This window comes from Schistocerca cancellata, chromosome 9 (genome assembly GCF_023864275.1).
Source record: "Schistocerca cancellata isolate TAMUIC-IGC-003103 chromosome 9, iqSchCanc2.1, whole genome shotgun sequence".
NCBI classification, from domain to species: Eukaryota; Metazoa; Arthropoda; class Insecta; order Orthoptera; family Acrididae; genus Schistocerca; species Schistocerca cancellata.
The window spans coordinates 401,077,354-401,221,532 of record NC_064634.1 but is presented as its reverse complement, the minus strand read 5'-3'; the positions used below and the strand labels follow the sequence as shown (position 1 = coordinate 401,221,532).

Sequence of the window (144,179 nt, the reverse complement as noted above, 5' to 3'; positions counted from 1 at the left end):
AGGTAACGACATTTTGAGTTTTCATGTAGCATAACGTTTGACGAACTTTGATGAGATAATAGATGCTTTCCCAGAACGGAAAGCGCACCATGTGAAACTGTAGCAAGATTAGAGAGAGAAAATGCTAGGTCTTCAGGAATGAAGAAATGTGTACTGTCTTCCTTGTCTCTTGTCTTTACTGGTTTTATGTATCGTATATTTAATTTTATGTCGCACAAAACACCAAGTTATTAGCTAATAGGCAATAAAGAGTGCAAATTTTCTGAAGAGTTCTTGTTCTCCCAGTTACAAATAATCGCATCCAGTATTAACCGCGAGTTTATTTTTTTATGAGGGGCAGGATGTCAAACCGGCCGACTGGGAACAGGAGAGGCACCACAAGACATTTTAATTTCCACTGTCCTGAATATAGTGTGATGGCATCCATTGCAAAACATTACACATTTGAATTCCACAGAGCAAAATACAGAGACGTGTGATACAAGAGGATCCCTTGATGCCTCAGAACATGTCCTATCAACCGATCCCTTCTTCTGGTCAAGTTGTGCCACCAACTCCTCTTCTCCCCAGTTCTATTCAATGCCTCCTCATTAGTTATGTGATCTACCCATCTAATCTCCAGCATTCTTCTGTAGCACCACATTTCAAAAACTTCTATTCTCTTTTTGTCCAAACTATTTATCGTCCATGTTTCACTTCCATACATGGCTACACTCCATACAAATACTTTCAGAAACGACTTCCTGACACTTAAATCTATACTCGATGTTAACAAATTTCTCTTCTTCAGAAACGCTTTCCTTGCCATTGCCAGTCTACATTTTATATCTTCTCTACTTCAAGCATCATCAGTTATTATGACCCGTGTTTACATTTAGTAATTTTGCTGTTTTCTCTTCGTTTATTGCTCTCACATCAAATGAAAACAAAATGGATTTCTGTGACCGAGAGCTGTCAAGTGAACTAAAATACATTCACATAATTACAGAAGGCTAAAATATGTTATTAGTTTCAGATTGTGACCAGCAAATGGCATGCACTGGCAAACATATGAAATTTGATTTCCTAATCTGCAAAGTGCACACGACACAAACATGTATAATCTGAAAGGGCATGAGTTGTTCTACAGAACTGATGTATGAGATGTTCAAAAGGTGAACAATACAACAAAATATGTGCAGTTTCCCAGCAACACTAGCTGCAACAGGGGACAGAAGACGTACAAGTCTTGGGTGTCTTTGCTAGGAACTGGTCACTTTGAAACTGTATATCTTGGGAAGTATTTGTCCAGTATTAATGAAATTTTAATAGGTTATAAGCACATATATTGGTAGTTCAAATCTCAGGTTACAGAATTAACCAGTCACAAATAAAAAGTTCTTATCATTTTTCTAAAATAATTTTTTATCAGCTCAGAATAAATTTATAATGGAAAGCTTGGATTAGTTTTGAAGCTCTCTTTTGTGGATATCATCAGCTGCAACCATTGTGACCATACAGTGTGATTCTGATTTTGAAAAAAGTTTTATTGGAAAGTGGCTCTATGTGTGCTGGGATGTGTGATCAGCTTACAGTGCATCAGCTGAGTCAGGCATGTGCCTTCCAGGCACAAAATATATTTGCCCCTGTTAGCCAGCCAGGCAGACAGGATGCTTGGCCTAGCAACCACAAAAGGGTTAAGCTCAAATATTGAAAAGCAATCCCACTGGTTTAAGCTATGAAATAAGTGAAAATCATTAGCATGGTTAATGTTCATATAAGTTTAAAACACATTTTGTATCTGTGAAGTGCTATTATCTGGAAATTTATGATTTTTTATTGATATGCTATCAGTACTTGATACTGACTCTCCTTGCTTGTTCGCAGATATCGTGGCAGAACATAGACACAGTGGGTGACCAGAGTGGCTATGTTTCTGCCATCACTTCTCATTTGAGGCAGACAGTTCCAGTAATCAGAGACAATCTTGTCTCATCGCGAAAATACTTCACTCAGTTCTGTATCAAATTTGCTAAGTGAGTATTACCATAATTTTATTGATATGACTGGACTAATGCTCATAGTTATTTATGTAGTTAACTAATTAGTTACATAAATGATTTCCATATCACACTAATGATTTGGGCAAATCAGTCATTCTATATTCCTCTGTGTATATCATTTGGAACATGTATATTTAAATGGGGCAGAATAGTCAACTTGAAGCAAATAGAGGTAGGTGAAAGATTACCTAAGTATCCAAGTTACTCACTAGCCCTTCCATAAATTTACGCTTTTCATTTTCTCCATATTTCTCTTTTCCTCATACGAAGGAAAAAAGATCTATCTCTTATTTGTAGCATGGAAGCTGCCTCTATATTACATGATGAGAAGTTGATCTTTATTGTTAGATTATTTAGTTAGGAAGATACTTATGTAACTCAAAGAATGAAAATGGAAGCTGAAGATTAGTACATGATGCAAAGAAAAGGTGGCAACAAAATATGAAGGTACATAATGTGTACACACTTATGGCTGTAAAAGTTAACAAGTTTGGAAAATTCGTAGACTTTTTCCATCAAAAGAAATTCTTCTTTATCCAGATTGTGTAATAAAAATATTGATTCAGTACATCCAAATTATTAAATAATTTATTACTGCTACAAAATCAGGATAGAATAAACAAAATAAAAATTGATGAAAGGCAGTGTAGTCCAAAATATACAAGTAAAATAGGACATTTTCTTGTATTTACAGTTAGAGCAGAATATAGTGATTATTAGTCATTTAAAGTGAAACGAATAACATATGTTCTTCTGTCCTAGTCTCACACACACATGTACAGACAGAGAGAGATACTGCAAAAGTAGTAGCATTTCATTCATCCTATCCTGTTGTGATTGTCTCTGTTAAAGTTCCTCAGTAACATGAGCCTATGAATTGTTGATAAGCCACAGTCATAAGGGATGGTGAAAAACTGTGTCAACTCAGTAGCTGCAAAAATAAAGTGACAAAATGAAACCTATGACAAAAAGTATATAAATTTTGTTGCTGTTTCCCATTTGTAGAGTTACTATGTGCTATTGTTAGATAATGGAACCCACTGTCTCCTGTGGTTAAGACATGATGTTGCGCATTAGGCTTCATAATGGAAAACTTCAATTTACAATGGTAGGTCCTCAGGTAGACTAATTTCATTGTCTACGACAGTTTGGTGGGATCATTCTAATGAAAAAATATGAAGTAGCTTATGGACAGTTCATTTAATATTAAATAAAGCTGTACTGTTCTCAAATATTTGTTTGAATACTGTTTTGTATTTCTAGGCATGATCCTGTTGGTGGTAATATGCTTTTGCCTACCTACAACCTTTCAACCTGTGTATGGTGGCCTACAGTTTAAAGTAGAATCTAACCATGGAGCAGCTTGTTGTTTTCCACATGAACAAGTCAATGCCAGATTTGACACCCCTACCCCACCCCCATCCACAAAAAAAGTAGGACTAATTGTGGGTAGAAACCCAAACCTTTAGATCTGTAATCTGGCACTTACCAACTGAGCCCCATCAGATGTTACTGACCTCAGTAATAATAGGACTACAGGAGATGCAGGATGAGATAATGTACATTGTATACTTCAAATAAAATATTCAGAAAAAGTTTGTTGTCCAGTGCAAACTGTAGAGGAACTAAAAGGGCATTGGGGGTGGGGGCTGTTGTTAGTGATCATGAAGGATATCAGGTGAAAATCTGAGATATGGAGTACACATTTTGTTTCCAGAATTTAGTAATGTTCATTTGCTGGATGATGCAGATTAAATGGGGGATGACACTTCTGTATTTATATAGGTATTTGCCAATTTAGGGCACTGTTTCATTGTTGCATAGTAAAAGATGTCACAAGCCAATGACTGTGTAATGTGTATACATGAAAACCTATTGTCAGATATATGTAGAGGACAGATGCTAATATTAGAAGCTGATTGATTAATCAAATTTTTAAAGTGTACAGTTCATTATTCTCAGTATTTGAATTTAATCAAAAACCTTTTTTCAGTGTCTCGAGGAGTGGAGCCATATGACCCTTTATATCACACTAGCCAAGTTGTCCTCTTATCTATTGATATAATGTGTGATAATGAAGTTATTTCTAATAATCATAGTTCATGAGAATAAAATCATGCTAATAGACACTGAAATCTAAAATATTGGAAACAGGGTCTTGTGAAGTTTTGAAACAGAGTCAGTGAATGAAAAACATCTGTTTAATGAGCACATATTAGAATGTTTGTAGTTGCACATACTGACATATACTTTATTTAAGAAAGGGCAAAAGTTATGTATATTTGATTGTATATAAATTTGAATTCTGTGTCGTGTCCACATTTCTGTTGGCATTCTTTAATTCATTTTTGTGCCTACCAGTAACTTTAAGGTTCAGTATTGTCATAGACTGAAATGAAATGTCTGGTTAAATTAGAATGTCCTTATACTAGAAAGAACGATTCCATAATTCAGAAGCAAGTGTAATTTTCATATCCACCTTGCATGACCCACCAAGTGATTGCTTGTCCTGTATTTTGTAGATATGCATAAAACTATAATTTTTATGTGACTGAAATATTCCCAGCGTCACTTACAGGTCTCTTTCTTTTAAATTTCAGTTCCTTCATCCCAAAACTAATACATCATATATTTAAATGCAAACCAATAAGCACTGTTGGTGCTGAGCAATTGCTACTAGACACTCACATGCTGAAGACAGTGTTGCTGGATTTGCCCTCCATAGGTTCCCAAGTAAATCGAAAGGCCCCAGCTAGGTGAGTAGAGATCAGTCAGCAGCTATCTGTTGTGACCAAATGTGTAGTCATGTTCTTGAGCATTTTGTTTTCAGAAAGTCACTAAAATCAGTTTCAATATTTTTCAGTTATGCCAAGATAGTTATTAAGGGAATGACAAAAGCAGAAATGATACTCAAGGTTGTGATGGCACCTAGTGAACCAGCAGCAGCTTTTGTAGATCAGTGCATCAAGCTTCTTCAGGGTGCAGATATTTCAGAGCTACAAAAGATCCTCGATATGAAGGTATTCAAAATATATATCTTTGTTGAGGTTTATTTAAAATATATACATTCATTCAATTTTAATGTGATTTCAAGAATATAAAGCTGAACAGTTTGACAGTTATTATTCTCCCTAAGGAAATCGAACTAAAACAACACACAGGTGAAAAGCAAGATTCAAAATCAGATTCTCCCAAACTGACTGAATGTTATCTTGATCCCTGTTGCTCACTTAAGGCAATTTCTGGAATTATTCCTTTAATGAACACACATTTATCATTCTTACCAGATGAGAAAAATTATTAGCTATTTTTATTCCTCTGTGCACCCTTTATATATATATATATATATATATATATATATATATATATATATATAAAAAGAAAGATGATGAGACTTACCAAACAAAAGCGCTGGCAGGTCGATAGACACACAAACAAACACAAACATACACACAAAATTCTAGCTTTCGCAACCAACGGTTGCCTCGTCAGGAAAGAGGGAAGGAGAAGGAAAGACAAAAGGATATGGGTTTTAAGGGAGAGGGTAAGGAGTCATTCCAATCCCGGGAGCGGAAAGACTTACCTTAGGGGGAAAAAAGGACAGGTATACACTCGCACACACACACATATCCATCCATACATACAAGACAGTGTTGCTTGTATGTATGGATGGATATGTGTGTGTGTGCGAGTGTATACCTGTCCTTTTTTCCCCCTAAGGTAAGTCTTTCCGCTCCCGGGATTGGAATGACTCCTTACCCTCTCCCTTAAAACCCATATCCTTTTGTCTTTCCTTCTCCTTCCCTCTTTCCTGACGAGGCAACCGTTGGTTGCGAAAGCTAGAATTTTGTGTGTATGTTTGTGTTTGTTTGTGTGTCTATCGACCTGCCAGCGCTTTTGTTTGGTAAGTCTCATCATCTTTCTTTTTAAATATATTTTTCCCACGTGGAATGTTTCCCTCTGTTATATTCATATATATATATATATATATATATATATATATATATATATATATATATATATATATATATATATATATATATATATATATATATATATATATATAGAGAATAATCCCCCCCCCCCCATGAATCATGGACCTTGCCATTGGTGGGGAGGCTTGCGTGCCTCAGCGATACAGATAGCCGTACCGTAGGTACAACCACAACGGAGGGGTATCTGTTGAGAGGCCAGACAAACGTGTGGTTCCTGAAGAGGGGCAGCAGCCTTTTCAGTAGTTGCAAGGGCAACAGTCTGAATGATTGACTGGTCTGGCGTGGTAACAATAACCAAAACGGCCTTGCTGTGCTGGTACTGCGAACGGCTGAAAGCAAGGGGAAACTACGGCCGTAATTTTTCCCGAGGGCATGCAGCTTTACTGTATGATTAAATGATGATGGCGTCCTCTTGGGTAAAATATTCCGGAGGTAAAATAGTCCCCCATTCTGATCTCCGGACGGGGACTACTCAAGAGGATGTCATTATCAGCAGAAAGAAAACTGGCGTTCTACGGATCGGAGCGTGGAATGTCAGATCCCTTAATCGGGCAGGTAGGTTAGAAAATTTAAAAAGGGAAATGGATAGGTTAAAGTTAGATATAGTGGGAATTAGTGAAGTTCGGTGGCAGGAGAAACAAGACTTCTGGTCAGGTGACTACAGGGTTATAAACACAAAGTCAAATAGGGGCAATGCAGGAGTAGGTTTAATAATGAATAGGAAAATAGGAATGTGGGTAAGCTATTACAAACAGCACAGCGAACACATTGTTGTGGCCAAGATAGATACGAAGCCCACACCTACTACAGTAGTACAAGTTTATATGCCAACTAGCTCTGCAGATGACGAAGAGCCCACACCTACTACAGTAGTACAAGTTTATATGCCAACTAGCTCTGCAGATGACGAAGAAATTGAAGAAATGTATGATGAAGTAAAAGAAATTATTCAGACAGTGAAGGGAGACGAAAATTTAATAGTCATTGATGACTGGAATTCGAGTGTAGGAAAAGGGAGAGAGGGAAACGTAGTAGGTGAATATGGATTGGGGCTAAGAAATGAAAGAGGAAGCCGCCTGGTAGAATTTTGCACAGAGCACAACTTAATCATAGCTAACACTTGGTTTAAGAATCATGATAGAAGATTGTATACATGGAAGAACCCTGGAGACACTAAATGGTATCAAATAGATTATATAATGGTAAGACAGAGATTTAGGAACCAGGTTTTAAATTGTAAGACATTTTCAGGGGCAGATGTGGACTCTGACCACAATCTATTGGTTATGACCTGTAGATTGAAACTGAAGAAACTGCAAAAAGGTGGGAACTTAAGGAGATGGGACCTGGATAAACTGAAAGAACCAGAGGTTGTACAGAGTTTCAGGGAGAGCATAAGGGAACAATTGACAGGAATGGGGGAAAAAATACGGTAGAAGAAGAATGGGTAGCTTTGAGGGATGAAGTAGTGAAGGCAGCAGAGGATCGAGTTGGTAAAAAGACGAGGGCTAGTAGAAATCCTTGGGTAACAGAAGAAATATTGAATTTAATTGATGAAAGGAGAAGATATAAAAATGCAGTAAATGAAGCAGGCAAAAAGGAATACAAATGTCTCAAAAATGGGATCGACAGGAAGTGCAAAATGGCTAAGCAGGGATGGCTAGAGGACAAATGTAAGGATGTAGAGGCGTATCTCACTAGGGGTAAGATAGATACTGCCTACAGGAAAATTAAAGAGACCTTTGGAGAAGAGAGAACCACTTGTATGAACATCAAGAGCTCAGATGGAAACCCAGTTCTAAGCAAAGAAGGGAAAGTAGAAAGGTGGAAGGAGTATATAGAGGGTCTATACAGGGGCGATGCACTTGAGGACAATATTATGGAAATGGAAGAGGATGAAGATGAAGATGAAATGGGAGATACGATACTGCATGAAGAGTTTGACAGAGCACTGAAAGACCTGAGCCGAAACTAGGCCCCTGGAGTAGACAACATTCCATTGGAACTACTGACGGCCTTGGGAGAGCCAGTCCTGACAAAACTCTACCATCTGGTGAGCAAGATGTATGAAACGGGCGAAATACCCTCAGACTTCAAGAAGAATATAATAATTCCAATCCCAAAGAAAGCAGGTGTTGACACATGTGAAAATTACCGAACAATCAGTTTAATAAGCCACAGCTGCAAAATACTAACACGAATTCTTTACAGACGAATGGAAAAACTAGTAGAAGCCGACCTCGGGGAAGATCAGTTTGGATTCCGTAGAAATACTGGAACACGTGAGGCAATACTGACCTTACGACTTATCTTAGAAGAAAGATTAAGGAAAGGCAAACCTATGTTTCTAGCATTTGTAGACTTAGAGAAAGCTTTTGACAATGTTGACTGGAATACTCTCTTTCAAATTCTAAAGGTGGCTGGGGTAAAATACAGGGAGCGAAAGGCTATTTACAATTTGTACAGAAACCAGATGGCAGTTATAAGAGTCGAGGGACATGAAAGGGAAGCAGTGGTTGGGAAGGGAGTAAGACAGGGTTGTAGCCTCTCCCCGATGTTATTCAATCTGTACATTGAGCAAGCAATAAAGGAAACAAAAGAAAAATTCGGAGTAGGTATTAAAATCCATGGAGAAGAAATAAAAATTTTGAGGTTTGCTGATGACATTGTAATTCTGTCAGAGACAGCAAAGGACTTGGAAGAGCAGTTGAACGGAATGGATGGTGTCTTGAAGGGAAGATATAAGATTAACATCAACAAAAACAAAACGAGGGTAATGGAATGTAGTCGAAATAAGTCGGGTGATGTTGAGGGTATTAGATTAGGAAATGAGACACTTACAGTAGTAAAGGAGTTTTGCTATTTGGGGAGCAAAATAACTGATGATGGTCGAAGTAGAGAGGATATAAAATGTAGACTGGCAATGGCAAGGAAAGCGTTTCTGAAGAAGAGAAATTTGTTAACATCGAGTATAGATTTAAGTGTCAGGAAGTCATTTCTGAAAGTATTTGTATGGAGTGTAGCCATGTATGGAAGTGAAACATGGACGGTAAACAGTTTGGACAAGAAGAGAATAGAAGCTTTCGAAATGTGGTGCTACAGAAGAATGCTGAAGATTAGATGGGTAGATCACATAACTAATGAGGAAGTATTGAATAGGGTTGGGGAGAGGAGAAGTTTGTGGCACAACTTGACCAGAAGAAGGGATCGGTTGGTAGGACATGTTCTGAGGCATCAAGGGATCACCAATTTAGTATTGGAGGGCAGCGTGGAGGGTAAAAATCGTAGGGGGAGACCAAGAGATGAATACAATAAGCAGATTCAGAAGGATGTAGGTTGCAGTAGGTACTGGGAGATGAAGAAGCTTGCACAGGATAGAGTAGCGTGGAGAGCTGCATCAAACCAGTCTCAGGACTGAAGACCACAACAACAACATAGAATAATCAAGGGGAATTTAAAAACACTCTTTACTGTTTCTGAATTTTCAAACATCTGATCATATTCATTGGTTAAAGCCATTGCCTTCAGGTGATTATGACACAATTAGAACACTGTCAGTTCTCCTTGGCAGATGGAAACCTACACAAATGATGCTCCTAATAATTCATGTAAATTATAAGAAGTTACTTTTGTTCTCTGCACAATACTTTGTCTTCCACAGGTAATGTTTACTACAGTGGATTGCATTGAAAATTGTATATTATATTATCGTACTAATTTGTTCCACATTCTGCATGATACATTTTCATCAGGCATTTACAAATGGGAGTCATGTGTTTCCATTGGTTGGGTTGATGGAGTTGGTATCTTCCCCATTAAAAATTACATGTTAGTGTTATCAGTGAACTATTGTTTTCATTATGTTGCTCCATGTCAGTTTGTTGCCAACAGAAACTCAGCCAGATTTGTTTAACCTAGTTCGGGACATTTCCTTTGCCTTTGTAAGCAAAAAATGTTGTAGACAGTGCAATTTGTGTGTTTTAGAAAAGAAAAACATTTTATTTTGAATGTTCATTTTGGGAACAAGCAAATCAATTTGGGGGGGGGGGGGGGGGGGCAAAAAAACATAGCGTTTAAATTGTACAATACTGGCGAAATTTAACCAACAGGAAGAAGATGCTGTGTCATGGAAATTATTAGCTTTTCAGAGCATTCACACAATGTTGGTGCAGGTGGCGACACTTACAACGTGCTGACATGAGGAAAGTTTCCAACCGATTTCTCATACACAAACAGCAGTTGAGCGGCATTGCCTGGTGAAACGTTGTTGTAATACCTTGTGTAAGGAGGAGAAATGTGTACCATCACGTTTCCGACTTTGATAAAGGTCAGATAGTAGCCTATCGCTATTGCAGTTTATCATATCACAACATTACTGCTCGCGTTGGTCGAGATCCAATGACTGTTAGCAGAATATGGAACCGGTGGGTTCAGAAGGGTAATATGGAACGCCGTGCTGGATCCCAACGGCCTCGTGTCCCTACCAGTCGGGATGACAGGCATCTTATCTGCATGGCTGTAACGGATTGTGCAGCCACGTCTCGATCCCTGAGTCAACATATGGGGACGTTTGCAAAACAACAACCATCTGCACGAACAGTTCAATGACATTTGCAGCAGCATGGACTATCAGCTCGGAGACCATGGCTGCGGTTACCCTTGACACTGCATCACAGACAGGAGCGCCTGCAATGGTGTACTCAACGACGAAACTAGTTGCACGAATGGCAAAATGTCATTTTTTCGGATGAATCCAGGTTCTGCTCACAGCATCATGATGGTCGCATCCATGTTTGGCGACATCACGGTGAACTCACATTGGAAGTGTGTATTCGTCATCGTCATACTGGCGTATCACCCAGCGTGATGGTATGGGGTGCCATTGGTTACACGTCTCTGTCACCTCTTGTTCACATTGACGGCACTTTGAACAGTGGACGTTACATTTCAGATGTGATACGACCCGTGGCTCTACCCTTCATTCGATCCCTGTGAAACCCTACATTTCTGCAGGATAATGCACGACCGCATGTTGCAGGTCCTGCACGGGCCTCTCTGGACACAGAAAATGTTCGTCTGCTGCCCTGGCCAGCACATTCTCCAGATCTCTCACCAATTTAAAACATCTGGTCAATGGTGGCTGAGCAACTGGCTCATCACAATACGCCAGTCACTACTCTTGATGAACTGTGGTATCGTGTTGAAGCTGCATGGGCAGCTGTACCTGTACAAACCATCCAAGCTCTGTTTGACTCAATGCCGAGGCGTATCACGGCCATTATTACGACCAGAAGTGGTTGTTCTGGGTACTGATTTCTCAGGATCTATGTAACCAAATTGCGTGAAAATGTAATCACATGTCAGTTCTAGTGTAATATATTTGTCCAATGAATACCCATTTATCATCTTCATTTCTTCTTGGTGAAGCAATTTTAATGGCCAGTAGTGTATATACAGACCATCCAACACAAAGACCTCTACATCTACATCCATACTCCGCAAGCCACCTGACGGTGTGTGGCGGAGGGTACCTTGAGTACCTCTATCGGTTCTCCCTTCTATTCCAGTCTTGTATTGTTCGTGGAAAGAAGGATAGTCGGTATGCCTCTGTGTGGGCTCTAATCTCTCTGATTTTATCCTCATGGTCTCTTCGCAAGATATACGTAGAAGGTATGTTCTCGAAACTTTGACAAAAGCCCTTACCAAGCTACTGAGTGTCTCTCCTGTAGAGTCTTCCACTGGAGTTTATCTATCATCTTCGTAACGCTTTCGCGATTACTAAATGATCCTGTAACGAAGCGCGCTGCTCTCCGTTGGATCTTCTCTATATCTTCTATCAACCCTATCTGGTATGGATCCCACACTGCTGAGCAGTATTCAAGCAGTGGGCGAACAAGCGTACTGTAACCTACTTCCTTTGTTTTCAGATTGCATTTCCTTAGGATTCTTCCAATGAATCTCAGTCTGGCATCTGCTTTACCGACGATCAACATTATATGATCATTCCATTTTAAATCACTCCTAATGCGTACTCCCAGATAATTTATGGTATTAACTGCTTCCAGTTGCTGACCTGCTATTTTGTAGCTAAATGATAAAGGATCTATCTTTCTGTGTATTCGCAGCACATTACACTTGTCTACATTGAGATTCAATTGCCATTCCCTGCACCATGCATCAATTCGCTGCAGATCCTCTTGCATTTCAGTACAATTTTCCATTGTTACAACCTCTCGATACACCACAGCGTCATCTGCAAAAAGCCTCAGTGAGCTTCTGATGTCATCCACTAGGTCATTTATGTATATTGTGAATAGCAACGGTCCTATGACACTCCCCTGCGGCACACCTGAAATCTCCCTTACTTCGGAAGACTTCTCTCCATTGAGAATGACATGCTGCGTCCTGTTATCTAGGAACTCCTCAATCCAATCACACAATTGGTCTGATAGTCCGTATGCTCTTACTTTGTTCATTAAACGACTGTGGGGAACTGTATCGAACGCCTTGCGGAAGTCAAGAAACCCGGCATTTACCTGTGAACCCGTGTCTATGGCCCCCTGAGTCTCGTGGACGAATAGCGCGAGCTGGGTTTCACATGACCGTCTTTTTCAAAACCCATGCTGATTCCTACAGAGTAGATTTCTAGTCTCCAGATAACTCATTATACTCGAACACAATACGTGTTCCAAAATTCTACAACTGATCGACGTTAGAGATATAGGTCTATTACTAGTTCTTGCTCCCTAATATGCAACAGATTGCACTAAACAGGTGACATAAGCAAATGCGGCAGACCTTATAACTGAATCTAATTGGGTTACCATGTACATAGTGTTTTGCTCCATGTATTCCATAATATAATTCCATTGACTCAGGCACTGACAAGTTTATGTCCGCATAGCAAAAATTCTTCCATCTGTCATTCAGTAGTCACTACAGGGGCTAGAATTTGGGGAATTTATTACATAGATCTACGTTATTTTTTGAAATATGTAAGTTTCTCAAAATTACCAGAAACCTATTCTATACTATAACATTAGAAATAGACTCATTCTGACAATAGTAATTCTTCGTTATAGGAAATGGACAATAATCATATATGAATAAAATTGTGAAAAATACTTTCAGTTCATTAGCAATAACATCTACCATTGCATTCTTAATTTTTGAAGTGCACTGGTTTGCATAAGAAACAGTCATGGACAGAAGGTACTCATCAAAGACAAATTAAAATAATTCAGCACTAACTTAGATTTTTCAGAAATTAAAGCTAAGTCCCTTCCTTAATCATGCCAATAATATATTACTTCTTGTGCAAACAATTCTTTTGTCCTATTTTGTTTTACGTACCAGATCAGAGGGTTCAGTGGAAGCACTATCAGTTTCTTTCAAATTATTATTTTTTACTGATAGCTCTTCATCAGTTGCTTAATCTTAAATTTCATTGAGGAAATTTCATACAGTGATTATTTCTGCTGTGCATTCCACTATAGTTCTTTCACCTTTTACTACGAGTATTTCTGACAGAGATGGTCTTCTTCACTATTACTGTCTCCCCCCTAGAATTCTTCAGTTTTGGAGGATCTATAAAGACAACTGCTTTGAGCTAGTGAGGACTGTCCTCTGCAGTTTCATGTAGTTCATCAAAATCTATCAGAAATCAGTGAAAAAAATGCTCCCACCTGAGATCTGCTCCAAAACTGTAAATCTGTGACCATGAACTATAAGTTCATAAAATTAATACACTTTAATTAGGAAGATTTGCTCATATTGTCCAATAAATTTCACATGCATAGAAAATGATTCATAAAAGGGCAACTGTTTACTTATGATGCACTGAAATAATGTTCAACAACATTATGTTCTTGCATTCATATGGAATAATGAAACAACTGCATCACTCGCTAAGGAAGGAATTGTTAATTTGGTAACTAAGGGTAGTTTGGGGCAAGATAGATGGGAGGGGGGGGGGGGAGAGAGAGAGAGAGAGAGAGAGAGAGAGAGAGAGAATCAAGGTTTAATATCCAGAGATGGAAAGGCTTGCATAAAGATAGACCTGCATCGAGAGTTACATCAAACCAGTCTTTGGACTGAAGACTACAACAGTAACATTGTGAGTAAATAGGAGGAAACACACAAGCAGTATAACTGTAATAAGCATAAAGCTTGGAACTACTTGTGTGACCACAGAACAGTAACACAAGATTTTCCGCCATGGTATTACTTTTATCTGGGATGTTTTATGATTTGAAATTATTATGAGAGTGGTACTGTGAAGCAATTTTAGTTATTATTATGTGAAACATTAAAACATCTTTACAGGTATACTTGATGAATCATAAAATACTAGTCTAATTTATCATCTTGGTATCAGCAAGTGAACATGGTGAATTCTGCTTCACATTGTCCTTCATGAAACTTCCAGTGCAGTGTCCAATGTCCTCTTGCTCTGTTTCATGCACTCCTCCTCAGAAAAATGGAAAGAAAAAGGGTACTACTAAGTGCCTCTCATTAGTAATGGCATATTTGTGTCATTTGCCTACACCTGCATGTGACACATTATTAATGTATGGTACATATATACATTCACTAATGTTCAATCAGAGCACAGCACATTTTACATCACTCACTCACCTTTTCACGGTACATGGGCCGCAACAGCTCACTGTCCGCACCTCAACAGACTATATATGAAAGTGTTAACTACATAGGTAGCAAGGTGAGTTCTGAATAACTTCACACAAAGTCCTAAATACTCGTAGTATGCTCTGAAATTCTTTCAGTGATCTTTTTGGCAGTGGTTAATCACTTATGTGTTGCCAGAACTAATTCTTCATTATTGATTATTGTATGAGTAAGTTCTGAATATTTTGCAACTTAGTACGGCAAGAAAGTTTAAAAGTACTGGCATCATATTGTCAATCAACACATTTACACGCAAGAAGCACATTTCGTTTTAGTAATGTAACTTAGATTCTCAGTGATACAGTTGTGAGTATCTTCATGATAATTCAGTTTTGCAAGTACATGAAAATGGTGGGCAATAACACTTACCATTTGTTAATGGAAACAGTACACTTTTATGAAAATATAGTACTTTTGGCCAGTTCTTCATAAACCACATTGCAAAAAAACATTAATAGAAGCATTACCACCTTCTGCATAAAGCGATATACATTGTGGTCTGGCAATGTCTAACACTTAACATGGGTTCCAACACACACTGACTGCCTCATGTCAGTGCTGGCAACAATGACGAGCTCCAACAACAACAACAACAACACATCAAATCAGAGTACAGTGTCAGAGTGCTAGAGGTGGCCAAAAATAACTTAACTGATAGAGATCGGCCATTATTCAGCAGTAGCAGCTACTGTAATAACCACTCATATGTTACTAGCAATTATTTTAATAACTTCCAATGGTGTGTCATGCCATCTGTTTATTAAAGTGCGTTCTATGCTTTCATATTATCTGAGATCTGACCAGCAATAAATGAACAGAGCAGAAGGACGAACCACCCAGTAGATACTCTGCTAATAACTGTGAGATTACATGCCATCTTTTTATCAGAGTGTGTACTACACTTCCATGCTATCTAACTACATAGAGTGACCATGAGGAAGTCACGGGCTACCACTGCAGGTAACCCGGAGTCTGGTAACTGTGTCCTGGACTCCAGCAGGTCGTAGCAGACAATGATATTCAGGGAGGATAGATATTTGAGTTGAATGAACATTTGACTACTTCTGCAGAAACAACCACTGGTTGCCAGGGAGCTCCACTGAGTATAAAAATAACTGGATTGTTATTGCCCTTAAAGTGCTCCAGATGATGCCATTCATGCAGGTGCCTTTAATCTGAATGCAGTAGCTCTCAGCTTGGTGCCACACACCATAATCAGCTTGCACAACAACCAAACCAAACAAAATAAGTTAAATAATTTAATGTATGCTTTACAGATTCAACTGTAGGAGCACAAAAAATAAAAAAAATAGAAAAAAAATGTTAGTTAGCAAAAAAGTTTCAAAATGAGCTGTTCCATGAGACACTGTCAGTCGACTACTTTAAGATACTGTTCTTCAAAAAAGCCTAGAGATTAAGTGACAAAAGTGAAATTTCTAACCCAAAAGATATATATTGGAGAAAAAAGTCTGAGTTTGTATGTACGTGAGCTGAGGGAAATCTAGCAGCTCACATTTCGTGGATACTCGAGAGTTAACAGTACTCCTGTCTGGGAAATTTGGTAGCAAAAATAACTGGCAGTTATAAATATCTATTAAAAGTAACTGGTACAAAAAAATAACTGTAACTGTGATAACTGATACTCTGAAATAACTATTTGGTCCAACTTTACAGAGTGCTACTTACATGTTTAGATACCATATAAAGGTGAGGTGATGATGTGCTCAGAGTATGGATAGTACACACAAATTAAATGTGACCAAAGTGAGTAAATCATTGAGAAGATAGTAACTTTATAAAAGTGGTGTTTGGAAAGTTACGTTGCCTTTTTTGTAAATGTGATATCCTAATAGTTACTCCAATAGTAAAGATAGTTTTATTACAATTTTAAGTAAAATCTATCATGACAGCTACAGAAGTCATCTGGATAAGCATGTCACAGTCTAACATTTTGAACGACTTAAAGTGGTAAAGTGTGTGTGTAAACTCCCACTTCTTTAACGATACGACTTACTTGTAATGGTCAGCCGACTTTCCTAGCTGGTTAGCTTGCTGCTGCAAACTCCCTTTCTCTTCTTCTTCACAGTATATTGCTGGGAACAGGAATTTCTCAAGACTTATAAAAATAAGTAACATACACACTTTCTTTTGCTTCATTTAATGACATATATTTAAACATCAACCTTTTACAAATCTCACTCTCCACATGAATAAATACTGTTAAGTAAGTCTCCTCGCATATCCAAATCTTAGAAACACCATTACATTTACAACAAAGTTGGCTTGCTAACCACAACTCTATTATACAGAAATCATACACCTGTCTTGACTCTTGCAAGTTCAGGTTAAAAGTTACTAAAAATCTTTTTCCACTCAATTGTTCTTTCATCACTAACAATAGTCATAGATAAACAATAGCACAGATTACCACAGAAGTTACTTGGTTCTGCCATGCCCTTTCATTACGACTTCCATGGTGCGACCGACAAGTACTTGTTGGTGCTTCGACCGCTGTGTCTACCGTCTTCTACAACAAACTTCAAACCTGCACACGCAGACACGTGACACACAGTAGATGGGGTTCATTTCTCCCAGTCACATCTGAAATATCGTGTGTTCGAGATGGTGAAAGACTGAGTGATTCAAGAATTTGCGCAGAAATTCTCGAAACACTAAATATCCCCCCTCCCCCTCAGATCGTACATGATATATTTTATACATAATCATTATGTACATAGCATCACTCACAACAACACTCTCACTCACAACAACACTCTCACAATGTTGCTGTTGTAGTCTTCAGTCCAAAGACTGGTTTGATATCGTACACTGCAGGTGTACATGACACTTGCGTATTCTATTTTCTGTTTCTATCCTCTGTACTACTTTGATGTCGTACACTGCAGGTGTACATGACACTTGCGTATTCTATTTTCTGTTTCTATCCTCTGTACTACTTTTTCTTTAGTATGTACTAGCTTCATTATCTGTTGTAGTTTGGAGGAACTCTGGGGAACATGAAAGTGTTCCTTTTGACACTCGTAAACTTACATAAAAAATATAAATGCTAGTGGTACATAGAATGCAAACTTTGCAGAATAATCCATACAAAATTTTGTGACTTCTGTCTCGATACTGTCCCTTTCCCCTAGGATCAGTACCTATACCTTGCCTGTGGGTTGACCATATGAGAGCACTTCCTCTTTCCATTTCGGTAGGTGCACCCCTTTATAGAACATTCCTGTTTCTTGGGCCACAGGTCGTCCTATCTCCATGTAGGTACGCCTGCCCTATATACATAACAAATGCCACGTACGCCCCCTTGTCATCCTTTCTGAGTAGGCCTCATGGTTCATTATTCCAGTATACGTTCCTATGCATACTATAATTAAGTATTTTCTGGTAAAGTTACAAATCTTCTCTACACTTCGCTTATACTCCTTAATACTTCACCTAATCTGTACAGTCCTCCTCTACTTATCAACTTCTATACTTCCAGTAGATACCATGTCTGTATACACTATTCAGTATATAATATGCTTACATTGGCTGTTCAAGTCCCACTATCCTACAGCTTGTCACTTTATCAGAGTATTTATTATACTGACTTTTCTTAAATGACCATCACTGTCAGTTCCACTCTTGTTTGCGTTCTTTTTCTTTGCTCACCTCCTTCTCATGTATACTCGATGTAGAATCGTCCTAGTTTTTAGATACTTATGTATATACATAGAACTGTCATAGTTTTCACACACACACACACACACACACACACAGATATTTGTAATTTGTAAGGAACTTCATGAGGGTAATTTCCTAATACATACTTACCTGTTTACACCTGGCAACCTTTCATGTTATCTGGGAAAATATATGCAACTATACTTTGATATTTTATTCGCAATGTTTACTCTTGAGTGATGCTAATTTTTTTAAGAAACTGTATAACATTCACTATTAATTTAATTAAATAATTTTTAATTAATAATAGCTGCGCAGAAATATGGGATGGCAATCTTAGCACATTTATTTACACACTGTGCTGTATAAAATACACATTTTATTAACAGACTCAATGAGGGAAGATCAATTTAAGTTGAGATCTTAGACTATAAGAGAGAACCAATGCAACAACTTGATGGTAATTGTACAGATGACATTGAAAAAGAAACAGGAGGCACTTGAAGACATCTAACTTGGGATGATTGAAATGCTGGTAGAGTTCTGGACATAGCATTTTCCAGCAGTGTATGTCCAGTGGATGATGATGACGATGATAATTCACAAAATGTCCCTGATGGTAGAAACAGATAATTGTGAGCACATACAGAAGCTTATTGTTGGGGCAAATGATTATGAAACCCTCTACATATGCAGCACATGCAGTAGTGCTAATATCTCTGGCAGACACACGTCCACAAAGCTCTCACTAAATTAAGTGATTAATATTAAAATGAGTGCTAATTTAGTTAATATTACTTTTTAGGCTAGTGCATCTACTTCTTCACTACACAGTCTATTGAAGGTTTCGCTTTTCTGAGCCTATTTAGAACGAAAAGAAAGTATTTCGTAAAGGCCGATAGTCGTTAGTTTTGTTTACATTTTTAGAGAGTTAATTAGAAATTTTGAAAGTAAGTTTAAAAGTTTGTTTAGATTAGCGTTAAGTTACGTATTAGTACAGACTACGAAACTTCAGTGATCTTGTGCCAAGTTATTATCTGCTTTTGTGTAAATTTTTCTATCAAACCATGTGTGACAAATGTGGTGGTTGCCATAGAAATTTGAAGGAGGGCATGTTCTGTGAAGACTGTAGGTTATAGTTTCATTGGGGAGAATGTAGCGGCAAGGAAACGGGGGTAGATTATGAGGCTCTCCTGTGGCAATGTAGGTTATCTAGAAAGGACAAAAAAAGTTGCTGAACAGGAGGCAAAGATTTGTGCCCTTAAATTTGAATAAGAAGACGCAAATTTGGAATTATGTATGCCATGGGAGGAAAAAGAGATGGGGTGCTGGTGAAAGGTAGCAAGCAAAGGGTAAAAAAGGGAAATTGTTGAAAAAACTTTAAAAATTCTGTTAATAAATCAGTTTGGCTTGCTATCCAAAGTAGTGGAGTAAGGGCCTCATCCAGATGTAGCTGAATGTAGGTTGAAGCAGAATAGTAGCTCTTAAAAAAAAAAAAGAGAGAGAGAGAGAGAGAGAGAGAGAGAGATAGAGAGAGACAGGTCGGGATCAAACCATAATAGGAAAAAAAGAATTCTGCTTCTAGGTAGCAGTCATGGGAGGGGTGTAAGCCAGCAGCTTCAAGAGAAATTAGTTGAAGGGTACCAGGTCACAAATTTTGTGAAACCAATTGCTAGCCTTAGCCAGGTGACAGCTGTACAGGGACTTTGAGAAGGAAGATCAGGTAATTATAGTTGGGGGAGCAGGAAACAGCCTGGCCATGAATCCAAGATATAGTATTAGGAGTGACCTGGACAAAATAGGAGCAGAAACTGATCACACAAATATTGGTTTTGTGGAGGTCTTTCAGCACCATGATCAGCCCTGGGTAAACACTGCTGTAATGCATGTTAACACTGAGCTGAACAGGATGCCCCAGACACCAGCAAAATCTCAAATGAGTGTTGTTCCAGTTGATGTTATTGGTAGGTGGGGATACACTACACATGGACTGCACCTAAATAATAAGGGGAAAGATAAGTTAGCTTCTCTATTAGCAGGGGGTGGCACAGTCTCACAAGGTATGATACCTATAGTTAACAGGACCAGGCAGACAGATTTTTTAGGTTAAAGCCGAAGTCCAGAAAGACAATAATCAAGAAAAATATAATAAAAGAAGCTTCATGTACAGGAACTAGGGATAAAGCTAAGAATAGTATCAATTTACTTTATCAAAGTATCAGGGGAATAAAAAATAAAGTAGATGAGCTGTTAGTGTGTTTAAATGATCTCAAAAATAAGAATGAGATTGATATACTTTGTCTGTCTGATCACCATTTAACTGTGGGGATGGAAAGTGTTAGTATAAATGGGTACAATTTAGCATCTTACACTTGCAGATCTAGCATGGATAAAGGAGGAGTTGCCATTTACACAAAACAAGGGCATAAGTACAAAACAGTGGAAATAAGCAAATTTTGTGTTGATCAGCACTCTGAAGTTTGTGCATGAGAACTACAACTAGATAATCTAGTGTTGATATTAGAAACAGTGTACAGGTTCCCATTAGGAGATGGGAGCTATTGACTCCCTATTATGCTGTCTGTCAGACAAAAAGAAGCTATTAATCGGTGATGATTTCATTGTAAACTTTCTAAGCAATTCTGATAAAATAAAAGTGAAGTGTTATTAATGACATATAACTTAGAATCAGTGATTAATTTTGCTATACGTATAGCTCAAGACAGTAGCACTCTAATAGATAATGTATTTGTGCAACAAGAGGATGTAAAACTAACACATGATTTCCCTGTGATAAATGGATTATCAGACCATGATTCACAACTGATTAACTTACAAAGCTTAGCAGGGTGTACAGTACAGACCATTAAGTGAAAGTGTAAGGCTGGTCAACCCGGTGTCTGTAGAGCATTTCAGAGAAAGTTTAAGAAATTTTAATTGGGGAGCTGTATATAATGAGCCAAATGCCAATAATAAATGCAACCTATTTCTTGATAAATTTATATCCCTTTTTGAACACTGTTGCCCCAAAAAATGACTAAATCTAACACCAAACAGTTAAAAAAAAAAAAACTTGGACCACTACAGTTATTAAAGTGTCTTCAGAAAGGAAAAGAAAATTGCGTGAGCACCAAGAATTAGTAAAGACGAGATGAAGTTAACAACTCGGGCGATAAAATAAAATCAGTATGGAATGTTGTTAGAAGGGAGACTGGAAAAGTAACCACTGGGGTAGGTAGTATTACTATTAAGTAGAACGAGACCATCCTAACCAACAGTATCAAGTAGCTAATAAAAATTTGTCAGATTGAGTTTCACGTAACAACTTCTTGTGAAATAAGTAAAATTATTAAATCTTTGAAAAATAAATGTTCTGTTGGAGTAGATGACATCTCTAATAAGATATTAAAACAATGTGGAGCAATTACAGCTGATGTTCTGAGTCACATATGTAATGCATCGCAAACTCAAGGTATTTTCCCAGACAGGTTAAAATATGCCATTGTCAGGCCTCTCTACAAAAAGGGGGACACCACAGATGTCAATAATTATTGGCCAGTATCCTTGCTTACAACATTTTCAAAAAATCTTCAAGAAAATAATGTACTAGAGTGGTTAGCCATCTCAACAGTAATGGGATACTTATTAAATCACAGTTCAGATTTTAAAAATGCTGTTCCACTGAGACAACAATATACAATTTCACTGTCCACATAACAGAGTCTTTAAATAGTAAAATGTCACCAATAGGAATTTTCTGTGACTTGTCCAAAGCATTTGGTTGTGTGAACCATGACATTATGTTACAGAAATTACAATTCTATGGTATAAATGGAGCAGCATATGAGTGGTTTAAGTCACGTGTACAGAACAGATAGCAAAAAGTATCTTTAAATGATTTAACGAGGTTTCCCACTTCATCTACGGGGGAGGGAATTACATTAGATGTTCCACAGGGTTCAATCATGGGTCCCCTTCTGTGCTTGATATACACTCCTGGAAATGGAAAAAAGAACACATTGACACCGGTGTGTCAGACCCACCATACTTGCTCCGGACACTGCGAGAGGGCTGTACAAGCAATGATCACACGCACGGCACAGCGGACACACCAGGAACCGCGGTGTTGGCCGTCGAATGGCGCTAGCTGCGCAGCATTTGTGCACCGCCGCCGTCAGTGTCAGCCAGTTTGCCGTGGCATACGGAGCTCCATCGCAGTCTTTAACACTGGTAGCATGTCGCGACAGCGTGGACGTGAACCGTATGTGCAGTAGACGGACTTTGAGCGAGGGCGTATAGTGGGCATGCGGGAGGCCGGGTGGACGTACCGCCGAATTGCTCAACACGTGGGGTGTGAGGTCTCCACAGTACATCGATGTTGTCGCCAGTGGTCGGCGGAAGGTGCACGTGCCCGTCGACCTGGGACCGGACCGCAGCGACGCATGGATGCACGCCAAGACCATAGGATCCTACGCAGTGCCGTAGGGGACCGCACCGCCACTTCCCAGCAAATTAGGGATACTGTTGCTCCTGGGGTATCGGCGAGGACCATTCGCAACCGTCTCCATGAAGCTGGGCTACGGTCCCGCACACCGTTAGGCCGTCTTCCGCTCACGCCCCAACATCGTGCAGCCCGCCTCCAGTGGTGTCGCGACAGGCGTGAATGGAGGGACGAATGGAGACGTGTCGTCTTCAGCGATGAGAGTCGCTTCTGCCTTGGTGCCAATGATGGTTGTATGCGTGTTTGGCGCCGTGCAGGTGAGCGCCACAATCAGGACTGCATACGACCGAGGCACACAGGGCCAACACCCGGCATCATGGTGTGGGGAGCGATCTCCTACACTGGCCGTACACCACTGGTGATCGTCGAGGGGACACTGAATAGTGCACGGTACATCCAAACTGTCATCGAACCCATCGTTCTACCATTCCTAGACCGGCAAGGGAACTTGCTGTTTCAACAGGACAATGCACGTCCGCATGTATCCCGTGCCACCCAACGTGCTCTAGAAGGTGTAAGTCAACTACCCTGGCCAGCAAGATCTCCGGATCTGTCCACCATTGCGCATGTTTGGGACTGGATGAAGCGTCGTCTCACGCGGTCTGCACGTCCAGCATGAACGCTGGTCCAACTGAGGCGCCAGGTGGAAATGGCATGGCAAGCCGTTCCACAGGACTACATCCAGCATCTCTACGATCGTCTCCATGGGAGAATAGCAGCCTCATTGCTGCGAAAGGTGGATATACACTGTACTAGTGCCGACATTGTGCATGCTCTGTTGCCTGTGTCTATGTGCCTGTGGTTCTGTCAGTGTGATCATGTGATGTATCTGACCCCAGGAATGTGTCAATAAAGTTTCCCCTTCCTGGGACAATGAATTCACGGTGTTCTTATTTCAATTTCCAGGAGTGTATGTGAATGACCTCCCTTCTTATTTGAAACAAGAAGCTAAACTGACACTGTTTGCTAATGATACAAGCATCATTATTAATCCAGTAAAGGAAACTCCAATAGGAAATGATACAAATATCTGTGGAAAAGTTATTGATTGGTTTTCTGTGAATGGGCTTGCTCTGAACTTTATATATATATATATAAAGATGATGAGACTTACCAAACAAAAGCGCTGGCAGGTCGATAGACACACAAACAAACACAAACATACACACAAAATTCTAGCTTTCGCAACCAACGGTTGCCTCGTCAGGAAAGAAAGAAGGAGAGGGAAAGACAAAAGGATTTGGGTTTTAAGGGAGAGGGTAAGGAGTCATTCCAATCCCGGGAGCGGAAAGACTTACCTTAGGGGGAAAAAAGGACAGGTATACACTCGCACACACACACACATATCCATCCGCATATACACAGACACAAGCAGACATTTGTAAAGGCAAAGAGTTTGGGCAGAGATGTCAGTCGGGGCGGAAGTACAGAGGCAAAGATGATGTTGAAAGACAGGTGAGGTATGAGCGGCGGCAGATTGAAATTAGAAATTAGCGGAGATTGAGGCCTGGCGGATAGCGAGAAGAGAGGATATGCTGAAGGGCAAGTTCCCATCTCCGGAGTTCTGACAGGTTGGTGTTAGTGGGAAGTATCCAGATAACCCGGACGGTGTAACACTGTGCCAAGATGTGCTGGCTGTGCACCAAGGCATGTTTAGCCACAGGGTGATCCTCATTACCAACAAACACTGTCTGCCTGTGTCCATTCATGCGAATGGACAGTTTGTTGCTGGTCATTCCCACATAGAACGCTTCACAGTGTAGGCAGGTCAGTTGGTAAATCACGTGGGTGCTTTCACACGTGGCTCTGCCTTTGATCGTGTACACCTTCCGGGTTACAGGACTGGAATAGGTGGTGGTGGGAGGGTGCATGGGACAGGTTTTACACCGGGGGCGGTTACAGGGGTAGGAGCCAGAGGGTAGGGAAGGTGGTTTGGGGATTTCATAGGGATGAACTAAGAGGTTACGAAGGTTAGGTGGACGGCGGAAAGACACTCTTGGTGGAGTGGGGAGGAATTCATGAAGGATGGATCTCATTTCAGGGCAGGATTTGAGGAAGTCGTATCCCTGCTGGAGAGCCACATTCAGAATCTGATCCAGTCCTGGAAAGTATCCTGTCACAAGTGGGGCACTTTTGGGGTTCTTCTGTGGAAGGTTCCGGGTTTGAGGAGATGAGGAAGTGGCTCTGGTTATTTGCTTCTGTACCAGGTCGGGAGGGTAGTTACGGGATGCAAAAGCTGTTTTCAGGTTGTTGGTGTAATGGTTCAAGGATTCCGGACTGGAGCAGATTCGTTTGCCACGAAGACCTAGGCTGTAGGGAAGGGACCGTTTGATGTGGAATGGGTGGCAGCTGTCATAATGGAGGTACTGTTGCTTGTTGGTGGGTTTGATGTGGACGGACGTGTGAAGCTGGCCATTGGACAGGTGGAGGTCAACGTCAAGGAAAGTGGCATGGGATCATATCATATATATAAACAGTACAGCCAATTTTCTACTGCAAGGAGTACAGTTCCTTCAATAAATTTAACACATCAACAGAAGTCAGTAGCCAGGATAGAACATACTAAGTTTTTGGGTGTGCATATAGATGAGAATCTTAATTGGAAAATTCATATTTTGGATCTCCTAAAGCAACTAGGTTCAGCAACTTTTGCAATCAGAATAATTGCTTATTTTGAGGATATAGAAATTAGCACGCTAACATAATTTCACTCTCTGATGTCATACAGAATGATATTTTAGGGTAACTCAACACTTAGGCAAAAAGTATTCACTCCTCAGAAGAAAATGGTGAGAATAATGTGTGGGGCTCATAGTCGTGCATCTTGTAGGCATCTCTTTAAGGGGGGTAGGACGTCAAACGGGCCGACTTGGGGCAGGAGAGGCATCACAGGATATTTTAATTTCCAGTGTCTATACTTTTACAAATAAATTCATAAAACTTTGTCAGCATCACTATACCCGGGCCGCTGAAACATTGCACTTGACGTTTGCGTATGAAGTTGGCAGCGTAACAGAGTAACAAGTGAAGAACGATAGGCGCTGGACGTTCAGCGTGGGGCGCCAGCCAATCACAGCGCAGTGAGCACAGCTGTTACTCACGTGCTGTGACGTCAAAGTTCCCGCGTTGCCGGCTTTGTTTAGTGGATGTGTATACAACGTGAATTGTATGTTGTTTACCGCGTGTTTTCGTTGTACTGTGTGCTATATCGTTGTGACTTTTGTTACGTTGTGAGTGTACATACTTGGAAAATGCCACCGAAAAGACTTCGTTCACCCAGTGACAATCCTTTGCGTCGAGGGGTGCCCCTAAACAGCCAGGCACTGGAGTTACTACGCAGAACTCGTGAGTTTTACGAGCAGGAGAAAAACTACGTAAGCATTCATGGACAGCCATCAATTCCTGCCGACAAAGTGGTGGAACGTACGTCGAAAACTCTTGGTATTAGTGCAAGAACCGTAGTAAGTAAAGGAGTATTACTACAAAACTTGGAAGATACTGAAGTGAGCCGTAATGATTCCGAGCTGTCTGGATCAAATAATACATTTTTATCAACCCCAGGAAAGAAGAAAAAGCGACCTAGTCCTATCACAGATTCAGATTCTTTCCAGACTGATGCAATTCGTAGGCATGTTTATGCTTACTACAGCAGAAAAGAGTATCCGACTGTAGCTAAGTTAAGGCCTGGCCAGACAGAATGCGGCCTGGCCGTCCGGCCTGTGGCCTTGAGCCGCAGCCGGCAGGCCGCACTGTTGAATCGCTCGTTATTGTATGCCGGCGGTCAAACAGAGTGCGGCTTTGACGCACCGGCATGCGGCCTGCCGCACCGGCCGCCGCCGGGTTGTCACAGATTACAGATTCGCCACAAGCCGGAGCGGCTGCTTACCTCTGTTGGCCCACTCAACCGCTCTGCTGTCACACTGGAAGCAGCGGCTTGAGGAGGTTTTTGTCTTGCAGCTCGTAGTGTATGCATCATGGACACAGAAAGACTTACAGAGGAGGTGAGAGAATACAACTTTTTGTCTGATACACGCGATCCTGATTTGGAGGTAGAATACTTTTGCCCTCGATATACTCTTGATAGAAAGCTGAATTCTCAGAAATAGTGTTGTCACTGTGACGTCCATAACTTCCAATATCAACTACGGTAAACACCGTAGTATGGATCAACGATCGCCAGGAGAACTAGCTAAAAGAACTGTTTCTAACAGAAGAACTGGGATCCACTATCCTTCGGGCATTTTAACCTGGATAGGCTTTCCGTCTATGCTTCCAAGGCAGTCCGGAAACCCCCAAAGATCTAGAAATCCTCCTTCAGATTTCTTCCACATCTCTGTTGTAGGAGTATGTAAATACTTGGGCTGTAGAACAGTCCATATTGCCTGGCACACTTATTTCACAATATCTGAGACTGTTGAACGTCCTAACCGAAAAGAGAAAGCTATGGTCTGGTGACTGTCGCCTGTAGTCAAGTATCTGGAAAAGATTAAAATCTGTTATGCCGATAGAACGAATGGATAAGTTAGCGACCAAAGATATATTTGTTTAAATTCAATGACAATGGTATGAATACAATGAAACAAAACAATCTATTAAGTAGAAAGTTCTCTCTAGCGGGACTTGCGGAACTAGATGTTACTATCGTTTGCTGTATTCGTAAACACTGCAAATAAATTTATCACTCCACTCGTAACTACGTTGTGGGATAGCACTTTCTTCCGCCGAACCTTTCATATGATACAGCAAAACTGAAATGGAATAATTTATGTGTGCCCGCATCTCGTGGTCGTGCGGTAGCGTTCTCGCTTCCCACGCCCGGGTTCCCGGGTTCGATTCCCGGCGGGGTCAGGGATTTTCTCTGCCTCGTGATGGTTGGGTGTTGTGTGATGTCCTTAGGTTAGTTAGGTTTAAGTAGTTCTAAGTTCTAGGGGACTGATGACCATAGATGTTAAGTCCCATAGTGCTCAGAGCCAATAATTTATGAGATTTCTGATTGAAGCACAATGAGGCCACAAACGGTAAAACTTACCTCAAACAAATGGTTAGCCTGTGCCTTGTATTAATTGGCTTTCTCCAGTTTGTTGTGCACTTCTCGGTGCTACCTTTTTATCAGGCGATGCATTTCCTCCAAACATTCTCGCGACATACGAAAATATTTGAAGAACCTATCTTCGTCAGACTCTTAGATCAATACACAGAAGATGGTATTCTCCTAAGCTTTCTCTCTTGCTATTAATGTCGTGCAACCAACATCTTCTCTTCTTAGTGCCATTTCGTATCGCTAGTGCGAGCTACTCATTTCTGCAATTAAAAAAAAAAAAAAAATAAACTCGCACAAAGATAACGCGTCCCGTGTGAGGATTCCAAATCGTCTAACGCCAAGACAATCGCGCTACGCATGCAAGCTTAATAATGGGTTTCGGCCCCTTCCACAGTGTAACACCTGACGCATCAAGAGTCGCTGCGGCCGGCCGTTGCCTGTGTGGCGTCCCTGGCCGCTGACGCGCCCGGCCCACCGCTGCGCCGTCCGTCGCAGCGGCAGGCCGGATTCTGTCTGGCCAGGCCTTTATTAATCTCTTTAAAAGAAAGTGAACTCTTTAGGGGTGGTAAAACATCACTAAAAATTGTGCTAAAAAACATGGGTTTCCGTTACAAAACGCTAGACGGACGCAAAGTACTGTTAGAGAGGGCACATATTGTTACCGCTCGTAGCATTTTCTTACACAAAATTGTGGGCAGAGACATTCATTCCATAATTTGGCTAGACGAAACGTGGGTTAATGCCGGGGAAGCTGTAAGTAAATGTTGGACGGATAACACACCCAGCAGTAGCGGCCATTAGCCGACGGGAAGAGGAGCTAGATTAATTGTGGTCCATGCAGGCTCCTCCAGTGGTTTTGTCCCTGACGCACTTTTAGTTTTTAGATCAAAAAAGACTGGTGATTACCATGAAGATATGGATCACACACGATTTGTTGAGTGGTTCAGGAACCTTTTAAAACAATTTCCTGTCCCTACAACAATTGTAATGGACAATGCTCCATATCATTCGGTGATACAGAACAAAGCCCCAACCACAAATGATCGGAAAGAAGTTATGGTGCAGTGGTTACAGGCTCGAAATATTGCAGTGGATATGAGTATGACAAAGGTTCTGTTATATTCTCTTGTTAAAGAAAATAAGCCTACGACACCTACATATGTAGTAGACGAAATTGCCAAGGAGCAGGGTCATACTGTAATAAGGCTGCCACCATATCACTGCCATTTCAACCCTATTGAGTTAATATGGAGTGATGTAAAAATGTATGTAAGGAACAACAAGAAGTCCTTTACAATAACAGAGGTGGAAAAGCTGTTGCGTGAAGCTCTTGTGACTGTGGATGCAGCCTCATGGAGAAAAAAAGTAGAGCACGTCGAGAAGCTTATACGAGCAGCACAGATAATAGAAGGTATTATCAGTGGCCATGAACAATTAATGATTTGTCTTGCTGATGACGACGATGAAGACGGTTTTGGCGATGAATCGGACAACAGTGACGATGGCGAGCTGGATGGAATTGCGCCATTATCGCTGTAAATTGGTGAGTGAAAAATTACTAATATTGGTTATTTATTGCAATCTCGGTTATTATTTATTTTGTAAACTACGTACATTATTGATTTTAAAGTACCAGTCGTCAGATGCTTGTTTTTTGTATTTCTTTGCTCCGTTATCGAATTGGTGCGCATTGTTATGCTTTTACATGCATTATTATACGGTTGCTTACTTCCTGTCATTGTAGTACAACTAAAAACGAGTTTTTATATACACTGAAATTGCTCAATCGCTTGCATTTACGAGACGGGACGGAAATCTGTATCGTCTGCTGTGTGTATAGAGGCTGCTGTTGCAACGTCGCTATTACAGTATAGCCAACCTAACTAGCAAAAAGCGAACTGTCAAGTGCAATGTTTCGCCGGCGGGGGTTATAGGAAGGATTCAGGATTCACATTCGAAAACATAACGAAGTAATTTTTTTTTACATGTGAAATTTCATGATTTTTTTCTCTTACTAATGGCTGCATTTGTTGCTATAGGTACACTTTTCTTCATAAGTTAGAGAGATTCTTCAATGAATTTTGCACAGCATACATACCATACTTACAGGCATATGAAACTAGAATTTATTTAATTTATGAAAAAGCGAATGAGCTGTTATATTTTAAACTTCATGTTTAGAAAAAACACAAATTTTATAGTTAATTACCTCAATTTTTACCACAGTTTTTAATAGATTTGGAAAATTCTAGAGTTTCATACACCTTTAAGTATGGTTTGTAGGCTGTGCAAAATTCATCAAAGCATCTCTCTTACTTATGAAGAAAAGTGTACCTACAGCAACAAATGCTGCCAGTAGTAAGTGAAAAAAATGATGAAATTTCACATGTAAAAAAATTACTTTGTTATGTTTTCGAACTTCCACTGCTATGAGTGTGAATTCTGAATCCTTCCTGGTCATGCTGACAAAGTTTTATGAACTTATTTGTAAAAGTATATACAGTGGAAATTAAAATGTCCTGTTGTGCCTCTCCTGCTGCAAGTTGGCCCATTCGACATCCAACCCCCTTAAAAGGTTAGAAATTCTTACAACAGCCTCACAGTACATTCACTCAGTAATGAAATTTGTTCTCAACAACATGAACCAGTCTTTGGTACAGAAAGGGGTAAAACATGATGCTGTAAAACTTTTTAATAAATTACCAGATGAAATAAAATGTCTGACAGACAGCAGTAACAGTTTTAAAATTAAATTGAAATCATATCTCCTTGACAACTCCTCCTGTACCATAGATGAATTCTTGAATCAGAATAAATAAATCTATAGGTATAATAGATGTATTTTGTGCCAAGGGCTTGGGGTAGGTAACAAAAATTTCCAACAAAAAAAAAAAAAAAAAAAAAAAAAAAAAACTACATTCATTTGTGTATTTCTTATGCACATGACTCATTCCATGTCGTAACGGTTACTGTGAGTTTGATCAATGGAACACGTAACTAACTCACACACATCGTAACATAACTTGTTGAGTCTGGATGTAGATGTAAATTTGCAGAAAAATCAGTGTTTCGCACGGTGACTGGAAAATGACACTACCGAAAATGAAATGCAGTGTTGTTATTACAAAATTTTAAATGCATAAATGTGTAAAAAAAATCCTATATGCCAGAACATTATTGCAAGATTGAGACAAAACTTTCCTAACAAAAATGAGATGCAGAACTTGCCAAAGAGTCTCATAAAAAATTATTTCCATTATAATCAGTTAATTAAGCTAATTTTATTTCTGTAATAAATCAAAATTTCTATTTTAAGAGTAGCAGTTTGTTTAAGTAACTGCATTGTCGATTAACTCATCCTTGCAATTCAGACTTTCCGTATGCATTTACTGCCTCTTACCAAGGACATCATTGTGTATTTCTTCCACCTTTCTCCAGCTGAGATCTTCTCCATATTGCTCTTAGTGAAATGAACTATGCCAGCCATTTGACATTCACCCAGCTTCAAATTGGCTACTTCAATTTCTCCTTTTTAGGGTCTGCGACGGGCAGAGCAGAGTCAGCTGGTGGAACTGTTCCGCCAAAAACTGCCACCACCTCCTCCACTGGGAGGTAGTCCCATGCTTGGACCACCGGGTTCTCCACTGCCACCTCTGGGTCTTGGCAGCCCAGACCACGAGTCGAGTCGCATCAAGAAGCTTGAGAAACTTATCAAGAAAAGACTGTGAACTCAGCCAAAGTGCCAGACTCAGCTATGGCATGTGCTAATAGTCTTAAACAGTAACATAAGGATAGCAGTATCAGGAGCATTTGGCACAAAAAGAGGAGCTGTAGTTGTTTTGAAATAAAATCATAGTCAGTACTTTTCCCTCTGTTAAGTAAGTAGAATAAACTACAAATTGTGCAGTACCAAAGTGCAGTTGGTGCTAGGGTCAAACAGTAATCACTAAAATGTGAATGGGCCATAGTGTGTGTGCTTCCCATTATCCATTATGCCAGGGCATCTCCCTCTAGTTTTTTTGTGTGTGTGTGTGTGTGTGTGTGTGTGTGTGTGTGTGTGTGTGTGTGTGTGTGTGTGTGTGTGTGTATTTATTTATCTTCTTTTCTCTTAACATGATAGTGGTTATTTATTCAGCTATAATGCATAAAGCAGTGAGCTCTTTTGATGAGGGAGGCAGATCCCTGTATCCGTCCCCTTCATTTTTACATGTGCTTTAAAAAATGTTTGAATCAGTTTCATTGATTGAAAGCTAACATACAAATACACTGTATGCTTTCAAATGTTTTATTGTTAGATAATTATTTTTTTACTGTTATGTAGTTTATACACTTACTACATCAGATCTGAGAGCTGTGTTGCCTTCTGGCACCTTTTAATTTAGTTTTAAATTGTAAATAAAATATAGGTAGATGGGTAATTTTGGCAGTAAAGCGTATCGTGACATACAAAACTATTTACTACTGGTATTACAAAAACATGTTTTTTCCAAAATCACATACAGTCTCATCTGTGTTGCCATTTATTTCTCCAAAAAATTGAAGCATTTATCATAGATGGCATTAGTTTAAGTAGGATCTCAAAAAATGAATGAATGTACAATGATTCAAGTAGTCCACACCTGAACTATAAAAGACACGTCTGGACACTGATTGCATTGTATTAATTCTTAAATTCTCATTATGCAGTTAGTAACAGTGCTGTATGCCTGTGGCTGTGTGGAACAGGGTCCATCCTTTATGTGTAGTTCTGTGCAGCAGCCACTCTGATCCCTGGTCTCTCCATCTCGCAGATGCCTTCTTACCCGTTTCACTATTTTCCCATCTACTTATTTTAATGATTTGAAATGCTACACAAACAGTATGTTGAATGAATATTGTTATTGTAATGAAAATCAGTAATGTGTCTCTGTGCAGTAATTTTTAAAGCCATGGTCTGTTCACAAAGCGATATTTTCAGCACCATGTGAAACTAAATGTAATATTGCAAAAAGTATCTTTGTGTTGATTTTATGGTATGGCCTGAGGGAATCGACACATACATCCATATGTAATTGAGGGGGGGGGGGGGGTGTTTCTTACCACCAATGACATTATTTCCTTACAATTTAAATGAACTTTGGAGCATATCTCCCTTTCAACAGTGCCTGTTTAAGCATTGTAATTTGCTATAACTTAAGGAATTTATTTTTTGATGATACTCAAATTTTGTCTCCATCAACTGTGAGAGCGTCCAGACACCCTTCTTATCATAGCACAACACAACACAATTATGAGACTTTTACCAATGTAAGGGTGCATTAGGTTGAGAGTACTGTTGCCAGATTTACTCAGTCCTGTATACTCTGTAGTGAATTTGGCTCTAGCTTGAGAAATTCTAAGAAGGCTATTTCCTGAAAAGATGTTTACATTATGTCCAAAATTACTATAAGATCGACACTTCAGCAGGAGCATATGTAGGTGCAGAAGATAGTTGTCAAATACCATATGGAACGTGTGTTACGTTTCAGAATCGTGCTCAAACTTGCAAATTATCTAATGTACTAAGATGGCACTGGCATCAACATGTTTTGGAAAACTTGCACTGTCTTCGACAGTGCGAAGTTATTCACATTAAATTTAGATTAAAATATTATGCCAACAAATTTTTTAGAAGAAATCTTGTCTGTATCAGCTCCAAACGGGAACGCATACATCTGACCTCTTGCACAATTTGATTGCGTAAAATGTGACGCATAATTTTCCACTCATGCCTCAAGAGCTAAGCAAGTGCCAAATACTTTCATTATGAGAAGTATGTTGCCAAAACTGACCCCACTTCATTAAGCCACACCTTTTTGTTGATATTCATAAATCTTAAATCTTCTCCCCACCCACCCACCCACACAACCCACCCCCTCCCACATCCCCCATCAACAGATCATGGTCACTCTAAGTCCGTAATGAAAGCCCATATTGTGTAAAATCGTGAATAATGATGTGCAACTATCTTGAAAAATATCTACTTCTATAAGGATAATCAATAATTTGCTGAGTTTTCTATGTACCTTTCCACAATAATAATGTGAACATGACAATATATAGCAAAATCTGGTGGTAATTCACTTCTCCATTCAACGTTTTTCCCCTGAAGTGTCCGTTTTCAATGAATTTTGGGCTTCCTCTTCTTTCTTGAACATTTCGTAGTATTGTTTATGTTTTAAGCTGCTGCAGATCTTGTGATTACCTTGTTAATGAGGCCACCAGAAATATTTTAGCTCTACACAGAAACGTAATGCATGAACTATTTAGCTTGTCTGGTATCCACTGTATGTAAAAGGCATGATATCACACTTTTATATACACATCTGACACAACTGCTTTCGACATTGCCCAGTGTCAGATAACACATAGTTGCAACAAATAGAATGAAAACAAATTCACAGTGCACAAAGTGATCTCATAGAACAAGAAGTTGCCTGAACTTTAAGCATAGTGCAGGTTAGAAGTGTTGTAAGGGTGGGGATGAAGTTTTGGCAACTTTGGAGGGGTGCAGCAGTCACAAAGCTCGTGAGGCTGGTTGAATGCTCGCCATGCCTCCAGCAGGAATCTCACCCCATTACTTCCTTTGTAGATACCAATCCTAAAGTCATTATGGACAGGGTATTATTTATATTTATGAATAATAGGAAACTAAAACTAACAAACTATATTGTAAATCCCCACCTAGGAAGGTGTGAACCAATAAAACTTAGAGAGAAGTGGGAAAACTGAGAATAGCTTGATATTTTAATACAGAACTTTCCTTGTAGCATTAGGTTTCATAAGTTTCGTGCTCATGCTTTTAATGTGAGCAATGCATTTAATGCAAAGTCTTATTTTTTTATTTGGAAAGTTGCTACTCACCATACAGCGGAGAAGCTGAGTCGCGTTAGACACAACAAAAAGATTCACACAATTGTAGCTTTCGGCCATTAAGGCCTTTGTCAGCAGTACACACACACACACCTGCAGTCTCACAGAAATGAAACCATACTGCAAGCAGCAGCACCAGTGCATGATGGGAGTGGCGACTGGGTGGGGGTAAGGAGGAGGGATAGTATATGGGAGTGACGGACAGTGAAGTGTTGCAGTTTAGACAGAGAGCAGGAGAGGGGGGAGGGGGTAAGTAGTGGAAAGGAGAGAAATAAAAAGAAATTACAGCTGTGTAGGGCTGGAATGGGTGAGGACAGTGACTAACGAAGGTTGAGGCCAGGAGGGTTATGGGAACATAGGATGTATTGCTGGGGAAGTTCCCACCCGTGCAATTCTGAAGAGCTGGTGTTGGTGGGAAGGATCCATATGGCACAGGCTGTGAAGCAGTCATTGAGATGAGGGATATCATGTTTGGCAGCGTGTTCAGCAACAGGGTGGTCCACTTGTTTTTTTGGCCACAGTTTGTCGGTGGCCACTCATGTGGACAGACAGCTTGTTGGTTGTCATGCCTACATAGAATTCAGCACAGTGGTTGCACCATAGCTTGTAATGCACATGACTGGTTTACAGATAGCACTGCCTTTGATGGGATAGGTGATGTTAGCGACCAGACTGGAGTAGGTGGTGGTAGGAGGATGTATGGGACAGGTCTTGCATCGGTCTGTTAAAGTGGTATGAGCCATGAGGTAAGGGATTGGGAGCAGGGGTTGTGTAAGGATGGATGAGTATATTGTGTAGGTTCAGTGGACAACAGAATACCACGGCAGGAGGGGTGGGAAGGATAGTGGGCTGGACATTTCTCATTTCAGGGCATGACAAGAGGTTATCAAAACCCTGGCGGAGAATGTAATTCAGTTGCTCCAGTCCCAGATGGTACTGAGTTATGGGGGGAATGCTCCTCTTTGGCCGGACTGTGGGACTTTGGGAGATTTAGTTTTGTACAAGGATGGGGGGGGGGGGGGGATAATTGCGGTCAGTGAAGGCTTCAGTGAGGCCCTCGGTATATTTTGAGAGGGACTGCTCGTCACTGCAGATGCGATGACCATGGGTGTCTAGGCTGTACGGAAGGGACTTCTTGGTATGGAATGGGTGGCTGTCGAAGTGGAGGTATTGCTGGTGATAGTAGGTTTGATATGGACGAAGGTACTGATATAGCCATCTCTGAGGTGGAGGTCAACATCTAGGAAGGTGGCTTGTTGGGTTGAGTAGGACTAGGTGAAGCAAATGGGGGAGAAGTTGTTGAGGTTCTGGAGGACCTAAACAGACCGACAACACAGTTATGAACCTTTCTTCCAGAAGCCTTAGTCCCACAGAAATATCAGTCCTTTCCTGTTGTTAACAGTACAAACAAGAGGGATCAGTAAGCAGTACGGAATATTGTGTATTGTTACTTGTTACATTATTTTGCCTGCCCCAACCCCCCCCTCCCCCCCAAATAACAGATTAACACTGTTGTGTTACACATTGATGCATACGCAATTACAACTTTAATTGACTGTGTTTCTTCAGTATTTCAACTGCTTTCAGTATTACTGTTAATGCCTTTAGTTCCCGTTCCCATTTCATTCACGATATGTCCAAGATGTTTCAGGGTAAATTCTTTGTCATCTGAAGTACCATACAGTATTAATAAGAATTAATTTGCTGAATTTATATACTAATATGGCTTATCTGATTTGATGACCAACAGGATTTTATGAGGAGAGATTCATGTCACTAATCAGAAAGCTTTAAATGTTTTGAGATGCTGGTATAATAATCTACCGATTAAATAATAAAAAATCTTTCACACAGCCATTCATTTTAATGTTTCACTTTTTTAACTGCTACCATCTTCATTTACCTTATTAAAGGTTTATTATTTATATTTTAAAGCAAAATACATTCAACTATAAATCTGGAAAGGCAAACTAATTTAAAGAATTTAAATAGCACTTTTTATTCAGTACTGTGTTTCAAATGTAATATTAACATTTTAAGCTTCATATTTATGTTATCAAGCACTGGATTTATAACTATAAAATGGATTTTGTATTTCATTGTTTTTTATCTCTGATGTTACCTACATTTACATAGGGTAGACAACAGTTAGAAAGAAAAATATACTATTGAACTGATGCCAGTACTAAACTCAACTAACATAATTGTCATTTGTAGTCTCATGTATAGGCAGGTGATTTTGTTAACATCGGGAACACCTTAAATCTAATGCACACGCTTCAGATATGTCGACCAAAAGAAAAGAACTGTTCTGGAAGAGAGTATTTTAGAGATATGAAAGGATGCTAAAAATTTCAAAAGTGAATCAATAGACTGATTTGAAAGTTAAAGTGTTGAAGTGTGCTCATAATCTGTAGCACATCAATAACTATACGGTGAAGGAAGTGGTGATGGTGCTTTTGTGTGTGTGGGGAGGAAGGGGGGGGGGTTACAATGGAGTGAGGGGGAAAGAAGAGGGCATTGTTTGAAGGATGGGAAGATGTAGGAAAGAGCTAATCACAGATTTTGAAAGAAAGGAGGAAATTAAGTGTTCAATGTCTTATCAACAAGTTCATTAGATATGGTGCACAAGCACAGATTAAGGAAGGATGAGGAAGGAAATTGACCATGCCCTTTCAAAGAAACCACTCTGGCATTTGCCTTATGCGATTTAGGGTAACCTCTGAAAACTTAAATCAGAATCACCAGATGCAGAGCCTCGTCCTCTCGAATGTGAACAGATTTTTGAGGCCACACTTTATGTATTGAGATGGAAGGAAAACAAAGGGGAGATGAAACTACTTACACATGTGATCAAAAATATGGAGGCACCAAAACACAACTCAGTACAGTAACTAATACAATGTAGGAAAACCATTGGCATTCAAAACAACAACTTCCAGTTGTGTTGGGATAGATAAATACTTGTCCTGTATAGTTTTCAAGGGTACCTGTACCATTTTTCCTGCAAAATAAGTGGCAAGTTCAGGAAAAAGTGGAGGAAGACAGCACTATATACCCTTCTCTCTCCAATGTATACCACAACACCTAAATAATTGAGGCTTGATGATTGTGGTGGTGAGGGAAGATGCAACAATTCATCCTCATCCTCAAAAATCAGTCCTGGACATTGCAAGCTGTGCAAACAGGGACCTGGCATCTTTAAACACTGTGTCACCATTTAGTGTGAAACACTGTACCATGGGATGGACTTGATAAGTCAGAATGGTCACGTAATCCTTGGCAGTAATGCAACTTTGCACAGTAACCATGGGGCCCATAGAATACTATGCTACAGCTGCCCAGATCATCACTGAACCTCCATGTTTCACTCTTGGGACGTAAACTTGGCCAAAAGTTGGGAAACAGTGCTAAACAAGACTCATCCAACCAAACAACATTTGTCCATTACTTGATAGTCCAGGTTTTACGGGTTTGGTACCACATTTTGCTGTTGTGGGCTTTCACAGCACTGATGAATCGTTTTGAAACTCCAGCACTCCCTGCTTATGGAGCTCCCTTCATGTTCTTGTGGTGCTGATTGGGTTCTTGAGTGCGACATTCAGTTCTACAGTGTCTTTTGCAGATATCCTCTTATTTTTCATCTCTATCCTCTTCAAGACCCCCTGTCACAATCAGCATACACCTTTGTCCAAGTAATGACATAGTGGATAATGATTTTCTGAGTTGCTCTTGAAACACCAATCACTTCAGCTACTTCTTTATGGAGGAGCCACCATGCCAGCAACAATAATTTGCTCACATGTGAATGTTCTGAGCTCTGACACTGTACCGTATTTACTCGAATCTAAGACGCACTCGAATCTAAGCCGCACCCGAAAAATGAGACTCGAAATCGAGGAAAAAAATTTTCCCGAATCTAAGCCGCACCTGAAATTTGAGACTCGAAATTCAAGGGGAGAGAAAAGTTTTAGGCCGCACCTCCAAATCAAAACAAAGTTGGTCCATTGTAATACGAGACACAATTTAGGTCGAATGAATGACGATACAGCTACAGGAGTTTGGTTCCAGTCGTAAGCTTAACAGTTAAGTTTTACCAGGTAGCCATTGCTATACGTCAGGCGCTCCGTCCGTATTTATACGGGTACCCTTCCTTTTCACGTGCTTCGTCTGGTTTGAATCGATTGCTTATTTTGCTTTGATCTGATAAGTGCCGTTTTCTTTGTTATAGGTGTTAACGTCACTCTGAGCTGAAAATGCATTACTGTACTGTGTAATGCATTGTTTGTCTCATTCTGATAGTGCGTGTTTACGGCCTGTCGCCGCGCGCGGCATGGCTTGCTTTTGTGCGCGCTACCGCCGCTTACAATTTAAAAAAAAGAAAAGAGAGGAATCGTCTCACTAGCGAAACAGTGGCAAGAGACTGCTATTTGTTGTTACTTACACTGCTTTCTTTGATAATGATCAACAAGAACCAAATAATAGACTGCATATGATAGAATATGTTCTGAACGAGAGTTAGGCGAAAATTTTTCTCCGTTTGAAAATCTTTGCGGCCGCTTCTCTAGTACGTCAAATTCTGCACTGGAATTAGTCATCTTAGTCAGAAATTAAGCACGGCAACTGATTAGATTTTTAAATCTATCACTATTAGGCATAAGAAAAATACGAATGTAAACATGACACGATACGTATATTCTTCCGCGTTTGCTGTTGTTTCACTCTAGTTTCGTAGTTTATTAGGCAGATAGGATTTAAATGAAATAGCAGCAAACACGAAAGAATACGTGGCATAATGTTTACATTCATATTATTCTTATGGTGAAGAGAATACTGCATGTGATTCACATTTCGTCAGGTTCCTATTAGCAACCACCTCTTCTCACAGGTAGTAAAAAATTCAACACGTAGAGTTGGCCATATTGACAAACATCCCAAACAGTCTGGCCAGTCGGATTTTCATAGTACATTGAAATTCTGCTACATTCGAAGATGAACAATACGGAATTTGTATTTACTTCTTTGGATAATGTACGAAAATGCAGTGGTCGAAACTCGGGGCGGAGAAAAAAGCTCGTCTTCCACCTTTTTCTTTTAATTTATTTACTGACGCAGAGATTTTGGCGCCAGTATTTATCTCTGTGCCTACAAAGCATCCCCTTGTAGCGCTACATATATTCGACGGCAGAAGTTAGTTGTGGCGGCACCTACCAACATTTTTCAGAACTTCCGCTTGCTTTGCACTCGATTCTAAGCCGCAGGCGGTTTTTTGGATTACAAAAACCGGAAAAAAAAGTGCGGCTTAGATTCGAGTAAATACGGTAATCATAACTGCACACAGCACTGTTCTGACCCTGAATGGCACTTGCAACATATTGAGGACATTGCACAGATGCTTTTTGTGGTCAAATACAGCAGTGCAATCTGCAGGCTTGGCTAGCATCTGCATTTATGTTCAACCATGCATTTGTCATAGAATTTCCATATTTTTGTCCATGTCCAATATATAGTATCATGACTTTTTTGTAGAACAGACATTGGGAACGGTGTGGGTTAGAAATCAGGATTTTTTGGGAGGGGTGGGAGGGAATAAATTGTGATTCAAGGAGCCATATACTTTAAAGACTGGTTACAGAAACAATACGAAATCTAATTTCAGTCACATCGGCCAGATAGTTCTACCCAGATAAAAGCCCTGCATCATATTCATTGTGCAGACTGACAATCATATAAACACACATAGGACATTAATTCATTGGCACTTGCATATAGTGATTCAATCAGTATACTGGAAAATAATATGTGACTAAATGACAGTTTCATAGAACTCTGTGTTTTGGCAGTGGTAACTCTTTTCCTATACCTTGCCTCATGATAGTCTTCTAAATCACTCCTCTCCACTTAGCAAATTACATTCAATTGTGAAAGAGGTCCTTGTTAAATTCTATGTGCTACTTTACAGACTATAAGCTGATTTTTGAAATTCATTCCAGCATACTGTTACAAATTGGGGTGAATTTGTAGGTTAAGTAAATATCTTTAATAATATTTTGTAGTCACAAAAACCACTTTCAGGTTTATTGTATATTTCAGGGAAATAAGTGTAACTGTGTGTCTGTGTGTGTATTTATTTTATTATGTTCTGTTACTGTCTGTGAATATAGCATTCCTATTACTAATGAATTATGAGAAGTGCATTACTGCCAGCAAGATCTCAGAATAGTGTAACACTAGTATCTCTGTATATATGCTGCACAATTGCATTTGTAGTATACTATTTGTCTAATACTGTGTTTACTACCTATGGAAAAAGCAACAATACAAAAATGCAGATATGTTAGATCTTTTTCTAATTTTTCCGTGATGTGTGTGAACAATATCCTCTAACAGAAGCCAGATTTTTAAAATACTTAAGGCTACAGAGCTCAACTCCATTTTCAGTGCCCTCCCTTCCCAAAGGAGGTACTGTGAGTCCACTCTTAAAACAGCAACTTACACATTTCGCCTTCTGAAGGTAAGCAGGCCAGCAATTCCGTCCCATATTAATACAGCGGAACCTCGCACACCAAGCATAATTCGTGCCAGAATCTTACTCGTAGTGCGAAACACTCATTAAGCAAAACAATTTATCCTATGTACAATATGATAATTATTTCATGTAGGAAAAGTACTAAAAGTGTTATCTTATTCATGCCTTTTATTCGAAGAAAATTATACATACAGTATAATTCAAGATGCATAACTAATTCGTTTTTACTAGGAAGCTGTGCATAGTCATTTGTTCCTGCCGACACTTCAACACTTGATGGAAGTGTGACATAGCATTATCGTCAACTAAATTTGTAGCACGTGTAGCCACTGGTGATCATTTTCATTGCACAATGCAACCGATTCCCATGCTTTCAGCATTGCTCTTATTGCACCAGAAGATTGCTGCTTTGCTGTTACCATCCCGTCCTCTGAAGAACTCCTCTCCACAACTTCCTGCTGTGAAACACACTGCAACTCCATAAGCTCTTTGGTGGATCATTTATTGACTGTGATGTTCCACAACCTCATTGATATCCACTTCTAGTACCAGGCTCTTGGCCAAAGACACAATCTCGTTGACTACAGGCTCCACAGGTACTGACTCAAATGCCTCAGTCACATTCGACAACGCAATCTGGCCAAAGTTTCTTCCAAGCAGAACTGAGTTCTCTTGGTAGTCCCTTCCCACATCTTTTCAGTCATCTTAACGCAGGTAATAGTGTTGAAGTGATATTTCAAAAACTCTTAGAATGATCTTGGTAGCTTCAGTCTACACTAAAGCGCTCTTCGAGTATTGCTTCAAGTTGAGTTTGTCAAAGTTAGAAATTATCTGCTGGTTCATAGACTGGAGTAACGGAGTGGTGTTGCAAGGCAAAAATTGGATCTCGCTTAATTGAAATTCCTCAGGGTGGTGATCTTGTAGGCCTGGAGAATGGACAGGAGTGTTGTCCACAACAAGCAAGACATGGACTCATCTCAAGCAAATATTTTTTCACCAAAGGACCAAACACTTCCTTGATCCAATCATGAAAAAGATCACGTGTCACCAAAGCCTTGTTGTTGGACCTCCATATCACATTTAACCCGCTGTTCTGGGCTTTACACTTCTTGAAGGCTTGTGGAGTTTCTGAATGGTAAACAAGCAGTGGTTTAATTTTCAAATCGTCGCTTACATTGGCACAGAATAACAGTGTGAAATGGTTTCTCATTTGCTTGTAACCGGGCAATGCATTCCCCTCTGCTGTTATAAAGGTACACTTAGGCATCTTTTTCCAGAGTAGACTCATCTCGTCACTATTATAAACCTGTTGTAGCAGACACCGCTCAGAATCTACGAGAATCTTGGAAGTCACTTATGAAGTTCTCTGCTGCCTTTGTCTTTGAGTTGGCTGCTTTGCCTCGCATGCCGATTCTTCTCTTAAACTTCTCAAACCATCCATGGCTTCCTTTAAACACTTGTTCAGCTGTTGTTGATCCTGGCATCATCTTAACAAGGTCGGCAAAAATCATTCTCAGCTTCTCACAAATGATGTTCTTAACAGTTTTTATTTATCCATGTAAGGAGCAGCATTTCGACATCATCCAGAATACAAAACTGTTCTTTAGATACTCTTGTACAGGAGTACTAATATCAAATACCGGCCTTAATTTGAGGAAGAAATTTCTGAGGATGTACGTCTGGAGTACAGCATTGTATGGTAGTGAAACATGGACTATGGGAAAACCGGAACAGAAGACAATCGAAGCATCTGAGTTGTGGTGCTATAGACGAATATTGAAAATTAGGTGGACTGATAAGGTAAGGAATGAGGAGGTTCTACGCAGAATCGGAGAGGCATATATCTCCTTAATCTTGTCCTTGTTCTTGAGGGTAGTCCAAATAGCTTATGTAGACCGATTGTATGTGCGTGCTACATAAGCAATGCTCACACAACATTCGTGTTTTTCATTTATTTTACGTTTCCTTTGTAAGGTCATTTTCTTTCTCATATGGTTGCCTTCTTGAGGCTTTATCTTCAGGGACATTTCTACGAAGGTTATTAAAATTTGCACAAAAAAAGAAGCACTCTGAACCAAGTTCACAAAAATCTGATCACAAGCTGCACTAACATGGTAGCAGAAAGAGTACTAAACCGAGACTGCAGTACGTACTAAAGACATTGTTCATATTGCTGATTGAATGTTTCCCCTGACATGTGCAAATGGCTGGTGACATGACACTAAATCATTGTCACACATTATGCAAAATATCGCTCATTAAGTGAGTCTTTTTTTGCAATTTGTTCTGCACATTGTGTGAATTGTGAGTTATGGGAGGTGCTCATGAAGTGAGATTCCACTTTATTAGTTTTCTTGACTGATTTTGACTTTGGTACAGTTTAAATAAAACTTACTGTCACATACAACTAGAATTGGTTTAAGAAAATCTGAGATTTTCAGGTGCATGTCCTGTTCACCTCCATAAATTGTTTTGGAGTAAAGGAGCCACTCAACAAAAGCAGCATTGAGTCATCAACAGGCAGACACAAAAGAGAAAGATGACTTTCTGGCCTTTGGAATAAATCCTTTGTTACTTACTTACACACACACACACACACACACACACACACACACACACACACACAGAGAGAGAGAGAGAGAGAGAGAGAGAGAGAGAGAGAGAGATAGTTGAATTTCGGGGCAGGGAGACCAAGATGGGATGTGGGTTTTGCACAAAACCAAAGAAGTAAAGTGGAGATGTGGATTGGAAGGGGATGATGGGTCAAAGGAGGAGGAAACTGTCGGGTAGAGGGTATTACAACACTGGGTTAAGTGAGGCCAGTAGGATGAGGGAACAATCAACTTTGTTCTTGCCCTCAGTTTGGTAATAGCTGGTCAGTTGTCATACAAACATAAAATGCTGTACAGTGACTGCAGCAGAGTTGACTTTCTGGTTTAACAGTACACTGCGTCATGGGATAGGGTAAGCCTGTGACAGGAGTTTGGAGGGGGAGTGGCATATGGATGGACCAGGATGATGTATAGGTTGAGTAGGCGATACAGAACACCACTTTGGAGAGGTGGAAAGGATCTTTGGAAGGACATCTCATTTCCGAGCATGACAATAGATGGTCAAAGCCCTGGTTCAGTTGTTCCAGCCCATTGTGATATTGGACAATATGGCTCCTTTGTAACCGATTCTTTGGGACAGGAGGAGAATTAGGGCTGTGTAAGGCTCTTTTTTTGGTCATCAGTCTACTGACTGGTTTGATGCGGCCCACCACGAATTCGTTTCCTAGAGTACCACTTGCAACCTACGTCCTCAATTATTTGCTTGACGTATTCCAATCTCTGTCTCCCTCTACAGTTTTTGCCCTCTACAGCTCCCTCTAGTACCATGGAAGTCATTCCCTCATGTCTTAGCAGATGTCCTATCATCCTGTCCCTTCTCCTTATCAGTGTTTTCCACATATTCCTTTCCTCTCCGATTCTGCGTAGAACCTCCTCATTCCTTACCTTATCAGTCCACCTAATTTTCAATATTCGTCTATAGCACCACATCTCAGATGCTTCGATTGTCTTCTGTTCCGGTTTTCCCATAGTCCATGTTTCACTACCATACAATGCTGTACTCCAGACGTACATCCTCAGAAATTTCTTCCTCAAATTAAGGCCGGTATTTGATATTAGTAGACTTCTCTTGGCCAGAAATGCCTTTTTTGCCATAGCGAGTCTGCTTTTGATGTCCTCCTTGCTCCGTCCGTCATTGGTTATTTTACTGCCTAGGTAGCAGAATTCCTTAACTTCATTGACTTCGTGACCATCAATCCTGATGTTAAGTTTCTAGCTGTTCTCATTTCTACTACTTCTCATTAACTTCATCTTTCTCCGATTTACTCTCAAACCATACTGTGTACTCATTAGACTGTTCATTCCGTTCAGCAGATCATTTAATTCTTCTTCACTTTCACTCAGGATAGCAATGTCATCAGCGAATCGTATCATTGATATCCTTTGACCTTGTATTTTAATTCCACTCCTGAACCTTTCTTTTATTTCCATCATTGCTTCCTCGATGTACAGATTGAAGAGTAGGGGCGAACGGCTACAGCCTTGTCTTACACCCTTCTTAATACGAGCACTTCGTTCTTGATCGTCCACTCTTATTATTCCCTCTTGGTTGTTGTACATATTGTATATGACCCGTCTCTCCCTATAGCTTGCCCCTACTTTTTTCAAAATCTCGAACAGCTTGCACCATTTTATATTGTCGAACGCTTTTTCCATGTCGACAAATCGTATGAAAGTGTCTTGATTTTTCTTTAGCCTTGCTTCCATTATTAGCCGTAACGTCAGAATTGCCTCTCTCGTCCCTTTACTTTTCCTAAAGCCAAACTGATCGTCACCTAACGCATTCTCAATTTTCTTTTCCATTCTTCTGTATATTATTCTTGTAAGCAGCTTCGATGCATGAGCTGTTAAGCTGATTGTGTGATAATTCTCGCACTTCTCAGCTCTTGCCGTCTTCGGAATTGTGTGGATGATGCTTTTCCGAAAGTCAGATGGTATATCGCCAGACTCATATATTCTACACACCAACGTGAATAGTCGTTTTGTTGCCACTTCCCCCATTGATTTTAGAAATTCTGATGGAATGTTATCTATCCCTTCTGCCTTATTTGACCGTAAGTCCTCCAAAGCTCTTTTAAATTCCGATTCTAATACTGGATCCCCTATCTCTTCTAAATCGATTCCTGTTTCTTCTTCTATCACATCAGACAAATCTTCACCCTCATAGAGGCTTTCAATGTATTCTTTCCACCTATCTGCTCTCTCCTCTGCATTTAACAGTGGAATTCCCATTGCACTCTTAATGTTACCACTGTTGCTTTTAATGTCACCGAAGGTTGTTTTGACTTTCCTGTATGCTGAGTCTGTCCTTCCGACAATCATATCTTTTTCGATGTCTTCACATTTTTCCTGCAGCCATTTCGTCTTAGCTTCCCTGCACTTCCTATTTATTTCATTCCTCAGCGACTTGTATTTCTGTATTCCTGATTTTCCCGGAACATGTTTGTACTTCCTCCTTTCATCAATCAACTGAAGTATTTCTTCTGTTACCCATGGTTTCTTCGCAGCTACCTTCTTTGTACCTATGTTTTCCTTCCCAACTTCTGTGATGGCCCTTTTTAGAGATGTCCATTCCTCTTCAACTGTACTGCCTACTGCGCTATTCCTTATTGCTGTATCTATAGCGTTAGAGAACTTCAAACATATCTCGTCATTCCTTAGTACTTCCGTATCCCACTTCTTTGCGAATTGATTCTTCCTGACTGATGTCAGGAACTTCAGCCTACTCTTCATTACTACTATATTGTGATCTGAGTCTATATCTGCTCCTGGGTACGCCTTACAATCCAGTATCTGATTTCGGAATCTCTGTCTGACCATGATGTAATCTAATTGAAATCTTCCCGTATCTCCCGGCCTTTTCCAAGTATACCTCCTCCTCTTGTGATTCTTGAACAGGGTATTCGCTATTACTAGCTGAAACTTGTTACAGAACTCAATTAGTCTTTCTCCTCTTTCATTCCTTGTCCCAAGCCCACATTCTCCTGTAGTACTCCTTCCCCTACAACTGCATTCCAGTCGCCCATGACTATTAGATTTTCGTCCCCCTTTACATACTGCATTACCCTTTCAATATCCTCATACACTTTCTCTATCTGTTCATCTTCAGCTTACAACGTCGGCATGTATACCTGAACTATCGTTGTCGGTGTTGGTCTGCTGTCGATTCTGATTAGAACAACCTGGTCACTGAACTGTTCACATTAACACACCCTCTGCCCTACCTTCCTATTCATAACGAATCCTACACCTGTTATACCATTTTCTGCTGCTGTTGATATTACCCGATAATCATCTGACCAGAAATCCTTGTCTTCCTTCCACTTCACTTCACTGGCCCCTACTATATCTACACTCCTGGAAATGGAAAAAAGAACACATTGACACCGGTGTGTCAGACCCACCATACTTGCTCCGGACACTGCGAGAGGGCTGTACAAGCAATGATCACACGCACGGCACAGCGGACACACCAGGAACCGCAGTGTTGGCCGTCGAATGGCGCTAGCTGCGCAGCATTTGTGCACCACCGCCGTCAGTGTCAGCCAGCTTGCCATGGCATACGGAGCTCAATCGCAGTCTTTAACACTGGTAGCATGCCGCGACAGCGTGGACGTGAACCGTATGTGCAGTTGACGGACTTTGAGCGAGGGCGTATAGTGGGCATGCGGGAGGCCGGGTGGACGTACCACCGAATTGCTCAACACGTGGGGCGTGAGGTCTCCACAGTACATCGATGTTGTCGCCAGTGGTCGGCGGAAGGTGCCTGGGACCGGACCGCAGCGACGCACGGATGCACGCCAAGACCGTAGGATCCTACGCAGTGCCGTAGGGGACCGCACCGCCACTTCCCAGCAAATTAGGGACACTGTTGCTCCTGGTGTATTGGCGAGGACCATTCGCAACCGTCTCCATGAAGCTGGGCTACGGTCCCGCACACCGTTAGGCCGTCTTCCGCTCACGCCCCAACATCGTGCAGCCCGCCTCCAGTGGTGTCGCGACAGGCGTGAATGGAGGGACGAATGGAGACGTGTCGTCTTCAGCGATGAGAGTCGCTTCTGCCTTGGTGCCAATGATGGTCGTATGCGTGTTTGGCGCCGTGCAGGTGAGCGCCACAATCAGGACTGCATACGACCGAGGCACACAGGGCCAACACCCGGCATCATGGTGTGGGGAGCGATCTCCTACACTGGCCGTACACCACTGGTGATCGTCGAGGGGACACTGAATAGTGCACGGTACATCCAAACTGTCATCGAACCCATCGTTCTACCATTCCTAGACCGGCAAGGGAACTTGCTGTTCCAATAGGACAATGCACGTCCGCATGTATCCCGTGCCACCCAACGTGCTCTAGAAGGTGTAAGTCAACTACCCTGGCCAGCAAGATCTCCGGATCTGTCCCCCATTGAGCATGTTTGGGACTGGATGAAGCGTCGTCTCACGCGGTCTGCACGTCCAGCACGAACGCTGGTCCAACTGAGGCTCCAGGTGGAAATGGCATGGCAAGCCGTTCCACAGGACTACATCCAGCATCTCTACGATCGTCTCCATGGGAGAATAGCAGCCTGCATTGCTGCGAAAGGTGGATATACACTGTACTAGTGCCGACATTGGGCATGCTCTGTTGCCTGTGTCTATGTGCCTGTGGTTCTGTCAGTGTGATCATGTGATGTATCTGACCCCAGGAATGTGTCAATAAAGTTTCCCCTTCCTGGGACAATGAATTCACGGTGTTCTTATTTCAATTTCCAGGAGTGTAGATTGAGCCTTTGCATTTCCCTTTTCAGATTTTCTTGTTTCCCTACCACGTTCAAGCTTCTGACATTCCACGCCCCGACTCGTAGAACGTTATCCTTTCATTGATTATTCAATCTTTTTCTCATGGTAACCTCCCCCTTGGCAGTCCCCTCCCGGAGATCCGAATGGGGGACTATTCTGGAATCTTTTGCCAATGGAGAGATCATCATGACACTTCTTCAATTACAGGCCACATTACGTGTCTTTAATGCAGTGGTTTCCATTGCCTTCTGCATCCTCATGTTGTTGGTCATTGCTGATTCTTCCGCCTTTAGGGGCAATTTCCCTCCCCTAGGACAAAAGAGTGCCCTGAACCTCTATCCGCTCCTCCGCCCTCTTTGACAAGGCCGTTGGCAGAATGAGGCTGACTTCTTATGCCTGAAGTCTCCGGCTACCAATGCTGATTATTTATCAAAATTTAGGCAATGGCGGGGATCGAACCTGGGACCGAAGACGTTTGGATTATTAATCAAAGACGCTACCCCTAGACCACGGGCTATGGCGTGGGAAATCAGTTTGCGGTCTGGGTATTGGGATGGGGGTAGTGTGTCCATAAAGACTCGTCAGACTATCCATACTGTTCTAGGGAGTTCTAGTCATTGTATATATGCTGCCCACAGGTGGCTAGGCTGTATGTGAGTAGTTTTTGCGGAAAGGGTGGCAGTGTTGATGGTTAATTTTTCCATGATATGGACAGAGGTGTAGATGGAGCCATCTGAGATGAAGAGAAATGTCCAGGAAGGTGGCATGTTCTCTTGAGGAGGATGAGATGAAGCATACGGGAGAGCAGCAGTTGAGTTTGTGGAGGAATGAGGACAATGTGCCTTGGCCTCAAGTCCAGTTCGTGAAGATATCATCAGTGAAACTGAACCAGCCAAGGGATTTTGGGCTTTGGGAGGCTATGAAGATGTCCTCCAGATGGTCCATAAAAAGGTTACCATAAGAGGGTGCTATGCAAGTGCCCATAGTTGAGCTGCATATTTGTTAATATACTTTCCTCTTGAAGGAGAAGTATTTGTATGTGAGATGAAGTTAGTAAGGTGTATGAGGGACGTGATGGTAGGTTTCGAGTCTGAAGGGCTGTGGGAGATATAGTGTTTCATGGTGGCAAGGCCATGGGCCTAGGAATATTGGGGTGTGGGGAGATGGCATCAGCAGTGACTAGTAGGGATCCAGGAGGCAAAGTAATGGAGGTGGTAGTGTGTCAGTGAAGGAAGTGGTTAACATTTTTGATGTGAGAGGCTAGATTTTGAGCCACTGGTTGGAGGTGTTAGCCAGCCAGAAGAGAAATTTCAGTAGGGGGCACAATAGCCAGCTACTATGAGGTGTCCAGAATTGTTGGGTTTATGGATTTGGGGAGTATGTAGGAAGTAGGTTTGTGGTGTGTTGTTAGGGTGAGGAGGGAGATGGACTCAGGGGAGAGGTGGTGGAGTGGGCCAGAGGAATTCACTAGGAATTGGAGGTTATGTTGGACTTCTGGGATATATCAATATGATAGAGCTTTTATGTGGAGGAGTTTAGCAGTTAGTGGTGGTGCCTTTGTTTTCAGGGAGATGATTAGCTCAAGTTCTGTTTTGAGTTCGTGGATAGTTGTCCTTTCTGCTGAACGCAATTCTAGAAATGAACCACTACATTTCATTCCCAAATCCACCTACCTGTCCTTTCATATTGTTCCTGTCTGAATTTTACTTCTTTTGTTTTTATATCCTGCACTTGACTATAACTGATGTGCAATGAAATATTCTCCAATGACATAATTATCCCCCCAAACTTAAGCTTTATTATCCAGTTCTCTTTACAACCACCTAATGCTTTCCATTGGCCATTTATTGCGCAACCATTTCACGTTTTCCTAGCACCATCCCAATACCTGCTCCATCTATTTGCATCAGTCTGGAAAAGCATCCCATTCCCAGTCCCATATTGTGTTCCTTAATTAGTGCCTAAGGCAGGAATCAGCCCCAATGGCCTAACCATAAAAATTCCCTTTTCTGAATCCTGGCCCTCCTTTCAGAACGACCATCAAAATTCCACCAATCCCTATTCCTCACAAACCTGTCACTCCATGGCACAGGTATCCCAGAACCACCTCTGCTCTCTTCATAAGATTAATTTATTGTGCAGTCCTAACTACATACACTATCTCTCCAACACCTCCTTCAGACACCATCTCCATGAACTACCCAATGTGTTGACAGCCTATTCTCACCTTGGAGCACCACTACCCATCAGATCTCTTCCTGCTCACAGTAAACCCCTCTTTAATCCTTCATAACACCAAGACCTAGCCTTGCTCACCTTCTCAATTTCACACAGCCTTCAAAACTGCCCCCCCCCCCCCCCCCCCAAAAAAAAAAAATTAAGAAATCCACACCAAAAAAACCCAAAACATTGTTGTTACCCTTTCCAGAAAAGCTCTCATTCTCATAAAGGCCTCACATTTAGCCCTATACCCAGGTTGAACCATTTTGGACCTAATGAAGATGTACTTTCCTTCTCCTGATCTGCGCAGTGGGAACACTTCTTTATTACCAACTCCTCCAACCAATGCAAATCTAATCCCAACATTAAACACTACCTCTCCCAGTTCATACCAGCGTCCAACAGTGACCCTCCCCCTCTCCCAACTAATCACCCACTGCTCACATTCTGAGGATTTCTTACATCCAACATGGCCACAATATCCTTCCACAGATCCGCTCCTACAAACACTAACTTCTCAGAGCAAAAGAAATGGCCGCCATTCGCAACTTCAAAAACAGATCTTGAACTAATCATTCTTCCTGCAGACAAAGATGCCATGTCTTGGTGAATCGCAGTGACTACCTGACAGCAGGCTTCTACCAATTGTCCCACTCCGCCAGCTAAAAGCTCTGCCATTGTGATCCCAACGCAGATGTCCTCACAGGTGTCCAATGTGACATCCAAACTCTACCAAAATCTTTACACCCATTCCTGAACGTCTCCCCGGGGTCCATCTTCTTCCCCATACCAACAACACCCCATACACGCACCTTCTACATGCTCCCCAAAATCAACAAACCTAACAATCTTGGATACCCAATTGCCACTAATTTTTGTGCTCCTACCAAAAGAAGTTTTGCTCTGGTTAACCAACACCTTCAACCAATTGCCCAAAACCTAGCCTCTAACATCACACGTACTAACCACTTCCTTCACTTACTCTACACTGTCTCATCCCCTAGCCTCTTGGATCACCACTTATTGCTCTTGATGCCACATGCCTGTACGCCACTGACACTCCCAAGCCTTTGTGCTATCTCACATTACCTCTCCGAATGTTGTTCAGACTCCAAAACCACTTCCTCATTTCTAATGCACCTTATCAACTATGTCCTAACACTCAATTACTTCTCATTTGAAGGGGAGATATATTAACAAATAGGCAGCACATCTGTGTGTACCCGCGTGGCACTCTCCTATGGACCATCTAGGTGGTATCTTCCTAGCCTCTCAAAGTCCTAAAACCAGTGTCTGGTTCAGGATCATTGATAATACCTTCATTATCTGGACTCAGGACCAAGACACCCATTCCCATTCCTCCACAACCTCAACACACGCTATCTTGTCCTCCTTAGCCCTGCATGCCATTGCTGGGACGTTTCCCTCCACCTCTCTCATGGTGTCATCAACACTACCTCCATTTCAACAGCTGTTGCTCCTTCCAAACACAAAAAACTCTTGCCCAGTGTGCATGAAGTCTCAGGAGGTTCTTCACAGTCACTACCTGTCCTCCCTTCCCCCCAAAACTTACACCAAAAACTGATTTTCCATGCCATATCCTCTCACAGCACTAACCCTCCTACCACCCCCAAGAATCATCTAAAAAGGAGCCTTGTCACCCAATATCACCTTCGACTGGAACAACTGAACCAAAGCTTCCCACCTCTCCCAAAATTTTATTCTGTCACCCAACTAACCTAGACAAAATCTTGGTACATACTGTATTTACTCGAATCTAAGCCGCACTTTTTTTCTGGTTTTTGTAATCCAAAAATCCACCTGCAGCTTAGAATCAAGTGCAAAGCAAGCGGAAGTTCTGAAAAATGTTGATAGGTGCGGCCACAATTAACTTCTGCCGTCAAATATATGTAGCGCTACACAGGCATGTTTTACAGGTACAAAGATAAATACTGGCGCTAAAACCTCTGCGTCAGTAAATAAATGTAAAAAAAAAAAGTAGAAGGCGAGCTTTTTTCTCCGCCCCGAGTTTCGACCACTGCATTTTCATACATTATCCAATGAAGTAAATACAAATTCTGTATTGTTCATCTTCGAATGTAGCAGCATTTCAATGTACTACGAAAATCCGACTGGCAAGACTGTTAGGGATGTTTGTCAATATGGCCAACTCCACGTTCTGAATTTTTTCCTACCTGTGAGAAGAGATGGTTGCTAGTAGGAACTTTTATGAATTGTGAATCATATGCAGTATTCTCTTCACCATAAGAATAATATGAATATAAACATTTTGCCATGTATTGTTTCATGTTTGCTGCTATCTCATTTAAATCCTGTCTGTCTAATAAACTACGAAACTATAGTGAGACAACAGCAAACGCAGAAGAACATACATATCATGTCATATTTATATTCGTATTATTCTTATGCCTAATAGTGGAACAGTCAGAAATGAAGCACAGCAATTGACTAGATTTTTAAATCTAAGATGACTAATTTCTGTACAGAATGTAATGTACTAAAGAGGCGCTTGCAAAGATTTTCATACAGAGAAAAATTTTCGCTAAGCTCTGGTTCAGAACATGTTCTATCCTACGCAGTCTATTATTTGGTTCTTGTTGATCATTATCAAAGAAAGCAGCAGTGTAAGTAACAACAAATGGCAGTCTCTTGCCATTGTTTTGCTAATGAGACGATTCCTCTCTTCTTTAAAAAAGCGGCGGTAGCGCGCACAAAAGCAAGCCATGCCGCGAGCAGCGACAGGCCGTAAACACTCATTATCATCATGCGAGAAACAATGCATGACACAGTACAGTAATGCATTTTCAGCCTAGAGTGACGTAAGAACCTATAACAAAGAGAACGGCACTTATCAGATCAAAGAAAAATAAGTAAACAATTCAAACCAGACGAAGCACGTGAAAAATGAAGGGTACCCGTATAAATACGGACAGAGCGCCTGACGCATAGCAATGGCTACCTGGTAAAGCTTAACTGCTAAGCTTACGACTCGAGCCAAACTACTGTAGCTGTATCGTCATTCATTTGACCTAAATTGTCTCTCATATTACAATGGACAAACTTTGTTTCGATTTGGAGGTGGGGCCTAAAACTTTTCTCTCCCCTTGAATTTCGAGTCTCAAATTTCAGGTGCGACTTAAAGAGTCGGGAAATTTTTTTTCCTCTGTTTCAATTATCATTTTTCAGGTGCGGCTTAGATTCGAGTGAGGCTTAGATTCAAGTAAATACGGTACTTACCCCACTCCCTACTCTTTGGCACAGGGATCATATCCCTGTAGAAGACCCAGGTGCAAAACCTGCGCAATCTACCCACCCAGTACAAAGCAGCCATGTCACATTAATGCTGCTGATTAATGCAGAGCTTTTTACGTCAGTATGACATCTAACCAACTGTCTCCAGAATTAATTGCTACTGTTAAACTGTGTCCAAGAACAGAGTTGAACACCCAGTGGCAGAACATGCAGCTGAGCACAACATGCTCCAGCGTAATGGCTGCTTCACAACCAGGCCAGCTGAATTCTTCCCTCCACCATAAACTTTTCTGTACCATGCAGATAGAGTTAACCTTGCAAGTATCCTTCACTCCCATAACCTTCCTGGCCTTAATCTTCATCAGCCCACTGCCCCACACCCTCCACCCAATAGTCACCACCTCCCAACCCATCTGTATGTTATCTTCATCATGTGCCACACCTCTGCAGTTCTGGTACCTGTGTTTCGCATTCCTGGCCACAGGGTGTATATGCCCTGAGACAACTGGGAAATCCGGGAAACACCCAGCAATTTTTTTTATTGTTTTAGCTTTCAGTGAAATTTTTGTAAATTTGACTGGTAAGAACGAATACTCTAACAAATAATTCTACTTTAGCCCACTACTGCAGAATTGTACTGCAGCAATGAAACATAAACAAGAGAATAACACCAAAAGAAAACTTAAGTTGCAATTTACAGTGACAAAACACAGTGCACACACAAGCTTCTGCAGACAGCAAAATATGTCAAAGGCTTTAGAACAAACAATTTGCAATACTTCATAACAACAAACTGCCTTCAATGTGCCTTTCTCGAGGGTATAGTTTCGATAAGCATGACATCACAACTGTTAACATTTCTAACAGATCATGGAAAATATTGCAAGTGGTGGTTTTGCATTACTTTCAAAGTAAATTTCCTTTTACGTAAGATGAATTAAGTTATGTGTGATGAATCTCCCAAATGATGGAGTGTTAGACTCATTCAAAACTTAACACTGACGACCAGGCACTTAGAAAAATTTCAGGCCCAAAAGACCACTCATTTATGCCATTACTTAAAATTTTTTCAGGCACATTTGTGTTTGATATGTCTTAAAGGATAACACACACTAATAAAGACCAAGGTTAGTTTGTCATATTTATTTTAGTTGTTTCATAGATTACAATGTACACAATAACGGTGACAGAAAGTATAATTATCTTCCAAAAGAAAGTGCAAAAAGAGTTTTTGAGAAATTTCACAAGTAATTGGCTTTTCTGTGGAAAATTAAGTGCTTGACAGAACAAGTCTTCAGCCAGGTAGCTTACAAAATGTTCGGTGCACAGCAATGAAATTCATAATCGTGGTCATCAGAACTACTCAGCTGCTGCAATTTAAGTTATGCTCTTAGGATCCTGCCTATCCACACTTTTTGGCAGAAAACAGCAAAAACATATGGTGATCAGTATTATATGTGATAGCTTAACTTTCCTCGTAGCTATATGTATGCATATTAATTTAAACCATTAACTTTTCTTATTTGTGTTTCCACGCTACTTAATGATGCTATAGGCTGACTACATTACATGTCCTATGCTCTGAGTATCTGCTGTCACTGGCTGGCGAGATCACGTGACATGAGCTATAATTGACTGACAAAAGCACGTCACAATCTAGATTCCAGTGCTTCTGAAGCTACAATGCTGTACTTGATGGAATTTGTGTTTATACTTTTGTAATTTGAAAATATGCAGTGTAGATGTTGCCGCTCACCAAAGATCTTTACAGGACTTATTGCCTTTTGTCTGGGTTTCACTTCCGAAAGTGCTGGGGAGTTCTTGTCACTTAACACAGAAAAAAATGTACTTTGACCTGGTAAAAACTGAATTTTCATCCAGAAAAAGTGTATTTTCACCCAACAAAAAGTGTATTTTTAACTGGAAAATCTGTGAAAAATCCATTCCACCCTCCCTCCCTCACATATACCGCCCCACCTGTAGCCAGCAAATTGCTACCCACCCTAAACCCCTCTTCATACTCACTGTTCTCCTCTATGCACACTACCGTAGCCCAGCTCCGCGCTTTCTATTCATGAGCAGTCTAGCGAGCTTTCTTTCTCTATTGGTCCACCTGTTGTTGAAAACATGTCTGCTATTTAGCATGTAGCCTCCTTTAGGTGTCAAGTATGTACATTCTGCCATATCCATTTGTTTCTCATTAGCCATAATTATGTCTTTTTAATCTCTCTCCACTAATAATTCTCAATATGCAGCTCTCACTCGCTCTGTGTATGAATAGTTCTCACATTGAAAAGTGTTCTCTCTCTCTCTCTCTCTCTCTCTCTCTCTCTCTCTCTCTGCGCCCAAGTCTCAAAAATGGTACCACACACTGATCGTATAATTTCAGAGACTTTTTGAGAACTATTCAATGTACCAAAAGCACTACAAACCTTTTTTACTCTTCTGTCCATCTGGCCACATCTTCAGCTAGGTTAGATGCGTAACTTCAACTCAGGTTTTTGATTTCATCATTAATACATGCTATTTTCCTTTTGCTGTGTTAATTATACATCACAAGGGCTGACTTTTAACATTCCACAAAAACAATAGAAGAATTTTGTTTACTCACATCATTTGTCTTTAAAATACACATAATTTTAATTTTGCAAGCTTCTGAACCAGTTTTGACAATATTGTATTGGAAGTATTCGACAGGTTCTGATGGTGAATAATATTGTTGGCCATGCAGTTTTTATGTGAAATAAAGGGAGACACAATACATCAGATAAATATGAGCAATGACAAAATAAATTCAGTGTTTAGCTGACAAATAATAAATTGATGTGCTGCGTGACCGCTGGCCATGTCACAATGAAAAACAGTTCATGAAAAATCGAATGTACTACTGTCATTGTATTTCGTGTGCTGAAGCTCTTCAGTTGTATTACCTACAGCATCATCTCACCAGCCCCCTCCTTTTTTGTGAATCTTTGTGAAATTTGATACTGACAGAAACACAACCATGACAAAATTTTGCAAACCAAATGTACAGTGTTTTCTGAAGATGACAGATTGCCAAAAGTTAATGCGATTCAAGGCATTGCTGCCAAGATAGGCCTTTTCAGAAATCCTAAAATTCATCCAACATAAACCTTGGCAAGACATTTCAATTTTTTCACAACACTGTTTCTTTAAACACTTACCGTAAACCAATGTGTGTGCGCCAGTTTCTGAGTTACCAAAACTTTTAAAAACTTAAAAGCTGCCCCCTCATGTTTTAGCAGTACTGATATCTATTTTCATCCCTACTCTCAAATTTGCTCCATTATATTATTCCATTCATTGTTTAAGTTTATCTGGACTAAAGGTAAATGCTATTGGCAATATGTAAGTGGTTCAGAAATGTTTTATAAACATGTATTCCTTTGCCAGTTTGAAATTCTGGAAACTGCTGAGAAAAGTCTTGGCAATATGGAACTTGCTGCATTGATGTATATATTATTAAGTATACAAACTATGTGTAATAGAATGTTATTAGCACAGTTTCCGATGAAATTGAGTGAATTGCCTTCTCAAAATCTACGAATTCATACTCACTGCTCCATTCTATAATTTTCTTCATAACTTGCAATATATCCATTGTAATAAATCTACTGTGCTCCTTTGGTTGGTTAAAATCCAGTGTTTTTCTATGCAGTTGGAGTTGACTTTATTGATGATCCTGTACATTACGGAAATAAGCTGATAGACCCATCTATTACTTTATCTTGCCTTTCTTGTGGTTTCAGTTCGGTATAATTCTTCCACAGACATTCTGTAAATAATGTTGCGAGTTCTTTTCATATTACTCCAGGCAGAAGACTTATCATATACATAGGATGGTGTAGCGAGTGTTAATAATGACTGCAAAAAATAATGAACTTTGGTATGAAAGTATCATACATAAGCAGTTACTGACTGACAAGACAGAAATCAATTCATGACCAGTTGAAACACTTAAGTCTCAAGCTTTTGGACTTAAATTTCTAATTTGGTTAATGACTTAATACTTGAAAAATTTCATGTACCTGTATATTTCTGTCATTCACATCACAAAATTAACCATATCTGACAACACAATAATTTATATAAGAAATAGTTACAAAATAGAACATTGCTCAGATACAGCTAGCAGGTATCTCCGCAGACCACCGTCACTAAATTTTAACTGATCAAAAATTTATACTCATTTCATACAGACTTGATTCTCTCTCTCTCTCTCTCTCTCTCTCTCTCTCTCTCTCTCTCTCTCACACACACACACACACACACACACACCTGTAAATTGCATTAGGTTGGCACATTAGTTTCAACACTTCACTTCTAGTTCTTGGATGCTATTTTTGCCCGCAACTCCGTCCTGCAAAAGAAAAGAATGTTCATTATATTTCTCTTTCAAACTGAGGATAACGAAGTAAACTAAGGGAAGGAAAAGTGCTACCTTGGAAGCAAAACAACATATTATAGACAAAGCAAAGATGACATCAAAAGCCTACTAGCACAGCCACAGAGGACAAAGTCTACTAATATCAAACATCGGCCTCAATTTGAGGAAGAACTTTCGAAGAATGTACACTTGGGGCACAGCATTGTATGGAAGTGAATTATGGACTGTGGGTTTTTAGAAGAGAAAAGGATCAAAACGTTTGAAATGTGGTTCTACAGAAGACCACTGAAAATTGGATGGACTAATAAGAAAAAACACTGACAAGAAAAAGGGACAGAATGAGGACGTGTGTTAAGATATCAAGGATTAACTTCGATGGTACTTGAGGGCAATTTAGATGGTGAAAATTGTAAGGCAAGACAGGTATTGAAACATATCCAACATATACTTGAGAACATTACATGCAAGTGCTAATTTGAGACGATGAGATTGACACAGAAGAGGACTTTGTAGCAGTCCACATCAGACCAGTCACAAGATTGTAGGAAAAGAAAAGTAATTCATAACTGGCTGGTTTTCTGTCTTGTAGTGTCATGTTGTAAATAAGCTGACTTAAATTTGTAGAATGTATCTGAAATCTAAGATTACTATCTGCAAAAGCTTTCAGGTAGCACTGTAGTGGAAACCTGACAGGCTAAGTATTGTTTTGGATTGCATACCCCAGTCCATTGTCTTGTTGCACAGCCCACATGCGAGCATAATGTGAACCTGCCCTCGACAGAAGCTGGGTGTGTGTGCCACGTTCCACAACACGGCCTCCACTTAAAACGAGGATTTCATCTGCGTCCATGACTGTAGAGAGTCTGTGTGCAATGCAGATTGAGGTGCGACCACTGGTAGCACGTTTTAAGGCATCAAGGATATTCTGAAACATATTGGCAATTACATTATTGTGCTACAGACATGTAATCAATGTTACTGGAGAAATCATAATATTAAAACTGATGGGTAATATGAAATATAAAAATAATATATTTACACAATATCTACAACAGGCCTCAATCTCTCTCTCTCTCTTTTTACACAAACTTTGTACCGCCTTACTTTATTGCCATGGTACATGTAACCATAAGTCACATGGTTACAAGAAATATGAAATCTAGGCAGCTAAGAGTGATACTGGTCGTTAGAGGATACCCCAAGAAAGATCAAAACAGGATGAGGAAAATAAGGTAATTAGCTCTCTAATCTTCAAACAGTTAGATAAATAAAATATGTACAGAATTTTTTTTAAATGCATGACAATGTGTGTGTGTGTGGGGGGGGGGGGGGGCAGTTTGAGGTCAGTGAGAGTTGCTCCCCCCACATTTGTCCTCTCCACTGAATGTTGAAATACATTAAATTTTATTCCTCCTTCCTTCAGGAAGTGCACGACTTTGCGAGATGCTATCCCACTGTCTGCAAGTATCTGTTGATAGGGAGGTGACAGGTCGATAACTCTTCTCAGGTCATTCAGTAGGGCACACACTGCAAGGAGATGGGCTACTATGAGCAGACTACCAAAGTTACATTGAAGGGAGTCCTCTTGATCCAAATGAAGCTTGTGGATAAATCTGGAGTGGCTAATAAGCAATCAACTTACTATATCCCCACTAGGATAGCTACTTCCTCACAAACAGCCATTGATAATATCTTTATAGAAAAGTCCAATGAACAAAATTATATTACAAAACCAATAGTCAATGGCCTCTCAGACCATGACATGCAGTTCCTTCTGTTAAATGTTAATACTGAACAGGATACAAAATCTGTTAAATCTGAGCTCAAGAGGGTAATCAGTAAGCCAAAAATTGATTATTTTAGGACACTCCTCAGAGACATTCACTGGACTGATGTTTACAGTGCTCATGGCATGAATGAAAAATATAACATTTTTGCTAATAAAGTGCTTACCTTATTTGAACACTGCTTTCCCCCAAAACTTACCAAGGTTAGAGCAAAGTCTACAAAGAAGCCATGGATTACTCGAGGAATAGGGGTATCTTGTAAAACAAAAAGAAAACTGTATCTGTCAATCCGAAACATTTCCAATGTTGATGCTATAGCGCATTATAAGAAATACTGCAAAATATTACAGACTGTAATACGGATGTCAAAGCGAATATATTACAAGGAAAAGATAGTCATATCAGATAACAAAATAAAGACAATATGGGATATAGTGAAGGAGGAGACCGGTAGAACCAGACATGAAGAGGAACAAATAGCATTAAGAGTAAATGATACATTGGTGACAGATGTGTATAGTGTTGCAGAACTTTTTAACAAACATTTTATAACTGTTACTGAAAAGATGGGGTTGTCAGGTTCGGTAGATGCTGCTATGGATTACCTTAGACCAGACATTTCAAGTAACTTCCATAATATGAATTTGACCCTCACTACCCCAACAGAAATAATGTCCATCATAAAAGCTTTAAAATCACAAACATCTAGTGGGTATGATGAAATATCAACAAAGTTAATTAAAGAATGTGATTCTGAGCTAAGTAACATATTAAGCTATTTGTGTAACCAGTCATTTATCAGTGGAATATTTCCTGAATGGCTGAAATATGCTGAAGTTAAGCCACAGTTTAAGAAGGGAGATAAAGAAATAGCATCAAATTTCCGTCCAATTTCACTGTTGCCAGCATTCTCAAAAATTTTCGAAAAAGTAATGTACAGTCGTCTTTATAACCATCTTATCTCCAATAACATACTGTCAAAGTCACAGTTTGGATTTCTAAAAGGTTCTGATATTGAGAAGGCTATCTTCACTTACAGTGAAAATGTGCTTAATTCATTAAACAAAAAAATGCAGGCAACTGGTATATTTTGTGATCTGTCAAAGGCATTTGACTGTGTAAATCACAATATCCTTTTAAGTAAACTAGAATATTATAGTGTAACAGGAAATGCTGCAAAATGGTTCAAATCTTATATCTCTGGCAGGAAACAAAGGGTGTTATTAGGAAAGAGACATGTATCAAGCTATCAGGCATCATCCAACTGGGAACTAATTACATGTGGGGTCCGACAAGGTTCCATTTTGGGGCCCTTACTTTTCCTTGTGTATATCAATGGCCTTTCATCAGTAACATTACCAGATGCCAAGTTTGTTTTGTTTGCCGATGATACAAACATTGCAATAAATAGCAAATCAAGTGTAGTCTTAGAAAGATCAGCCAATAAAATATTTGTGGACATTAATCACTGGTTCCTAGCCAATTCTTTGTCACTAAACTTTGAAAAAACACACTACATGCAGTTCAGTTCAGAACTTGTAAGGGGTATCCCAAGAGTATATGCCTAACATACGATGACAAGAAGATAGAAGAAGTGGACAGTGTTAAATTCTTGGGATTACAGCTTGATAATAAATTCAACTGGGAGGAGCACACCACAGAACTGCTGAAGCGTCTTAACAAATCTCTGTTTGCAATGCGAATTTTGTCAGACATAGGGGATATAAAAATGAAAAAGCTGGCATACTATGCTTACTTTCATTCCATAATGTCATATGGGATTATTTTTTGGGGTAATTCATCAAGCCAAGCTAAAGTTTTCCAGGCACAAAAACGTGCAGTAAAAATTATATGTGGTGTGAACTCAAGAACATCCTGCAGAAGCCTGTTTAAGGAACTAGGGATACTAACTACAGCTTCCCAATATATTTATTCCTTAATGAAATTTGTCATTAAAAATATATCACTTTTTCAAACCAACAGCTCAATTCATGGAATCAATACTAGAAATAAGAATAATCTTCACAAGGATTTAAAGTCACTTAGTCTTGTACAAAAAGGTGTGTATTATTCAGGAGCACACATTTTCAATAACTTGCCAGCAGCCATAAAAAGCTTAACAACCAATGAAATTCAGTTTAAGAGAAGCCTAAAGGATTTATTGGTGGCCAACTCCTTCTACTCCATTGATGAATTTCTTAGTAAAACCAACTGATTTGTATATAAGTACAACATAACTTCTGCACAATTTCAGTGCAGTAATGTGTTCACTGAAAATTTGTGTGTCTGTGTCTGTGTCTGTGTGTGCGCGCGCGCGTGTGTGTGTGTGTGTGTGTGTGTGTGTGTGTGTGTAAGTATAATCTAACTTCTGCACCATTTCAGTGCAGTAATGTGTTCATTGTAAATAAGTATTACAGTAGTTGTATTACATGTTTATTACCTTATAAATAAATAAAAAACTTTTATATTTTAAATTCAGTGCATTAGTATTTGTAAAATGACTTAGTGTTCATTAAAAAATGACGATCATTCCACTTGGGACCTGTGGAATGGTACATTAGCTTATTTGTTTTAGTTGTAAATATTTGTCATGTATTGTTGTTTTTCTGACATGTTCCACATCCTGGAGGACCTCCTCACTACGGATCAATTGGAATGAAAGTAAATCTAATCTAATCTAATCTATGATGGCATCTTTCTGAGAGGTGTGGAGAAAAGTATGCCACACCTGATAGTCCCTCGTGATTGGTCTCTGATGTAGCAGTTGCAATCAGGTCTGTTGCCAGTACTCTGAGTCCAAGTTTATCTCCTGCAGCTGCTAATTTGGCGGCGAGTTCATTTCCTGGAATACCAGGTGGTTAGTGTCCAGATGAATGTTACTATGACATTCCTGTGCTGTGAAGGTTAACTAATAAGTCTTTGATGTCAGCAACCAAAACATTTGTGGGGTATCACAGAGATTTGCCCTGTAAGCAGCTCACAGACACTCTACAAACCAGGAAGATCTTTGTGAAAAGAGTTTTCATCTACTGCAAAGCCCATGACATGGTGACCCAACACCATACTCAGCAGAGAATACTTCTCATGCCCCTTACATTGATGAAACAATAACCAACCCTGTTACTGACTTATCTGTCCGTTTAGAGACCTGTCGAATTTGGGCAGTCACGGAAAACTGAAAGGAACAGACATCAGCATTTTTCTTAGTGCCATAAAAGTAATCCATCTGAATCACTGGACTGTGTACTAGAGATGGGGGATCCGCTCTTGAACTAATTCATAGAGTTCAATCTTTCAAAGGAGTGAACAATCAGTGATTCAGAAAAAAAGAACGGTAGCTCCAAACGTTTCCCACGGCAGAGAGAGAGAGAGAGAGAGAGAGAGAGAGAGAGAGAGAGAGAGAGAGAGAGAGAGAGACGGAGCATATCAGCAGCGCCTCTGCTGGACAGAGCACAGTGCACGCCACACAACACAGCCAGTGCCGGCCTCTGCCCTGCTTCTACCTTGGCTGCCTGCATTGTGCAGTGCCCCATTGGATTTTGTGTTTCACATATGCCGTGCCGTCTCTGTGCGTCGTCTGCCGCGCAGTGTCTGGCGCAGCGTAACTTCGCATCGCACTCTGTCGGCGATCGTTTCAGTCGCACGTCCTGCCCTCTGGGCAGTTGATGCGAGCAACAGGACAGAGAGCCACCTAGCGGATAACATAGGAACTACTTGCAACAACCTGCTCGCAAGAGAACGGACGATTTGTCTCTGAGCGGGTGAGTTCACCGCTCCCCCCACCCTCGGAACTCGCCCGCTCAACGCTCACCCCACTGTCTCGACTCTAGCCAGAGCGTTGAGCAAAGCGACTCAGGTGTCACTGTGGTCTCTGCAGTCTCAGCTCACGCAGTAATACAGCTCGCGGCTCGACCTGCTCGACTCAGCGCCTCTGCATCGGAGTTCGTCCCTACTGGATATTGTTCTTCGTAGTAATACCGCTATGTATATTACATTATTATGTTATGAATATAATAGAGGGAAACATTCCACGCGGGAAAAATATATCTAAAAAGAAAGATGATGAGACTTACCAAACAAAAGCGCTGGCAGGTCGATAGACACACAAACAAACACAAACATACACACAAAATTCTAGCTTTCGCAACCAACGGTTGCCTCATCAGAAGTTAACCTTCTTTCCTGATGAGGCAACCGTTGGTTGCGAAAGCTAGAATTTTGTGTGTATGTTTGTGTTTGTTTGTGTGTCTATCGACCTGCCAGCACTTTTGTTTGGTAAGTCTCATCATCTTTCTTTTTAGATATACATTATTATGTTATGTATACATCAATGGTTTTTATTTTATTTTTATTTGTTTAAACTGATTAGATTAGGTTCCTGATGACTCCTCTTACTATAGGATTTTTATTATGGACACTCGAATTTACGCTTTAATTACGAGCGAACCGATAAACGTATCGCAAAATGTGATACACCAATATTTTCCTTGTTTTATTCTGCGTAAGGCTATATGCAGAACTTTCGTTTTACAGTCAAATTTATAATTTTTTTTTCTTATTCTGGTACGGATTTTGCGATTTTAGGCGTCTTCGGAAGGAAACGTTCACTTTAAAAATATATGGCTTGCGATGTATTTGTATGAGGTTAATGAAATTTTAATACATTATAGCCAAATATATTGTTAATGTAAATCTCAAGTTACAACATTTTCCGATCACCCAAAAAACCACGATAGTGCAAAATAAATCAATAATCAAAAACTTTGTCATGTCGTGGAAATTTCAATAAACAACACAAAATTCTTACTCATTATCTGTGTTACTTCAAAATAGGATCAAATAAGATCAAAATACAGGTATAGTACTGGAATAAACCAAGTTTAAAGGGCAATGTGCCTTCCATTTATTTTCTATTGTAAATGAGTGGTGAGTCATGAAAAAGAGCTAATTCATTTCAGGGAGTGAACAGTTCAGATCCAATCTCTGAAAAGAACAGTTTTGCCCATCTCTACTGTGTACACGTCCCAGGGTGGTGCTGAGACAGAACTCTTGGAACATAGACAAGTTGAGGCAACTAGAGGTCCCTGAAAGACCCTCCAATTGTTCTCCAGCTGGTCCACCCATTTTTGGCTGATTTGTGAACGGTTGGTTATGAAACAGGGTCAAATAACACAATGGGTAGGCATCTGACAGATTGTCACCATCTAGTTTGCCAAGTGTTGCTGGCATCTGACCCTCAGTGGTGGGATACCCACTAGAGGGCTTGTACAGAAAGCTCCAGTTGCCAACTGCACAACACTGTTGTGGACAGGGTCTTCCAAGCTCAGTACTGATAGAGCTATGTAGAGTCGCATAAAAACCGTGCTGTCTGCTCCCCAGGAGAGCTGCTAATACATCTGACGATGTTAAGTTTCCTCGTACAATTTGTCTTGAGCTGGCATATATGTGGTAAGTACTTTAACTTATGTTCAAATAAGGCCTAAAAATCTGATAGTTTCAGAACTTCTAGTAACTGGTTGCCAAGTTTTAAGTTCTGGATGTGGGTGCACAGTTCCGAATCTACAGAAGTGCAAGGCATGAGGTTTCATGAGAGGAAACTGATATCCATAATTCAAGGCCCAGTTATGTACTTTCTTTACAGCCTCCTGCAGATCTGTGGTGTGCAACGATGTAGAGCTGTAATACAGGCAAAGATTGTCCACATACAGTGACAGTAAGACAATGGGTCCCACTGCAGTCACAATACCACTGATGGTGATGGTGATGAGGATTACGCTCAAAACTTGTCCTGAATGATCCCAGTTTCCTGTATGTATTGGCTGCTGAGGGTACAACCTATACAGAACTGAAAGAGTCTGAAGGAAAGGAAATTTTGGATAAAAAAGGTAAGCAACCCCAGAAGCCCTACTCATGCAGAGCAGACACAACATGAAGACACCAGGTGATGTCATAGACCTTTTGCAGATCATAAAACACAGTTATCAAGTGTTGGCGATGCACTTAAGCATTGCATGCTGCAGATTTCAGTTGATCTGTAGTGGACATGAATACCTGAAAGCTACTTTGAGACTGAATGTCCACTAGCTTCCAGGCTCCAACACAGTAGTCTGTTGACCATTCTTTCAAATAATTTACACAACATTCATTAGAGAGAGTGGTCAATAAGTAGACAAATTTTGAGTGTCTTTTCCTGGTTTTAGAATAGGAATAATAATACCATACACCGTTGGAAGAGAAACTCTCCTTCTCGCAAATACAATTGAAAAACTTGAGGACATGTTTTATGCTAAGGTATTTAAAAATCTGAGTATGGATTTTTTTTTTTTTTTTTTTTTTTTTTTTGGGGGGGGGGGGGGGGGGGGGTCCTGGGACTGTGTTGCCACATTCCACTAAGGTGCTGTCGAACTCACATTCACTAAACAATATTGTATGATTCAAGGCCTTGTGCACAGGACAAGTAGTTCCAACTCTGCAAGGCATTTCCTGGTCAGGAAATTAGGATGGTAGTTACTGCATGCAAACACTTTGGCAAAATGTGCTGCAAAACATTCAGTAGTGACTGTGGGATCCTTACAGATCTCACTGTTGAGGGGGATGCCAGTAATGGCAGTAACTACACTACTGTAGACAGTGGGTAGCAGAGTTCAGTCAAAGCTTGAGCCGACAGGGTGTGACCTCTCATAGATGATACAAACTGTTACCAACACTGCCTTTCCAAAGTGACCAACATGGTGCACGTTTCATTGCTTGGTGGTTTGAGAGAGTAATAAGAAAGTGGTCACTATCACAGAGGTCACCATGGACATATCGCCAGATCGAGGGTGAGATGCTTGAGCTGCAGATCATGAGATCTGCTGCTGAGTATGATCTATGGGCTGTACTAAAATGTGTTGCAACTCCAGTGTTAAGTAGGAGGCGTCCACTATGGAAATTAACTGTTCTATTATTTGACTCCTGCCAAATGTGGCTTCATTGCCCCACAGTGAACTGTGTGCACTGAACTCCCCCAGTAGGAGGAAGAGTGGAGGCAACTGTTACACCAGCTTGTGATATGGTATAGATCTGTCCGGGGGTATTTCAATATGTCCGGGGGTATTTAGGTAATAGGTTAGTGACACTTGCTCATTGAAAATGTCAGAGTGAATGAGCTTACAAACTCCTCCAGGTGCCCTCTCCGCATTAACACAATTTTTATAGTTGAATTTGTACTTTTTAACAGTAGCAAATTAGGTTTCTGAGAAATCTGTCTTCTGAAGTGCCGTGCAAACTGCAGAGTAAGTAGCAATTAGTTGACAGATTCGTTAGGTGGTTAAGACTGCAGTTGCTGTCCCATTGAAGGAGCATCAGATTTGGATCTGAAAAACAGCAACAAAGGAAAAATGGGAGTGCAAATTATTTTGTGAATGAGTCATGTTTGACCCATTTGTGTGACTTGCCATCGATATTTATAGACTATCCCTGGGGGAGGAAGGGCCATGGGTGCCAAGTCAGCCAGAACAGCAGAATTTTTCCGCATTGTCCCTGTGTGGTTTTAGTTTCTGTGGGAATACTCCTGTTGGGACTTTTGGCATAGAAAAGGACCATTCTTTTCTACAGCCTGCAGCCTGTGGCTCTATTAGCCATTGTTGGTGGTAGAGTGTCCGTCTAGGAGGGGGGGTGGGACATCTTGCCAGATGTCCTGTTCCCTGACGATGCTGGAGGAGGAGGCATTGATGGGTCAGTTAACACAGGTGCTGTTGGGTTTGGGTGTCAAGGGAACTGATGTCCCTTCCCCCAACTGAAAAGCAAGCAATGACAAGCAGTTATGGCCAGGAGTTGTTGTTTGAGATCATGTTAATCGCACTAAGCGAGGATTTTAACATAAATTTTGAAAGTCTAAGTTTGGTGTCATATCAATTGGAGAAAGTAGATTAAACTTTTTTTAGCATAAGACAGGAAGTCATGATTTATATTCCTGGATTTTCTTCCCCTTTTAAAAACAGTACACATCAGTGAATAAGAGGGGCGAAATTCTGGGCAGGGGGTTGTTTACAAGGACTACACTCATGGGTTGTCCTTACAGACACCAAACAAGTAGCATCTTCAGCACAACGGAATGATATGTCCAAACCTCTGATGTGTAAATATTTTATAAGAGTAGGAAAATAAAGTCTGTCATCTTACCTATACAGCATGACCTACAATTTCTCAGGTGAAACCTTTCCATTGAAGGACAGGATGAAAGCTTGAGTGTCCACCCTACTATCCTTAGATTCTCTCCGAATGTGATGAACAAAATTTACTCCACACCACTCTAGGTTAGCATGCAGTTCCGCACCTCTTTGCAGTTTTAGGTCCCAATGGAAGATGACGCCTTGAATCCTGTTGAACTTGTTATGATGAGAGAAGGTAACTGGTACATCTCCAAGTTTGTCACAGTCCTGAAATCCCTGTGGTTAGTTAAGCATTCAAAGTTTTGATCAACAAAGATCCATTTCTCATTTTCTCTATTGCAGCACATTTACAGACCTATCCTGTCTTTTCAAAGAAAAACAGTGGCTTCATTGTTGCTGCGGAAGATTCTCGGTCAGTTCTGAAGAACACAACAAACTGGACGAACTGTTCATCTCCAGTTCTCTTACGTCAACTCTCATCACTCTCTTGACCAAATATGGAAATGCCATGGAGCTGTAAGCCTCTGCATTAAAATCTTACTTTGTCTGCTGAGATGGCCATGCCAGGACCAGTACAGGTGAGCTGCCCTGGTGCTACTCACCCACATCAGAGGCTCTTCCCATAAAGACCACCCAGCCATGGCAAAGTCTACCTGGCCATAGTAACCATTATGAGTCACGGTACCCCAGATTGGACAGGCACCTACTCCCACATATACATGGGGTGTTATAGCTCAGACATCAGCAGTGCATTTCCCGCATTGTCAGACGGCTACGTCTATGAGGGTACATTATGATTCCCCACATAATGAACTGGATATCACCCCGGATTTCTGGTGTGAACAAATATCCACTCCAACAGCAGGTGCAGAACATCTTGACACATGGTGAGTGGATTGTATACCATGTAAGGTATCCTTCCCCAAATGGCCCACTCTTGTGAGAAATTAAGAAAAGTGAGGTCAAACACTAAAAGAGGACCATAAGTAAAGCAAACGAGGGAAAAGCTGTGAAATGAGCTAAAACTGGTGGGTGTCCTAATAGTAGCCGAGTCGTCAACTTAAAAAGCTTCACAAGGTATAAGATTCGTTTTAGTCACCTCTTACGACAGGCGAGGAATAACTGCTGGTTTATCCTAATCCCCAACGCTATCTTAATGTTTGCCCTCACTTGTTTGATTTATCTGTCACCAGTATTTTAGTTTTGTTTGTCTTTATTTTTAGTTTGTGGTATGCAAGGTATCAGATAAAATTTTTAACTTTTAGTTCATGTTCACCATTATATCATTAGTAAATTTATTTGTTTGCCATTAATTCTGACCTCTTTGGTGCTGCTTCACTGTTTGTATAAATAAATTAAAGGATGGGGGGGGGGGGGAGATATATATATCTCCCCTCATCAGATGTCCCTTCTCATCCTAGGCTCTTTCGTAGTGCCATAAACATCTATTTCTGTAGTTTGGTTTTTGAATATATTGAGAATCAATCTCTTTCTCTCTCCATTTAATTCCAGTTTTACTGTTTTCTAAACAGTATTTTCAAGTCCTCTTTATCACAGCTCTCTAGGTCAATGAACCTGGAATGCATTTTCCTGTTCATCTCGGTAGCTTGCTAAGCTAAGATCATTTTTAGTGCTATTATAGGTTCTCTGTTTCCTTTTCCCTTTTTAAAATCTGAATTGGTTTCTTCTATATGTTAGTTAGCTTTAGCATTACAACTTTCCTTAATGCTGAGTAGAATTTTTGAAGCATGGCTTAGTAATGCCAAGATTCTATAATTTAAACTATCACTGGCACTTCCTTTCTTAGGTATGGAAATTATCATTCCATGCTCATAACACACACACACACACACACACATACACAAATTTTTACAGCTGTTCTTTCATCACATCTCCAGAATTCTTTAATAACTCAGCAGGGATGTTATAAGTTCCCATCACTTTAATTGTTGTTCAAGCTGTTTAAAGCACTGTTGAATTCTAACCTCATAACTGGTGGTCCTATGAATATTTTCCACTTTTTCCATTGGGCTTATGTAATATGAATCCTCTCAGGCATTTCAAGCATGTAGTTCAATGTATCCTTTCCACCTATCTTTTTTATTTTTTTCCAGGTTCAAACAGAATATTACTTTTATGTTTAAATATGTTGTTAAGAGCTCTACATCGAAATGGCAGTGATTTAATTTTTCCGTACATTTTGTCTATGTTTGCTTTGGCTATGTCTTCTTGTACTTCTCTACTTATTTGTCTCATTCTTGCCGTGATGAGGTGTAAATCCGGAGTACCACTTCCTTGGAATAGGATCTAGTGGTATTTCCTATTTCCCTTGTTCACTGAGGAGGCAAGCAGGAAAACAAGCATGCCAATTATTGCCAGTAACACTATTATTATTATTATTATTATTATTATTATTATTATTATTATTATTTCTTTCCTTTCTCAGATGTTATATCTGGTTAAAAATGGAAAGTGACGCGGACCTTGATCAAGCGCGACTTCCTTTTAACTGTACGGTATATGTTACATTGCATTTAGGAACTTTCGGGTAATTGAACGTGTATCAATAATTACAGATTTCAGTAGTTGTATATATACGTTTGGATGTAGCTGTATTGCATTGATGTACTGGTGGATACTGTGTGGTATGACTCCTGCAGTTGATAGTATAATTGGTAAATGTCAACTTTATCCTGATGCCACATGTCCTTGACTTCCTCAGCTAGTTGGATGTATTTTTCAATTTTTTCTCCTGTTTTCTTCTGTATATTTGGTGTATTGGGTTTGGATATTTCAATTAGCTGTGTTAATTTCTTCTTTTTACTGGTGAGTATGATGTCAGGTTTGTTATGTGGTGTTGTTTTATCTGTTATAATGGTTCTGTTCCATTATTATTATTATTATTATTATTAATTATTATTATTACTGTTGTTATCTTCAACCATCAGGTTGGTTAGCAGCAGCTCACCATGCTTTTCTGCCTTCCTCTTGAAAGCTGTATAAATGGTGGAGCAGGTACACCATGGTTTATGTAGTCTAGTCTCAGTTCGACTCTTGTGTTCTTTCCTTCTATTGTCCCTTCAATGATACGTTTTAATGACATCATGATGCCTCAACAGAGACCCTTGTGTCCCTTCTGTGTTGGAAAGCCTTTAAGAGACGTGGCTCCTCTCTCTCCACTGGCTGGGAAACGATCTGTTGGTATACTGTAGATGTAGCCTAAAATTTTTTATGGCAGGTGCTGCCAAGTGAACTTACATTGGATGGGAGATGATTTTTTAATCCTTTATCATCATCAGTTATCTGCTATATTAGCAGGTCCTTTGCCTCTCCATTTTCTGCGATCCATTGCTTCCTTCTTAAGGCTGCTGTATGTTGTACCATCCATCATGTCATCCAGTATCTGGAATCTCTTCCTTCCTCGCTTCCTTTTCCCTTATCATGCATACTTATTTGTTATTTGACACACATTAAGTACATAAATGAACTGGAAAAACTTTACTGACCTATAGAATTTGTTTTATACAAGCAGCAGCATACCCTGCTATAACAGGGAATGGAAGGCACAGAGCGGATTTTACATACTAGAGAATGGAAGGGAAGATGACAATAATTATTTTAGGTGAGGGGCACTCACGATCATGGTCATCAGCACCCTGATGAAAAGTCAGGCTAACGATCTCGTGGGTGGGAACAAAGGCTGTACCACATGCAAAGCACTTTATAAAGCATTAAAGTTGGCTTCCACCCACACCAATTTAGGGATGAGGCCGTTCACAAAATTCACCTCTCGTGTAGCTCTGGGGTCACTATTGGAGAGGATTGTGGCCAGATCTCCATCGAGACTGAGAGCTGCCCTGATATAAGCGTATAACACATGCAAAATATGCTGAACTGAAAGTGGCGCACCACAAACTTCACAATGCGTTGGAACTAGCTGAAAAACATTCCTGTCGGAGCAAAAGAAAGACGAATAAGTTCATCTTTAAAAGAGCAAAGGGAGTGGAGATAGTGACGAGAGAGAGAGAGAGAGAGAGAGAGAGAGAGAGAGAGAGAGAGAGAGAGATAGTAGGAGTAGAGTGTGGACTGTACAAGAGCTTGGGGAAAGAGGGACTTTGGGGCCCCTACCCCCTCGAAGCAGTGAACTTCAGCACAAAAAAATATGCCACTTATTCTCATCCCCTATAACCACAAGTTAAAGTTTCCTGGTATAGAGGTCAAAATCCTGAGCAAACCATCCCCAAAGACACATGTGGAGAGGATACAAAGGTGACTGAAGCGAAAGACAGCGACAATGGAACTGAAAAAGAATGAAACACAATGGCAGTGGGGCAGAGAGACAAAGTGGCAGAGAAAGAGACTGTGGTACGCAAGAGAAAGGGATGAGGACACTGATACTGGGAGAGACAGATAGGAGACAGTGGGGGAGAGAGAGAGACACACACACAGACAAAGGCAGTGAGAGGGAGATGCTGACTATGAAAGCTTTACTACAAAGGAAGACTGGGTAGCAAAATTTGCAATGTTCTGAGCTAAAAACAGTGTGAATGTGTTTTTGGTGAGGAAGATGGAAAGAGGATTGAGGCAGCTAGTTCCCCATTTTTCTGTCAGAGTCTCTTAAAGAGGACCATATTTGCCTTTTTTGTGCTCTAACAGGAACATTTTTTAGCTCATAGTAACTTCTTGATTTTCTCTACATTTTATTGAAGTCACCTCCTCTGTATACACTCTCAGCACTACTCTCTTGTCCTTACATTTTACATATACTCACTCACTCTCTCTCTCTCTCTCTCTCTCTCTCTCTCTGCCCATCTCAAAAAATTGTCACCTGTCTACCGTGTCAAATGTGTTTTTTTTTTTTTTTTTAAGTCAACAAAGGCAATTTCTGTTTCCTGAGCTGCCATTAGTCTTATTTCAAGAATTAATCATAAGCCACGTATTGCTTCTTGTGCTCATATCTCTGGTAAATTAAAGAATATGTTTTCTTCTTCAGCTTGCACTTATCCCCCATACAGCCAACAGTCACAGCCTCAGATACATTTGCAACAAAATCCCCAGAGTAGTTAGTGCTGATCAGAGATCCACACTTAGTGTGTCTGCCCATGACAGTTTTCATGACATACTAGAATGTCATACAAATGAACTGCAAGTAACCATATACATAGATTTTAAATGCATCAGTGTACATGTACTTGTACCCAGGGTGCAAAAGACAGATTCAGAGACAACTTACATTCCATATCTAGGCATAAATGACAAACATTATGTATTTACTGACATACTCGTCTATATGACAAATATGCTCTCCCAAAGACTAGAAAAATGAGAAGGAAACACACATCTTGGCTATCAGATGAGCTTAGACAGCTCATGAATCTCAGACACTAAATATCTGGCATACACATGACAAACCATCCCTGAAAATCAGATTGCTTACAATTAGAAGTGGAAAAGAGGCAATCCATCTGTGAGAAACACTAACCTCAGGCATTAAATGACAATAGACACACATCAGCTATCCTTGAAATAAATTTGTGTGACACCAAGTTGAAAGCAAATTAAAAGCTGCAACTGATCCCATTGTCCCAGTCAAAAAAATAAACCGAAATCTTATGCACATTACAATATTACACATGTTACTGCCAATACCATATGGAAGAAATCATCATGGGTATCTGATCACCATTTACTGGATTCAATGGCATTATATTCTAAATGATTGGGCTTATTACAGATACACTGCTGCTGCCCATAACAACATATACTCAACCACTCTTTGGCTGCAAAGATTTTCCCTGTGGTCTGGAAACTGGTAGTCGTCAAAACACTTTGCAAGACAGATGCTACCACAATATCCTACAACTATCACCCCATTTCTATTCTTCTGGCATTGTCCATTACCTTAGAATATTTAGTCCACAACCAGCTTACCAACTACATAAATACCTAGTACATAAATAACAACCAGGCTTCCATAAGCACTGCACCACATCATCATCTTTAATAAAAGTAACCTATGCCCTGTACAAAGAAGAGGTGCCTATAATATCCTTTTTAGATTTTAGCAAAGCCTCTGACACTTTACTAATACCTTACTCATCACACTGAGTAACCTAAAATTTCCTCCAAGTTCAGTACAATGGTACAGTAGTACCTGACACCACCAACAATGAGTCACATTCATGTCTGGGTACACACAGTTGCAGTGGCAACAGGTAGTACCACACATCCCCCAGGATTCGGTATTAGGTTCAATTATACTCTTCTCAATCCATCCGAAACTCGATTGGTCCTCGTTCGTCATTAGCCCGAAACTTTGGGAATCTCTCCCGTGTTTAATGGAACAAACAAATTTCTCTCCATCAGAAAGAGTCTAGGAGTGGTAATAAGTGAGAATCTAAACTGGGCTGAGCACATAACTACAATGTGCAAAAGGCATCGGCATCTCTTCATGGCCTACAAAAATACGAAGAACCCTTCCCTCTTGACCTGAAAAAAACTGATTTAACTAATTCACAGCCACCTCTCTCTCGGTAGGTTTGTAAAAACCTCAAAATTAAGAAGTTTATTGTCATGAAAACATCTCACATATTTCAACATGACAGCATCTAGATCCTGACCACATAAACACAACTACATTTCTTTGCTCTCAGTCACAGTGTATGAACATAAACTGACTAAGGTGCAGTTGCTCAACTTCAGTATTGTGAGCCACTGTGACTTACTGAAAATTTTACCGCAAAAGTAATTTTCTTTCAACAGTTCTTTTTCAAAGGATGATATAAATTTCAAACTGAGATTGTTCAAGGTTTACATAAAAATTTTATGAGCCATAACAACAAAACTTTATTAAAAGATATGAGGTAGCGCATCATCTTATTTAGCACTTCTAATTTTATTTGCTCCCCAGACATTGAAAGTGGAGTTAAATTACTGTGTACTTACATGTTCAGTGATTGAGTCAAGTGATGATGTGGCTTCATCAAAAACAAGTATTGGGGCACCTTTCAGCACAGCTCTCGCTATGGCTACCCGCTGTTTTTCACCACCTGACAGTTTCAGCCCTCTCTCACCAACCTTTTGAAAACAATTACAGCAAGTTGAAATTAAAATATTTCTTCCAAGTACTCATTATTGTACTATCCAAAATAGAAAAAATGTACCTGTGTGCAATAGCCCTGTGGCCACTGCTGGATGGAATCATGCAAGTCGGCTAATCTTGTTGCTGCGTAAACATCTTCATCTGATTTGTTGAGGTTTCCATAATGAACATTGTACATGATTGTATCATGAAACAACACAGAGTCCTATGAAACATAGTTTACACATTAACTTCTTTTTCTGTGGCATCTATAATTCTAATATACATTATGTCAAATATTGATCGAAAATCCTATTAAGCATAAAACATGTTGATTCTCTAGAAATTGAGGTAACAGAGTTAGCAATGGCAGCCGCTGACTTTATAGTAGAGGCAGTAAGTGTTGGGCAGGCACAAAGAAAAAATGAAACCTTGTAGTTCAGGTAACGGACTAATCAGACGAACATATGTACACTGCTACATTGTCCTGGCACTGTAGCTGGACTGTACTCTCAAGAAGAATGGAAGAATAACCATGTTCTAATTCTTATTTGTGACCAGATCTGCCACGTAATGCCTCCAACTATAAATACATCCATTACTTTCACTCATTCTCTTGTGATTGTTTCACACGCCACATTCCAGGAGGGAGAGGGAGAGGGGCGGGGGGAGGGTTGTTGATGGGATTAATTAGTAAGAAGTATACCTGTGGTACAATAGCAATGGACTTTCGCAGACTGTCCAGATCAACATCACGGATGTCCTGTCCTCCCACCAAAATCTGCCCAGTTTGTGGCTCAAAGAATCTGTAGAGCAACCTTACAATAGAGGACTTCCTGCAAAAAAAAGAAAGAATAATTACATATTTAATACCTACCAAGAAAATTTTACATATTCAAGTGATCTCAACTATATATGTAAATTAGAGCTAACAGGATACATACCCAGTACCAGAACCACCAACAATAGCAACTTTGCTACCAGCAGGAATGGAGAATGAGAGTCCATTGAGAACACTTTTGCCAGGTCCATACGAAAAATGTACATCTCTGAAATCAATAGTTGCTGTTGATGGGGTAAGTGACAACACTGGAGCCCCAGGTTTTGTCTGAAGAAAACAGAAACCACTCTGATACAATTCTGAACTGGCTGTGTAATCTCATCACATATCTCCCTTGTGAATAGATGTTCAGTCAAAATTACATTTGCTGCTCTCCACTGAAAAAACTCACAAAACTTAGGAAAAGCTGGGTCTTTCCTATGAAACATTTAACCACAGTTCTAATCACGCATGTCAAGTAGTAAAAATACTATGAGAATCAGATAATTAGAAGAATTAAACATACTCAAAAATTATCAAATTAAAGGATGATATGATGTTCCATTCAAACAAAACAAAATTCAGTACTTCCTACTGAAATACCAAAACTGTAGGAAACAGTGTGTCTCTAAAAGAACCTCAAAGCACATTACTATGCTGATTAGATAAGTGAATCTAGTAATGTTAGTGAAACAGCCTGAACTGTAGTATATTAATACAAGGAATGCCAGCCTGCAGTAATATAGCACAGCACTAAGGGGAAAGGAAGTGTTGCCATGTGAGCCAAATACAATATGTGAGACTTTTATAGAAAAATATGATTCCTGAAGGGTAAAGGAGCATAAGCCAATTTCTGTAGTTTTGACTTTAAACAATATTCGTAATACTCGCGGACTGCTTCATTTGTGGAAGAATCTTTCCAGTCCTTCACCTGCCCATAGGTGATTAATGCAGTGCTAAAAACACGAGCTATATCAAGCACTGTCTGGAGCAGGACTGCCCTCTTTCTTCCACAAACTAAGGACTGTCAGGTACTTTGAACACAGTTTCAAATCAAAACTGCAGAAATTAGACTTCTACCCTTTCACCTTTCAGGTTCACTATTTAGTAAGACAAGCAGGGGAAAATTTAGCAATAAACTCATCTAAATTGAGGAATTCCTTTTGCCTGTGGAGTGTTACAGAACATGTCCTGAAAATTATTTCAAAGCTTGTTAAACTATCCATTGGCTTGGATAACATTTCATCTAGGTTACTTGAAGAATAAAAAGTGAATTAATAACAAAAACAAAGGATTAATGTCCAACATTTTCTTGACAATAAGGATTTTAAAAGGCTGAGCACATACTCTGCTTGGGGATGGAAATCGGCTGTGTCCTTTCCAAATAAACCATCCCAGCATTAACCTTATGAAACTGAGAAATCGCAGAAACTCTAAATCTGGATGGCCAGACAGTAAGATGCAGTCCTCCCATATATCAGTCCCCTGTGTTACCAATGCTCCACCTCACCTCACTCATTATGGCTGTGTGTGGCCAGCATCTATGTGATGACTGTTACAAAACTACACTTTCTTGTAAAGGTTACTTCCACCTCTGTATAAAACTCCTGTTTCACAGTTTCAATAAGCTTTCATTCAAAATACCTTGGATAAAATAGAATCTTGTGCTCCAAGGAGATACAGTACAAAATTATTAATGGGTTTATAAAACTACTTTACCTTGTGTTTCTATTGTCTATGTTAAACAGCTGATCCCACTACATTACAGCATTTCAGAAACCTTCCATTGCATATCCAGCACACACTTAAACAAAAGGACCCACAATACAATACAAAAGGGAAAGGACACACTCAAATAGTAATTCAAGACGTAATTTGCTGTCACACACTGTGTACTGAATATACATTGTAATTTTGCTGAAGCTGAACCTTTTTACACAATTCAATTTGAAAAGGTTTGTTCGTGCATTTTGAAGATGATCTGTAACTCACTATGTGATATAGTATTTACTAATACTACTTTCTGTCTTCAGAGATCCAGCTTTTCATGTCTTTTGCATGTTTTGTCTGTATCCTGTCATTATCAGTACAATTCACAATTAATTATTTGAGATGTATTCACAATAACAATAAGGTATCTGAAAACCCACTATATAAAGAGGTGACCAGAAATGAAGCATGCCAGGGTTTTTACTGTAAAAGTGCCATGAAATAGATCATATGGACATTCCTAGGAGGAGATACTACAATAATTTATTTTAGCAATGTTTTGAGAATTATGCTCTACCCATGGAAAAAGACTAAAACAATGGAAACTAACAGGAATGTGTTACCGAAGTGTGACTAAATACCAGGAATGATGTAGAGGGCAAATAAACATCACTAATCTTGCTCATTGAAAACTTTAACCTTGCATAGCTTGAGGTAAAATGTCTGACTAAGATAGCTTACATTGTTTGCTGTAAAAGGATGAGAGGTATGGAGCGTTTATTCGAACACAGAGTACAGTCAGTATTTATAACTATGTTTAAACATTATATGTAAATAAACAACAAGAGTGACAACTAAGTGCGAATTTTATTCCATAACTGCAAAGCCATACATTTTCAGAGAAAAAGCGGATCTGCTATTGTCCAGTAGCAGAATTAAACTAGAAGGAAAGCAAGTTTTCAAGATGCAGCGATTGTAAATTGTAATAAAAATTTGGTACAAGTCAATAGCTTGTGGGAGTAAGGAAAGACTGAATGAATGGCCACTGCCAAACTGTTACAAGAACAAAGTTTACCAGCAGGAAACTGATGAGTGCAATGTGCTCAATTTCGATGGCTCCTTCACAACCTGCACCATCTAATTCCTTCCTCCCAGTACCAGCTTCTCTGAATTTCACAGGCAGATGTTGTCCTTGCAACACATTCTTTATTCCCATAATCCTCTCAGTCTCAATCTCCACTAGCCCCCTACCCCACCTCCATCCTGCCCCAGGAGCCGAACTTCACACTGACTTCCACACCACGCCCTCTTCTTCACAGTCTCTATTTCCTCTGTTCTGGTACGCCCTCTCAATCCATTCCTCCACACCATCATCGTGTGCAGCATGAACTCACTGGTGCCAGTGTCCATGTCCTATTTCTATCCTTTGCACACACACATCAGCCGTCCTCCTCCTACCCTCCCTCTCTCCTACTCCCCATGTCAAAACTTGTTCATAGTAAGTCTCATGTTTCCTTAGCCTTCCTCTTGAAAAGATCATGATGAATGAACTTACAAGAGCTATACTAATTTGGCAAATGACCTGTTGCTGTCCTATAGCACTCTGATCCAATGATTCAAGTGCTGTGACAAGCAACTCCCAAAAAACGCATCCGTTACTACTAAAAATGACAAAGCTATTCCTATAGCTTGTTATTCTGTCAAGTACTAACTTTTTAGCAGTAAAGGACTTCACTGGTCTGAATCTGAACCTTTTTTAGCCCTTAACCAAATGTGAAATAAAATTCAATTTCCTTACCATTCATTGACAGTGATGCAAAATCAAGTACAACACATATTAGCTAATAAGGGAGAAATAAATCTCTAATGAGGTATAAGGTTAGTAATAAAATTTTAATTATGACCTCAAAAAAAAAAAAAATCAAGCTGTTGCCATGAAATTTGGTGACAGTGTTACAGTAGATAACTTGAGGGAGACCTAAGTTGTGTAAAAGTCTGCATTTTGATAAAACAGGAACTGTATCACCTGGAGTATCACCTCACAGACCCTGTGGAAGGCCGGCCACCCAATGGTTTCTTCATCCGAGTGCAGAAAGCAGTCATCAAAGTGAACAGGAAGCAGTCACTGGGAGACAAAATTGGATAAGTATGCATAGCGAGTTGGGGAACTGTCTTTGAGCAAAATAATCCCACCTGGATACCTTCACGTGACGCTTTAACAGCCCCCCATAACTCCATCAAGAGGCTTTGGTAGTAATCTCCCGTGATGATTTGCCCCCTATGAGAACAATCTGTTAACACCACATGATAAACGTTACAAAAACTCAGAACCACCTTCCACAATGTTGGATCCATTTTCATGTTTTTCAGTGGGGCTGAATCCACGTGTTTCCACTGCTTGCTTCACTTCTTAGTCTTGGGTTCAGATATCTACAGTGATTACATGGCTAAAGTAGTAATCTGGATTGGCCTGATACAGCTACAATATTTCTGCTGCTTCCTCAGTTCCACAGGCTTGTTAAACAGTTGTGAGCAGCTGTGGAATGCGACAGGCATTGTCATGACCAAAATGTCAAGAAGGTGTGAAAACTCATCCATGACAGATTTTTCACTTTGTCCTCTATTGATTCATTTGTTATATGCTGGTCTCCAAACACATTCTCCCCCCCCCCCCCCCCCTCTTCTTTTGAAATTCCCATTTCTTCACAGCAAGAAGGTTTGTAACTTTACTGTTCATCATTCACACTTAGCTGACCTCTCTGGAAGCATGTGTGCCAGCAGGCCTCTGTGCCGTACGATGATATACTTCACCAGATCAGCAAAAGTTGCTCTGCCTGTTTGCCTATCAATTCAGAAAATGAATTACTGCAGAATACTCCACTTTCTCAGTGGGCTGCACCATTTTGTTTTGGCTACCCTGGTGGTGTACTATAGTATTGTAGCACGAGGATTTCATTGTGTACCAGGACAACACACAGCAATTTTCCCTGCATGGTGTTTCATCTCCAATGACAGATACACCATCAGAGGCAATAACAACTCAGAAAACAAATACAACCTCAAACTGACCTTAATTGTGATTGCAACTGCTTTCTGAGTTGTTATAGCCTCTGATGTCTCCAGCACTGGGGACTACGCACCAGTCAGAGAAATATGCACTGTACAAGAGCTTAATGCCCATAAAACAATAATCACTATGAATAAAACTGAAAATTAATTATGTAACTATTTTTTTTTGTTAGGGTGATTAAAACAACTCCTTATGCCAATAATAACAAAAGCCTACAATAGTGGAAATCAGTTCAAAGGCATAGACATTTGTAGGAAAATTAACATTATTGGTTGGAATAGTTACACACAGCATATATAAGATTCAGGGGGTAGATGGTGGAACTCAATATAAAGACAGTTGACACTCTGCAGTGTTAGTATGTGCCTTTCCTACATATAGCAAACAGACATCATTAGTGACAGTGCGTGTTGTGCATATAAAACACTTGTGATAATGTCACGCAGAAAACAGTTATCATGGTGAAACAATGAAATGACACTCTAATCATCAAATTGACAACCAGTTGATTTGTTCAAGTACAGTCACTGATAATTTCATTAGATTGTGGGCATGATATAGACAGAACAGAAAATATGGGCAAAGCAGAAAATTATCTGAGGCACAGAAAGGGTTACTTTTGCACAAAGCAATGGTTACAAACTGTTATTCTTCTCAATTTGTTGCTTATTTACAATTGCCAGTAACTGCCAGACACTACAACAAATTTTGTCAAATGAAAGCACCTTGCATTCAAGAAACGACTGGAGGAGGCGGATATTGGTGTTTAATGTCCCGTTGACAACGAGGTCATTAGAGACGGAGCACAAGCTCAGATTAGGGAAGGAAGTCGGCCGTGCCCTTTGAAAGGAACCATCCCGGCATTTGCCTGGAGTGATCTAGGGAAATCATGGAAAACCTAAATCAGTATGGCCGGACGCGGGATTGAACCGTCGTCCTCCCGAATGCAAGTCCAGTGTGCTAACCACTGCGCCACCTCGCTCGGTAAACGACTGGAGAAACCTGCTCTAACGCACATACGAAACAAGCTAGATTGGAGTTTGCTGAAAAACATATGTGATGGACTTGAGAATGGAATAATGTGATCTTCAATGCTGAGACGAAGTTTAATTTGGATGGTCCCGATGGATTTCAATATGACTGGCATGATCTGAGAACAGAGCAGCAGGTAAGAATGAGCAGAAATTTTGGTGGTGGAAGTGTTGTGATTTAGGCAACATTCTTCAATAAAGGTAAACCACCCATTGCTCGGGTGAACATTAGAATGAACTCTGTATATGTTAACTGAGATGCCAGAGAGAGAATGGATTTGAATGTATCAGGGCCTAGAGGACAAAAGCCTAAAGTTTCAACAATATAACACATCTATGCAAGTTTCTGCATGGCAAAAAAGTGGTTTGATGATAGGGATATTGATGGCTTGCCCTGGCCTCCATGTAGTCTGGATTTCAACCATGTGGAAAATCTTTTGAGGAATACTTGCTAGGCATGTTTATAGCAATGGAAGGAAATTTGAGGCCAGAAGTGAGCTGAAAGGAGCAGTGCACAAAAAGATGGTTACAATTTCACTGCAAGAATTACAAACCATAACAAAATCAATGCGCGAGAGAATTTTTTAGGTAATTAGGAAGAACACAGGTTGGGCAAAGTACTAATAGTGCAATAATACATGACAGTGAGTAGTGTTCTACCAATTTCCATCTAGGAAATGCAAATGCCTTATTTTGTTACTTATGTTATGAAGGAAACTACGTAATTCTGTCATGATTCTTTACGTCTCATATGTACCTACTACTTTCGTAATAAATTCAATGTATGCCTGCTTCAGAATTGTAAATTACTTTTGTAGGAACCCTGCCTGTATACTGATTTTCACTACTGTATGAGGGACACAAGTTATTAACCCAACCTACCTTGATACTGGAATCAACTGTCATAAGAGTGAACATTGTCTGCATGTCTATGAGAGCTTGGCGCACTTCACGGTATACAGATCCCAAGAAGCCCAATGGCACAGACAACTGAAAGAGTAGACCATTCACTACTACAAGGTCACCAACAGTCATTTGCCCTGTACAAACAGAAATTACAGCAGCAATAAACACAACTGAAAATATTTATCAATGCAGATCAAAAGTTGTGGTTCAATATGGTGTGTAGGAAAGTTAAATCAAAAAGTGTGCAAAGCAGTATCACTTGTTGAACATCTCCCCCATGCTCAATTCACAGGTACTATCTACTATAAAATGTCAAATTCCCATAGACTTTTTTTTTAAATCTGTGAAACAACTATAGCACTGTGCAATGTACTTCATTCTTCAGAATAGAACTTAGTGCTCAATCCAGAATTGTTCATTCATATAAAAATCGGAAGGAAAATATGGATGATGCAGAGGACATTCAAACTTCAGATCTGAGATTATCACAACAGCTTCGTGATCTATGCATTGTCATACTTCAACATACCGACAGCAATCAATTTTTGACCAATTTAAGAGCAAAGATTGTAATAAAGTTTTAATATGAAGTACTGGTAGCAGTAGTCTTTGTGTTGTGCTTCAACACCATCTTTTCCATCCTCAAAAACAGTTTGTACAATCTTCCCTGATGATACACCTGAAACTGCCCTATATGGGTGATAAAGAATAGGCCATGTCTCACTTACACTTCCTACCAATGCCGAAAACTTTGTGAAACTAGGGGATAAAAGGGGTGCTGGTGTGAGAATGTTCCCGTTATGCCATTTACTGTGACACCATCTCACATCACAATGGTCACAATGACACCAATGTTCTATGGAGTCAGAAGACATTGCACCTGAAACATATAGGAGCATTAGCTACTGACATTTTTTTTTCTAACTTCTGATATCATTTACACACTTGCTCTGACAAATATGCATCACTATAATTGACTTTTATTCTGTGGTGAATTACAATTGGACAAAATTAGAATTAATTTAATAGCTTCAGCTGCTGATGGGCATTGATATATATCAACAGGGACAGGTGAAATTGTGTGCCCTGACCTGGACTTGAACCGGGATCTCCTGCTTACATGGCAGACACACTATCCATCTGAGCCACCGAGGGCACAGAGGATAGTGCGACTGCAGGGACTATCTCGTGCACACCTCCCACAAGACCCACATTCTCACCTTGTATGTCCACACACACTACATTCGTAGTGTCCCACCCCAACACACTCATTAGACAGTCTTACCAAGTCTCGTAAGAGTTCGGAGAATGTGTGTGCATCCGCACAAAAGGAGATCATGGCCAGTATTGCCAGACCTATATACTTATATGGATACGGTGTGTGTTCTTTCGGACATGTCCGAAAGAACAGATACCATATCCATATAAGTATATAATTACAATTGGTTCCTTCCTCTAGCCACACAGCTAAGTTACAGGAAGCCATGCTCATTTAAAGTTGCTAATAGAGCAGCCTGTTTTTACTTTTTGTGTTTTTGCATTAACGACTGTGCATCTGTACCAGAATACTATACATCTCTTTATCACATGGTTTAAAAAGTGCTCTCCACTTATCCTCTAATGGCACAGTACAGTGAGATTCTGATGATGATACAAATGCTGAGGGATAATATAACAACTAAAACAATCAGTTATTGACAAAATTATTTAATCTACTCGCCAAGTGGCAGCAGAACACACACACAAAAGATGGTTGTAATTGACAAGCTTTCAGAGCCAGTGACTCCTCCTTTGGGGAGGAGGGGTGAAGGAAAAGGACTGGAGAGGTCTAGGGAAAGGGATAGATTTCAGGAAAGTCACCTAGAATAGCAAGTCGGGGGAGACTTACCGTATGAGATGAGAAGGAAATTCTCTTTCCTAGAGTCTTTCCTTGTCATCCCATACAGTAAGTCCCCCCTGACCCACGGTTCTGGGTGACTTTCCCATAATCTGCCCCTTTTCCTTCATCCCTCCTGCTCAAAGAAGGAGCCACTGGATCCGAAAGCTTGCCAATTACAGCCAACTTAAGTGTGCATTCTGCTGCCACTTGGTAAGTAGGTTTTTTTATCCATCCAATTAAAAAACTTTCTGGGATGATGCAGAAGGATAAACGTATAAGGGTACATGTATCTATTTGAGGTAAGGCATCCTAGTCCGGAAACAAAAATCATTACTTCTGACAGAAGAAAATATGTACTGGTACTGTTGCTGCTTAAATTGTAGGGTGAGCAACTTTCAAAGGCAGTAGTATGGACCCATTAAAAAAAAAGTGTGTGTAGTAACTATGGGCTCTATAATGCACACCTTATGAGCAATGGGCACTTGCTAATAAGATGCACAGTAGCAAAGATAAAATGCTCGTACCTCTCAAGGCATGCATGTTAGATCCCATCTGACTACACCTTTGTTTTTTCTTATTTTGGTCCAGATTTTAGCAGTAACAGTACCGGTATGTCTATTCCACTGTCAAGAGGTATAAGAACGATTTTCGCTTTTAGCTTTCATTTCTGATTTATGAACCAATATTTCTTATCTCAAATGGTTGCATTTACCCTTCTCCATCATTCCTGAGAGTTCGTATCATCATCATCATCATCATCATCATCATCATCATCATCATCATCATCATCATGGAATCACCCTGTATCTTGAATTTTTGTTACATATTTATGACTCATTGGCTGCACCCTGACATCTGAGTATTATCAACAGTACTTCATTATGTTCGCAGAAAATCTGCTTTGTAGCTGTTATGTAAATTAGACAATTAATGAAGTGAACTGAATATCATAATTTAAGGCTTCCACAGTAAATGGTTTTGGCAAATGTAACCCAAAGAATACTTCCACCAGTCTTAATACTGGATGACATCCACATGCTAAGCAAATACTGCTGAACAAATCTTTGCATATAAAATTTACTTTTTCTGCAGCCTAACATTATTTTTAGAAATCATAATTCTAGGCCTTTAGAACTATTCCCAAGTAATTCTTTTATTCATTCACTTTTTGCAGACCTCATGAAAGAGAAATTGCAGGGTTTTGGTACAAAGCAAGATATACATTAACAAAACACAAAGAATGGTGAATTCTAAATCTGTTTAGTGAATTAACAATAAACTATCACTACACCATTTAATGCTATTTGTGCAAATGCCAGCTAAATTTAATCACGTAAATTAGGAAGAAAACTCATTATGGAAGCAGGTGTTTCTTGTCAACCATACTATATAGCTGCTGTTCACCTGCCGTTGGTAGCTTAATATTTACTTTATTACAATGATAATTTTGAAAGAAAATGTTTGCCTACATCTGTAAATATTGTGTCTTATTTACAGTACATTACTACCCGTTATGCAGCTTTACAGTGGACACTGTTACCTTCCATGTAGCTAACAGAATTTTTCAATCCTCGAATCTACATATCCAGTTAATTTGTGCACGCAAAAGCTAATAAGGTACTTTTTTTCTTTCAAATCACTTGAGATTCTCAATTTCTCACTTTATGTTAGACATGAGCTTGTTGAATATCTTCTCATGAGAGAGAATGTCTATATAAGTTCTTTTTGTGTCTTGTGTTGTGAGTTTGTAAATCAAAGTTCAGCTGGAACCGTCAGCAACAAAGACTATTTAAGAATAAGTGTATTAGGAAGTTAGAAAAAGATTTCTGCAAGATGAATGGTTATTTACTTTATACTATATTCTTGCTGCTAACTTCTGCTTTATTTACTTCAGGTGCAATAACAGGTGGTGAAATGTGTAAAATAAGACAAAAATTTTGTGTTTGGGTCAACACAATGAGAGATTATACTGAACTTTGCTGCTTGATTATTTGATGATTTAACATCAACACAGAATCACCTTGTATCTAGAATTTTCATATTTATGACTCATTTGCTGCACTCTGGCATATGAGTATTACCACTAGTACTTCATTATGATCACCTTATAATTCAGCTGGATCCAAAGTAATTTCACACAGTCGATTTAGTTTAGTGCACGAGTGTCATTTCTACTAATGACCCCAAAGGAACTGTCTGAAAACACATTATACTAATAACCCAGTAGCAGCATTTAATTATTTATTTAAGTAGCTTGCACGACGACACTTTCAATGTAATTTAAATTTCTCCCAATCCCGGGTTTTAGATACTGTCTGACAACTGGTTGCACAAAATTCATGTGGAATTTTCAGCACCACAATCATAATATAATAATAGATTTATTGCAGCCAAGCTGGCCATTTGGTGCATGAAGTACAGAACTTATTATCTATTCACTATTATTATTATTCTCAGTCACTACAGAATTTCACCAGCAATTCTGTTCTCGTCCTACAGATTAAATCATAATATAATAAACTACATATTACTATTCACATTTCATTACAAATTCATTTTTTGTTCCCTTTTATAAAAAAATTTTGAACTTTTTAAAACTATTCTGGTCGCCTTTGTCAGAAGTAAAATTCCTGCTGTAACATGTTAATCACTTCCTTGTACATGCAGTTCTACTGGTGTCTGTATGACTTTTTGGGCAGATTCACATTCTCCATACCACAAAGAACGAAATTATGTGAGTTTCATATATAATGCCATTGACAAAATAGGCTCCTTGTCTGTCAAATACATCGGACAAAAAATTTTTCTTCCTCAGTACTCACAGTGATGCTGTTAACGCCAACTCTAGCCTTGATAATGGCCTCTATTCAGTGAGGAAGAGTGTATGCCAAGTTCTTCAGGTACACTATATTCATCTAAAGGCACTCACTGACCATCACATCCTGCAGAGCTACCAAATTATGGGGATGTTGACAGCTGCATTTCCTTTGCTGCTCCAAATAGTCCCAGACATTTTCTATGGGGTTAAGGTCACACTACAATCATGTGCACCTCCAAACACAATAGCTCCTTTCTGGTCTAGTGTGTCAGTCAAGCTGTTAAAGGGTGCCTGAGTGTGCTTCAAAGCAGGAACACATATTTGCAGCCCTGTGAGCAGAGCTGTTGCCAGCTTGGAAGATGGGAATGTCCACAACATTCTCATCACGAAGAAGGAGAATAAAAGCCAACTTGCTCAGTAAGAATGTTTATAAGCAATGGCCTTTTGTGAGGTACCCAATTCACAAATTACCACTGCAAGCAGTTCCGTTCAAAATGTCATTCAGAAATTGAGTGACGTGGACCTGCAGTCACTGACAGTAGAAATTTCGGTCAGGTTCGAAACCTATAGTAAAGACAAGGTATGACAACTGTCTCAGATTCCTGTAGTTTAGGAAGTTTTCATAACCACTTTCCTTACACCATGTTATATGACTGAGTGGAATATCATTCCTTGTAACATGCTTGTCGGTAAGTGTTGATACACCAACAAATAGGGCAATTTTATTCATAGTGCGATCATGCCCAAATAGGATTCTATCTATGTAGACCTGACTTACTCTTACTGATCTATGTAACTTAATCATGCATATGTACCAGTTAACTGCCATTATTTACACAAGTGTTGATATTTGGTCCAGTAAACTTTATAATAAGGGCTATTTCCTTCCTTCTTTACAAAACTAAATTGTTATCTAACAAGATACTTGATTAGAGCCATTTAAATATGTTTTGTTACTGGGGAAATATTTAAACATTTCTTTCAGTACACAAACGAACATTTCTAAGTGACAGTGGGCATAATTAAAGAATTACCACAACATGCAATAGTAAACTCACCTGCAGCAATTTGCTTGGCAGCCATCACCATTATAAGACTTAAAGCACCACTAAAAATAGCATTTTGGCCAAAATTAAGCAAAGCAAGACTGGTACTTGTCTTCAGCGAAGCTTGCTCATAGTCTTTCAGTACCCGATCATATCTGTCTGCCTCATACTGCTCATTGTTGAAATACTGTCAGAGGTAAAAATCATCAAACTGTAATATCCAAAGTTACATACACAAATGTTGAAACTACTTAACTGCATCAAAATGAAACAGACTTTAAACAACAACTCTGTGAACATCAGGCACAAGTCTGTTTCATTTGTTGCTACCCAACTTGAGCAACATGAAGTAAATCCAAACAAACTATCCATAAATAATGCTATGTTAGTGTTACTGAGTGAGAGAGGGAGTAATGCTCTCTGTATAACAGCAGTGGAAATTCCACTGCCGTAGAATATCCAGATTGTGGATAAATGTTGAATAACACAAATTAGATTCATGCAGAAAGTATATGTATATGTATTCAATATTCACACACACACACACACACACACACACACACACACACACACACACACACACTCTTTTAGGAATAACGACAAAGTTTCAGAAAACATATTCATCTTGCCTGTTGTGCAACAACGCAACCAAAATCAAATAGAAACAAAATTTGCTTACAAATTACTGGAGAAGGGCTTACACAAATCATAAGGAATTGTGTGTTCATTTGCTGTTATAAACATTTAACAAAATAGAGAGATAAAGTACAGACAAGAAAAATTATGGAATACCCTCTTAAAGCTAAAATTCACCAGCACACAGTAGCAACTGAATGTAGCATGTGGAATTCAAATTATTATTTCTTCAATTCTGTTCATTTGCTCCATTTACCATGACCTCCAGCTTTCATCAGCCAACTACAATATAGTTACTTTTTCATTTTATGAACATAGGTGCTAAAGTATATACAAGGAAAATATATTTACTAAGAAATAAGAGCAGACTATTTACAGTAGAAAACATGAAATGATGATAAAGAAACACTGTAAATATTAAATGAGGAGACAAAAAATCTCTTCAAATCCTGGACCAGGAAGTTGTTGAGTTTACTATTACTTTCCTTGCAGATTTTTGTCTTTTCTGATTCAGACTAGAATTTACTTCACACTTTTCTTTACCTCTTTCTAATTCCTATCCGTCTTTACCACTCAATTAAAAAAATTTTTTTTAATTTCTGAAAGTTCAAGGCCTGTCTTCCCTGATTGTCGGTCTAGGCAGTTATCTACAGAATAAGATAAATTCTTGCAGTTGTTCTTCAGCAAAAGGAAAACTGACAATCACTCTTCATTTAAATGTCTATTGCTGTGAAAGTGGCAAATGAGAACATTCATTTTGATTTCAAAGCTTGGTATAACAGAAACACAATTGTTCATATATTTTCATATTACTTTTCATCATCAAAGAAACACTATACTTGTGATTCTATGCCCAGAAAATTGAACACTAACACAGGAGTATTTGAAATTGGAATTCTTTAAAACAATTTCACACAAATGAACAACTTACAAATGTAGTACATAAAGCTTCTGATAAATATTTTGAGCAATATACCTGTGCAGAGATAAGAATGCTGTACTCTGACAAGTTTAACAGTGATCTGATCTGCAGCAGCAGCAGCAGCACCCACAAACAATGAGAAACTGAGATTTTTCTGTGATAAAATGCTCACTTGGTATTAGGTAATTTTAGGCTTAAGACCTAGTCGAATCATTTCACTGTACATTTCCCATTGTTTTTGGATAAATTATGCAGTAGATTCTATTAACAATCCCTTAAAAACACAACTAGGATCCTGTTTCTTTTTCTCAGGTAAGTCACTGAAGGAAGGCAACATACATTAGATATAGTAATAGCCTTTTAATGGCCAGAAGATAGTGACAAAACATTATTTGAAATAAACCAAAAATAGCATCTTTATATTTAGAAAAAAAAATCATAAAAAGACATTTGCTGAATGTCATGAGGTCAACAGCTTTTTGAAATGATTTATGCATCTATTTCACTCTCAGGTTCCCAGATGTAGCAGAAATTGTTGCTATTTTTGTCCACAGGGTCATGTAACACCATCTTGTAATGTAAAATGTCACTTTTTTGCATTGTCTGGATTCCCAAAAAGCCAAAAACTAGAAATGAACCACTGGAATTTATCTATACCTATAGCTACCCTCATGTAAATCGCTGTGAGGTGCATGGCAGAAGGTACGTCCCATTGTACCAGTTACTAGTTTCTCCCCATTCCATTCACATATGGAATGTTTGTTGCATACAATGACAAATGTGAAAATTGCATTTCCATTTATTTTCACTGTTTGTCTCTCTCCCTCTCCAGCTTCATTTCTCTATCGAGATAGACGAGTGTATATTCCCTTACCATTGCTTTTTATCCATAGCTATTCTCAAATTTGTTTTATTCCTTCCTATCTACCTTGGATCTCCCAATTTATATTCTTCCCACTGGCTCTTCAACTTAGTGAATTTCTGTCCACTGCCACTGATCAGATCACTGTTTCACTGGTTTCAGCAAATGGCCTTTCATAAGATCTTCACTGAAGCTTATATTCATGTTAAACAACAGCTTGGTTTTAGTCCACATTGCTTTACCTTAACAGTTTCATAGTTAATTAATGAATCAATAGCCTTGTTTCCTGCTTCATTCTCTGCCCTGTTCATCTGAACACGGAACTTTGTACGCCATTGTGTGATTGCGAGTGTGAAAGCAGCATATGTAGCAACACAGCCCAAGGAAACAGCAGCAAATTCGGAGCCATACCGAGATCCCTGAAAACAGAAATATATTTTTTTATCTGCTGATCAAAGGTAATAAGCTGACAGTCGGCACTACACACAAATCAGCTACAGTAGAATGGAAGAACTGGTTAGCTGACCTGGGGAAAGATTAGTTTGAGTCCCAGAGATATGTAAGATCATACAAGGCATTACTGGCCACACTGCAACTTATGTTAGCAAACTGGTTGAAGAAAGACAACACACACTTCTAGTATTTGTAGATTTAGAAAAAAAAAGATTTTGGTAATGTTGAGTGAAGTACATTATCTTCAATTCAGAAGTAATAGAACACTGGAAGTGAAATGTTATCTACAGCATTAAATTGTAGTCTGGTTTCTATGCAAGAATGAAGACCTGAAAGGAAAGCAGTAGTTGAGAAGATAGAGGGGCAGAGTTGGAGTCTATCTTCAATGTTATTCAATCTGTACATTGGGCAAGCAATAAACAATACTAAACTAAAATTTGGAATGGGAAGAAAAAATAAAAACACAGTTTGCCAACTACACTGTCATTGTGTTAGAGAAATTTAAAGTCTTGGAGAAAACACAATTGACCATGCCTTGGAAAGAGGTTACAAGATGAACACCAGGAAGAATAGACAAGTGTTAAGGAGTGTAGATGGATAAATCTGGTGACAGTGATGAACTGAATTAAGAAATGAGATGCTCTGAAAATAATGGAGGAATTTTGCTATTTGGGTACAAAATTGATGGTAGCAGAAGAGTTATAAAATGTACATTGGCAATAACAAGGAAAGCATTTCTGAAAGAGGAATTTGTCAACAGCTAATATAAATTTAAGTTTTGGGAAGTCTTATGAAACCATTTGTCTGGAGTGAGTGGGAAACATGGACAATAGACAGCATATACTCAAAGAAAATAGAGAACTTAAAATGTACAGAAGAATGATAAGGATTAGATGGGTACATCGGATAACTGATGAAAGGATACTGAATGTAATCGTGGAGTAAGGAGCATTATAGCACAACTTGACTGAAAGAAAAGATAAGACGATCAGAAACGTCCTAAGATAACAAGGAATAGTTAATGCGGTTATGGAGGAAAAAGGTGCGCACGTGTGTGTGTGTGTGTGTGTGTGTGTGTGTGTGTGTGTGTGTGTGTGTGTGTGTGTGTGTGTGTGTGTGTGTGTGTGTGGAGGAGGACGGGGGGGGCAGGGGGGCACACAGTTGAAATATAATACGCAAGTTGAAACGTGTTTAGGTCGCAGTAGTTATGCACAGCCAACATCACACTGAAGATGACAGCAACAACTGGTAGTAATGAAAGTGTATGACTGGAAAGATAAAGCCAACAACACATAAGAATTTAGTCAAATTGTTAAGGATTCAAAACTGTATACATAGTGGTAGATCTGCGTGGTAAGTTAATGTAAACATGTTAATGTACTTGCTTTGGCCTGTAGATATGGGAATTACTAACTAAAAAGACTCTGTTCTAGTGGAAACCTGCTGGTTGTTTTTAAAACAAGGCTGGGTAGACACTGGTTGCACTAAAACGAATAAATGAGGAATGACAGTAGCTTCTAGTACTAGATAGAAAAGCTACATGTAGTAAGAGTAAGGACACTCGCCAGATGCCTATTACACAAAGGATATGAGTGAACTGTGTTCCAGAGTGTGAGATTACATACAAAATTCATCAGTCCATCACTTGAATGAGATTTAAAAAAAAGCACATGCACAAGGGATAAATTAAATGTATCCAACACAGTCTACATCTCAAATTTAACAAATGCTACATCTTCCATAGAAGGTAGCGTTGAAACTGCATGATTCAACTACTAACAAAACAGATACTAGTGTGTGCGTTCTGTTTAAAATAGAAGTACCAACAACTGCACATTAAGGGATAGGTAACTGAATCAAATAAATTCAAAAATGTTAGATGCACCCAAAAAACTGCCAGTTATTACAGATGACTGATTTAAATTAAAAATAACTCTCAATTTTCACAAATATGTAACACAATTATAATATTAATGATCTAAGCACGTACTAACCAGTATAGTGCTCACAAGGGCCAGCTCAAATACTGTGGGAACCACATTGAACACCATGGCAGAGAGAACAAAATTGATGCCACGGCTACCTCTGTCTATTGTCTGTAACAGAAATTAAAAGTATTATTTTAGTATACAGATCAATTTGTTAAACCTGTCTTAAATTTATAAGCATGCATGGAATGAGACCATGCTGTCCTCAGTGCTTTGTTTGTATGCTCACATCAGAATTTGGCATTCACTATAATGATTTTCTCTTGAGTATATCACTACAGGAAGGTGTAAACCTTCAAATTAAAAAACACCATAATTTTCTCTGCCCTTAAAAGTATAGTCCAGTATAGATTCATCAGTTAGCAAATACAATATTAGTTTAGACTTTCCCAATTAAATGGTTAAATTTCTGGATAACAGCAATTTCGTTTCCTCAACAGATGGCAACAGGATCATCAATCTAGCTCACAATCGTAATCAGTGGCAGCAGATTAACTTTAAGATGGATGACATATGTTACAGCAAATATGAGCAGAAGTAGATTACATCTACAACTACATTTCACACACTATCTTATGGTGGTTGGAAGGTACTTCTCATACCATAATCATCTGCTACCTTCTCTGTTCCACTCATGAATGCTGTGAGGGAAGAACAACTGTTGTTAAGCCTACATATGAGCTATAGTTTCTGTGATTTTTTGTTCATGCTCAAAACATAAGACATATGTAGAAGACATAATATGTTGCCCGACTACTTGGAACATAAGCACTAAGAATTTCAACAGTACACCTCTTAGTTATGCACAAGACCTCTTGTAGAAACTGCCACTAGACTTTGTTTAATACTTCCGCTGCACTCTAGCACTTATCGAATGTCCAACAAAATGCATCGCTCTTGAGCCACTTCTTTTGTGGATCAATAACAACTACTGAAGATTTTTCCAATGAATCTCAGCCAGGAATCTACTTTTCCTACAAATAGTTTTACATGGTCTTCCCTCTATTTCACTATTTTTGCACAGTTACTAACATTCGGGATCAACTAACAGTCATTGCAAACTTCCTATAGGCAATAGCACCACCTGCACAAAACCTCACAGAGCTTCCAATTGTTATCAGAGCTTGCGAATGTTGCTGCAATTTAGAAACTGTCAAGGTGCAAATATGGGATTGATTCATCTACAAGGTTAACATATGCACATTTCCCAGAAAAACTGGATGTTCACAGACCAATGTGTTATGTGCAGAAAGGCCAATCAGTGTGATTTTGCATGGCCAGAAGTGATGAAACCTCAGATTTGGTGCTGCAATTGTTTCTGTGTTCACCACAAAAGTATTCCAGGCACATGAAAGAGGTTTAGAAGTTAGTAGTCTACGATACATTCCAAAAAGAAGCAGGTTGCATTATTTTATTCCAAGGCTGATGAAACAGTTAAGTGACAATGACCCAAGCTACAATTCGGTGAATAAGGTCAGGGAATGATTACACATGAACCAGGATTTATGGGCAGCAATGTTTGGTCAGATGAAGTGCAATTCAAACTTAATGGAGCGGTCAGTTGGCATAATTGTGTAACTAGTCTGACGAAAAGACTGACAGTGCCTAGTGCGTAAAATATGGTTTGGTTTGTCTCTTAAGTGAGTCTTTCAGTAACACGTCAGTGTATGGAAAGCAGGGTATAATCAAATTTCTTGCATGCTCTCCAGACCTCATCTCTCTTTTTTTCCCTTATGAGCAATGTAAAAGAGGAAGCTTACCACCACAAACAGCATCTGCACACATTTTGGGATGAGATTCAGGTGGTGTGTGCAGAAATTCCATTGGTAATTTTGATGCATGCTATGAAATCTGTCATAATTCATACTCAGAAATCCACCATGTGGAATATGTAGTTAACCATAAAATATACTTTTAGGTAAGAAATTAATTTCCTATGACAGATCCGAGGGTTTTGTTTAAGGATGAAATGGACAGTTGTTTGGATGGGTGAATGTCCAGCCATCCTATAAGCTGGATATTTGGCTGAATATTGCCATGATGCATGTAATGTTTAGGTCTGAGTGAGCCCATGGAGATCATGAATGGATGTGTAGGCAGATTCAGGTAAATTTGGGCACCATTGTTCAAAGAAAAGTGAGTAAATGACACTGATTGATTGACTTTACTATTTGAGTTTTTACTAAATGTGATCACTGATTATTGCTCATTTCAAATTATCATTTAGGGTTAATACTAAAAATAATTTTTATTTTCAATATAAATTTTAAAAAATGTCATCTGTAAAGAAGAAATTTCCTGCTTAGGAATATTTTTGTATAAACGGTGACAATTTTTCTAACTTGTGTGGCATAGGTAGACTGTTCATTGCCACTTCCTCTGGTGGGTGCATCATACTATGTAGGGAAACGAGCACGCATTCCCATAAGTATGCAATAGACCAAGTTCATGAAGTGAAAGAAGCACTAACAAGTTCGGGACACAGCTAACTCAGCAGAGAAATACAAGAGTTCCAAATATGTAAGCACTGAAGACTGGGAAACAAACTGAGTCGAAAACACAGTCAACTTGGTTTTGCAATGATGTGATTCAAACAGCTACAAAGTACAGCAAGTAATTTGCCACGCCATGAGCCTCGACCACAGGCTCAGTGGAAAATAGTCTCTACAGGTGGCAGTACATGACGTGCATATCTTGGCAGTGGCTCCCCTTATGACAGCGGTCCATAGCCACCGCTTGCAGCCATGTTACCTCTGACATTGTCAGATCAGTGTTAAATTGGGAATCTAAACCACTATCAGATATAAAAATAAGAAGCCTGCAATTTGCTTGTTGTGTCAAGTTCAAATTTCTTGTGGCAGAGAAGAAAAAACAGCAGGAACACACACAAGCCTTAGCTAGGGTTGCCATATGTTGCGGATTTCACCGACAGTCCATGATTTTATGCTTGAAGATGGGTGTCCTGGACGAAGAGGAAAATGTACGCGAAAAAAGTGGCTAGTAAGTGAAAAAACTTTTTTTAACACAAGTTTTGCCACTGGTGACCGATCAAGTGTTTCATAACTCCTGCAAACTTGACGATAGCCGTTGAAACCTGTGCTGATATTCCGTGTCACTTCAGAATCACTCTGCTATTTTCAGAACAGACTGTGGAAGCAGTGCAATAATTGATTCTTAGCGATTGTTTCAGTTTTCCACTGTTGGTTTACAACATTTCTGCTGTAATATTCTTTGGTCGTGTAAAGTTAACATTCAGCAGTGCAAAGTGTACTTCTGGTGGTGTTATTGCACAGAATTTAAAATTTAAAATGTCAAAATGAAAAGTACATTTTCGAGAAGAATATATTGATGCATTTCCAAGTATTAAATGTGGAAATATGACTAGTTTAAAGCATAAAGCAAAAGATATGTATCAATTGTAGCAGCATGATCATGTACATGTTAATAATTTGTGTTCCGTGCTTTAATTAAAAAGTTATTAAATGTCAATTGCAATTAATTTTCTTCATCATTGACTACTACTTTATAGACACCATTAATGCTTGGCTTAATTTTCCTTGTTAATTACAACTTCTTTGCTGACAGAATTGTTGTTTGAATTATGGTTATTATGAAGATTTGGCTGACGTGCAGAAAGGTGAAAGGACATTGTGTGATTCCAGGTTTCAGCCACATCTTCATAATTACCACTGTAGTAATGGTGAAGATTCAACTGAAATGCAAACCAATGGTCACTTGAACATCATATCGGTCCATGTTTGAACCACATCCTTATTATCACCGAATTTTGTCCTTGATTTTCGTCCTTGGATGATGGCAACCCTAGCCTTGGCTTGTCTTTTCCTTTTGTTTTGGATTGGTTTATTACACTGCTTAACAAGGTCTATAGATAAAATGGCAAATATCATTATTAGGTTCCTATTTATTGAAAACTTGGTTTAAATAAACTTGTCTGGGATGCACAGATATATTTGTGAAATATAGAAAACCATTTAAAGTAATAGAAAATATCTAACCTTTCTTTTTTCCAAGCAACTGATAAAGCTACAGCTGCTGGTGTGCCTACACTGTCTTTTAGACATCCCCAGTACAAGTTTGTCTTCAATGTCAACAGGAAAGCAACTGACTATCTCACAGTCATCTGAAAGGAAAGAAACTAGTTTGGGATGTACACAACACAAAAACCAAAAACGGTCATAACCTAATACCAGGAATGATTGCACTTCATGATGAGCCATCTATTATAGAAAAGAACAGATTTACAAGATTCCTAGAATGGGCTTTATTCCGTTATAAAATGCCAAGCCACACTACATTTTCCAAAACATTGTTCCTTACATCTACGGCAGAAGTTATAAAAAAAATTAAAAGAAACTTTTCAGGTGTTCTTGTAGGTTTTGTAGCTTCTGATATAGGGACTTGTTTCCATAATAATGTAATCATGAGTTTCACAGCTTGTTGGTCATCTCCTGATTTCTGGCTGGAACAAAGAGTTCTTGCTACGAACAATTGTCTAGGTTCTCACACTGGAGAAAATATGGCAATAGGGCTTTATTACTATTGCAGATCACTAGGATATTGACCAAAGCAACATACATTTATTCATTGATGACTGTGGCTCTAACATGGTAAATAGTGTATGTGGCTGAGTGTGAGTCTGCTGCATGTACCAGTTGTTTGCTTCAGAGGGTTGTAACTGAGTCACTGAAGTTCCAGCCTACACTAGTAGCAACAGTTACTACTTGTAGGCATTTCTTAACCCACTTCAATCATTCAAGATCAGAAAAAAAACTGTTGGCAATTCAAAAGAACTAAATTTACAAAAGCAGTTGGTGCAAGGTATCAGTGCAAGGTGGAATTCCACCTTTTATATGGTAAAGCACTTGTTAGAACAAAAACAGGCTATGTCACTGTATAGTCACTAACTTCATGTCTTATCAGTGGCTTCTGATGGAGCAGTGCATTAAATTATTGAAGCCCTTTGAAGAAATATAAGTTTCAGTCTCTCCTGTATACCTGAAGCAATACCATACATTGTGGCATATTTACATAAAGATGAGGCAGTATAGAGAATCCCTGATTTACCACACATAAGAGCCTCATTGAAAGCTGTAAAGTCATTTCAGTGTCTTAAATGAAGATCCAAAGTACTTGATTACAAACTTTCTAGATCCAAGCTATTTGGTTGTCACTGAAGCTGAAAGAACTTGTCAGAAGATCCTACTGGAATTTTTCAAGGACCTTCCACCAGCAGTACTTCATCCCCAATACCTGCTAAAGTAGATGAAACGAGACTGACTCCACTGAGACTTGCAAAGTTCACAATACATTTTGGGATTGCTTCAATGAAGTCGTAAATGAAAAAAGTATTTGAAGACAGTTCAAACCGACCACAGTAACCACCTTCATACGGTAGTCAGCTAATGTGACACAGTACCTGAATTTAACAAAGTTTGCCAGAATTTGTCTTTCAGCACCTTGCAGCAGTTTATATAGTTAAAAGCATTTCTCTGAAGCTGGCCTTGTTCATGAAGACAAGCGTAAATCACTTATTACCTCTTAATGCTAAAAAATCTGTTCATCCACCACAATCTGCCCCTAGTTCAGTACGAGTACTAATTTAATTTTTGTTAAAATGAATAATAAACAATGTTTTGATTTGAAGATATTGTGGTTTTCTTTGTGTCTACTGAAAATCCAGTATCCTCTGGATATTGACCTATTATTCAGTACCTGATTGGATTACCAGATAGTTGCTGCATATCCATTTTATATCTAGTTTTGGCATACTGTGTTGAAGTGGTTTGTATGGTGAAGTAAATGAACAGCTTATTTAAACTTTTTATGTGTAAGAGCTTCCTGTTGTTTTCTCCTCACGCACCAGTTAAGCATTGGAACACATGCATGCAAATTACATGTGTATTAACACACAACATTGGAAACTTCACACCACGTACATAATTAATCAAATTTATTTCTTCTTTTTGGATGATTTATGCCTGCTTCAGTGTTGCAAAAACTGTGAGCTTAGGATACAAGAATGAGTAGCTTTTGATTTATTCCTCCCTGAGACTTGAACAAAGCCACCTGAAAAAGACAATTAAGGGACAAGGCAACAAGCACACTGGTATCACAATGCATCAGTGTGTTCAAGATGTGTGTCTCCTGCAGCAATGTGCCAGTATTAGAATTTTACAGTGGCTGAAAAGATATCATCCACTGACACTAATTAATATGTAACAACCAATTCTACCACCAACACATGAAGATTATAATTTGATTATTATAATAAATAACAAGAAATATTAATTACAAACTGTTATTAAACATTTTCCATGCATAAATGAAATCCAGCTGTTAATTTACTTCCTTTTGTCTTGCAAACTCAAAATATTGTTCGCAAAATGTACACTAACCTTTGACAATGCACCTGTCTGGCGGCTAAGGTGGAATGAAAGGTCAAGACGATGTAGATGAAGGAATACATTGCGTGCCAATTTGCGTATTGAATGCTGGGCCACTTTTGCAAAGACAGCATTACGCAATTCACTGAATCCAGCTGCTCCTGCCCTTGCAATACCATCTGAAACAATTAGTGCATTTGCAACACTTTAAAAGTGTAAAGACAAGGTTCAATCACAAAACTGAAAAAGCTAAAGTGCTTAATACACATAATAAAAAATACTGAAATTTCCAATCAGTTCCATGAAGTTAAACATAAAAAATATGATACTTTAGTTTTGAAGTGACTTCCCAATAGCAAATTAAATATTCACTGGCAGAAAACGAAACACTAACTAATACAAAAGTCCTCACAGAAGAAAAAGGTACAACAAACACCACCTGTGATGGAAACAAAATGCAAATATCAAAACCTCTCCTAAAAAGGAAAAAACTACTTCTCTTAATGGCTGAAACTCTCCATAAAAACTGAATTTTTGTAAGTGTAGGGAATCTGAAAGCAGAGTTGAAGGCTAAGGGAGGTAACAGCTCAAGAAGGGCAGCAGTCAATTACCATATATTAACTGCAACCACATGTATAAAGTTTACTCACTCGCATTGCATTATATACTCCAACCAAATGAACAGTGGGCCTGGGAGGACAATGTTGTATTTGAGAACTATTTTAAGTCCTCTAGGTACAGCGCATCTTTGATCGTTATTGATTTGTGTTTGCATTAAATGGGGTGGCATAAATCTTCAGACACTGGACTTCTATGTTGGGTTCAAATCTCTATCATAGTGCATAGGTTTAGCTTCACTAAATCATTTCAGACAAATGCTGGGGCCACTGCTTCTAAAAGTTCACAGTTATTTTGCCTATCCTTGACCATCTCAGCCATGACATAAAATTCTAATATATTCTAAACATTATTCCTTTTTTTAATTTCTTCTGAGATAAAAAATGATAACACAGTCAAACAGTACTTTATACTTGGTACTGCATATTCATACAAAAAAAAAAGAGTTAACAGCAAAGGAATGTCAGCATTGCATAATCTTAACGAGAATATGCTATTCATTCCATGACAAATTGCCTAATTTCTGGACATTTTCCTGCTCAACCATCATGGATTTCAACGAAATTTTGTGAGAATATTCGTCCTTGTCCCCAATTAACAAAGGTAAAGTTTAATATTTGTTGAAGTAATACTGGCAGATATATAGTAACTTGTTTGACTTCATACATGACAGTGTGGAGCAAGATTGAATTTCTGGCAACTACACTGTTATATCTTGGGCAATATTTTGTTGGCTATCTTCAACTTTGTGTGCTCTCTTAAGAATAATAATCGAAGGGATTTTGTGAGCAATATTCAGCCCAAAAATCTGAGGCAAAATCGCCTGAAAAAATCAACACCCAAAAAAATATTGACATTTGGGTTCATGTCTCTCAGTGACTAAAGGTATGACAAATCTGAAACTTAGCTTGTGAGAATGTAACAACACAAAGTTCAAAAATATAGTTTCATTTATGTACCACCTTCCAATACTGAATAAAGTACCGTATTTACTCGAATCTAAGCCGCACTTTTTTTCCAGTTTTTGTAATCCAAAAAACCGCCTGCGGCTTAGAATCGAGTGCAAAGCAAGCGGAAGTTCTGAAAAATGTTGGTAGGTGCCGCCACAACTAACTTCTGCCGTCGAATATATGTAGCGCTACGCAGACATGCTTTGTAGGCACAAAGATAAATACTGGCGCCAAAACGTCTGCGTCAGTAAATAAATAAAAAAAAAGGTGGAAGACGAGCTTTTTTTTCTCCGCCCCGAGTTTCGACCACTGCATTTTCATACATTATCCAACGAAGTAAATACAAATTCCATATTGTTCATCTTCGAATGTATTAGAATTTCAATGTACTACGAAAATCCGACTGGCAAGACTGTTTGGGATGTTTTTCAATATGGCCAACTCTATGTTCTGAATTTTTTCCTACCTGTGAGAAGAGATGGTTGCTAATAGTAACCTGATGAAATGTGAATCACAAGCAGTATTCTCTTCACCATTCACCATAAGAATAATACGAATATAAACATTTTGCCATGTGTTCTTCCGTGTTTGTTGCTATCTCATTTAAATCCTGTCTGCCTAATAAACTACGAAACTAGAGTGAGACAACAGCAAACGCGGAAGAATACACTTATCGTGTCTGTTTATATTCGTATTATTCTTTGCCTAATAGTGATACAGTCAGAAATGAACCACGGCAACTGACTAGATTTTTAAATCTAAGATGACTCTAATTTCTGTGCAGAATTTGATGTACTAAAGAAGTGGCCGCAAAGATTTTCAAACGGAGAAAATTTTTCGCCTAACTCTCGTTCAGAACATGTTCTATCATACGCAGTCTATTATTTGATTCTTGTTGATCATTATCAAAGAAAGCAGCAGTGTAAGTAACAACAAATAGCAGTCTCTTGACATTGCTTCGCTAATGAGACGATTCGCCTCTTTTTAGTTGTAAGCGGCGGTAGCGCGCACAAAAGCAAGCCATGCCGCGAACGGCGACAGGCCGTAAACACGCACTATCAGAATGCGACAAACAATGCATGACACAGTACAGTGATGCATTTTCAGCTTAGAAGGACGTAAACGCCTATAACAGAGAAAACGGCACTTATCAGATCAAACAAAATAAGCAATCGATTCAAACCAGACGAAGCACGTGAAAAAGGAAGGGTACCCGTACAAATACGGATGGAGCGCCTGACGCATAGCAATGGCTACCTGGTAAAGCTTACGACTCGAACCAAACTACTGTAGCTGTATCGTCATTCATTCGACCTAAATTGTGTCTCATATTACAATGGACCAACTTTGTTTCGATTTGGAGGTGCGGCCTAAAACTTTTATCTCCCCTTGAATTTCGAGTCTCAAATTTCAGGTGCGGCTCAGATTCGGGAAATCTTTTTTTCCTTTGTTTCGAGTCTCATTTTTCAGGTGCGGCTTAGATTCGAGTGCGGCTTAGATTCGGGTAAATACGGTAAGTGAAAAGTTGAATATTTCGTAAAAAAGGCAAAAAATGTGGTATCTTCGCCCAGATTTTACAAAAATACTGTGTTCTATGAAACTCGCCAAACTTATATCATTAGAAAGACCATGACTTGAACCACAAAACAAAGTGTATTCGATTATCTAATGCAGACTAACTGTGGTAGCTAGTTTGAATAAAATTTGGGCATGAAAATAGTAGCACAAAAAAGATTTAAATTTCAAATTCTTATATCTCGTAGGATAAATGCATGCTAAATGTGGAACTTAATATGCAATAAGTCCGCAGCACAAGGATATGGAATACAAAATTTCATTCACCTACTATTTTCCAATAATCTACAAATTAGTCAAAAGGATGTTGAGTTTTTGGAAAAGCTGAAAATAGGGTAGATTTCACACTTCTTTTACAAATAACATTTGCTATTAAAGCTTCAAAACCAGTCTCATTCGAAACAATGTGTTTTAAGCCCCCTCCCCAGAACAGTGTGTTTAATTTCCAACGAAGGCTACAGATGCTGCATAAACTGAATAAAACTAGCCACAAAAAATGGGCTGCGAATATAGTTTGGCTTCTTGTGTCTTGTTGGTTAAACACATGATAAACATGAAAATTTTGATGACGTCAACAACAGCTAAGTAACAAAGTTTTCCTATATAAAGTATCGTTCACCCCACTTTTAAATTTTTACACAATCGATTCAAAATTGATTTTTTAATTACAAAAATAGATCATAATCAATTTGCTTTTAAAAAATCCGGTCTCCATTACTGATCTCAAACTAATCATTGCTGGAAAGAGAATGTTTTCAAGTATTCAGAAATCACATTCAATTTTCCAATTGCACTAACAACGCCTGAAAATGATGGGCAAATTTGAGGGAAAGTACCATTGCAAAAGCTTACATTGCAGCAACATGTTGCTCCTGTTTCACTGCGTGTGGTTTTTATTTTTAAATTGACAAGTAATAACTCATTATATTGCATTGGTCACTTCTCTGTTCAAGGACAAGAAACAGCAATCCCATCACCATAGGGGTCACATCCGATATCTGTGCAATATCAGCCATGGGTGAGTTTCTTCATCCAGGTTTGTTTTGTAACTTGGTTTCTTAATTTAGGTTCCAAAGCATTGTTGTGATAATATCTTATTCTCAAATCTGTAGGAGAATCTCACATAGCAGCATGGAAATGGTAACACCAATTTTTATTTTAAGCCTCTCAACATCGCAGTTTACACTTTTCAAACTTTTTCTGGAAATTGATACTATCAGCCAGATGTTGATATTAAATGGACATGGACTGTGGTGATGAGGCATTGTTCTGGTACCCAACAAGCATCTTGGCTTTTGGGCCAATGAAATAAATGGGCCTCACCTTGATTGATTGATTGACAGGCGGAGGGGGGGGGGGGGGGGGGGGGGGACTAAAGAGCAAAGTCATTAGTCCCGCAATTCCAAAGTTACAGGGGGAAGAGCGGATGGATCCACTCAGAGGGGTAAAACTATAAAACGAGGAAGTTTTAACACACACAACAGAAGGCATGCAAGGGTAGAATAAATCTAAAAACTGGAAAAAGAGAAGGATAAAAGAGTGGTCTTTGCAGGGGGGAGTGATCATGTGGCCCCGACCGAGAAAACAAAGAGAGGCCCCAACCACAACCGCCTTGCCCCTACTCTAGGAGTAAAGCGGAACCTCGTATCTGAAAATAAAAATCACTTTCATGGAGGAAACTGAGGACCAGTTCAACTACCCGTGAATTGTCTGCTAATGTTAAAGCTAAGGAATCTGGAAGACCATACTTAGTACAAAGGGCCAAAAGAAGGTGACAGTCCACCAATATATGGGACCCCATCAGTCTGGCTCCACAGCCACATTGTGGAGGTGGCTCATGACGCAAGAGGGAACAATGGGTGAGCCTGGTATGATTAATGCATAGACAGCTGAAGACAATGGACTCCTTCCGAGAGGAGCGGAAAGAAGAGTGCCAAACTGCAGTGGTATCCTTGATTGTGCGCGGTTTACTACTGACAACAGTAGCACACCAGATGTCATTCCACTTTTGAGCAAAGATAAATTTGATGATCTGCATATCTGCAGAGCTGGAACCATGAAAGGGAATGGTCAATATCTGCTTCTCTAGCCAAACAGTCAGCTAGTTCATTCCCTGGGTTGCCCATATGACTCGAGACCCAGAGAAAGACAACTGAGCAGGCAGCACGGCCAAGAGCAGAGAGGTGGTCATGGATAGCGGAGACCAAAGCGTGACAAGAGTAGCATCAGTCTATAGCCTGCAGGCTGTTCATCGAGTCAGTACACATTAAAACACTTTGGAGGGAGGCCTGAATAACAATATGGAGGACCCTGTTAATGGCCACCAGCTCTGCGACATGATCTCAGTAATAAATGGTATTCTAAGGCAGTAGGAGATGTGAAAGCACATCCCACTTATCTATCATCTTAGAACCATCAGAAGACGGTAGCACCCTGGAACTCTGCAAGGATGGAATGTACAAGATGCTGGAAGACCATAGAGGCAACACAGACCTTAGGACTCTAACAGGTCGGTCCTAATCCATGGTCTAGGCACCATCCAAGGCAGCGGTGTGTGGGGAAATACATAGGGCACATTCCAGTGAGTAGAGATTGAGATCCTGACAGAGGTAAATGGGACACATGCCATCCAGCAACCCCACACTGGGGCAGGTATCAGGAGGGAGACATTCCTCATTTGCAAAGAAGACAGGGTACTAGGGATGGTCAGGGAATCGTTGAATGGTAATTGCATAAGAAACCAGGAGTTGGCTCCGTCGTACTTATAGAGGGCAAATCCCCACTTCTGCGAAGAGATTGTCAACAGGACTAGAGCAAAAGGCACCAATAGGCAGATGCACCACCCAATGCTGAACAGGGTAAAGTATTTTCAGAGTGGAAGGAGCTGCTGAGCCATAAACCCGATTACAATAATCTAGTCTGGACAAAAAAAAGCACAGTAAAGATGGAGAAGAGTATCACAATCTGCACGCCAATATGTGTAGGGCAGGAGGCGGAGAGCGTTAGGCTTCCACATGCATGTGGTCTTCAGGTGGCAAATATGGAGCAGCCAGGTCAGCTTTTTATCAAATATAAGGCAGAAGAAATAGGACTGTGCTAAAACATCTAGGCACTGGTCTCATAAATAAAGTTCTGGATTGGGGTGTCCTGTGGGTCGATGGCAGAAATACATAACCCACATTTTGGAGGGAGAAAACTGGAAGCCATGGGAGAGACTCCCTGCAGAGGCCTGTCAGACAGCACCTTAAAGTCAGTGCTCAGCAGATGGTATTAAGTGGGAGCTGAAACAGACACAAAAATCATCGACGTTCAATGCTCGGGTAACCACAGGCCAACTGATGGCTATGAGGAAGAATGTGACACTTAACACGGAACCCTGTGGGATACCGTTCTCCTGAATCCGAAAGGTGCTGAGTGAAGTGACAACTCGAACCCGGAATAGCCAGTGGGATAAAACCTCGCGGATAAAAATCAGAAGGGATCCCCAATCATGGAGGGTAACTAAAATGTGATGGTGCCAAGTAATGTTTTATGCCTCATGTAGGTCAAAGGACCACAACAATGTGCCAGCAGTGAGTAAAAGTCTGTTGGATTCCTGTTTCCAACCTGAATAAATGGCCATTTGGAGATCGTCCTTCCTGGAAGCCACACTGGTACGGGGACAAAACGCCCAGAGATTCTAGGACACAACATAACTGCAAGCTAACCATCCTCTTGAGCAGTTTACAAAGTATGTTGGTCACACTAATCAGGCGGTAGCTGCAGAGAGACGTTGGGTTTTTTCCCGGCCTTAAGGAAGGGGATAAGTATATTGTCACACCACTGCAAGGGGAAGGTAACCCTGCGCCAAATGTGGTTGAAGACCCTGACTAGATGTTGCCTCTGAGTAACTTCCAAACGTTAGATCATTTGGTTGTGGATGGAATTTAGGCCTAGGGCCGTGTCATGTGAAGAGGTAAGAACCTGGAAGGATTCTCATTTAGTGAAGGGTTCATTATAGGATTCAGCTTGGTGGTGGTAGAAACAGAAGTGGGTCTGTTCAACTCAGCATTTCTGCCGGAGAAAGGTAGCAGGATACGAAGAGGAGACCAATGCTGTTGCAAGGTGTTCTGTACAGACCAATGGATCAGTACACAGAGCACCCTGGGGGATAAGACTCTGGGCAGTTGATTGTTGCTGGTGGGCTAGAAGGCTACGAAGCTTGGACCAAACCTGTGATGAAGAGGCATACATCCCCAGGCAGGAAACATGGTGCTCCCCGCAATCCTTTTTACTCTGCTTAATAAGGTAACGAGCCTTAGCATGGACACACCTAAAAGAGATAATGCTGGTCTATGGATGGTGGTGTTTAAACCTCTGCAGTGCCCATCAACAGTCCTGGATAACGGCTGCTACATCCTTGGTCCACCACGGTACCAGTCAATGATGATGACAGCAGCATGAAGAATAGTGGCAGACACACCCTGCATTACCACATCAATGCAATTCGAGAGAGAAGTGTAAGTGCACAGCAGACATATATAAAGGTCAATTAGACCTACAAAATGCCCAACACAGGGTCTTGTCTGCCTGGCAGCAGCAGGGGAACAATACAATCACTGGGAAGTGATCACTGTCACGAACATCACCACTGGGTGACCAACGTAGGGAAATGAGATCAATAGCAATAAAGGTGCCATTAGCAGCACTGAAGTGGGTAGGGGAAATGTCATTTAGGAGACACAAATCAAAGTCCGTAACAAGTTGGTCAATTAACAGGCTCCTACCTGTCGAAGTGGCACTCCCCCACAGGGGGTGGTGTGCAATGAAGTCCCCAAGGAGGAGATACAGCGGCAAGAGTTGCTGTAAAGGTACACAGTTCAACGTAAGCAAGTGTCCTACCAGGAGGGAGGTAGACATTGCAAACACTGATTGCTGGGGTCATTTGCTCTCTAACTACTATTGCTTCCAAGTTGGTACAAAGGTGGATCCAGCCACTAATGACATCGGTGTGCACCAAGGTGCAGGCCCCCCCAAATGCTATCCCAAGGCCAACACGATTCTGACAGAATGCCAAAACAACAAAACGTAGGAGAGTGGTCATCATGGAAGTGCATTTCTTGAAGAGCAAGACAGAACGCAAAATAAGAGGAAACAACATGTTGTATTTCCGGTAGTGGTAGTAGGCTTCCAGCCTGAGACACACGAGGGGAAGGGGTCCGGTGGGGGGAATGGAGTGGCACTGGAAGGGGTGGGTGTGGAAACTGCAGGGGACAGGGAGAGGAGATGGGGATGGGGCTGGGGTAAGGACAAGGTAGGAGGGGGGAAGAATGTATCAGAGGCAAAAGTTGAAGAAAGTGAGACTGGATGGAGTCAGTCTATTTCTGGCGAGCCTCAGCATAAGATAGGCAATCCACGGACTTGTTCTCTTGGATCTTCTTTTCTCCCTTGTAAGCTGGGCAATCGGGTAAGTGAGGAGAGTGGCGATCATGACAATTTGCACACACAGGTGGCAGAACACAGATGCTTCCCTAATGGAGTGGGTGTCCACAGTCATCAAACAGAGAGTCCACCATACAGCGGGAAGACATATACCCAAAATGCAAGCACCAAAAGTGCCTCATGGGTGGTGGGACATATGGCTTCAAATCACACCTGTAGTGCACAACCTTCACTGGGAGGGTATCTCCATCAAAAGCCAGAATGAAGGTGCCGCCAGTATCGGTGTGGTTGTCTTTATGGTCCTTCGGCCTCAGCATAAGATAGGCAATCCACGGACTTGTTCTCTTGGATCTTCTTTTCTCCCTTGTAAGCTGGGCAATCGGGTAAGTGAGGAGAGTGGCGATCATGACAATTTGCACACACAGGTGGCAGAACACAGATGCTTCCCTAATGGAGTGGGTGTCCACAGTCATCAAACAGAGAGTCCACCATACAGCGGGAAGACATATACCCAAAATGCAAGCACCAAAAGTGCCTCATGGGTGGTGGGACATATGGCTTCAAATCACACCTGTAGTGCATAACCTTCACTGGGAGGGTATCTCCATCAAAAGCCAGAATGAAGGTGCCGCCAGTATCGGTGTGGTTGTCTTTATGGTCCTTCGGCCATATGTCAAAAAAAAAAAAAATGAATGCCATGTCACTCCTGAGCAGCCTGGAGTTCCTCATCAGTTTCCAGGATGAGGTCCCTATGAAAAATCAGTGCTACCTGGACCACATTCAGAGGCTTGTGAGGTGTAATAAACACTGAGACATTGCCAAGATGATCACAAGCATGAAGAGCTGCAGACTGGGTAGCTGAAGCTGTTTCAATCAACAGAGTGCCCAACTGCACCTTACTGAGAGACTATTTCACCAAACTTGTCCTCGACATTCTCCACAGAAAACAATGGCTTTGTGGTGGTGAATGTGTCCCCGTCCATTCTAGTACAGACGAGGTAGCAGGGAAAGCATTTCATCTCAAGATGGTAAGCCTGGCCCTCCTCCCAGGGTGTAACCAGGGAAGGGAAGGCTGTCGGGTCATACAAAGCAACATTCATTGATCCTTTACCATTCAAAGAGATGGCCATTTGAGAACAGCCAGATTTTTCCAGCATGGCATGCTTCATGTACCGAACATCCACCCTATCATGCATACCAATCAGCGGCTCTCCCCATGAGTGCCACCCAGCCACAGCAATGGCCATGTCCATACATGGGGAGGCAACAGCTCATGCATCAGTAGTGTGATCCCTGTGTTGTCATGGGGTTCAGTCAGATGGGTACATCACAGACCCACCACAAGGACTGGCTACATGTACTGGTGACCTAGCAGGGCAGAGGGGGAATACAGCAGGGAAGGAAGGGGGAGAGGAATCCACGCCACAGATACTAGGGAGGGAATTCTTCCCCAAATGGTCCACAATAAAGAGGGAAAATTTAGAAGTGGAGGTCAAATCCTATGGGGGACCAAAATGCCAAAAAGAAGGGGAGAGAACAGGCAAAAGGAACAAAATCACATGGAATACAGGGAACCCAGGTGGATAGCCAGGTCATCATAAATCACAACACAGAGAGGGGAAGGAGGAGGCAGCGGGAAGGAGCAAGGATGGGGAGGGAGGGGCACAGTGAAGGAAAAACAGCCCGGGAAGGAAAAAGGAGCTGCAATAGTTCGGTGCCCGTGTGTGTCACGTACAAACTCGTGAAAGAACCGTGAGCCCCCTGGGGGCAGGAGCCTCACCTTGATGACACAAATTTTATTAGTGCCTCATTTTGTGCCATTGATATGTCAATGTTGCTGTGTTAACAAATTTAAAATAAAAATTGATATTACTTTTTGCTTGCCACCTATGCAAGATACTCTGACAGATATGAGAATCAGAGATAACGTATTTAGCAAACTGCTTTGTAAGCAGACAGGTATCACAACAATGTTTTGGTACCTAAACTAAGAAACAAAATTACAGGCTTGAGAATCTGGGTGAAGATATCCACCCATGGCTGGTATTTCACAGCTACTGGGCATGGCTCTATGGCAACGGAGCTGCCAACTCGTGTTCTCAAACTGGTAGTGTCACAAAGGATCAATGCAATACAGTGAGATATTCTTGTCAATTTAAAAATAAAAATCACTTGCAACAAAACAGGTACAAGTACATTTCTCCCAATTTGTCCATCACTTTCAGATACTGTCAGCATACACTGAAAAATAGAACGTGATTTTCAGAATGCTTCAAAACATTCTCTTGCCGTTAGTTTGAAATCCGTTATGGAAGACAGATTTTCTAAAAGCAAATTGAATGTGATTATTTTATAATTTAAAAAAAAAATTTTTGGAAGTGGGATGTGAATGATATTTTATACAGAAAAACCTTACGTTACTAATTTGTTGTATCCCAAGTTTCATGTTTATCACATGTTAAGTCAACGAGATATAAGAAGCCAAAGTTAAAACTTTATTCGCAGCCTGATTTTTCTGGCCAGTTTGATTCAATTACATAGCATTGTTAGCCCATGTCGGAAATTAAACCCTCTGCTCAGGACAGTGGGGGAGGGGCAGAGAGGGTCTTAAAAACACAGTGATTTGAATTAGATCAGTTCCAAAGTTTTTACAGGAAACTGTATTTGTGAAAGAAGTGTCGAATTTACCCTATTTTCACCTTTTTCCGAAAATAAACACATTTTCGACAACTTTGTAGATGACTGGAAAATATTAGGTGAATGAAATTTTGTATTTCAGTTCCTTGTGCTGCCGACAAGTTGTGTATTAAGTTTCATATTCAGTATGCATTTATTCTAAGAGATAAGAATCTGAAGTTTACATCTTCTTGTGGCGCGATTTTCACACCCAATTGTGATTCAAATTATCTAGCATTGTTAGCCTGTAATGGACAGTCATACACAATTTTTTGGCAGTTAAAATCATGGTCACTCTAATGAGCCCAGTTTGGAAAGTTTCATATAGCACTGGTTTTTATTTTGCAAAATCAGGTTAAAAATACTGCATTTTTCATCCTATAACAAAATCATCAAATTTTCACTTCATTCATTCAGTTTTGGAAAGTGTTATACAAATGAAACTTTATATTTGAGAACCTTGTGTGGTTAGGTTACTACATGCCTAGTTTCACATTTTTCATACCTTTATTCTCTGAAATGTAAGACTCAAAATTCTGAAATTTTTCGTGCATCAATTTTTTCTGGTGATTTTGTACAAAATTTTCAGGCTGAATATGGTTTGCAAAATTCTTTTCATTATTATTCTGAAGAGAACAAATGATGTCGTACAAGATGGCGAAATTGCATATCTTTCAACAAAATATTGCCCAAGTTATAACAGCTCAAAGTCATCAAAAACTCATGCTTGCTCTGTGCAAAGTCACGCAATGAGTCAAGCAAGTGACTATATTTCTATCAGTATTGCTTCAACAAATGTTAAACTTTTATTGTTCATTGAGTATCTGAAAATTTTCACACAAAATTTCAATGAAATTTGTGATGGACAAGCAGCAAGGAGGCCTAGGTGAGATGACATGTAATGACCCATGAATGAGCTAGACTGGCCTGTGTTTTTGTTTTTGGAAAACACTGAAAAATTTAAACTTTTAGGATGCTGCGACACTCTTGGTCATTTCATTCCCTTGACAGAATGGTTTTCCAGTTACCAACACGATATGTTCTGTTATGGAACAATATCCTGTCTACTAAAAAACATTCATATGATGTAGAAAGTGAAGTTTTACATACTGCCAAGAAAAGCAGAAAGATAACCCTACTGGAAATCAACAAACACTTGACACAGAATGTCAGCCGAATATTAAATGATCAGACTCCATCTACCATTTTTTTTACATAAGTTTTCATTACAAATGCTAGATTCAAACTGTAAATTCATCTTATTTCTCATCATTGTTAACTGTATCTCTGCATAGAAACTTTGTTTACCCTTTTTTGGTTAATCTAATTACTTCTACATGAAAAAAACTGTAATGTTTACATAGGAAAAAACTGTCATTTTTGTATCTTCTGTACAAATATCTGTGCAATTCACACATCATGTTTGTCTTTGTTTGTGACAGTCAGTTGTCACCTGAAGATGGCATGTGAAGTCAAAAGCTGATTAATGAACAAATAAATATAATTTTGTGGGACATTAGGAACTTTTTCCTTTTTTCATATTATCATGTTCTGCCAAATATCGAAGGAAAATTCACTTAATGTCAACCATTTTCATTTAGAGCAGCTATCGCTCAGGGTAAGGGTCACTTTTTAGGTACAGGAGAATCCTCAAATGCCGTCATTCAAGGGGCTGCTTCTTAGCCAAATCTACTTTCAACTATAATAAACCAATGCACATAAATTTCCTGAGCAACTGGAAGGAAGACAGGTAGGTTGAAGTTTAAATTCTCATTGTCATTTAGATCATTACAGATGTAGCATTAACTCAGTTGGACAAGTATGAAGAAGAAAATAAGATGAGGCCTTGTTGAAGAAACAATGTCAGAAATTAACTGAAGCTTTTGAGGGAACGACAGAATACCTGAATCAAAATGAGCATATGAAGGTTTGACCTCTGCTCCTCCAAAATAAGAGTCCACCATCTTCCTACAAAACCAATTCACTTCATCTGCTGCAACTGAATACTAAATAAAATGTGACAATGATAGCTTCTCTACCTCTTATTTCAGTTGTACATCGATGAAACTTGAAACAATATACTGGACACTGCTATAATGCCTTAAATGTATGACAAGGACTAGGATTCAAAGCTTGATAAAATTTCAGTGGACACTATAATAAAGACTATATGATTTTCCTTCCTCTGAATATCTTGGTTAACAAGATGTGGTGTTTATTCTCTATAATGCCATGTGATCAAGATCATTTCCATGAAGGGATCATATGATAAGAATAATCTATCATGTCTCATGCGAGGCACAGCCTGAATCATGCCACAGTGTTTGCACTGTTGATCTATGAAATAATATATGTTTATGCAGTGTTGAAAATTTGGCTGGGTACATACACAACCCAACATAAAATTTAATGGCCAAATGATGAAATTCATTTAAGATCCATAAGATGTTATCCTGTAGCAATTTTCAGGTGGAATAATAAATGAAACACCACTGATAGCACAAAAAGTGCTTTGGGTAAGGCAAAACTGAACAGCACACAAGGTGAAATCCTTGTCCAGTTTTTCTTTCCAAGGTCAGAAAGAAACAAGAGCTGCAGAATCAAAAAGATGGTTAAGTGTTAACTTTGCACTGGTATACAACTATCAGAATGAGCACTATGCTTGGTTGGGCTTAACTCACTGAGCAAGCTGGGTTTCATACCGGATTTAGTACAGTTGACCACATCCTCATCTACATAAGAAATTAGTAGAAAAAATGAGTACCATTACCTCTTTGCCTTGCCTTTATAGATTTTGAAAAGGCATTTGATTACATAAGTGACCTAGCTGTATTTAAGGCTCTAACAGAAAAAGAAGTCTAACAGGGTTGTACTAAAATTTTATATAACCTATACAAAACCTCCATAACGTTTGTGAATGTCACTGAAGGAACCGATGAATATCACATTGAAAAGGGTGTACAACAAGATGATACTACATCTTCAAAACTATTTCCAGTAGTCCTACACAATATCTATACCGCATTGGAAAACAAAGGAAATTCAAATTCTGGGAAAGATTAAACGTCCTATGATCTGCTGCTGATACTGTTCTATTTGAAAATAATACAGAATAACTCCAAATATTAATTAGCAAACTTAAGCTGGTTTGCTCTGAAGTCTATCTAAAATGATGACCGGACAAAACGAGCAACCATCATGAATAAATGGACGTCTGAGAAAAATGTACGCATTGGAAGTACAAAATTACAATGGGTCGCAGGATACATCAGCCTGGGTCAACTTCTAAATATGAAGAGAGACTTAAAACCACAAATATTTTGATATATTAAGTTGGCTGGCAGGCTTACAGAAGACACTCTTCAGTTTTCAAGTGCAAGATGAAGACAATAGTTTCTGACCAATGTATACTACCAGTCATAACATGTGCCTGTAAGAGAGGGACATTAAGCACGTTCATTGTCAGGAAACTCATAGTAGCTCAAAGAGAAATGGAAGGCTCAATTTTGGTTTACACAAAGAAAGATAAAAAGAAAGCAGTAGATACACAACATGTAAGAAATATGTCAGCGACATGATGGAAAGAGTAAGCGCCTGGAAGTGTTAGCAGGCTGGTCACACCACTTTAAGAAAGGATGGCAGATGGTCAAAACAAACACTACACTGGAGCTTGATTCAGCAAAAAAAGACAGAGGAAGACCATTGGACAGATGGGACAGGCTTACGAAAGACAGCTGGATACAAATGGCAATGGGAAACTGAATTTGCACAAACTAAAGAACATGCTGGGATGCTACACTGTGTGTCGACCCATACGCCACATCAACTGACTGGTTTGGCTGATGATTATGGACGGTAATGAACCACATTCAAGACATTTGAAAATTAAATATGATTCCACTTTTTGATACTCACATCCAATGAGGAGAGCAGTGACATATGTGAGGACGGTACTCTCTGCTGATGCAAGAGTCAGCGCAGGCTCAGCAGCTGTGGCATTTAGTTCATCCACAGCCCACTTGAATGTGAAGGGAACAAATACATTGAGCAGCTTGGCACCAGCTAGTAGGCCCAACGCTACAAGCACTCGCTTGCGAATAGCGGCATCCTCCTACAGGTAGAAGACACCTACATTTAGACTAACATACTTTTTATTGGAACAGTACACAAAAAAATAAACCACATAATTTAGAACTATAAATACATACAATAAAAAGTAAGAAAAATAATTATCTAATGCTTCCTTTGAAAAGTTAATAAACACGAATTTCATAATCTTGAATACACATTTGATCACACATTCGTAAACTACTTACACAATGTCACAAATTGTTTCACATTTCTTACATATCACCATTTAAGGCTTCAATCTAGCATCATCTTTGCTGCATCTCTCCACACTAATCTATCATAGTTAGTGTCTTCATTTCTGAATAGCTACTACATCCACTTAAAACTGTTTTCTGTATTCATGTCACCAACTCCCTCTACAATTTTTGCACCCTACACTTCTCTCCATTATCAAATTATCTGTTAGTTGATGCCACATGATGTGTCCTATAAAAATCTATCCCTTCTTTTACTCAAGTCTGACCATAAAGTTGTATTATCCACAATTTGTGTAAGTACCTCCCCATTAGTATTCAGATCTACTCATCTAACCTTGGCAACTACTGAAGCTATTATAGGAACACACAGCAAGCAAAGACCTCAAAGCAGGAGGAGAAATGCCAATATTTGGAGAAATGGATGGTTCCAAAGGAAGAGCTCCCTCAGAAGTGGACAACACAGCGGCCTCTCAACAGATTACAATGTCTTACTATGAGATACTAGGCCAACTATCACAATTGGTGTCTTCCTGGGGAGTCAGTTTTGGAAATATGGTGCTGTGCAGACTAACAACCATGTACTACAGTGTTGTCCCTTTCCAGTCACATGCACCACGAGACACCCTATGAGGATAACACCAAATGCACTACATGTGGCCAATTTCTGGTCAACCAATGTATAAACTGATGTTAATGATCGGTTTCCTTTTGTTCATTATGTACTTTGGACTACTGACAGGATAATAAATATATAAATCTACTGCTTTTTCTGCAACCCAATGTTTCAAAACCTTCTATTACCTCCTGGTTTTTACTGTCTATAATCCATGTTTCACTTGCAGATAAACATGTTCTCCAAACAAATATTTCAGAGAAAGTAACAACTCAATGTTACTGTATTTCTACTTTTGGGAAAAGCTTCTCTTGCTAATGTCAGACCTCTCTACTTTTGTCAACAATGGCTATTTTCAAGCCCATATACGAAAAACCATTACATCTCTTTGTACCTCATTACCTAAGTAATTCCCTGAACACCATTCAACTTAATGTGACTGCAGTATATCATCCGAATTTTTATTGTAATTATACTTCACTTAATCACTTTACAAGACACTGTCTATTCTGACCAACAGAGCTTCCCAATTCTTTGCCATTTCCGACAATTACAACGTTTTCGACAAAGAGTTTTTATTTCTTCGGCTACTTGGTTTTGTAATTGCTTGCTGTGTATATAGTTTGAGTAACATGAGGGATAGGTTACCTCTTAATACCTTCTTAAATACTACCTCTCTCTCATTTCATGTGACTTGTATAAATGCTGTCTGGTTACAACAAATGTAAATGCAGATTAGCCTATTTTCAATCTAAGATAAACTGTAGGACCAGTATTGTCTCACATGTTCCTATAATTCTATGGAGGCCACACTAATCTTCCCTTGGGCTGGCTTATACCTTGTAGAGCTAGCTTACAATAAAATACTGACTCATTTAATTAAGTAAAACTTATTAACTGCCAGTCAGCGTGATACCACTACAGGATTCTCCTCTGAGAATCGAATCCAATCCAATACAATACAATACATCACAAATAAAATGCTGGCAGTGCTAAACAAGAAAAAATATCTTGGCTCTGTAAACTTCCTTGGCATAGAAATTGAAGATATTCATATCGGGTCTCCAGCCAGAACATATCATCATCCAGACACAAAATTTCATCTTCAGGTGAGTAAGCCACTGCACTAACTCATGCAAATTGAAATCAAACTGCAGCAGTGGCTACTTTATGCACTGCCTGCAGATCCACTGCACATGCACGAACGCTACTACCCTAGATCTAGCACAAAGCCTGACAGCGCACCAGTGGTGAAAACTCGTGAACAATAAATCGATATCATACACTGTTGACACCTTTTGATGACCGAAACAAAGACCATTGTTTTTTGAAGAAAAGTTCATTATCTGACAATGTCCTTAAAAATCTTTGACCTGGTGCTGCAGTCCCACCGAGACTATACAGCTTGCCTAAGGTACACAAGCAAGGGGTTCCTCTTCAGCCTATTGTTCGCAATTTGGGTGCTCCTATTCACAACTTGACCAAATATTTAGCATCCATTCTCAGTCCCCATGTCAGAATATGTGAATCTCGTACTTCTAATTCTCTGGTTTTTACTCACTGTTTGAAATCTGTGTCTCAGACCCAAGGATTTGATCATTAGTTTTGATGTGTCACTTTTTACCAGAGTTCCTCTTCAAAGATTCTTTACAGTTAATTGGCAAAAAATTGGATGAAGAAAAAACTAAGCTTTGTTACCACGCATTGACACAATTTATTTTTTATTTAACGACAAATACTTTGAACAAACTGGCTGAGTGGCTACGAGGAGTCCATTATTGCCCATAGTTGCCAATTTGTTTATGGAAGATTTTGAGGACACGGCACTGAAGACTGTGTTCTTAAAACCAACATGTTTTTGGAGATACGTCAACAATACCTTAATGGTATGGCCGCATAGGTGGAATGCTCTGGATCATACCTAGATCATTTTAATTGTCTGCCTCCCAATATTAAGTTCTCAATGGAAGCTGAAAAGGATGGAAGTCTTTCTCTACTGAAGGAATGATGGGACATTAGGACACAGTTTATCGTTAAGTCCACACATAGAGACCAATACCTTTATGCATCAAGTTGTCATCCACTGTACAAGCATAAAGACGTCCTATGTACAGGGTTATTACAAATGATTAAAGCGATTTCACAGCTCTACAATAACTTTATTATTTGAGATATTTTCACAATGCTTTGCACACACATACCTTCTTTTAGGTATTCACAAATGTTTGATATGTGCCCCTTTAGTGATTCGGCAGACATCAAGCCGATAATCAAGTTCCTCTCACACTCGGCGCAGCATGTCCCCCATCAATGAGTTCGAAAGCATTGTTGATGCGAGCTCGCAGTTCTGGCACATTTCTTGGTAGAGGAGGTTTAAACGCTGAATCTTTCACATCACTATGTGTGAAACTTGCCCGCACGCGTTCAACCGTTTCTTCGTTCACTGCAGGCCGACTCATTGATTTCCCCTTACAGAGGCATCCAGAAGCTTTAAACTGCGCATACCATCGCCGAATGGAGTTAGCAGTTGGTGGATCTTTGTTGAACTTCGTCCTGAAGTGTCATTGCACTGTTATGACTGACTGATGTGAGTGCATTTCAAGCACGACATACGCTTTCTCGGCTCCTGTCGCCATTTTGTCTCATTGCGTTCGCGAGCGCTCTGGCGGCAGAAACCTGAAGTGCGGCTTGAGCCGAACAAAACTTTATGAGTTTTTCTACGTATCTGTAGTGTCTCGTGACCATATGTCAATGAATGGAGCTACAGTGAATTTATGAAATCGCTTCAATCATTTGTAATAGCCCTGTATATTGGTAAAAAGAGCTTATGCCATCTCAGATGCAGATAGTTTGACACAAGAACTGGATCATCTACAAACAGTGTTCAAGCAGAATAGTTATAACGACAGTCAGATCTGCTGTGCTCTACAGACTGGACCCTCACGGGAACCAACAGAAGACACAAGCAAATCAGTTGCATTCCTACTTTTCGTGAGAACTGTATCTTCAGAAATAGTAAGAATTTTAGAAAGATTTGATACCAAAAGTGTATTCTATCTGCCAGCTAAGACCAGAGCGCTGCTTGGTACAGTGGAGGATGATTTGAAGAAGCCCGGTAGCACAAAATTCCCTGCCATTGTGGGAAAGCCTATATTGGACAAACAATTTGTACGATCCATGACCAATGCCTGGAGCACCAGCACCACACACATTTATTTCAGCCAGAAAAAATTTGCAGTTGCAGAACATTGTCTTACTGAAGGACATAAAATGATGTATGATGAGACACAAGTGGTTTCCCCTGCATCATGTTATTGGAACTGTGTAGTGAAAGAAGCTTTTTAAATCTGGCTATCTGATGATATATAAACAGACATAATGGACATCCTTTAAGTACGAGTTGGAACCCTGTTTTGTTTGACATTAAAAAGAGTCTTTATTTTGTTTATAAAAAGGTGTCAACAGTGTTTGATATCAATTTATCGTTTCTGTGAGTTTTCAGCACTGGTGTGCTGTTGTCTTTGCACTGGAGGACAGTTACGTTTGTGCATGTGCGGTGAACATACAGGCGATGTATGATGGAGCTGCTGCTTTGGTTTGATTTCATTTCCAGTGAGTTAGTGTGATGGTGGCAAAAGGGGACTGCCAAAATATTGTGTCAAGATGACATTATGTTCCAGATAAGAGCCGATGTGAATATCAAGAAAAAATATCAACTTGCATATTGTGTGATTTTGTCAAAGCTTTAATTGTATAGATCACAAAATCCTAGATGGCAGACTAAAATGTTATAGCATTAATGGCAACCCTCTTCAAGGATGGAATCTTACCTTCATAACAGAAAGCACTGGGTCTCATTACCACACTGTGTCCCAGACATGAAATTAACCACAGAGTGTGTGTGTGTGTGTGTGTGTGTGTGTGTGTGTGTGTGTGTGTGTGTGTGTTGGGGGGATATGGTATGAGAAGTGCCCCAATGATCAGTAGTGGATCCACTCTTGTTAAACTAACATATATGGTCTTTCAATGGCTTTAAAGAGCTGATCAAAAACTGCAATGCCTATTGTTCAAGGGACCAACTCAGTCCTAGCAGAAACTTCAGATGAGGACTGAACACACCTACAAGAGGTTCACAGATAATAGTAATTTTAATTTCACAAAGACTCATGGAATGCTATTTCTACTAAGTTAAACTGGCCAGCTTGCACCAAAAGTAAACAATGTTCATTTATTAGATGAAACACTGCGAGAAATTTCTTGTGCTCTAGTTGGAGAAGTTAAAATGGAATCATCTTGCACACTAATCGAGAAAACCAGCACGCATCTCATGTGTTGACCTAAAGACACAGGTGTTGGTTCATTTTGCATATCTTCAGTCCTTGTTGTCTTACGCATTTGTCTGCTACGGCAAAGCACTTAAATTAAACAAAGTGTTCATTTAGTAGACGTGAGCAACAGAGTAAAATAGATAATGGTACATATTGCAGAAGCCTGTTTTAAGTTCCCTGGAATTTTACATTCACTTCTCACCACATTTACTCCTTAGTGGCTTTGGTTACAGACAATAAAAATCCCTTTCAGCTGTACTGTGATCCCCCACAATAACAGTACGAGATACAGAATAAATTTTAATGTAAACTCTGCCACTTGTCTACGGTTCTGAGTGTGACACGACATTTTTATTAAATAACATGTCCAATCCCCAGGTTTGCATGACAGCAAAAGAATAAAGCTGAATAAACACACACAGTGTAGCAAACAGAAAAGTCACTTCAAATACTACGGAATAGAAGAAATTTAAAAAATCTAAACTGAAAAAGGAAGTTAGAGATTACACTTTTGTTATCCACATCAAAGCAGACAGCAGTGGCAAATACAACTGTGTTCAAGTCAAATAGGACATGGCAATAAAATACCCCTATTCATTGCTTGTAACCACTGAAAGTGATCATCCAACAGCGAGACAGATAACTTTGTAGCGGGTCTGCCGCCTCCATGTTAACACTCCACTGACAGTGTGTGACAAACTTGTGAGAATGGTGTTCAGCACCAGCTTGCATGGACAACACGACGATTTTAACTGTGTGCGTTTTATCACTTGTGTGGATTTTACCACCTGTGTGCATTTTACTGATTGGATTTTTATCAAGACGTGTACATGCGGGAAGTGCCTTTTATGCTTTGACTTCATGTAATGAGACAACAGTTTTATAGTAAGTTCCAGAAAGTACATGGAATACTGCATACTTTATTTGACGTATGTCCACAAAGTAAGTTCTGTTTGGTTATATAAAACAAATGTGTACAGACACAGAAAAAATATTTATTGTACAGAAATCTACAACTGTTAACCTACTTTTCTACATAGCTTCCAAAATTTTGTAGGCACTTGTCATAGTGTGGCACAAGTTTTTGTATGCCTTCTTCACAGCAGGTTGCCAGTTGTGTATTCAATCATGCGGTAACACGTTCTTTCAGCTCATAATCACCGTTGAAGTGTTGACCACCAAAGACAGATTTTAGGTGTAAGAAGAGATGAAAGTCACTAGGAGCGAGGTCCGGGCTGTATGACGGAGGATGATCAAACGCGTACCAGTGAAATTGCCGTAAGAGTTGTTTGGTTACATTCACCGTGTGAGGTAGGCCATTATTGTGGAAAAAAACAATACCTTTTGACAGTAATGCTCGGCGCTTGTTCTGTATAGCACGGCACAATTTCTTAATGGTCTCGCAGTAACTATGTGCATTGATTGATTGGTCTCGTGGTAAGAAATCAATCAGCAAAATGCCTTTTCTCTCCGAAAAAATGTTGCACATGACTTTTCAAGGTGTCAAGATTTGTTTAGGCTTAACCTTTGTTGGGGATGAAGTGTGCCTCCATTCCATTGAGTGCTGTTTTGTTTCAGGGGTGTCATACAATACCCAAGTTTCATCCCCCATGACTATCCGAGAAAGAAAACCATCACCTTCTTCATTGTACTGTGTACTGTGTCAAAAACTGACGTGCACTGCCCATCTGTTTGTTTTTTGTGTTGTTCAGTAAGAGTTTTGGGTACCCAATGCTAGCAAAGTTTTGAAATTTCAGTTTTTCAGTAAGAATATCATGAATTGGTGATTGTAAGATTTGTGAAACTTCCATAGCAAGGGCACTAAGTGTAAGCTTATGGTTGTGCTTAATCTTCTCTTTAACTGTGTGAACCAGTTCATCAGTAACCACAGACGGGCGTCATTCTTCATCGTGCACTTGATCACGTCCTTCACTGAACAGTCTGACCCATCTTCTAACCATTGAATCACTCTTAGCATTTTGTCTGTAAACCTCACAGATTTGCGAATGAATTTCCTTTGGTTAAACTTTCTTTGCATTTAGAAAACGAATCACAGATCTGATTTCACACATGGTGGCATTTTCAATTATGGCTGACATTATAAAGAAGCACTACAATGCACATGTCAACAGCAGCAATCTGAAAATGGCATATATGTCTTCTCCTTGAGTCAAATTAACTGCCACACATGCTCAGAACTGCGATCATAGTACTGCCGAGGACAGAATTAGAAACGAAACTCACTTTGTGGACGACCCTCGTATATCCATCATATGAATTTTAGTCTCCCTCCAGCCCCCCTTATTATCTTTGTTTTCCTATTACATCAGATGATGGCAGCATAAGACTGTTGAAACCAGTCATCTTGGAGTAATACTGCGATCACGACATATGAAATGTGTTCATTTTCGACCATTCTGATTGCCCCACAGCACGTGTAGTGGGTAAAGCAGGTGGTAAGACTTTTTTATTGGTAGAATTCACGAAAATTCAACCAATCTACAAAAGTGATTGCTTACAAATCACGTGAGATACTAGTATGGGATATTTGACAGACAAAGGGTGGCAACACTAATGGCCACAAGTTTGTTTGACCCATGAGAGAGTCACTGAGATGCTGAAGGGACTGAACTGGCAGACTAAGACAGATAGAAACTATCCCCAGAAAGTCTACTAACAATGTTTCAAGAATTGACTTTAATTGATGACTTCTAGGAACATACTACAGCCCCTTGCATATTGCTCCCATAGGCATCATAACGATAAGTTTAATTACTGCACACACAGAGACATTACACAATCATTTTTCCTGTGGTCCATATACGAATGACACAGGAAACAGCCCTAATAACTGGTACAGTGGGACATACCTACTGCCATGCACTTCACGATGGTTCGCAGAGGTTGGATCTAGATAGATGTAACTGCAGTCTAGGTCCATACAGCTACACACTGTGCGTTACCACATAGCAACACCATGTATATATAAGTGGTTTTCTTAACATTGTACATAAATTTACAGTTTGTTGGCAAATAGGAACACCATGCAGTAGAGGGTTAAAAGACATACTGCCTGAGGTTGTGTCTCCATTTTAGACTGAGTACTTGTAATATAGGTACTTCAGTCAGTTGTTCACAGAGCTCACAGGAGTTACCTAGAGCAAATGAGATAAAATAATGTATGAAAATACTGCAGGCTTAAAATAGAACCATCTACAAAAACAACACAGCTTGTTCTTCATTGACCCTTTTATCAGTTCACAAATATAGACAAAAAGCAGAATCTTCTGAAACCTAAAATGGCTCTAAATAAGTATGCATACTGCATGGAATAGTGCTAACTGCTACTGTTACACAAGCACAGGCATATGTATTCCGACAAACTTCAAAAAATAAAAAAGGCAACTTTTATAAATTATTGGGCAAAAACTAATTAATATTAAAGAATTTACAAAATTAATTGCTAGAATTTCAAAATATCTTTTTTCCATAGGTACAAGCAGTACAGAATAAGATGAACAATTAAAAAGTTGCAAAGTATCTAAGATAGAGGTACTGAAGTCTGAAATGCTTGGTACGATTTAATGAGATATTGCTATGAATAAAATATAATTCTTCTCTCAGCTTTGTGTTGAAATAAAAGGAAAATCCTTGAGAAATCAAACAATGTAAAATCCAGGATGGAATGTAACAATATTATGAAAAGGATAGTTGCTACGGACCATATAGCAGATAGGAACAACAAAAAGACTGTCAGGAAGTGAGCTTTTGGCCAACAAGGCCTTCCTCACAAATAGACAACATACGTAAACACAACTTGCACACACATGACACAGTCTCTGGCTGCTGAGTGCCAGGAAAAACATACAAACAATATTGACTAGTTGAGTGTGAGTGTGGGGTAGGTGGGTGGAAGGGCAGGGGCTGATGCTTTAAGATGGCTTTTTCATATTTTTCTTATATAATTCTTAAACTAATGCTCCTAGCAAAAATGTTTCCCTCTACAAAATAAGAGTATATTAAATTTCTTACAAAAAAGGTCATATTCATTTTTTCTCTAGAATTAATAGTTTTCCCATTGCTAAGGGTGGAAAAATGGCAAATTGTTAAACATGGTGTTGTAATAATAAAAAAATTAATGTTTATTGTTGAATAAAGTGGCCTAAGAACAAATATTAAAAGTGTGTACAACATCTAAGCACAACAGAATCTTATTAAGGTATAAATTGCATCCTGCTGGTGTGGCAGGCTGGAGGGGTAAAAGTCTACAACAGGGCCAATGGGATACTTATGCATTTCATGCAGGAAAGTTGTCAGCTCTAGTTGTAAGGGACGATGGAAAAAAAGAAGACGTGTCCACTGTTTACATTATATAGCCAATGAGAGAGCAGCAGGCAGATGAGAGTTTTGAAGGAATACATATGTAAGAAAGTGTGAAACACTACCATAAACAAGGACTATAAATTAATTGCTCCTTGTTTGAGTCACAGTTATTTGAATTGTGCCAGTCTCTCCAAACCATGGACAGTGTCGCAACCCATGATATATTCGAAAAAGCAGTGAACTTTCTCTGTTTTGTGTTGTTACACAGTCTGTGTGTGCAAGCACACTGGGTAAGTGGATCAAGTTTTTTCGTTAAATCTTTAGAGAAGGTATGTAGATCAATGTTCATTAATATATTGAACATGCAACTATTATTAAAAAACACTGAATTAAAAACATTGATCCACTTACTCAAAGTGGCAGCTTTTGCTGCCCTTCCAGATGATTCCTTCCATACAAACCGTTGACTAAGAGTCATTTCACCACCTAATTTGATACATTTTCGTCTCTCTGCAATTAATCCACAAGACATGCACTAACAGTCGATGTTGCTGTGCAGAACTAAATCACTTAAATCAGTCAACTTTATAGTATATGCTGCCATAATCACAAAATATTTCTCTCGATGCTCACTAATACACCAAAAAACAACAAACAAGACAATGGTTTCAATTTCAGAGCTAGAAATACATTGCTTCTGTTCTCACCTTTCTTTGGTTACGTCAAAGAATCATCCTACTCGCTATGCGAAATTGGCCCCTTGCCAACTTATGAGCAGCAGATAAGCACTGCCACAACTGCCGCAGCCCTGATCTATACTTTAGCCAGTGGAGGGAGGTTATTGCACATTCTACTTCCTTCCTTCACAGGTGTGCAAACTGAAGAGCTGGCAATCGAGTCAGCAAACAGCGCGCGCACGCGCGCGCGCGCGCGCCCACACACACACACACACACACACACACACACACACACACACACACACACACTTACGGGGTGTATTTTTCACAAAGTGTGTTAACACTTACTTCATGGAATACAGAAATGAGCTACTAACAATAATAATGCAAACATGGACAAATTCTACTTAAATCTTTGCACACTGTTCTACACTGCTAGAGGGACAACTGTTCCCTAGTTATCCTGTAAGATAGTTTTAGTGTTCATCCAAGAAAGGCAATTTTACCCACCATGAGTGAGTAGACAAAATAAATTCACTGAGCTTGGGTTCATACAATGGAGTTACTTTCAGTTTATTATGTGAGCACTTATTTGCAGTTGTTACATGGCTTATTATTTCAAAAAGCTCAACAACTGAAGCTATCAGCTGTCTACCACAGTGAAGAGCCTGCCCAAAGTGAAACATGCAATCAATATTTATTCGACAATGTCAGTATCATTGTCTCCACTGACAAGGGCCCAAATACTTTTCACAATGTGTGGGGCATGAAATTTATATCTGCCTGAATAGTTTCTAGGGTCCTTTGTTTATGTTTTAGTCAGTACTTAAATCATAGTTTACATTTTAGTCAGCACTTAAATCATAGTGTACGTTTTAGTCAGCACTTAAATCATAGTGTACGTTTTAGTCAGCACTTAAATCATAGTGTACGTTTTAGTCAGCACTTAAATCATAGTGTACGTTTTAGTCAGCACTTAAATCATAGTGTACGTTTTAGTCAGCACTTAAATCATAGTGTACGTTTTAGTCAGCACTTAAATCATAGTGTACGTTTTAGTCAGCACTTAAATCATAGTGTACGTTTTAGTCAGCACTTAAATCATAGTGTACGTTTTAGTCAGCACTTAAATCATAGTGTACGTTTTAGTCAGCACTTAAATCATAGTGTACGTTTTAGTCAGCACTTAAATCATAGTGTACGTTTTAGTCAGCACTTAAATCATAGTGTACGTTTTAGTCAGCACTTAAAGTTTATACGATTTCCATTTTTATCATGAGTGAGAAGTGTGTGACACGCCGTAGGATCGTTAGTTTTGGGGTATGGGTGCTGTAGTTTCTTTCATTGGGGCAAATGTAGTGGCGTGGGAAATGGGGACACAAATGAAGCTCACCAGTGGTATTGTAGGATCTGCAGTGGAGATAGGAAAATACTGGAACAGGAAGGGGAAATTGCAGCTCTTCAAGCTGACCTAGATAAGGCAAGGGAGGATATGGACAGGTTAAAGAGGGAGAAGGGTGAACAGAGGTGAGAAGTGGCAACAGGTAATAGGGGGAACAGGGGGAACAGGCAAAGGAGAGCATCAGACAGCTTTGTCATAAATCTTGAAAATAGATTTGACCTGTTGCCTCAGTCAGAATCGGATGAGCCTCATGTAGCTGAAGCTGTAGAAAGGGCACAACAAGCTTTCATGGACTTGAAAAAGGTAGGGAAATTTGTAAACAGAAAGAAAGTTCTGTTAGGTAGTTCCCATGGTAGAGGTGTTGGCCAACAACAGGAAAATCTAGGTCCAGAGTACCAGGTCACAAACTTTTTCAAGCCTAGTGCAGATCTGGGTCAAGTAACAGAGGATGTAGGTTCTTTATGCAAGGATTTCACAAAGGAGTATGCCGTGGTTATAGTGGGTGGTCTGGGAAACAGCATTGACAGAGACTCTGAATATCCATAGAGAGTGACCTGGTGAATATAGCATCAGCAACGAAGTATACGAGTGTGGGATTTGTGTCTGTGTTGAGACGCCACGATCGACCTCATTTGAACTCTCCTGTAGGGATGGTGAACTTGGAGTTGGAGTGGCTGCTTAGGACAGATATAGGGTCCCATATTGGTTTGATTCCTGTGGATGCTATCGATAGATGGGACTACACTAGGCACGGCCTTCACCTCAATAGGGAAGGGGGAAGGGAAGGGAAAACTGTCCGGGTTGATTGCAGAAATCTTAAGGGGGGACACTGTCACAAGTGGTAAAATACCAGTGGTCACAGTTGTCAGAGGGATGCCTTTTTTAGGATAGGGAAGGGGGAAAGAAAATGAGTTTTAAGAGAGATTGGCAGACACACTCAGTTTAAGAAAACAGATGAACAGGAGTCAGATTTTAGCATACAGCTTCCATTTAAACAATGTTTAACAGAAAGTAATCAGAAACCTCCAGTTCATCTTCGCCAAAGCAGTTATAATCCCATTAGTATACAGTATCAGTTATCTTTATCACACCAGAACATTCCGGGACTCAGAAATAAAGTTGATGAACTACTCATTTGTATCCATGAAATGAATTCATCTAACCAAATTGACATAATTTGCTTCTCTGAACATCAAGTGACCACTGGAATAGATAGATATGTTAGACATTTCAGGATTTAAGCTACTGCTTCTGCAGAGTAGATATGGATGGAGGAGGACTTGCCACATTTATTAAAAACGTGCCATAAATTCAAGAACACTGACATTAATAAATTCTGTTTAGAGCAGCATCTAGAAGCATGTGCACAGAAGTAGAGTTCCATAACAGATCCTATATAATAGTAACTATTTACTGAGCACCTGCAGGAAATTATAATCTATTCATAAATCATCTAGAAGCTCTTTTGGGTTATTTAACAGGAAGAAACAAAGAAACTTTGATTGCTGGTGACTTTAATACAGATTTTCTAATGCAATCTTCCAGTAAACATTTACTGCAGTTAGTAATGTTGTCTTTGGGCCCAGGAAACAACCTGGGGGGGGGGGGTCTCTCTGCAGACATCACGAGACTGGCATAAAATGGGGGTGATACGCGATTACAAGAACTCAGCAAGAGAGTTCTCACAGCCTCTGTCACCTCAATTCTCCAACTTCCTACCTACACGTGGTGACCCTGTTAAGCCGAGCAACTCAGGGTAACCAACCCCAGCGGGAAACTGAGTCAGTGAGCAGAAGTTGGAGGACAGTGGAAGGCAATGGGAAACCACCACTGAACTATCCCAAGAAAACCCCATGGCTTCGCTCAGCTCAAAATGTTCCAGAGTTTCAAGTTCCCTGATCGGATCTCCGGGGGGAACCAGATTGAGAGGAGCTTCATGAAGAGTAAGATGGTGCAACATGGAATGTAAGATCCATGTATCAAGGAAAACTAGTCATAGTGAAAAGAGAAATGGAGAAAATTAACATCGACATATTGGGAATAAGTGAAATGAGGTGGACTGGCATTAGAGAATTTGCTTCGGATGGCCATATGGTGTATTATTCTGGGCACGATAACAACAGAAGTAATGGAGTAGCCTTCGTAGTAAGTGATAAAGTGAGAAAAGCTGTAACGGGATGCAAATATAAAAATGATAGAATGATGTCCATCAGACTTCAAGGTCAGCCCCTCAACATCACAGTAATTCAAGTTTATGCGCCAACAACTGATGCTGAAAAGGAAATTATTGACCAGTTCTATGGAGATTTACAAGAATTACTACTGTCAACACCAAAAAAGGATACCGTCTTCATAGTTGGAGATTGGAATGCAAAAGTGGGAAATCAAGCTGTAGAAGATATAACAGGGAAATATGGTCTTGATACAACAAATGAAGCAGGACAGAGACTCCTAGAGTTCTGCTGAGAAAATTCATTCATAATTACTAATACACTGTTAAACTACCGAAACGTCACCTATATACCTGGACTTCGCCAGATGGACAACACCGGAACCAAATTGATTACATACTTTGTAATCAGAGGTGGAAGAGCGCAGTTCAGTCAGCTACAACAAGACCTGGCACTGACTGCGGATCAGATCATGAGCTCCTGATTGCAAAATTTCGGCTGAAACTTCAGAATATAGCAAAATGTATCCCAACTTGCAGATTCGACCTTAACTCTATACCCTGCGACTACACTGTAGAGGTGCAAAACAGATTTAATGTATTAGAGCTGGAGGACAAAAGCTCACAAGAGATGTGGACAGAAGTAGCTAATACTGTCAAGGAGACTGCAGAGAAACACATTCCCAAGAAAAGGAACAGCAAGAAGGCTAGATGGCTATCAGTTGAGGCACTGCAAGTTGCAGAAGAACGAAGGAAAGCAAAAATCAAGGGAGAGAGATCAGCTATGTTTGAATTAAATAAAGATTTTCAGAAACCAGGCAAAAATTGGAATGATAAAAGATAGAAATGGGAAAGATCTGAGTGAAGCAGAGGATGTTAAGGAAAGATGGGCAGAATATGTAGAAGACCTATACAAGAAAGAACTGCATAATGACAGGGGCTCCTACTGCTGATGTTAATGTTAATTTAGAACTAGAGCCAGCTATTTTGGAGAGCGAAATCCAGGGGGCCCTTGAAAATATGGCTGATAACAAAACTAGTGGACATGATGAAATACCAGCAGAATTGTTTAAAGTCACTGGAAAGGATGCAGTGAAAGTGCTGCACTCTATATGTCCAAAAATATGGATCGCGCAGCAGTGGCCAGAAGACTGGAAAAGATCAGTATTCATCCCCATTCCAAAGAAGAGAAGTTCTAAAGAATGCTCAGACTACCGAACAATCGCACTTATCTCACATGCTAGCAAAGTCATGTTGAAAATCTTACAAAATAGACTTCGCCAATATCTAGATCGAGAGCTACCAGAAGAACAAGCTGGATTTAGGAAAGGAAGAGGAACTAGAGATCAAATTGCTAACATTCAGTGGATTATGGAAAAAGCAAGAGAATTCCAGAGAGATGTGTACCTCTGCTTTATTGACTACGCCAAAGCCTTTGACTGCGTGAATCACAACAAATTATGGAACGTACTGAAAAACATGGGTGTACCAGATCACCTCATTCATCTGATACGGAGTTTATACCTTGACCAAGAAGCCACAGTGAGAACTATGTATGGAACAAAATGGATAAAGATTCAAAAAGGGGTCTGGCATGGCTGCATACTGTCACCGTACTTATTCAATCTGTATGCAGAACATGTTATGAGGAATGCGAGGCTAGACGAAGGAGAAACAGGAATTAAAATAGTTGGAATAAATGTAAACAACCTCACATACGTGGATGATACAATCCTGTAGGCAGAAAGTGAAGAAGAATTGAGAACACTCTTGCTGAAGGTGAAAGACTCAAGTGAAAAGGCCAGTCTTAGGCTGAATGTGAAGAAAATGAAAATTATGGCAACTACACCTATCAATTCGTGGGATATAGCAGGAGAAACCATGGAGGTAGTGACCACATTCAGTTATCTCGGTTCCCAGATCTCTGCTGATGGCGACTGCAGCCATGAAATCCGGAGACGCCTGTTGCTCGGTAGACAGACGATGTCAAAACTTGACAAGGTTATAAGGTCCAGAGATATAACACTAGCAACAACGATCCGTATTGTGAGGCCTATGGTCTTTCCAGTTGTGATGTATGGATGTGAGACCTGGACCATTAGAAAGGCTGAATGGCGAAGAATGGACTCCTTCGAATTGTGGTGTTGGAGGAAACTTCTTAGAGTTCCATGGACTGCAAAGAGAACTAACAGATCAATATTGGAGCAAATAAAACAAGATTTCTCCCTGGAAGGTCTTATGTTAAAACAAAAGCTGACCTACTTTGGACACACAATGCGAAGGCACGCCTCGCTGGAAAAAACATTAATGCTGGGGAAGATTGAAGGAACTAGAAGACGAGGACGTCAGAAGATGAGATGGATCGATGGCATCACAGAAGCAATGTGTTCCAACCTGGAAGGTCTACAGGAGAAAGTGCAAGACAGGAAAAAGTGGGGTGATTTGGTTCATGGGGTCACGAAGAGTCTGAAGTGACTAAACGAAGAGAGAGAATGTTGTCTTTCAATCTAACTCACACTGTAAACTTTCCAACTAGGATCACTAAATCCTCAAGGACAGCCATTGATAACATTTTTAGACAAATCAAAGGAACAAAATCATATAATAAAACCTGTAATAAATGGACTATCAGATCATGACATGCAGCTCCTTGTTTTAGATGTAAATTCTAAGCAGATTATCAAGACTGCTAAATCAGAGTACAGGAGAGTAGTCAATCAATCAAAAATTGAGTGTTTAGAAAACTGCTCAAAGATATGAACTGGAAAGATGTTTATAGTGCTCATGACATGAATGAAAAATATAACACATTCATGAACAATGTCAGTACCATGTTTGAAAACTGTTTTCCTCTAAAAGTTACTCAAATTAAACAGAAGTCTATAAGAAAACCATGGATTACACAAGGAATAAAGATTCCTGTAAGACAAAAAGGAAAATGTATCTGTCGACCAAGAGTAGCTCCAATGCTGATGATTTAGCTAAATACAAGGAATACCGTAAAATATTAAAAAAAGTAATTCAGACATCTAAACAAATGCATTATGAGAAGAAGATAGCAATGTCAGGGAACAAAATAAAAAGAATATGGGATATAGTGAAAGAGGAGACTGGTAGAACCAGAAAGGAAGAGGAGCAAATAGTACTAAGGGTAGATGACATTAGTAACCGATGAGCATAGTGTGGCAAATCTACTTAACAAGTACTTTATATCTGTTACTGATAGAATGGGATTGTCAGGATCAGTAAATAATGCCCTTGAATATCTGAAACTAGTCTTTACAAATAGCTTCAGGTACATGAATATGTCACTCACTTCACTAAAACTTCCATAACAAAATCTTTAAAAACAAAGCATTCTAGTGGTTACGATGAAATATCAACAAAGTTAATTAAGGCATGTTCTTGTGAGTTTAGTACAATTCTAAGTTACTTGTGTAATCAGTCAATTATAACTGGGACATTTCCTGACTGACTAAAATATGCAGATTTTAAGCCTCTATTCAAGAAAGGGGATAAAGAGATACCATCAAACTACAGACCAATTTCACTTTTGCCAGCATTCTCAAAAATTTTAGAAAAAGTAATGCACAGGCAGCTTCTCAACCATCTGAGCACAAACAACATATTATCAGGAACACAGTTTGGATTTCTGAAGGGTTCTGATATCGAGAAGGCTATTTACACCTACAGTGAAAATGTACTTAATTCATCAAATAACAAGTTACAAGCAGCAGGTATTTTCTGTGATTTGTCAAAGGCATTTGATTGTGTGAACCACAACATCCTTTTAAATAAATTAGAATTCTATGGTGTCGTGGGCAGTGCTGCAAAATGGTTCAAGTCATACCTCGCTAAAAGGAAACAAAGGGTGTCAGTGCAAGGGACTAGTGAATTAAGTCATCAGTCATCATCAGAATGGGAAGAAATTACATGTGGTGTCCCACAAGGATCCATCTTAGGGCCATTGCTTTTTCTTGTGTACATTAATGATCTCTCATCAGTTACACTGCCAGAAGCAGTTTGTTTTGTTTCCAGATGACACAAGTATTGCAATAAATAGTATGTCGAGTGTAGTTCTAGAAAGCTCTGCTAATGATATTTTCATGGATATTAATAAATGGTTTAAAGCCAACTCACTGACATTAAACTTCGAAAAGACTCACTATATGCAATTCAGAACCTGTAAGAGGTTTCCACCCAGCATATGCATAAAGTATGATGAAGAGCAGATAGAAGAGGTTGACAGTCTTAAGTTCATGGGATTACAACTTGATAATAAATTCTGTTGGGAGGCGCACACCACAGAACTGCAGAAACGCCTTAACAAATCTGTATTTGCAACTCGAGTGTTAACAGACATAGGCGACATAAAAATGAAAAAGCTTTCATACTTCGCCTACTTTCATTCCATAATGTCATATGGTATAATATTTTGGGGTAACTCTTCAAGTCAAACAAAAGTTTTCAGAGTCCAAAAGTGTGTAATATGTATTATTTGTGGAGTAAATTCATGGACGTCCTGTAGAAACCTCTTCAAAGACCTGGGTATACTAACTACTGCCTCTCAGTATATTTACTCCTTAATGAAATTTGTCCAAAATAATATATCTCTTTTCCAACAAACAGCTCAGTTCATACATGCAATACCAGGAACAAAAATGATCTGCACAAGGACTTAAAAGCACTTACTTTAGTTCAAAAAGGGGTCCACTACTCAGGAACACTCATCTTCAATAATTTGCCAGCAAACATAAAAAATTTAGTTACTAATAAAGATCAGTTTAAAAGAAGCCTGAAAGACTTACTAGTGGCCAACTCCTCCTACTCCATTGACGAATTTTTTTATAGAAACAAATCATGTATTGTATATATTCATACTATTTGTATTGTTATTTCAGCTTTTTTAAAAAAATGACATGTTCCACATCCACGAGGATCTCCTCAGCACGGATCTATGGAACAAAAAACTAATCTAATCTAATCTAAAAATGCATCACTCCTGTCTCAGCTCTCTCAAGCTCTGAAGAGGCCCACAGGATTAAATTTGTTCCCTCTGCAATAGAAGTAGTTCACCCAGGTGTTATGAAGCTTCAGATGTTTCAACATACCTCAAACAAAGTATTGCAGCCAATTATTGTTCTACACTTGAACACAATCAGTCCCATTTGATCAGACATATTCACATCCACCTTGCAAGATGTTGGAGGTGTGGTAACAGGTTCCACTGAGTGCAGCCCACTTTTACAAGTGCCAACAATTTCTTAATGGTAGAGATTTACACAGTCTACCTTTGATACAATTAATAGTGAGACAAATACAGTAACTTTATGACCATTTATTATTTGAGCACGAAGTGAGTACAACACAGTTACACAGCTTTGGTTCGTATCTCACTTTATTTAACAAACAAACATTCATTTTATACCATTAAAATATCATTTTTTATAATCTGCAATTTTTCCACTTCCTGCAATGCAGAAATTATTGGTCCCACAGCTAAAATGAATAGCCCCTTTCTTGTTGAAAATATAATGTTGTTTAATTCCACAGTGGGAAATTTTTTTGAAAAACATCACAGTTTTCAAATTCTTTAAGAAAAACAAAGTTCACTGTATGTGTCATCCTCCCACCCACCCACTCACTCCAATGGTCACACACCACTTGTCAGGATTTTTAATGCGTTGTTCCTGGCACTCCTGCCTACCACTGTAAAAAAATTTGTGACTACACATTTTTTTCCCCTAATCAACCTTCTTTATTGTTTGCTGGCTGAGCTATTATGAGTACATGGCACAAAAAGAAAAGTTTTAAAAAGAAGACTGACTCAATCCAGTGAGTGATGGATGAAATTTCTGTTGAAAAATGTCTTACAATAATGGGACCCTTCCATAAGAAAATTGCTACTAAAAGTGACTATAAAGTGGATATTGATAAGCTTGAAGGTACAGATGACTGAACAAAATGGAAGTGGCTGATCTCTAGGGAGCTTCATTCATATGAATTCTAAAACATTATTAATGGTATGTGCCAACATGTGGAGTGGCCATAGGAACGTTAATAAAAAATAATGTATGTAGACTGGCAAGGGGATGGTACGAAAGCAAGCAGTAACACATAACAAGTGCACAAAGGGAACGAGTTCTTCAATTTTTGTTGATATACAAAAATTGAGGAACTACGCGAAAAACAACATGTATGATTTGTACTTAGCAGTATGCAATGTTTAAACATGATTGAAGCCTTTTTTGGGTCAAGCACAATGAAGCAGACGATATTAGTGCACACATAGCTAAACTGCAAAAGTTATTTGTAGATCAAAATGATGGAATAACAAAACAAAGGAAATATTAAATGGTTGAATTTCATCTGGACAGATTAAGGATCTCAGGGACACAATACTATGAGAAAACTAGAGTTTGAAATTACTCATTCAAAAACTTTATGCCACTGAATTGAGTGAACATAATATGACAGAAGCACCTGTTCATCATTTCTAACAGACAACAGAGGGGAAAAAAGTAACATTCATATGAAGATGTCAAAGAGTAAAGACAGCAAAAATTTCTGTATAGTAACTGTAAACAACTTGGCATTCAAAACCATCAGTTGGCTTTGAGTTGTGGCATTACAGAAGTCATTCATTAACAAATGTCATCTTCTAAGCAGTCAGAGATTAAACACTGTCTCCAATTGTCTTATTAACAAGCAAAAACACTGATTACAATTTATATGAGCTTTAGGATACATATATAAACATTTTCCTTTCAAAAATAAATTTTTTTATCCAGTGTATCTAACTTCTTCAAGGCATCAAGGCTCATTTAGTGTATTATAGATAAATAACACAATCCTTTGTTTTATTTCTTGTTTCATTATTTTGTTTTACTAGTTTCTGATCTTGCACTGCAAAACCCATCCTTCATTAGTATTTAACAGCCGTATGTTGTTATGGAAGATCAGGAGCCAACTATCAAATTTTTACAAAAGTTACATGTAATTGGAGAACAATGCAGATGCAGTATATGTCACGTTAGTATGTTTATAATAGAAGGAAACATTCCACGAAGGAAAAATATACCTAAAAACAAAGACGATGTGACTTACCAAATGAAAGTGCTGGCAGGTCGACAGACACACAAACGAACACAAACATACACACAAAATTCGAGCTTTCGCAACAAACTGTTGCCTCATCAGGAAAGAGGGAAGGAGAGGGAAAGACGAAAGGATGTGGGTTTTAAGGGAGAGGGTAAGGAGTCATTCCAGTCCCGGGAGCGGAAAGACTTACCTTAAGGGGAAAAAAGGACGGGTATTTATTGATGACATCTTCATGATCTGGACTCACAGTGAAGAAGAACTCCAGAATTTCCTCTCCAACCTCAACTCCTTTGGTTCCATCAGATTCACCTGGTCCTACTCCAAATCCCATGCCACTTTCCTTGATGTTGACCTTCACCTGTCCAATGGCCAGCTTCACACGTCTGTCCACATCAAACCCACCAACAAGCAACAGTACCTCCATTACGACAGCTGCCACCCATTCCACATCAAACGGTCCCTCCCCTACAGCCTAGGTCTTCGTGGCAAACGAATCTGCTCCAGTCCGGAATCCCTGAAGCATTACACCAACAACCTGACAATAGCTTTCGCATCCCGCAACTACCCTCCCGACCTGGTACAGAAGCAAATAACCAGAGCCACTTCCTCATCCTCTCAAACCCAGAACCTCTCACAGAAGAACCACAAAAGTGCCCCACTTGTGACAGGATACTTTCCGGGACTGGATCAGATTCTGAATGTGGCTCTCCAGCAGGGATACGACTTCCTCAAATCCTGCCCTGAAATGAGATCCATCCTTCATGAAATCCTCCCCACTCCACCAAGAGTGTCTTTCCGCCGTCCACCTAACCTTCGTAACCTCTTAGTTCATCCCTATGAAATCCCCAAACCACCTTCCCTACCCTCTGGCTCCTACCCTTGTAACCGCCCCCGGTGTAAAACCTGTCCCATGCACCCTCCCACCACCACCTACTCCAGTCCTGTAACCCGGAAGGTGTACACAATCAAAGGCAGAGCCACGTGTGAAAGCACCCACGTGATCTACCAACTGACCTGCCTACACTGTGATGCATTCTATGTGGGAATGACCAGCAACAAACTGTCCATTCGCATGAATGGACACAGGCAGACAGTGTTTGTTGGTAATGAGGATCACCCTGTGGCTAAACATGCCTTGGTGCACAACCAGCACATCTTGGCGCAGTGTTACACCGTCCGGGTTATCTGGATACTTCCTACTAACACCAACCTATCCGAACTCCGGAGATGGGAACTTGCTCTTCAATATATCCTCTCTTCCCGTTATCCACCAGGCCTCAATCTCCGCTAATTTCAAATTTCCTCCACTCATACCTCACCTGTCATTCATCAACATCTTTGCCTCTGCAGTTCTGCCTCGACTGACATCTCTGCCCAAACTCTTTGTCTTTAAATATGTCTGCTTGTGTCTGTATATGTGTGGATGGATATGTGGTGTGTGCGAGTGTATACCCGTCCTTTTTTCCCCTTAAGGTAAGTCTTTCCGCTCCCGGGACTGGAATGATTCCTTACCCTCTCCCTTAAAACCCACATCCTTTCGTCTTTCCCTCTCCTTCCCTCTTTCCTGATGAGGCAACAGTTTGTTGCGAAAGCTCGAATTTTGTGTGTATGTTTGTGTTCGTTTGTGTGTCTGTCGACCTGCCAGCACTTTCATGTTAGTATGTGTTTGATGAAGGTTTTGTCTCATTGGTCATCCAACTGCTACACACAAAGGTGTTGTAAAGAGTGCTTGGGGCAGTCAAAATGTCATAGTACCTGGTTGAGATCAAGACTCATTCTCTCTCTTATAGGGATGTCAACTATTTTTACTATAAGTCCTCTGTAAGATATGACATGCACAAAACAGATGTTTGTGGCAACATTAACAGGCTGAATATTTTCTTAGGGAGTTATGTTGTAAATTTATTAAATATAGAGGGCAGAATAGCACGAGGGGGGGGGGGGGGGGGGAGATAGAGATAGAGGCGTGGTGGAAGGTCCATGGGTTGACAGAGGAAAGTGATGAATCACCTTATGATAAGAACAAGGACAGGAGAAAGCTAGATGAGATGGTTCTTTTTGTCTAGATGGGGCTGTTATTTTGGGCGTGCATGTCCTGTGGATGAAAATTGCACTAAGTAGACTTTGGTTTCTCTTATATGAGAACATGTTGCAGAAGATCCTACGGTAATGTTAAATGGATTTGCTTCTTTATAAAGGATTGGACAGAAGAGTTACAACCATATTCATGTGAATCATGACCTGGAATAAAAGAGTATGAAACTGGGGCATGTATGAACACTACTAGGGGATAGTTGTGGCTGTGAACTCTGTTGTAGGGAACAGAAAAAGGTACTATCCTGTCCTGCAGACTTGGATTTATGAGTATTGCTGGTGGAACAATGTTTCTAAGGATTTCTGTATTCTTCAGGGCTTCCTGAATTTAATTGGGAAATTTTAAGGGGGGCTTTGTGTATGGCACTGGTGTTTTTTATTTAGTTTTTTTATTCTTCTGGTTTCTTAAATTGTGCTATTTTTATATTTTTGACAGTTTTTCTTTATCATTTGGTTTCATTTAATAGTTTCCGTGTTTCTTTGATGGCAAACTGTGTGTGTGGTAAATTGTGTTTCTGTGTTGTTGAAGTATCGAAGCTATTATTTATAAGTTTTCTGCTTCAAGGCATTAGTGTTGGTTATTTCTTTCAATATTGTAGTACATCTGAGTTGCTTACCTAGTATGTTATATTGCTGCTTTGTTTGAGTTGCTTACCTAGTATTTTATAGTACCACTAAAATGATATCAAGAGTAATTACTTCTACACATTTTGGTTCTCTGTGTTGGTACCAGCATTTACAGTTTATAGGACAAGTGATGTTTTCAATATCAGTTACTGTTGGTTTACAGCTGATGTCAAGTCTTTTGCACATATCGTGTATCTTTGGTAGCTTTCTATATTTTACTATCATCACGATTTTTCAATTCTTAGTTTAGATTTTAGCTTATCCTAACCCATGGTTGTCCTGTAAACTTCAATATTTATTATTAAGATTTTGTATGATTCTGTATTTGATGATTATATTTTCATGCCATGAAAACATGTAATGTTATTGGTTGCCATTCTGATATCATGTTTGTGTAGCATCTCAAAGCTTGATGTGACATCAATAGTTAAAGCTGACGAGTGTTACTTCAAACACAGTGACTGAGCCAGATGAAATGAAATGATTGTATGGCATTGTTGGCCGGGAGGCCCCATGCGGGGTAGTTCAGCCGCCGTATTGCAAGTCCTTTTCAGTTGTGCCCCTTCGGCGACTTGCGAGTCAATGATGATGAAATAATGATAGACACACATCACCCAGTCATCACGAGGCAGAGAAAATGCCCGACCCTGCCTCGCACTGTAATCACATTCTGGATAAAGGTGGTTCAAATCCCCATCCAGTCATCCATATGTAGGGTTTTCCAGATTTCCGCAAATCACTTAAGGCAAATGTTTGGATAGATCCTCTGAAAGTGCATGTCAGAGTTCCTTTCCCGTCTCTCCTTGATCAGAGCTTGTGCTCGGTCCCCAATGATCTCTCTGTCGATGGAACTTTAAGCACTAATTTTCCTTTAGTCAAATGCTCTGGTTTATCTCTGACTTTTAGCATAGCCCAAGGTCTAGCTTAGGTTGAAAGGCGACTGGTTGTAAGCTGGTGAAGTGGAATCTAATGTGTCAATCTGATTAATTACTGAGAAATTAAAAGTGGTATATTACACTGCTTCTGTTCACTATTTACAGTCCCCTAGGGTGAAATGAAAGATCGTACAGAAATAGGTACCATATTACTGTAATGCTGAAAAATGATACCACTACTGTAACAATAGACTCAGAGTAACCTAATTAAATTTACAATGGCTCACACTCACCTTTGGCCAGATGTACGCTCCCATAGCACTCAGCATTTCTACAGCAGTGATCTTCCGGCCACCTTTGACCAACTGCTCCCCCTCCCTTGCAAGAGATGCAGTACCTGGGTGGAAACATTGTCGAACTGGTGGTTTGTCTGCAGGAGATGGTTTACCCGTTGTTGGCGGCCGTGCTGAAACGCACTGAAATACTTCGACCACTGTATACACAAATTGCAAAATACATCCTAACATTACACATGTAGGTGGTGAGAGCACAAAATCTATCCTTTAAAATATTTTTTTCTTAAATCTATTCTTTTGGTTTCCATTACATCATTCTGCTTGTAAACACCCTACAAAATTTTACTATACAAAGAACTCAGACTATTATTGAGCCATCACTCTGCAGCCCCCACATTCATGGCTGTAGTGAAAACCTTGATAATATAACAGACTGATCTGTAGCATGGGATGATGTCTACTTTTGCACCATCTTTAATGCACTTCGTTATGAATCTAAATCTATGAAGTAAATTCAGAAAGATTGTATGACATAAACAAATATCCCAGGAATATTGTGGTGCACATAGATATTTCACCCATAGACTATGAAAAATGCAAGAGGAAGGGATTGCACTACATAACCATCACCAAAGATTTGTTAACAGAGTTATAAACTTTCATACTGATTAGGGAAATACGGAAGCGTCCGATCCCGCCCGTCTGCTTTGACCCATGACGTCACAAATATGGTGGAAACAAAAACAAACACACACACTTTCCACAAGAAGCCTAATGACACTAACGGGACAAGCGCGGGAAATAGGGTGTTTTGGGTGGGGGGGGGGGGGCAAACTAAATATAAACAAATTTAGACGCCTTGCGTAGCTACAACGTGTAAGTGAAGACAGCCATGCATGAATACCCACCCACCTCCCAACAGGGGTCATAACCCCTGCAACCCATAGAAGATAAAGATGCTTCAGTAGCTGATTAGTGTTTTTTGTCTTTAAAAAAAAAAAAAAATCTCACGGGATAGAACGAACAGATCAGAAAGATAAATATAATAAACCAAAACAGAAATAGGAGGAATCAGATAGTTAAAATAAGTAATAAGCGTTTTTAAATTAAAAATAAATAAATAAATAAATATCTCACGAGATAGAACGAACAGATCAGAAAAGTGAACAAAATAAGATAAAACAGAACTGGAGACAGCCACACTCAAACCAAACTCCGCGCCGTCATGACGTCACACACGGCAACACCCTTACGTCACGGATCAACGCCGACGCGTGGGATCGGATGCTTCTGTCGACCCCTGATTAGCTTACTAAACAAAGTAACAATTTTGACATAGACGAAATAGTCATATTCACTAATAGTTATTTATATTAACTGCTGTATAACTCCAAAAGATTATTTTACACCTTCGCAACCTCTCTTCACTTCTCTTTATCACTATCAAAATAAATGTGCATTTGACTACAATTTAAAATATCAGATTAATGAAAACAAGGAACTACACTGTTATAGAGCTTCGGTTAAAAAACTAGAAGCATTTCCTAATTTTAATATTCTGTCCTTCACCAAAATACTACCACAACATTGCACATTTACTTACATAAACCACATGTTTCCATTTCAGATTTGTGTGAAAGCAGCAAACAAGGCTGTCTTAGAACAATCATTTCACAAATCAATCTTGGCACATTTCACTTAAAGAAACTTCACACTTGTCCAAAACAGTCAAGTATTCTGTAACTAAGTCTTTTGCAACCTGAAAACTTGAAGTACACTGGTTGGTTTCTTTTCCAATCATCCTGCCAAATATAGTTTGATATTCCACACGTTTCATTGACACCAACTTTTTGCCAGTCATGCACAACATATACATTTCCTCTTTTGAGAATTCAGAAGAGTACACACTTTTATATCCCAATTTACTGGCTTCGGTTGAAATCAAAATGTATATGGCAGCCCTAGCATTAAATGATAAGCCTTCAGAACATAAAAATATGTTTTCCAATAATTTGTGAGAAAGTAGGTAATCATATTTTGCTCCAGAGCAACTGCATTCTATGCCTTTAGTTCTCTTTACAGCATCCACAAGGTCTTCTAATGTCAAATCAACAGTGTCATGTGGATTGCAAGGAATTATAAAACCATACTCTAAAAACAATTTCATGTTTGAATGGGGACCATAATTAATGAAAACCTGAGAATATTTTGAATAGCATGATCTACTAATAATATCATAACTGTTCTGGCTCATTTCAATATCAACAACTGCATCATATGAATGATTAAATAGGTCCAAAAATGGTGCCAATGCCATACAATTTTTATCTTTAATTTTAATTGAAGGTCGAGATGTCGCCAAAGGGACCAGGTAAAATATACTGCGTGTGTTGACAACATACCAGGCCCACATAAATGCTTCTATGGTAAAAAAGGTTTCCATTCTGTCCAAAAATTTATTACTGCCACAATAAGTGCATGTCTTTCTCATAGAAATTAAATCACTAATTCTATGAAATGAATCCTTGACTTCTTGTTTTTGTGAGACTACTGCATCCAATAGGTGATTGTGTAACATTTTTATTTCATCATCTGCACAAAAAACTGGAGTTGAAAAACTTGGTGGTAAAGTACCTAGATATGGGAACCATTTAGAGTGATACCCCAAATGACGTTCCCAAAGAAGGAAGGTCGCTAAGACCTCTTGCGCGGAAAACATGTTATCAGTTCCATGAAATAAACAACCCACATCAGACAAATTCACTGTGTTTGTTGTCAACAGTATGTCACACGGAATGCTCATAATTTTGTCACCACTCTTTATATCAACCCCAGCCATAAGTCCTCTTCCTGTAATGTCGAAATTAGCCACTCTTAATTTACAATTTGGGTTCCATCCCTGGCTTCTAAGCCACTTGCCAAGGGTCCTCAACTCTTGCTGATAGTCTATTCTTGAGCATCTACCGGCAATCTTTCTTCTTCGTCTGCTTCTGCGTGTCCGGCCCATCTTACAACTTCAAACACACTGACACACCTCAAGACAGTTCTAAATCGGATAATGGTCGTTTCAGTCTGTCATTAAGCAAAACGTTATACGGGCACATCGTTTGAAACGCGTAAAAATTGATATACAACTTCTTTAACTTAGTAACTTACTCGTGCTGACGTAAGAGGGTTATATAGCAATGATGTTCCATTAAACACCAAAGTTTTCGGCTTCTTGTAAAGATTGGCTTGTGAAATATTTCGACAGCATACACCACGGGGACGACGATACGTCAATTTTAAGCATCCGAACCCAGAAACGCCATAAACCCTCAACAGCACAGCCGCCGCCATACCCAAGGAACTCTTAGAATTAGAAAGACAGATCACTGTGCAAGTCTTGGTTTCCCGCACTCCATCTGTTCTCTTTGACTTTTCGAGCTGTTTACGAGCATGTCAGCCCATACGCAACGAAAAGTATGCGCAAAAGACATGTGTATTGTTTCTGCGCACACACGTCGTAACGTGCGGTCATCGTCACAAATTTGGGCCGTGAAAAATTCTGAGACAACTTTTGGTTCAGTCTACTGTTTCTCATCTCTGCGCGCACACTGATATACATATGGCTGATAAGCACCAATACTCAAGTTTGTAGAAAGTTATGATCAAGAAATACAGAGACAGTGATAGAAATGCAGCAGTATATAATTGTATAAGAAGTTGCTGGTAGACTTCAGAAAGAGAACTGGAAATCCCCAGATACTCAAAGTAAAGGATACAGCAGGACCTAGCTCATTTCCCATTTCTATAACTGATTAGAGTATATGGAGTTTCAAAATCGACTAAAAAAAAAAAAGAACACGTAATTTGTCGCAACTGATAAATTATAGA

At 39.5% G+C, this 144,179-nt stretch overlaps 2 protein-coding genes across 3 annotated transcripts in view; one reads left to right on the top strand and one right to left on the bottom strand.

Moving 5' to 3' along the window:
• The window catches only part of LOC126100693 (vacuolar protein sorting-associated protein 53 homolog), a 183,231-nt gene extending 151,291 nt beyond the window's left edge, over positions 1-31,940 (top strand). Inside the window, exons 13-16 of the mRNA XM_049911309.1 lie at positions 1,867-2,015; positions 4,643-4,798; positions 4,906-5,062; positions 31,485-31,940. Of these exons, the coding sequence (XP_049767266.1) occupies positions 1,867-2,015; positions 4,643-4,798; positions 4,906-5,062; positions 31,485-31,676 (654 nt within the window). The 3' untranslated portion in view covers positions 31,677-31,940. The remainder of the gene's footprint in view (positions 1-1,866; positions 2,016-4,642; positions 4,799-4,905; positions 5,063-31,484) is intronic.
• Positions 31,941-58,286: 26,346 nt separating this feature from the next.
• Positions 58,287-143,667, bottom strand: LOC126100284 (iron-sulfur clusters transporter ABCB7, mitochondrial). Of its 2 annotated transcripts, none has more exons than XM_049910884.1 (14): positions 143,460-143,667; positions 140,301-140,483; positions 115,385-115,580; positions 100,242-100,408; positions 93,832-93,933; positions 91,627-91,803; positions 88,977-89,151; positions 83,198-83,355; positions 76,629-76,792; positions 76,391-76,520; positions 75,767-75,910; positions 75,549-75,680; positions 59,383-59,588; positions 58,287-58,636 (listed from the first exon to the last, which is right to left on the bottom strand). In XM_049910884.1, exons 1-14 carry the CDS (start codon positions 143,640-143,642, stop codon positions 58,600-58,602), a joined length of 2,154 nt encoding a protein of 717 aa, XP_049766841.1. In that variant the 5' UTR covers positions 143,643-143,667; the 3' UTR covers positions 58,287-58,599. The 2 variants fall into 2 exon arrangements, with proteins under 2 accessions (XP_049766841.1, XP_049766842.1); XM_049910885.1 differs by having other exon boundaries at positions 140,301-140,473; positions 143,460-143,597.
• Positions 143,668-144,179: the final 512 nt, after the last annotated feature.

Coding starts and splice junctions, on each gene's coding strand:
- LOC126100284 (XM_049910884.1), bottom strand. CDS start 143,642: ATGGCGGCGGCTGTGCTGTTGAGGGTTTATGGCGTTTCTGGGTTCGGA. Junction 140,484..143,459: donor ACCCTCTTACGTCAGCACGA/GTAAGTTACTAA, acceptor GAAGTATTTCAG/TGCGTTTCAGCACGGCCGCC. Junction 83,356..88,976: donor TGCCAAGCAAATTGCTGCAG/GTGAGTTTACTA, acceptor CTGTTTGTACAG/GGCAAATGACTGTTGGTGAC.